Genomic DNA, 144,179 nt, shown 5'->3' on the forward strand with positions numbered 1-144,179 from the left:
AATATGTCAAAGTTTTGCAATTACCTGTGAAATTGCATTTTAAGACTATTTCATATACATAATGTCCAATTTATCTTGATGACTTGAAATAACTGTTTTATTTAGCATGAAACATTAAAATGTTTCTGAAGAAGTTGCTCATTTTGAGGGGAACACATGTTACTGTATACAATTTGTTTGTAAAATTTGTTGTTGATGAAATATGAAGGTCACTTGACAATCTTGTAAATAGTACTCTGTACTTTTTTTACTTAACAAATTTGAAGCTATTATCACAAAGTACCATTCTGATTATGACACAAAAATATGCAAGGGATTTTAAAGATCTGAAATATCAACCTGAATGAATAACTTGATATTTTGCACAAACAAAGGACTTACCAAATGATGCTCAGTCATTGACTATCAAAGATAATGCAGGGTTGTAATCACTGGATGAATGACTGCCTTGATCGTTCAGTTACTTGTGGATCCCTGGCAGCACAATCATCAATAATATATTGCCACAATTTTCCAGTTTTATTGGAACATCCTGGAACACAAAGCTCTGTAGCTTTCCCCATAAAAGAATAAAAAATATAGGATATCATTTGTGATCTTGATATCTCACTAATAAGAAATATTACAAACTGTACATGGTATAATGTATGCCCCTTCAAAGCAAATATATACTTTCCAGTGTTACAGAGCTGCACATGTTTTTAATTTTTTTCCTTTCCTTTTTTTACTCATTTACTTTCACTTTTCCAGCTGTTTTAAAGCACTGTACATTTATTTTCTCAATAGTTTGGCTTCATTGTTTCCTATTTATAATAAGATTTTTTCTTACCAGATATATTTCAAGAAGTACAATGCAAAAACAGAATCATATGAATGGAAATCAATATATATCTAAGCACACAAATTTCTGTTAAATGCTAATGTTTCCATTACTATTTTTGTGTTACGTATTTCAACATATGGGAAGTGTCTTCACGTTAGGCTGCACTCTGAATACAATTTTCTGAAAATTCCAGTTTTTGTTTAAAGTTCTGATTTAGGTAGACTTTTCAGTACAATATATATGAAAAACTAATTATTCTGTCACTGACTTCACCCTGAAAATTCAGATTGCATTATCTCCGAAACATTAGGAAACCAGCCTGTCACAATATGGTTTGAACATCCAGAATGTAGGTCCATGACTAAGGAGGTTCATACATTCTAACAATTAGCCAAGACACTACACCCTAACATTCATCTCTTTCTGGCAAGTTTTTCCATCACAACAGTTATTTAATTAGTTTATTGCTACAATTACCAGTTTCTTGTCAAGAAAAAGAAAAGTGGCATATTCACAGGCAGTTCTTGAACTTGTCATATCAGGTTTCACTTCTGGAGAAGGTTCCATTGAGTTGAAACAACATAAAGGAGGTTTCATTTTAACATAGAAACAATGCTAAAATGAAGGGTTACATTCCTGACCTAAAGAAAAATATATAACTTTTTAATAAATATGAATACAAATGAAATATTTAATAAACTCATGTGTGCACACACATACACACACACACACACAGTTTATAATAATCTTCCAGCTTTCATTTGTACTAAATATCTTCAATTAAGGAGAATTGTTGTCCAGTATTTCCAAATGTAAAGAAACTTTGTCATCTGGATAATGAAAAACTTTCTCAGATTTTGTGTCATTCCTTTAAGAAAGCTTTTTGGAGAGTTGGGGCCATATGATAGCTTTTTGAGGCATGCATCCTGGAAAGTCTGTTCAATTGCTCTCTTCTTCTCTTTGTGAACATCCTTATAGCAAGCATGGGCAACAGATCCCTTGCTCCTAATCTGTGTCATGCCTTAAGGAAATGTTTAACAACCATTAGGATTACAGTAGGAAAGACAGAAATTGGTGACTTACACAAGTTCAGATAAAAGTTGAACTTATTTCAATCACGAACTGCCTGTACATTCTTACTGAGGTTACTGCTTTAAAATCAGTAGTAGGAAATCATAGACCATTTATTTAGTGATAAGTATTATATATCATCGTTTTTCAACCAGTGGTTCACAGACTGTTGCCAGTGTGAAGTCCATAACTTTCTTGTTTTCATTAAACTATACTACACTGATAAATATTACTGTTTTAGAACCAACAATTCTTTTTCATTTATAATTTCCTTTATTCACTATATGGTTTGTGTTAAATGTTTTTCCCCCCTTTGGTGTTTAGTTTTGTGAATGGCCAAGTACTTAGGAGAGGTGGAGACATGTTACAAACTCCATATGAAAGATGAATTCCATATACCCTGGTACAGAGTTTCCAATTGTGAATGTTCAGGTTTGTGACTATGACATCTCTTCAGTTTTATATCAAAACATAAGGGGCATTTATTTTCATAATGTAAATAAACATATTTAGAAATGACAGTACTAATTATGCATGTACACTGTTATTTATACTGTACAATATGAGACAGAGAGTTAAACTCCAGTGATGTGTAATTTTTATAATGTAAATAAGCATATTTAGATTTTATAGTAATAATTAAGAATTCTGGGAAGAACTAATCACCTACTTTCCTTTGATATGATATGGCCTGCATAGAAAATGATATGTCCAACAATTCTTCTATTTTTGCATATGTATTCATTGCAGCAGTAATGTTGTTACCAAATCGTTGCCTAGCAATAATAGGGGATTATACATAGACAGACAGACACACAGACTGAGAGGAGGGATTTATAAAGTATGCTATTGAGATGGGTTCAGGTGCCATGACATACATACCAAGTATAAATAAAGATTGGTTCAGGCATTCAGAAGTTTATTGGGGGCAGGACATTCACAGACACAGACGGTACGGTGATCTCATAAGCATACTTAAATTTTTTTTTTCAAAATAAGGAAAACAGGCTAAAAATGTAAACCAGTATTTATACTGTATAATGTGAGGAAGAGAGGATACCTCACTGCTCTCCTAGATCAGTGATTGTGACACTTGCCTAGTACAAAGATCACTGCAGCAGGGTACACAAACCCTCCAAACTGCTATCTTGCTCACTTTCATCCTGAACTTAGTGTGAATAATTACTCTATGTCTGACAGGACACTAATGTATTAGTCTATGTTGCATTTAATGTGGCCTGCAATAAATGTAAAAGCCATCTCCCATGCTTTACAGAGTGCAACATAATATGGCATTTAAATAGGTTTTCGACCAGAAAAGACTTCATTTGAGGTGTGCAGCAAAGCATTAACATCTAGTTCTGTCTCATATTGAATCTCATAATTAAGAAATGAACAAGCATGGATAAAACCCAAAACTAGCAAAAATGAAAGAAGCTCTCTAAGTATGAGTATAAACAATGAAATAAAATATGAGGTTGTGAAGGCAGTGACTACCAGGAGTATTATCTTCAGGGATGTGATGCTGTATAGTCTGGTAGAAGTTACAGACATTCCTACAAAACATCTGGAAAGTTCTACCAGACTACACAGCACTGCTTATGCCAGAAGACGGTACTCTTCACTACAACAGAAGTTGGTTAAATGTAAGATAGTGGCACAAACATGTGTCCAATATGGACGATACCATAATTATTTTGATAGATTAAAAAATATTGATGCTGAATGAACAGCCATTAAGGAAACAAAAGGAGACAAAGTGAAAAAGATATAAAAGAGAATATGAAAAAAGTTAACACAGATACAAGACAAAAGCTTAATGGACAAGTAAGGAGGCTTTTATATGGGATAAACAACCTCAGCTGTATTGGGTTCTTAACTGGTTAACATATTATAATTTCTTGGCCAAACACAGATAACTAACTAATGCTTCGGTTTATTATCACAAAGTCTGCTGCTAACTGCCATTCTCTGCTATCAGTTAGCAGCACTTCCCCTCTTTACTCAATATTGCTTAGGGGATGATCACTGCATTTGTCTCTGGTTCAGTTGTTGTGTTCTCAATGCTCCCTTGGTGACAGGTGTCTAAGCTTTGAGCATTACTCAAGATAAGACTAAATCTCCAAAATAAATATTAAATAACAATAAATAACACCAAAAGAATAAAGCATAATAATTACCATAACAATAACATAATAATTTGACCATTAATCTCCAACATTTGCAAACAATAAGAATATTACAAAACTCTGTGCATATGCTAACCCATTATTGCAATCGAACAGAAACATAAATGGGGCAATGGAAGCCTAAACACATACAAACAAACCCCAGCAAAAAAGAAACCCTCATCATGTTTTCAAACTCAGATCAGTCAAAAATGTGGCATACAAACCCCAGCAAGCCTAGCTGCAATGTGTCTCGCACTCAAAGGCCAGATGAGAACAGAAACAGAATTCCACCACCTAACTTGGTAGCCTTTGGCAAATGAAAGACAAACTTTCAGCTGCACGTTCTTTGACAGAGGGCCTTTACATTGTCAACAAGTGGAGGAAAGAGAAAATCACATGACTCATGGGATTATGCAATATTAGGAAGCAATGGCATAGATACCTTGGGGGGGGGGGGATGGAGGAAAGGATACCAGACTGAACTAGCAACTCTTCGAGCCATCCAGCTCAGTAAACACATTACTGCAGCAATGAATCGATGCGCAACAATGGAGGTACTGTTGGAAATGGGGTGTTTCTGTGTGATCCATGCCAAGGAGTTATAAGGAGGCCAATTGGGACGACTAAGTCAGTTCTGTATGGGGGTCTGTGAAAAGAGGACTTGAGCAGGAGGCAGAGTAACAGCCATTGTTGGAGCTGTTACCAGGAAAAGTCTAGTAACAGAATGAGAACACTAGAGTCTGTGCTCTACTGAACAGTAATGTGTATAAATAGCAAGAGTGTTATAGTTATTTGTAGTTACGACCTGTAAGTGGTCAATAAATCTATTCACCAATCCAAATCCTATCTTTAGTCACACATACTACGTGACAATACATTTCCCATAGCTGTTACACTATTGCACCTCAATCCATACAAGAAGTTTCAGAACTTCATCACCGCAAACTCTTGCCTTGAATCCCATCTGAAATCATCTTCTCCTTCTTCAAGAATGTTTATGTTATACGCTCCTTACAAAATATCAATATGCCATGATATGTGAGGTTACCTTGTCTGTGAATATTAAGATTATGGTCTTCTGGAATGTTATTCCATGTAGTTTGATGGAAAGGTACCAGAATGTTTAGGAACATCCTGCCTTGATCTTCAATGCATGAAATGTGGCAGCAGGTACCTCCAAAATGTTGGGACCTATGTACCAAATTACATGGTGTCATATTCCAGCAGACTGTATGTTCAAATTCCTGCATGTAATTTAGTAAAGTGTATTTTATTTTCTAATTGAATATATTCATATATATATATATACATACATATAAACCTCTAAATTCAAGAAGAAGGAAATTTCATTTAACTATTATTCAGAATAAGAGATTTAAGTAATATCGGAAAACTAATGCTGATTGTTCCGTAATCTTCATGAATGTTCAGAAGACCTCTGTTGGTTGATCGCTGATATACAAGTTAGGAAACGTGTGGACAGTGTAGGAATTCTGGTTTGTTTTGAAGACTGTAAAACACATGGAAAAAATGTACTGGGCATGAAATGTGAGCCATTCTCCTCTGCAAACTTTATGTCAGAGCATATATCACTGTATTAAATAATTAACTAGTCATGCTCAAGATACAAATAGGTTTTCATGTAAAGTGTCTGTTATTTCTGTCCAATTTTAACTAAAATTGGAATGTGTCAACAATGTTAGTAAAACTTGCCCGTATCAAATTTAATTAAAATTCACTCAGTGGCTCCTCAGTTGTTTCACGCATACAGATGGGCAGACAGATGTATGAATGTTTCTGTTTTAATAGGTGTTCTGTACAGTTACGAACATATCTAAGAGAACCCCAAAAATTAGAATGAAACTTGATAACACCCTAAATCTCAATCTTTCATATTTTTTGGGAATATACAGTTGCTGGTGACCTGAACTGCCCTAGGCCTTCAAGATGTAAAAGAGATGAAAGATGGCAAACATTTACACAGTAAAGGAGCATAATGAAAATTTAGTGCGAGGTGATGTAAACATAGTTAAGGTTTTTCATTTTCAGATGCATTTCATATTCACACAGAACATACCAACAATAATAATACAGAAATAGACACCAGTGATGCTTGATAATAACTTCTTTCTAAATAAAGGAAACAGGAATAATTTTACAATACTGTAACCAGTCATCTATGACTCTTTCACTCACACTACGTTTTTCTAGATAATTTTCCATGGAAATGTGAGCTGAGGCAAGGCAAAGCCCTCATGAACTTCTTACATCCTAAGTAACTTCTCTTTGAATTTTGAAAGACCTCCTTATGCCACACAAAATGTGAACAAATCAGAAACCTGTCAAACTGCTTTTATGACATGCAAACGAATTAGAAATTCATGACATTACTTTTTTTATATTAAGGTGTAAAACGTTGGTGGGGCTCAATAGCTCAGACTATGCACTGTTGAATGCTAGGGTGATTAGTAAATAATGAATGGGAAAGGATGAGAAACAGAGCAGTCATGCTTTAATTTAAGGACTATCCTAGCATTTGTCCTGAGGGACTGAGGAAAGCCCTGAAAAACCTCAGGATAGTTGATGTCCTAGCCAGGGTTTGAAATGGGCACCTCCCAAAAATGTCAGAAGTATTACCACTTGAGCCAATTTCTTTGGTATATATTATCTGTGAAAAATTAACATGGAACATTACAGCTAATGCCCACTGTAGGCACACTCCATGGAAGCCCTGGCTTCCATGGTTAATCTGGCACTAGAAGATTCTGATTCAAGGGGGAGGGGGGAGTAAATGGGTCATTCAATTAAAATTTCTGATCTTGTATATTTTTAAATGCACTATCAATTATCCTTTAAAAGTAAATAAGTTACTTGTAACAGTAACAATATTTTATAAAAGCACTTATTCAACAGACAATTATATGATGGTTAATAAAGAATATATTATGCCATTTTCCTAGCTCTGGTGGTTCATTTGCTATCAATATGAAACTTAAATGTTTTTGCATGGTCATGTTGCTATTTTACATTCAACAAAAGAACTATGTTAACAAATGTTGCATATTTTTCCTAGATCTATTACCCTATATCATATCAAAACCCCAAAGCAAGCAGCACTAATGTTGTCCCTACCACTTACATTTGTATATCAACACTGTCATTACTATTAATTGTATGAAACTGGCAGGTAACCTCCAATAGCATAATGTCTAAACAAAGTTTCATGAAAATCAGTCAACTGGTTGTAAAGTTTAGAATGACAGACACAAACACAGCATTGTGATCCCATAAGCCTACTTATTTCCTACATAAAGGAAACTATGCTAACAATGGTACCTTGTGCAAGCATAATCTAGTGCGCTGAGCATGTGGTATTTCTGAAAAATAGTGAAGTAAATGTATTCTTTTTCAAAACATTATCACTGTCTCTTAATTGAAATTTTGAACCTGCACTTTTGAATGTATGAAGCCATATGAAAGAAGTACACCAACCTAGCTGCAGAGATTTGCAGTGTGACTGTGAGTAAGCAATGTTGTCACTGTGCTTAATTAATTAAGCATGACACCATGAGGATGTATAGGAGGGTGGAGGCATAGCTCCACCATTCTTGACCTCAGCAATAGATGAAGGTGAGTGGTCAGTTCCATGCCCTGGCCACTTAAGCTCAAGGGAAAGTTCCCCTAGAACCCACAAGATAGAAGGCCAGGTGTGCCCAGAGCTGGTCTGAATGATGCGTAGTAGAGAAAAATTTCTTGCTGCGAACCGAACCCCAGCCATCCAGTTTGCAGCCCATCACTATACTGACTGAGCTATCCCAGCTCTGAAATCTTGTTAAACACCAAAAAATGTTTTAAACAAGGTGTACAAAGGTAAAAAACTGGTGTGATAAAAATCTGCTTCTAAAACATGTTTGAGGATATTTTTGCATGTTATATTTAAGTATATCTTTTTATTCAGCACCTTCTCATATACATTTTTCTTGGACAACAACAAGGAGAAGGAATACTGTAGTCCATTTCACTATACAGTGAAATCCCCATTATGAGTTTATTGCTTTAAATCTTTTCAGAATTTAATGTTTAATTTCTGTGATGCTAGCCAAACTGTCATATTTCCTCCACTTAAGATTTCATTGAGTTTATTATTCAACAAGTACTGGATATACAAGACTGTGGTTTATTTAACATCTCCTTCAGTAGCTCAGGCTATGTAACATCAAATGGTAGGATGAATAATAAGTGAAATGGAAAGGGTGCTGAAGAAAGCAGTCATGGTCAAGTGAGACAGACCTTTAACCAAATTTCATTTAGTCTTGGTACAGAGGTGTAGTAGCATCACTGAAGACTTGCAAGTCTGTTAATGACCCTGTCAGCCATACTGCTATCAAAAGATAGATGCGAGATTGCCTACACACTCTGACTGTACTTCAATTTCAGATGTTTAATTATTGGTGGTACTTAACAGACTTTAGCAATAATGGTATACATTACAAGATGCATACAGATGAAAAAGAAGGAATTTCTTAGCATGCTTTTAATAAACACAGATTTTGATTGGGTATAGGACTGTACTGCTAAACAAAATGTTATAATGAATTTTTGGCCTTAAGCCCAATCCTGGCATTCACCTGGAGGGACTGAGGAACACCACAAAAACCTCAACCAGGATAGTCAGTGTCTAGGCCAAAATTCTAACCAGGCACCTCCAAAATAAGGTAAAGTTGTCCCTCTACTTAACTAATTAAGCACTACACCATTAAGATGTATAGGGGAGTGGATGTATAGATCCACATTTTCTTAACCTCAGCACTAGTTGGAGGTGCGTGATCAGATTCACGCCCCAGCTGCTTTACCCCGGAGAAAGATCCCAGGATACCCATTGGATAGGAGGTTGGGTGGACCGCAGAGCCAGTATGGATGACATGGAGAAGAGAAAAATTCTTGAGCACTAGGTCATCCAGCCCATAGCTAGTCACTATATGGACTACGCTATCCCAGCTTTTCCCTCCCCAATAAGAGTCACAAATGTTACTGCCTGAACCAACATTCTCTGTTCGTACAACATGAGGCTTCATAAGTCACATTCTTTACTAACAACATTCTGAATAAATTAAGACTAAGACAGTTGTGACTAGCAGCACACATTGCAAAAGTGAAAAACGCATGCAGTTATGGTTTGGAAACCTCATAGGAAGACGCCATTTAAGAGACATAGCTGTAGGCCTAGAAGGTAGGTTAACATTAACATGGCTCTCAGGGGAATGTGTGAAGTTGAAGAGTGGACTGAGCTGGATCAAGATGGGGCCAAATACTGAGATTTTGTGAATATGGTGATAAAACTGCTTCCATAAAATTATGGAACTTCTTGGCCAACTAAGACAACCACCAACATTCCAAGAAAGATTTTGTACAGGCAATTAATGTTCAAATATGTTACCCTTAGAAAAATATTAAGTGAGGATTTTACTAGAGCAAGATGCAAGTTACCCTCTAAGTATATCTAGTTTATTTCCTTTTGTTGATTACATGTTGTTAAAACACCAACATATTTCAGTCATACAACACCATCTTTAGGGGATGTACCACATTAAAGCAAAACAAAAAATTAAGGACTTAAAATATCCAAGTCATAAATTTCATATATAAAAGACCAAACCTAATATTACGTTAAAATCCATATATATATTGTAACATGCTATCTTACAGTCATCGCTGCGCAACAGCTACAATAGGGAGTTAACAGCAAACAATGAGTCTTCACGGTTACAATGAATACACTGGGAGTTCCCACAGCGACAAAAGTGATAACAGTGGGCCGTTGTCTGGGAATGCCTGGGACAACAAACATGTTTCCTAGGAGATGAAAGGAAACGAATTGTTCGAAGCACTGCATGACAACAGAAGGTTCATTGCGTAGCAACAGCCGAGGTTGACTTGAACATTTTAGGAACCCGTGTGGAGGCAGGGCCGAATACCTCCACCGTGACCCTGCGAGTCGTAGGAGGCAACGAAAAGGGAAGTCTCAAATTTGAGACAGTAAATTACGGTAGCAAGTCAGACCCAAGAAAGACTGCGCTGGCAAGGGCCAACATCATATACAAAAGACAGATCCATCCTCTTGTCAGAGAGGGCACCTCACAAAAACAAGACCATAACTGTCAAACAGTACTAAACATCAACACCAAGACTTATGGACTGACTGACCATCAGTCACAATGTGACTTGGACTTGGAAGACACCAGTCAATTGAAATGTAGTGGCCGCCAGAGTAACAGTGAAGTTTCAGCATCCAGAAGTCAGTCAATTGCAAGAAGAACTGAACACATGACTAGATGATTTTATGTGTGATAATCAGTGATAGTGGTGATAACTGAGAAGGCATTGTGTATTGGGAGTGTGTAATTCAGTGACGCTTGTATAGCTCCAGTGTTATACTGTAAATAAGAGAAGACTACTGAAGACAGAGTGAAGAGATTAGTGTGTAGGGTTTGTAAATTGTGTAAACCCACATCAGTGTTATTATTAATTGTAGCTACGACTAGTAGGTTGTTAATAAAACCAACTAGCAATCAGAAGGGCGTCCACAGTAGCCAAAACACGTGACAATACATACATATATATATAGGCCACTGTTATTGTAATTCGGTTGATTTTGGTGCATTGTGCTATGCTAAGTTACTGTCTCATACTAGCTTTTTAAGTGTCATAAGGGTGTAGCTCTGCTGTTTCAATATGGTTCTTGGTAGGTGAACCACATCAAAACAAGAGAGCTGCACCACTCTGACACCTAAAACATGAGTATAAGACAGACACAACATAGCACTAGATATACTTAGATAATAATTTGTATCTTGTTCTAATTAGGCAGTATGCCAGAAATATTAACTTCATCAATACAGGGGATTTTACTGTTGTAGGAACTGAGGGAACCTATGACTATTTCTAAAATAATAAAGCAAAATGTACATACAGGATAAATAAATTACATTACAAAGTGGTTAACATATTTAGTATTGGGAGCTGCCATTCAAGTGTGTGAACTGTCTCAGCACCAAAGACAGTTCTTAGTGTCTCAGCTAAATCACTGCAATATCATATCATTTGCCCAATAAATGTCATCCAACTTCTATGAAAACTTCACAGACCAAGTGCAGGTTCTGATGAATTAGAAAATGTTTTGCTTTTTTTAAATACAGTTGAAAAAGTATTTTGATAAAAAACACTTGTATGTTTGTTTAACAATGACTGCAATTAATCTATTCAAACCATCAAAATTCATGGTTGAGTGCTGAAACTGTCCTGTTTTGTGCTTAGGAAGTCCCAGGTTCAGTTCTTAGATTGAAGGCCACTTATCCTGAATGGTTATCTTTGTCATTTCATGCAGAACTTCCAGCCAATCCTGGAGAACTTCCCTAAGATCACACCCATTTTCATATCCGTCCCAATTCATTAAACTCCATGGCTTGTAGTCCACAAGTGAACTATACTGACCGAGCATTAGGGGTGCCTAGCCCAGTGCTAGGCAGGTGTGTCCATAACTTTTGAAACCCAATGGAAATATGTTGCTTTTAGAATCTGGGTAAATGGCGAAAAGAAGGGTTTGTGAGTAGACTCAAAACCACATTACCACATCCTAAATTGTCAAAAATCTCTGCTAGGAAATCACCACTCATCCTCAGCATGCCTGATAAACTGAAATGTTTAAATACTGGCCTTCTTCCAGGGATTTTGTTACCAACAGAAAAGTCAATAATGTCAACCTTTGGAACCTCAAAGGCAGAGCTCCTGGGCAGAGATGTTATGTACCTTTCTGAAAGGAGGCTCAGAAGGTGAGTCAGTAATGTAATATTCATGGCTTCATTATTTACATGATAATACCTCATGGGGCTGCTCCTCCTTGAACTGGTAACATACCCTTAGGATGGGAAAGTGGAGGCTGGGAAAGCACCTTGCTGGAGCAGCTACACTTTCAAAGCCTTAACAGCACTATGAGAAGGGACAGGTTGCCAGAAATGAAGAAAAGAAGGCTGTGTGTTTTCCTGAGTCAAGAGGGGGATTACTTGAGGAAATGAAAGTGGTGTAGAGAAGATGTTACTTAGTTCTTCTCCTTAAGTATTTTTAAAGTGAGTTAACTTCTGAGGAAGCTTGTTTGATTTGAAGAGGGGCTGTTGTCTGAAGATGAGTTCTGCAGTGTGAATTAGATTCTCCATGATAAATAAACAAACTCTGTTGAACTGTCCTATATGGCAGTATGCAATTTAATTAGTTGGAAATGGTGAAGTACCCTTCCCCTATAGCCTCAGTTTCACTCGCTCAATCATAAAACCTCACCCTTTTGGTGTCACTGCAGTCCTGAGCCCTCATAACTCAGCCTGACCTAGTTTCAAATCCTCACTCCTAACCCTAACTCCAATAAACCAGGGAATCGCAGGCTAATCATTGCAGCTGCTGAAAACCTACCACTGACGTAAGAACATGGCTAAGTTTGACTAGGCACAGCAGGTAATGTGTAAGTGTGGAAGCAGGTGAAATGGAGAGTTCAGAACACCTTGCCTGGTCCTCTAAGCAAGGTGTTCTGTTACAGTAATTAGAATTTGGAAGAGACTGTCAAGGGGAAGGAGATCAATATCTCAAGAGATGGTCAGCAGGAAGGGGACTCTGTGAAGGAGAGTCTAAGAAAAGTTACAATCATGATATTTTAGAAATTTAAGCAACAGTCTGTAGAATATTTTTTCATACATTACTATACAGTACTTTCAGTGTCAAAGACTATGTGGCATCAGATGGTACGACAACAATGCATGACGATAAATTGGAAAAGATTTGGAAGACCATGGGGTGGCATAAATGAAGTACTACCTTAGCATTTGCCTGGAGAGACTAAGTGAAACCATGAGAACCTCAATTAGGGTAGCCAATGTCAGATTAGAACATCCTGAATACAAGGCTAGAACATTACCACTAGACCAACTTGTTCAGAGTCTCGAGTTTTAGAGAAGTCAGTAACTGTAAAAAGTTTAATAATGAAAAGGGAAGTTTCTCACTGAAAGAATAATCAGATAAGTGCTATGTATTTGTAACCAAGTGTCTGTACTTATGTTGGTGCCCTTCAGCGGTTACATAAAAGATGAGTGAATCCTACATTTTGGAGTCTCATCAAACCATCATTTTCAAGGTGATATGGTGATCCCATATTATCCTTGGCCCTATCACAACTGGGTAGCCAAAAACACTGCTACAATATCCATCCACCATCATTTACTGATTCTCTCTGTACAATGTGGATTTCTTGCCTCAGGTATCATAACACACGGTACTTATCCCTGAGATCCATGAGAAATTCCCTCAATCCAGTCTGGAACACTGATAATTGATCCACCATCAATACACTGTCAAGACCCTCTTAACCCCTAAAAAGAAGAAGTCATCAGCCTCTAACCAGAGAGATGGATATCATTATGGCACAGAGTAGGGGACAACTGTAATAAACTAAAAGAAAAGAAGGAATTTAGACCATGAATAGTAACTTCTAACATAAATTTATCTCTGTTCAATGCACATGGCCACAAATTTCCAGTATGATACAGCGTTTAGTTATCAGTATTTCAACCTTTTCCCTCTTTATAAAAGAATAATACTTGTCACATGTTGGATGACAGCTTCTGGAGATATGAATGTTTAAAACTATTGATAAAATCAGGCAGGATGGTAGGCTGCAAGACCAGCCTGACCAATGCCCAGGTGGTATTAATGTGTTAAAACTGATATTCAAATGTCTAACTCATGCATTACTATCTCTTCTCTCCTTGCTGTTCGTGTCGTCAGTTTCTTGTATTTCTGACATGTCACCTGCTTTCAGCTGCTGCTCCCACATAGCTGCATACACATTGCCCAGTGCAATTAAATCTTCATGTCTGCAAAATAACCATAATGTTACATTTTAAAGGTCTCAAATAAGTAATTACACTAATAATATAACAAGAACTGAAAATTGTACTCCAATTTGGAGTAGCACATATTTTCTAAATACAATCTTTGCAATATTCTGTATCTCTTTAGCAAAGATATTAATTTATTGCATACCATTGGATTACATTAGTTACCAACATATTCTTTTAACAACCCAACATATTTCAACCCCTATAGGGTCATCATCAGTGGTACATCTTACTATTTCCGTAGCATAGTTATTAAAGGTTTTACATTATTATTCTTCTGGTCATTATTTTCTGATATTTAAAAATATTTAAAACTGACAAAATTATACACAGTAATATCCTTTATTTTTAGATGTCCTAGCAATCTGAGTCGAAAGGCCAAAGGCTCATTTTATTCATAGACCGGACTCCCATACTATTATACAGAGGATCGGTTACAAAATATTCACAGGACTCTCACAGGGGACTGTTAAGGTACTGGATGATCCTGAAGTTCAGCGCCAGGCAGAACCCGTGACAGATACTGTGTCTTCCAACTTGGACTCTGAGGAGGAAGGGGATGAGATACTCAGCCCCCTGCATGACCAAAGTAAAACGGATCAGGGGACCTCTTCGCCCGGAACCCAATCCAAGGGCAGGGAGGGACATAAGATTGAAATTGACCCCTCCCCAATTGAAGAAATCACGAAACAAAAACATCTTTAATACATACATACACATAATACATATAAACTCATACAACACACACACGCACAACACATACAAACAAAATGAAATTTCTTCAGATTAACCTACACCACAGCAAATTTGCCTCGGCAACTCTGTACCAGCAACTAGCTGAGGGTAAGGCAGATATAGCACTTATTCAGGAAACTTGGATATACAAGGGTCAAATAAAGGGCTTAATTAACACAGGGGGAACAGTTTACTCTGCTGTACCCAGTAATAATGCAAGATCCTGTGTTTATATCAGGAAACATGTTAATGCCTTGCCTTTGTTAGAGCTCTGTTATAGGGATACAACAGCAGTAAGAATAATATACCCGTATCAAGGAGGCAGCAAGGAGCTCATTGTTGCTTCAGTCTACCTTCCATATGACTCAGATGAACCTCCACCAACTAAGGAAATGAGGGACATCATAGACTAGTGCTTTAGCAGGAAGAAGCAACTCATCATTGGGTGTGATGCCAATGCGCACATCTTGTGGGGAGCATCGGCACTAACCCAAGGGGATGAAGCCTTACAGAATTTCTGGTGAGTTTGAACTGAATATTCTAACTCATGGTAACGAACCAACCTTTCTGGTCTGCAATAGGAAGGAGGTTATTGACTTGACACTAGGGACAGATAAAATAGAAAACCTAGTAAGCAATTGGCATGTATCTGATGAGCCGTCCCTATTGGATCACAGATATATATGCTTTAAAATAGGCAACATTACAGTAGATTAAGCTACTTATAGGAATCCTAAGAGAACCACTTGGGAGTCTTATAAACACGACCTAAAAGTAAATCTAATATAATCTAATGGGTCATAAATCCAAGAACACACAGGCTTATATTCCTAGAACTCAAGGCTCAGACCTACATTTCAATATTTTAAGCTCCAGTACATTACCACTCTGCTGTGTTTATTATAGAAGCGCTAAAAGGACATCAGAAACTATACAAAATATTAAAAATGAGCTAATATTTTACCACGGGCAGTTAAGAGTGGGACACTTTGGGACACCAAAGTATGACAACATGCCATTAGTCTAAAATTCGAGTTTTGAGTCACAAGTCTGAAAATTTGAAGCATAAAATAAATGGATTCTAGTTTAAATGTTTAAAAAAAATTAAACCAATACTATCAGGATATCATCAAATAAAGCATATTACTGCAGACACTTTGTATTAATTGTAAATATGTTTAAATCTTCTAAAATAAAGACCATAAGAGTAACAATATAAAACCTTTAAAACCGGCTGCTGCCACTGCCACCGCCATCACTTCATGGATGAGGAGAATTTTCTGTTCTGGCCTTTAGTATTGTTACATCTGCTCCCACCTTCTTCTTGGTCTTCTACTGTTTCATTTATCACATAAGACCTCTATGAGATGAGACCAGACCTTTAATAACTATACTAGAGAATTCACAACATATACCCTTGATGATGACTCTATAGGGGTTGAAACATTTTACGTTATTGAAAAATGTATTACGTTGGTAACCGTTGTAATCGGATGGTTGTATGCTCACTACTGTGGTCACTTAAAAAGTAATGCACACTTCACTTTTATTCCATAAATAATAATTTCTTTAATGAAGTAAAGTTAGTCACTCAGCATAATAACCATTCTGCCTTATGACTTGTATACCTGACAGCAGGCCCTCAGTACTGATATATCCAATAGCTTTGGTCACATCTCAGTGCTTCTGAAACATGTTCCATATAATGCTTCCTTCAAATTGGAAACAAATCAGAGTTCAGTGCACTCACGTCAGGAACGCAGGAAGGTGGAAAACCACACTTCCCATTCTTCTCACCCATACTTTCCCATAAGGCCTACAACAGTGCAGCCTTGCACCCTCATGCAAGGTGAGAATGCTGGCCACAACCATGTCAGGTTTTGTGGTGTCAATTTTCGGATGGAAACAGAAGCTACTGAAGTGTGTGTCCCATGAGCTATTTCCTCAAGTCATGCATTAACCTTCTTCAAGACACCTATTAATGATAACCGCAAACGAGTCATTACTGTTGAGTCTGCTGCTTCCTGTACTGCCTGTGGTGCATCAGCATTGTGCGCAAAAGCATGACGACTAATAGTACTTCACAGACTTATTGCAATTCAATGTGGACTTAAGATGGGATCCTGATACATAAAGTTTCAATTCTGACATGCAAGTACAGTGCATTATGCGCCATCTGATATGAGACAGTTTCATCACCCAATATGGAACACAATTACATGGCCAGCTAAAACAGAAGGGCAAACAAATACACCAGTGGCGCCACTTACATGTTCCACTCTTGCTTGATGTCAATATCAGAAAAATTTCAGAATCTTACTGCTGGCAAATGGACCTTGTGCCTTACTTTTGAAATAATCCTTGTATTATTATAAGCATGTACATATCTCCTGTTGCAAACCAACAACATTACAGATAGCACACTGTAAGGTCAGAAACCTAGATACTGCAGTGTAAAAATGTATCTTCTGTTTTGTACTCCTACAGAAAAACCATCATAAACTCATTACTGCACTGTGCATGCTACTGAATAGATATGCTATCTCTGTCTCTCCCAGTAATTACTAAAGCTGGTTATTTAACAACAGTCAGTATTGTGATTATAAAGTGTCATATGATATGATATTGAATGTGGAGCAGTTGCTGAAATGATTACTGGCAAGGGAAGCCAAAGTACTTAGAAAAATACCACCGCAATGTTACTTTGTCCACTGCAACATAATTTGGCCTGGCAACAAACCCAGGCTGCCATGATGGGAAGCCAATGACTAGTTCCCTGAGCTAAGGAACAGACATTCCCACTAATGGTGACAAATTCAAAAGAATGTATGAGTTTGGTGATAAGCATTACTTGATAACAGAAATGTTCTTTCTCTCAAGATGCACAGCTCAATTGATCACAGAACATCACCTTTCAAATGAGTGGGGAGCATTCTGATGTATTACCTTCCATAATATTATATTTCAGCATCCTGTTGCATTGAAGTATCACTCGTAGCCTTCTTCCGTCTATAATGTTTTGGTACATTGGGCCATCTTCAGGCAACACATTATTAAAGAATCCATTGCACTGTGCACTTTGTCAATAGTACTCTTAAAGCACAGTGTTGCTGTTATTATTAATTTTGGTTTTATGTGACGTTTGTTCTTCGTATCTTATTGCAGCCATTCTGTGCCCAATTGGGCCTGCCGCTCCCTTGGTCCTGTGTTTCACATGAAACACAGGACCAATGAAGCGGCATAAACATGGAGTGTATGTATATTTTAAACATTTTAATGAACATTTTAGTGAATTAAATGTCGATTAGTGTCATCCAAATCTATACTGATACTGTTACATTATAGACGGAAGAAGACGTCAAGTTAATGACCTTTCATTGAATGAATCTCAATCACTGCTATGCTGTTACACTACACAATATGATGTAGCCCAACTTCAGGTAGCTCTGTGATCCACAAAACCTGGCACATGTGGAAATTACTATTTTCCGAACTCTAACATTTACCATTCACACACTGCAAGAATCTGATACAATGTCACACACACCATAATAAAAAATGACATAACTGGGGCAGACAAAACTGCAAAAGAAGTTCATTCTGAAGCATCAGTTTAACCAACATAATCAGATGGAATAATTCAGTCAGAAAAGTGACTACCTACAGACTGGGTAAATGGGATTCAGTGCCTGGAAGGAGCAGAAATTGTTTGCCTCAAAGCGAGAACAGTCTTCTACACAATAGGTACAAACAGGCCTTTGCCCTGGAAGTCAAGTAGCTACAGTGTGAAGCTGATCATACAGTGCATCAGGTTAAGAATGAATGGAGCTTTACCTCCATTCCACTAATGTCATGGTTGTGGCACAAGACAAATTGTATCTCTTCACCTTTCATCTCAACAACAATCACAACAACAACAACAACAACAACAACAACAAAACTGTATGCTGATTCCCTACATGATTATGGAACAGATTCCTCACCTGCCTCGCTCCACAATCTCACCCTCCACAAGTACAAGTATCTCATCAGCATGGATCACAGTAGACAGTCGATGTGCAACCACAATGGTGGTCCTGTTGGTGCAAACTCTGTTCAGAGCTGCTTGAATATTCCTCTCTGTCTGTGTGTCCAACGCACTTGTAGCCTCATCCAGCAATACAATAGCAGGAGACTTTAGCAGTGTGCGAGCAATAGCCACACGCTGTTTCTCTCCCCCACTCAATTTCAATCCTCGCTCTCCCACCTATTAACAATAAGAATTCTAAGACATTAATAGCATGGTACACAATCTTTGTTGAAAAGTTGATCGTTCCTCAGCTGATACATAAATACTTTTTTTTTAGGGAACTTGAAAGTTTCTTACTGTGTTTACAAGAGCTGACATCTGGGCCCTAGCCTAAATCAGTTGAATCCAGTTCATATTCTCACATCCTACTTCTCTCAGGTTCATTCTATTATCCTCGTACATACACTTAAGTCTCCCAAGCGGTCTCTTCCCTTGGCACTTTTTGCTTAACATTTTGTATTTTATGTGTCATACCCATTTCATTCTTCTACATTGGCCATACACCGTGTGGCAGTTAAGTTCCTGAACTGACACTATTACAGTAATACTGTAATACAGTAATGGAACTAGTTCGAGTGAACGTTTATTTATATGATGTGCAAGTTTCAACTTTTTGGTTAATGTATTTTAATTTCATATTTTTACTGAAATGTTTGAAATGTTGAAAAGTGCATACAGTGAAAAATGTTTATCAAGAACAAGTGTGTTTGAATGGCACAAAAGGTTCAAAGAAGGGTGAGAGTCATTACAAGACAATTAACAGAAAGGCCAAAGTTGATTATATTTTTTTATGCTTAAGGTATCATTTATCATGAACTTGTGCTGGAAAAGTAGACTGTCAACAGTAAATTTTATAAAGAGGTGATTAAAAGACTGATCACTGAGTTCATCACATTAGGCCTGAGTTTTGGGAAAGTAGGCCCTGGTATCTTCTGCATGAAAATGCAGTGGCACATTCTTCAGGCGTTGTCTCTGAGGTTTCTGGCAAAACAAGGTCTCCCCATGTTATCCCATCCACCCTACTCCCCTGATTTAGCACTGGCTGACTTTCTATTTTATTTCCTAAATTAAAAAATGTGATCAAAGGGACAAGATTCAAGGCTGTTTCAGCAATCCAACAGACTGTGATGACAGAACTGAAGGTGATACAGGAAGAAGCATTTTCTTGGGCATTCAATTCATTGCATGAGCAATGTAAACATTGTGCAGAAGTGAGCAGGGACTATATTGAGTGACTGTGTCAATAAATATTTTTTATCTTTTTTTGTCATATTTTATGGCCAAAGTTCAGGAACTTAATTATCACTCTATGTATTAATAATATTAGGTTAATAGTGCAGATTATAAAGCTTCTCACTATGTAATTCTCTCCATTATTATACTACACCTTCTTTCTTATGTCCAAATATTCCCCAAAACACTCTTTCTCATACACCCTCAACCTCTGTCATTCTCTTGCAGGAACAGACAAAAATTTTAAGTACAATTCTCAAACTTCAGGTAATATAAATATCAGAATAATTCTAAACATTTTAAATAGGTATAATCATCTAGGGAAATTCCATGTCTTTAAATATTTGTATTTTCAAAAGGACAGAACTGCCAGGTTTGTTCAGGTTCTAACAGGACCCATTTCCTTCAAATGTTCATTACAGTTTTCTCTGTATTTCTCAATTTCATTACCTAAATGAAGAAAGTTTAATTTCAGTGGCAGTTGAACCTCTAGGGAATGAGTATACAAAAATCAATGCTTTTGGTCTTCGAAGTTAGATGGGCAATTGATGGGTTAGTAACTTATCCATGCAGAAAAAAAAATGCTTCATTCATCAGCTTCAAAGAAATATTCCAAAAAGTTCTGGGCTTGAGACCAGAAATATTTTGTGTGCATGCCTGCAAACTTGCTGCCCTACACTGTAGTCTCCAGCCTACACTACCTAGCAGATCCTCAGTCCATCCCATCATTGTCACCACGAAGCCAAGTATGCACCCCAAAAATAGATTCCTTCTTAATTGCTAATATGAAAAGAGACCATAACTGATAGGATTTTTATTTTTTCATTGGCACTACAGCCCCAGTGGGCCTAGGCCTACCTCCATGAACTTCTCCGTTCACTTCGGTTTTTCTAGATCTTACACATACGGTATGACTCCTTGGGCGGGTGATCAGCTCGTCACAAGGCCTCTACCTGTAAACGAACACAGAAAAACGCACACACACAAACTAAACATCCATGCCCTGAGTGGGATTCGAACCCATGATCCCGGTTTCCAAGCAAGCGAAGACAGTGCATGCCTTAGACTGCTCGGCTACCGTGACCAGCAATTGATAGAATTAGTAAAAATTATTTTGAAATACATGAGTAACACACAGTATGTATCTAAAAATTACGATCTTAAAATTGACATCAGCACTTCAAAATAAGGTCATTTTGTTGGATTTAGGTTTTCTCACAGTAGTGCCTATGAGCAGTATGGTCTTCTGGGTTATAAAGCCCTCTACTTCAGAGAACGCCTGGCATTTCAGATGAACACATCACCTCTATCTTCAGGAGTGAACAGTACGCCAAACATGAAACCAGAAGCAGCAGGTGGCAGCTAAGCAATCAGAAGACCATACTCTTCAAGACCATTTTGAATTTTCTGTGTTCTTTACTGCTCATCCATTCCCTCTCTTCTATTAGACCAGGTAATCAGAAGCACATATACATACTTTGGTTTCGTAAGCATCAACGAAGGTTAAAATTCTGTCATGAATGTCAGCATGTTTTGCAGCAGTTACAATGTCACCGTCAGGTGCAGAGATCCTGCCATATTGGATGTTGTACCTGAAACATAACGCTCATATTAGCCACACGTTCGAAATAAGAACAAATGATACATGAGCTGCCCAATTTATTATACCAATGAGACCAGATGATACTTAGCTGATCAAGGAATTCCCTACTGATACAAAGTTCTTCACCAGCATCACAAAAGCCTATCACAGAAACCTTATTTTAAGTCAGCTTAATCTTTATTTCTTTCCCTATTCTTCTTCTCTTTCCTTATTCTCCTCTGTCTTTCCTTCCTTTCATTTTCACTTTTTCACCAATCACTGAAATACTCTGTACATATTTTGTTGAAAATCATACTCAGTCTCTCTCATTTGTTATAAAAATGTTCCTTCTAAGATACACTGCATGAAACACAATACAGAATCAAATTAAAAAGAAGGAAATAAATATTCAGGCATGCCAAATTACATTACATGTCAGTTTCTCTGTTTCCACATTAAACAGTTTCACTCTACATTTCAGGAACCAGAGAATTCTTCCAATAAAAACATGTATCTGTTTAATCCAGGTTCTATTCTAGACAAGCTTAGTTAGTTATTTTTAGAGAGGGTGGGTTTCCCCATGCACCACGACCAGTTTGATCTATTGTGCTTCCCTCTATAATATTCTACCAGTCTCTATATCCTACCGGTACTGGTGCTTACCATCAGTCCCGCCCAGCCAGCGAGACCGGCTCTACTAGCTGAGAGGTATCTATAATGCTTCCCCCATCTACCAGAGGTATTAGAGACTGCTGTTGGGCGGGAAACGTCGGTAATTTTGGCTCAGTGACGTCCTTTGGAGATATGAGGTTCTTTTACGTGCCGTAAAGCTACGACACGGGACCCACGGCTTAAAGTCCCTCCCAGAGGACTTGTTCCCTGAATTTTTCCACCCTTAAAAATTCAACGACCTCCGCCGGGTATTTGAACCCGCGTACTACGAGTCATGAGGTGGGAACATTACCTCTAGACTACGGAGGCCGCTTTCCAGACAAGCTTTATTGTACTGCCAATTTTTTCATTCAATCTATGCATAGGTCTCATTTATGGTTTATCATCCAAAAATTTGTAAACATTTGGGTTAAAGGACAGCAGACAATTTCTTGACCAGCTGAGTAACTGTGAAAAATTTGCACTAAGAGTTAGGAAGTAACTTTACAATCTGATAAATTAAAAAAAGTCATGGTACTATAAACTCACTTGATAGAGTTATTGAAAAGTACAGTATCCTGTGGTACTACACCAATTGCTCGTCGTAATGATGCTTGTTGCACTGTCTTGATATTCTGGCCATCAATAACAATAGAGCCTGAGTCTACATCATAAAACCGAAAGAGAAGCCGAATGACTGTGCTTTTACCACTTCCTGATGGACCCACCTAAAACAGAACATAAATACTTTAATAAACATAACCTACAGCAGTGCTTATTAACTGACGTGTTCCACTGGTGGGACTTGCTGGATGGCTGGGTGGGATGTAAGTTGAAAACAAGAGTTTCCAAATATATTAAAATGTATATACTTGTGAAAAAATACTACACAGAGAACCTTTTACTATGATGGGACTAAGAATTTCTGACAAAATGACTAGTTGAATGCAAGTTGCAAAAGGCTGAGAATCACACTCTACAGGCTTTTGTTACCATATATGCAACCCCCAACATTTTTATGACAAAAATCTTTCAAGAAGCAAATTGAAAGATGATATTTGTAGTAGATCTTAGGGAAATAGGTCCTAAAGATATGAACTTGAGTACGCGGGCTCAGAAATGAGTCCAATGGCAGATTTTGGTACTGGTTGTATTGAAATTTTGGATTTTGTTACCACAGAACCAATTACTTACACTGCCTTTTACACCACTGATGTGTTGAATTGCTTCAGTTACAAGCAGTAATAAATCACTTACTAAATTTATTAAATGTAATAATAAGTATAAAATTTTCAAATTATGTCTTCTGTTGTGTGTTTTGCAACACTGATTTAATTCTGAAACTTTCAGGACATGTGATCACAGTTTCAGTTATTTCTCGCTTCTAAATCTATTTTCATGATAGAAGCGATTCCATGAGAAGTTGATTAACAACCAGCTAACTGGGAAATTATATGTTATAACAGAAACTGAAGGTTCATCGCTGTGATCATGGAAACCCACCAGTGGACCTTACTCTGAACCAGTCCAATCCAATTCACACCTTCAGCTCCTGTTTCTCTTATTCACCCAAATGGTCTCCTATATTTCAAACTAAAATGTTGTATCTATTTCTGGTTTTACAGTGCAGGATCAGGTCATGCCCATTTTATCCTTTTTCATTTAACATTATTGCCTTGAAGTGTGCAACTTCACCACATAATGTTCTCCATTCTGCCATACTTCACACCCTCAGGTTCAAATATTCTACTCAGAAACTTATTCTCAGGCTTCCTTAATGTCTAATTTTATTTTTTTCCGAAAGAAAAGAACAAAGGCCCAAACTTCACAAACATAAAAATGGAAATATCAAAGGGAGCAAATGAAATAACAGGTAAGATTACACCTTTTATACATTAATCTTCAGGTTGTATAAAAGGAGACGGGATGACAAAATATTCTGAAGCAGATTGTAGCATGTACTTGTATTTTCAAAATTCAATATGCTCTTAACTGCAGCAAAATATTGTTTTTAATTTGCATATGTGATGCCCCGTTTCCTACAGTAAACATTAATTCAAATGATGATGCAATGAATGAAGCCCATTATGGAACAGTTATATTAACTTATGCTACCCGGCATGTAATGTACGTGCTGATAAGTAAGGCAGACTCACCAGTGCCACGGTCTTGCCTGCTGGCACAGTGAAGCTGATATTCTTCAGAACAATTCTCTCTGGAATGTATCCAAAGCTGACATTATGGAACTCAACAACGCCTCGTTTCACCATCAGAGGGCCAGCTCCTGGTGCATCTATTACTTCCTGCTGTTCACGCATCAAGTCAAACATGTTTTCCATATCAACAAAATTCTTCTGGATTGCTCTGAAATTATAAATATACCAAGAGACCATAGACCAACAAGTTTTCAAGTAAATGACTGATTATTAGGTTACATAACTATGCTGTTTCAATTGCAGAAGTTATATAGCATGAAATGAGATGATCATGATGATTGGTTATGGGATCAGGATTTGTAATGAGTGAGACCACCTGAAAACTTGCCCTATGACTTTCTTCTCTTGGATTTTCTTTAACAATTTCAGGGATGGGATTATCCGATAATGATCAACAAGTTCATCTTTGTAAGATTTGAGGCTTTCACGGCGGTGACTATGAAGAAAGCNCATCTTTGTATACTTGTATACTAACTGCTTGAGAATTCCCTGAAGTTTTCTTTACCTTTTTACCTTACCTTATACTCACGATGGTTATAAACACGTAATTTTACCCTTTGCCACTGATATATAAGCACGGAACTTAGTAGATTTGTCTTGCTGCTTATTTCTTACTCAACTTTCAGTTCAACATCAATACCTCTTACCTGTAAAATGTGCCAAACCAGTTAAGTGGAACATACAACTGAATAATGTATGATGCAAAAAGGACATAGTCTCCAACTGTGAGACCCTGGTGTGTCACAACCATATGAACACATAGCAATGACCCTGTGAGAAGCCCTCCACATACTATCACATTCTGCACGGTGTTCAAAATGTTCTGTGTCACAATTGACTTCCATTCTTCTGTCTGTAACAGGGACAATATTTGACATAAACATAATGGGAGAATCTGCAATAGGACTGAGAAGTCAGCATATCACTAATGTAAAACTAACAACTGAAGGGTTTGGTGCAAAATGAATATAGCGTATGAAAAATTTCTACTTACGAGTTTTACCTAGCAACCCATAGTAGATATTTTGTTACAGAATCTATATCAATCTAGTCACATATAGCATCTGGGAATGCAATTTTGAAACAAGCACTGATAAATTATTCACTTCTTAGATTTGTTTAGAAAAACATTGGAAACCATATACTGGCTTCATCATGTCCACACATATGTCCAGCCATCTGAATGTAAGACAGCCCATGCTGACTGATTTCAATAAAACACAGCACAGCTGACCTACATTAAATTTTGTCAAGCCAATCTGATTTTGATTTAGTCTGGATAATTTTAAAGGTCTCTTTACTTAAGGACCTCAGTGAATTTTCACGTGTATCTTCCAAGCCTTTTTTTTATAACACATATGTATTAGCACATACATTTCATTCATTTTAAAAGTCATTTTACTCAAGAGCCTAACTGAATTTCTATCTATGGAGTGATTAAAAGTCCTACGGCCAGACTTTAGGCAATGACCAGGATATCATTTGAAAAGAAAATGAATACAAACAGCTGTTCAGTTCACATCATTTCAGAGTTGCAGGATTTCAAATTTATATTCTTCTTCCTTGTAACGTTCACGTGATGAGTCCTCACAATACCACAAGACAGATCTCATTCCTATTCAAAATGGTCTGAAACACAGATATTCTTTATCACCATAACTTTTCAAACTTGCTTTGGAATACGCGATCCAGAAGGACACAGGAAAGGGTGATAATGAATACAACATGCCACCTTTTGGTCTATGCTGCTGAAATTAATTTACTAGTGGAAAATCTAAATACCATAACAAAAATCACAGAAGCCCTATGAGGAGGAGTGCATACAGGGTTCTGGTAGGAAAACATGAAGGAAAGAGATCTAGACAGAGATTTGAGGGTAACATTGAAATGAATGGAAGGGGGTGAACTGGAAAAGTCTGGCTAGGAATGGACCTGCTGCAGGTTCGTGTGAACTTGATGACAAGCTTTTGATTTCCATAGAATGCTGCAGATTTCTGGATTAGCTGAGAATAACTCTGATCCACTTAGTTAATTAGTTAATTAGTTGTTTGGTTGGTTGGTTATGAGAAATCTTTTTTCCTCAAAAATGTGTTACATTTATATTGTTAACTGTTTGCCCATTGCATTTAAACTCTATGTATTGTGTTATTAAACCAGTGTTTCTGGGTATTTTATATGATGCTTCGGTACAGTCTACCATGTGAGAAGAGGCAGCGCTCTTTTTTAATTTCACTGCGTTGTGCTATAGTAGGAGGAGCAAAAGGTTAATGAACTTTGCAACAATCAACACCAAGGATGTATGCAAGTGGCCTCCATAGTCTAGGGGTAACGTTCCCACCTCATGACTCGAGGTATGCGGGTTCAAACCTGGCAGAGGTCGTGGAATTTTTAAGGGCGGAAAAATTCAGGGAACAAGTCCTCCGAGAGGGACTTTAAGCCGTGGGTCCCATGTCGTAGATTTACGGCATGTAAAAGATCCTCATGTCTCTAGGAGACCACTGAGCAAAATTAGGTAAAAAGTTTCCCACCCAAGTAGTTTCCAATGCCTCTGGTAGATGGTGGAAGTATCAGGTACCATTTGCCAGTAGAGGGGCCAAACTCGCTGGCTGAGTGGGGCTGATAGCAAGCACCAGTACCGGTAGGGTATGGCGACTGGTAGAATATCAAAGGGGGACGTACAATAGATCAACAACTGGTCGTGGTGCATGGGGAAACCCACCCCTTCCAATAATGAATGAATGAAGGATGTATGCAAAAGTATAAACATAAAATTCCAAAATTATATATACAGGCAAGACAGGTTTTCCAACATAGAAGTGATCATTGTTATGCAAAAATGTCACCTGAAAGCTAAGGATGGCTTCACGATAGCTGTCCACCTCATAGTCTTCAGCACCATAGTATTTGACAGTTTCAAAGTTAAGCAGTGAGTCTACAGAACGTGCTCTTTGGGCATTGTCTGCTAGGTTCATACGACGCTGGAACTTTGTTCGCCACTCAGTCACCAAGATTGTAGCCGCTACAACAGGAAAGTATCACTGACTTAATTTTGTCATGACATTTATAATTACATTTCACAAACAGAATCCAAACATTAAATTTATAATTAATGCACACAATCTGCATACAAAATCCCAGTGTAAAGTTTCTCTTACGCTGAGGGCCTGGTGGTCTTATTGAACTTCTGGGTTAAAGGTCTCAAGTCTAACAAAGGCCAAATCAGGTGTAGAATTTTCAGCATTCTTTCCTTCTTCTCTGACAAATGTAAAATGTTGCTGAATGTTGAATGGGAGCAATACTAGACTGCCACTGTCATCTGGAACTTACATTAAGCTGCAGGTCCCCTGTGCCAAATATTATCATCATCATCATCTTGCAGAGATCACCTCGGACACGGACTCATTCACCAGTTGGTGAGAAAGAATCCAGGAAAGTCAAAGAAACTACATATAACTACAGGGATTAAGCACACAAGGCTTTCCCAATTTTAGTGTTAAAATCAATTGCTTCCTAAAACACTTCAATGGGAATTTAATATATATACATTTAAAATATTAAGGTTAATTATAAACAGTTAATAACCATGTCCGGTGAGATTGATAAATGTTTTTCTTTCCCTCCTTTTTAATCTTTCATCCTTGACATGTTTCGGTCTGAGAGACCATCTTCAGAAGGATATATCAATACATGCGGAAACTACTATTACCATGCGTTTGGTCAATATCAATACATACATACAGTATCATCACAATGCCATGAATATGAAATGTGATCCTTTAACATCTACAGCAATGTGCATTAATACATTAAAATATTTATAACTGATTATAATTAGTTTATTTATAAGTGTGGTTTAAAAGACTTTGTTAAAATTATGAACCAATTTGGTTTGTGTCCTTTATACTGCCTCTCTTTAAAGGAAGTTGAGTGTATACCGTCTCATGGTTCTGTTGTTTGACAAATAGGACTCTTTAGTGTCATCCTGTTGTTCAGGCCATGCTGTGTTGCTATACTCGCTCATCAATCACACTGGACGGAGCTGATAACCTTTTATAATATTTCTAGTGGGACAAACCAGGATAAACCAAATCAAATATATTACATTTAAATTTAATGTCATTCGTATAGGACTTACACATGTGAAGTAACATGAAAATTCTTTTCTTACCTATATATAGACTCATAGTGACAAACACGATGAGTCCAAACCATCCATTAAATGCAGATATGAAGTACCCCACTGCTACCAAAATGTCAACTATAGTAGGTACAATGGAGAAGAGAATGTAGTTTAGAAGATTGTTAATACTGTCTGTGCCACGGTCCATCACACGTAGCACTTCTCCTGTCTTGCGGCTTAAATGCCATCGTAAACTCAATCCATGAAGGTGCTTGAATAGTTCAACCTGTGCCACCAAATATAACAATACTATCAGCAATAACAATTCAATACATGATTCTCTAAGGATATGTAATAATGGTCAATTCACTGCACCTCAATTGCATTGAAAATGTTTATTCTGTCTGTTGTATTTAATATTGTGACAGGATGTCTAGAATCCTTAAACTCTGGAGTGTCTGAACCACTGGAATATCACATAGTCATCTATTTACTAGGAAACAGAAACACAAATCCCACCACAAGGACAACAGATGAGATACTGTAGAAAACATTGTTGGACAGGCAGTCTGTTATGAGGCTATATATCGTAAATCAGCATGCAAAATAAGCCATTAGGCTGTATAAGCTGTACAACTGTATAATTACACGCAATCACATTCGTTTTTCCCACTTATTCGAGCCTGTAATTAGTTCGTACACCTGAGGATGACCTCTTGAGGTCGAAACATGTAGTGTGATAATAATAAAAACGTGTTGTGTAGTCGGTAAAATTGACTCTAATATTCCTGAGACAAGATGAGCAGGCAGGTTGTCATGTATAAATAAAGAGCACCTTTCAATGGCATCCTCAAATGTGCATTTGCCCTTTCATACTGGATGATGACACTGTATTGTGGTACCCCGGTTTTGCCGAAGTTGAGAAGACCCAGCCACCACAATACAGCATTATTACCTAACAATGGGAATATCAACAAACCACTACAACTGACAGAGCAGACGCTGCTTTTACCTCAACTTCACGAGTGGTGTACTGCTGTATTCTGATCCACAGGAAAGATCGGAGATTGTTCAGCAGGCCCATTCCTCCAGTTCCACCTCCTTGAAGGAACTTGAAGCCCACATAAATAAGAACCCAGTCCCACCGAAACCTTGGATTCTGAATTACCATGCTGTCCACTGTAAAACAAAGTTTTAATTTCATCCTGTAGTAAGTCTGTGTTGATTTCACTGCATATTCTTCCACAACTTTGAAATTTTTATGAATATTACATATTTTCTAAATGTGCTCTTCAAAATTCTGCAAACTGCGCTGTCCTGTAAATTTATTGCACAGACAAGTTTATTGCTGCAAAGCTAATCACATTAGAAATCAGTGGCAAAGCATTCACAAACTGTGTTACCCTGTTTAACATGTTATAAAATGAAATCAAAATACCGCTTTCTTGGTTCAGTAGTACTCCACATGCTGGCAGAAGAAGCAAGAAGTAGGTGATACATTGTCTGCCCCCTCCATCAACCCAATCATAGGCTTCATAGCCATTTCCTTGCTGTTTAAGTTGAACCTTTCTGGGAACAGGCTCAATTAGAAGAGGCACAACATAGAACAGCGTAGTACAAGATTGGTCACACCACATATTTTATAACTAGATGTAATTTTATAATATCAGACAAAACTGTTATATATTAACAGTGTGCATCCTGTTGTGTGTCTCAAACATATATGGTTAGGTTAGCTGTCATCACAACAAAGTGATAAACAAAGAAATAATCAATATTTTACAACTGAATATTTATTTCCTGCTACATGTTTCGGTCTCATAGGACCATCATCAGGCAGAGATATAAGAATATGTCTACGTCACTGAACTCCTAATATGGATCCATACTGGTGTAACATGTCATATTCTATGATACAGAGTTTCTGCCTAAAGTTGAGTATGAGTATGAGTATGAGTATGAGGGGTGAGCCATAAAACCCCCGCACTGCGACCTTCAATGATCTATTGTGCTTCCCCTTTGGATTAACCCTTTATTAATCCTACACTTTGAATGAAATGTAGGACCTTATTTATGGGGGCATCATAAAAGTCACTTGGTTCCATGAAGAACTGACCTAGGTGGCGATATCTTAAGTAAGCTACAGCCTCACAATCACGTAAGATGTGTGAGGCTGAAATGAGATGCCGCAAGCTGGTTCATGTGCCTCAAGTTAATATAAGTATTGTATTTAAACCATCAAGGATATATTCAAATATATACTACACAAGTACACTGACTTTGTATTATATGTATTAAAATTATTAAAAAGTATTAAAACTTGTTAAAAAATATGTATGCCAAGTTTCAAAGCTATAGTGCCTAATGTAGTGATGAGCTACATCATTATAAAGTTCATGGATCCATGTTGTTAAGTGCCCACATGTGAATGGTCGAATGGTCATAGTGCCCAAAGGTATGATGTATAAGCATATATGGAAGCTATTGTAAGGGGTTGTTATGTGTAGTCCTAATGTATACATGTTTATCAATATAAAGTTGTGTGATACTTGTTATCATTAATTATATTGTGTGCACTTCCTTGTATGGGCGTTATGCTAGGTATGTACTTCACTGTGCTTAGCTCAATAATTCAATTCAATTCAATTCAATTCTTTATTATTTATGTGCCAAGTCAACAGCCGCAAGGCCAATTACAGACTTAGCACAGTGCAGATGAAAGTAATTACATTATAGACAAACACATTATAAGTCAAAAACAAATTACAGGCAATTACTTGGGAAAACACAATAATGAAGAAAAGTAAACAAAGAAGCAAATAAATGATAATAATAACAATAATAATAATTTCATTATCATAAAACTAAGTGTTATTAAGAAGTGAAAAATGAAACATAAATATTTAATTAATTATAATGATAATAATATTTTAATTAAGTTTTAATAATTTTTAATATATAATACATCCTTTAATAATTTTAATATCTATGATACTGTCATGTGTTGGGTGTATAACATGACAAATAACTTCATGCCTTATTGGGTATAGCAAATCTTATTGCACATTCGCTCTTACAATCACACAATTCACAGATTCACAATTACTGCTATCTGCAGTATTACAATTACTACACTGCAAATGCTAGACTACAACTGAAAGGTTGACTGCCTGGCTAACTCGTAACTATATTGCAAACTCAAGAACTTGAGAACTGTAACTCGAGAACTAATGGTGAATAGTCTTCGCTGCTCCTTATTTAGCCTCGTTCCGAACAACACAGAAAACAGCCACGTAATAGGCACCACTGTTGTCTGGCGCCATATTGCTAGCAACGCTGTCGAGAGTTGTTTCCTGCTGTGTGGCAACGGCGGCATCCCGTGTTATGTCACCGCGGAGAGAGGCGGGGTGTTGACTGGCTTATTACCATAGCAACGGCAACGCTCCAAAAGTGTTACGTCACCGCTGGCGGGGTGAGGGGTTGTCCTCCATTGCGCAACACGTCACAATACGAAGTCATACTTGTATAATCTTTAATATATCCTTGATATTTCATATTGTGACTTCAATACTTATACAATGTATATTTAACAAAAAGCGAGCAAGAATAACATCTCTGCACAGTATCTATTTGCAAAAATTATTTGCATCTGCTGTAAATTAAACAGTGTAATGGGGATGAACTATTAAATTGCCTCTAAAAGCAGACTTGGGTGGAGAAACACACAGATGCTCAATGAAAGGAGAACTACTTGGGTATGATGGAGTCTTATAACTGCCATATGAGCTGCAATTTACAAATCCTTGCAGGTATACAATACTCATATGTTTCAGGGTGTTCATTGAAAAGAGTACATAGAGGTCAATTTTTGGGGTACAATTCCTCTATTTGTTTTATAGAAGAAGTTGTATATGTTTTGTAGTTTCTTCCAGTTGTACAGTTGGAGATTTATGCAGCAGTGTCACCAACTTCCTGCCCTATCAGAAGTGAAATTATTTCTGAAACTCTTGTAAAGGTTTATTTGTAAGACAGATCAAATAGTTCTCTGCAGAAAACTCTTAAGGGAGACACTCTCAGGAAAAAAAAAAGATCATGGAGTAATGAGGTCGGAATGTAACAAATGACATGAACTCACCAATAAGTTTGCTGTAGATTGGCACATACAGGTTGATTGCTCGCCCAGCTGCCAGAAGAAGGAAGCAGAACATAACTCGAAACTGTAGGAGGACATCCTTTTTTGGCCACAGGAAAGGAGCCAGAACAGACATCTTCTTCCACACATTTCGGAATGTAGATCCTTGATTTGTTACACCAGTGTCCTGTATTGACAGATGCAAAACTTATTTTTCTGCAGATCTTGGCTTTGGACACACTTTCTCAGTCCTCTGTTCATTGAACTACGTAATTCACAGAAATAATCTATCTATAACCGCAGTACTGTTTTTAGTTTGGTTTGCATCTGAGGAGTAGCAGACTCGCTCTTTTATTCCTGTCAAAGACTGAACCACTAAACTGGTCAAACTCAAATTAAGTTAGTCCTTTGTCAGCACAACATGATGCAAATGGAGGCAGTGGTTTTCAGGGTAAGTGTCAATACATTCAATTGGCAGTTATGGCTGGGTGGTATGGATCAGTCTTCCAGCTTGAAGGTTGGGTGTAAGGTTAACAATCCATCACAAAAGAGACCTGTGTTACAAATTTGATGATGCTTCAAAACTGGACAGATTCTGTGGCATAATCCTAGTGACCATTAAGGACACGAGAACTTGTAGTTGGAATGTTAGGCTCTGCAGCAATATACAATAAAGACAATACAGACTGATCAAAAAGCTGTGCATTGCAGGACTGCATATATGGACTTACATCTATCTCAATGTTGTGCTCACTGGACGAGTTGTTCAGGTTTAAATAGTCTCTGGTTGTCATAATGCCTGGGGCTCGCAGTCCAAGTACAAACAGAATAACACATGACACAAAGCGTGTCACAAACACGGCCATCTCAATCTCATCAGTCAGTCTAGCAAAACACAAACAAATGAGAAACAATTTATCAGAGAATTTTGTGATGCATTTATGTAAGACAACATATTTGCTGATTAGATAGTCCGTTTAAGAGTAACACTTACGTAGTGAGATGAAACCACCAGTCTTCTCTGTTCAAATTGATGAAAGACAAGCTCTCTGATATCAATACCAATGTCCAGAAAAATAAAAGAACCAGCCCATGACCTCGTGTTGGAACTGATGGCAGAAGGTAGTTGCGTTCCAAAACAATTATGTACGCAGAGAATGGGAACATGGCTACAGTGAGCAGGACAGACAGAATCTGTAAACAAATGCAAAAGTATCTCTCAGAGACTCACGTTCATCATAATTTATTTGAAATACACAGTGTCTTTACTACAGAGGACAGCCCTTCTCATCACTTCCATGACTTGCAAGTTAAAGAACCAGCTTACAATAAGATACAGGCAGGTTTACTGAAAGATGATTTATCTGTTTTCAAAATTCTGCCTATAAGAACACTGTGCACACTAAGGTTTTAATGCAGCAGCTGAGAGGTCTCCTCACTATTCGAACATATTTCTCAATGATGTAAGATAGGGTAGTCCAACCATAAAGCACTGAGTAGCTGCAGTGTATCTTAGTTACCCAAGGATCACATAAAAAATGTATACTTTTCCAATATACCAACATAAATATCTTTCAATCTGATGGTACTTATAAAATCTGTTGCTAAGTACTTGATTGACTGCATATGATCACAAAGTAATACTAATTCCATACATTTAAGTTATTTATTAGGTGTCGTATGGAATCAACTGAAATATTATGCACGGAATATTTAGAAAGCACTTTTCATAGTTTTTTGACAAGCAGTGATGCCTTTTTTTTAAGAGGAGGAAAATTCTTAACACATATTTTCAAAAATGCAGTTCTCACAAAAGGAACTGGTAGGCTGCATGCAGCCCACATACTGTGAGCTGGTCAAACCCTAACATAACATCTTCAGAGAAGGACAAAATTATTCTGTGATTTCCAAAACAATATCCCGGATTCTGACTGCTAAAGCCTACATAATGTTTGGTTTATGTGTTTAAACTTCTGTATAAAATTTCCAGATATACAAAAGCCACATATGTTCATATCCAGCCATGTTCCCCTATTGTTTATTTATTTATTTATCAGACACAGTCCAGGTAGCCATCACTGGATATTTTGCAGTGTGTGCTAGTGCACAGTTGTACTTGAAATACATGACTCTTTACTGAGTTAATTGTACAAGGCCAGGCACTGGAACACACACACACACACACACATATGTCCAGCAATACAACACACGCAGCCACATAAGAAAGACACATCATAAGACACAGTATATACACAATTAAAACATAAGAAGAACGACTCCCATAGCGGATAAATGGCGTTACACACGAGTTTGATATACGACATGTAAGATGATAGATCTTAACAACTTTTAATATATAAATTTTATCAATGAACAACGATGAACACACATTTTATATCATTTTATAAATGGACACTTGATGGCAGGCAGTGCAATGGTTTAACATGATTGATACACCTGAGGATGGCAGAATGATGCCGAAACATGTAGTGTGAAGTGACAAGTTAAACCGTATGCACTAAATGACAGTAAATATATACACATTATGGATATGAATCAGTGCAACAGGATGCTAAAATACAACATAACCAACATCTTAATGAGCAATTTGCAACATGTGAATCCGTTGAGGTGGCTTCATTCTGTCATATCCTACACCTCCTCATTTGATCACCCTTGACTTCTCTCTGTGGTGATATGTCAAAACGACATCATGGATCAGACCAAAGTCAATGGCCTGCCTGATCTGTGCCACAGGATCATTGATGCAGTAGTGTCTATAACTGCACAAATGTTAAGAAATGCCTGGATGGATAGAATATCGGTTTAATGTCTGCCACACTGCAAAGGAGTATATGTCAAGATCTACTGACACAATAAAAATATTTGCTGGGTTTTTACACCTTCCACCTCAAACAGCTTTCATGCACCTTCATTGGGAGTGAAGTTATTCCTTTTGATTTGGTTCATCCTGGCCCATCACACTAGCAATATTAAAAAAGGTTAACCAACAGCATCCAGTGTGACTGATAAAATGTGTGTGACTCAAACATATCAAGGATAAAAGATTAAAAAAGGAAGAAAGAGAAAAAACATTTTGAGTCACACTGGATGGAGTTGATTAACACTTTGTATTACTCCTTTTCTTTATCAGCTGTGTTCATTTTGCACCTTTTCAATGCACAGTGTGACCAGTCAGCATCCCTGTTATTAGCCCACGCTGTTTCCTGTCCCGAGGCAGTTAATCCACAGATTCTCAATGAAGAGCTTTGACTGCCTCTAATCTATTGTCACAGCCCAGTGTTTGGGATGTTTTTCACTCAGGCAGTCCTTAATCTTGAGCCTGCCAACACATGATGAGACTGAAACAGCTGATTTAGGACCATGGCATAAACCACCCTCCCTATGTAAGGCATCTGCATCCCCATTATGACCAGGGATCCAGGGATGTGTAACTTTGTTCTGGCTAGACAAGGCACACGTTGACCATTGAGATTCCTAGACCAGCTTCAACGTCACAGTCATGAAGTCTATTCACAGAGCAAGCCACACTATACACACATCTTTTCAACAAAGTCAGTACATGTACATCTGTCTCTAAATGAGGTTTCAATCATTGTTGCCACACCTACTTACCTAGCCAATCATGTCTGTGAATTTGGGTATTGCCATTACTCTAAAAAATAAATCATCCTAATGTACTTACCATTCGGCCACCATATTACAGAGTTATGCACACAATCATATCGTACAGCTATACTGTAATCATTATACACCATTTTCCATACTTACCATGTACCCATACACAATTCCTCCATTAAGAACTGTTGCCTGCAATATAAATCGCATGGCTGCTAAGACAGGCAGGAGGAATGTGAAGAAAATCTGTGCATGATACAGCTTTGAACGTGGTAATGACAACTGTGCCAACTGTGTACCATATTTTCTGTAAATCCAAAGCTGTGCTGACCCAAAGAGAAACAGTAAGCCAGCAGTAATACTGACTGTAAGTGTCTCCATGAAACACTGTGACGTCCCATGGTTAATCCATACTTCCCCAAGTGTCACGTTTGGTGGACAATACCGCATTTTGATCTGAAATACATTTAAGGGTGATATAACCTCGAAATGTTAAGAGTTAAAACACTTCATGGTTAAGTAAACACAAATACAATATGTTCACACAGAATGTTTCATATATGCAATTATTATACAATGGTATACACCGAAAGGTTAACAGGGACCACTGTAAAAAATTTTGGAGGGGGAGGACAGGATAGTTGCAGGCAGGAAGATTACAGCCTAATACTGCTCTCTGCATCATGGCAAGTGCCAATATCATTCAATTTTATGAGGTTAAACTCACCTTGAATTTTCAGTCTTCGTTTACACCTCCTAATCAAGTTCAATTACGTAATTATTGGTCACTATACTATTCACAGATCGTATATTATAACATCTCTAACACAAATACTTGCCACATCATAAACTGTGCTACGAAAATGAGAGCAACATACCCTTCACCAGTGATATTCGTTTGGATAAATCAACATAACCTTTACACCCTCATCGTTTCGCCACAGAGTGGAGTACATAAAATAAACTTGTAAAGTCATTCCTCACGCACGTGCCTTCCCCCACTATACGCATGCACAAATGTTGCATCCGCGCGCGCGCACACACACACACGCACGCACGTACACACATGTATGTAAGGTTAGGATGTGACGATCTGTGAATAGTATAGTGACCCATAATTACGTAATTGAACTTGATTAGCAGGCGTAAACGGAGACTGAAAATTCAAGGTGAGTTTAACCTCATAAAATTTAATGATATTGGCACTTGCCATGACGCAGAGAGCAGTATTAGGCTGTAATCTTCCTGCCTGCAACTATCCTAGCACTACGCCATTAAGGCGTATGGGGGATTAGGTGTATAGACCAACGTTTTCCTGACCTCGGCACTAATTTAAGGTTAGTTCAGCTTCATGCCCCGGATGCTTTTAGCTTTAGCTTTAGTACGCTAAAGTTGGTACTAACTTCGCCGACAAGCGGCGGTCGCTAGGTCGGCATAATTCGCTTGCGGACTAAAACCACGGAGTTTGTTGTTTTTGTTTTCATGGGTTATATTGAAAACATGGCTATTATCACAAATATTGTAAATACAAATCTTTCAAGATTCATTTCTTTTAGTATCACCTTACGTATAATTACCCGGGTATGGTAAAATGGGATTTGTGGTGAACAATGTGGCGCTGGGGCAGGTTTTCTCTCAGTACTTCGGTTTCCCCTGGCAATCTTCATTCCACCAGTTGCTCCACAATCACCCTCACCTATCATCTGGGGCTGGTACAATAGGCCAGAAGTGGCCGCAGTACCAGAGACTTAGTCCCATCCCACAAGCAATAAAAAAAATAGTAGTTAAAGCAGATTTAGACCTACTGTCTCAGTTATATAAGTCTAAATTTATGAAAAATAGATGTTATATACTGTATAATTATTTCCCAAATTATACTATGTTATAAAATATTATAAATTAATATACCATAGGGCCTAATGATGCGTAATCCAATGTTGTATTTGAGAAACCGGTCGTGTTAATTGAACACTTGATATAATTTATACATTTACATATGTAATACTCCCTGTAGCCGATCACGGGTGGTCGCGCTCTCTAAGGCATTAACTGTTTTCGCTCCCTAGAACGGTGGGATCGTGGGTTCGAATCCAACTCAAAGTCATGAAAGCCTGTGTGTTGGTTTATTCTGTGTCTGTGTTGTCCTGTGTGTACGTAGAGGCCTTGCGTCACGGCGATCACTCATCCAAGGATTCCTACCGACTGTGTAAAAAAGATTAGGAAACTGAAGAAGCCAGGGCCCAACAAAGGGCTGTAGAGCCGTTGGTGGTGGTGGTGGTGGTTTTGGAGACTATTCTTTAAACTGGCCAGCGGTTTTTGAATGACATTCACGTTTCAAGGCCAATCGAGTGTCAGTTGAAGATGACAAACATTCGGGGCGATCAAGCACCAACAAAACGATGGAAAATGTTGCAAAAATTCGAAAACCCATTCACGAAGACCGTCGCCGAACAATCCATGACCTCGAAGACACAGTTGGAATCAGTTATGGAGTTTACCAGGAGATCTTGACAGAAAATTTTGTGCAACCACAACTGACTCCTTCTTCACTACAAGACGCCTGCCCACACATCCCTGAAAAACACAGAGTTTGTGACTAACAACAATATGGTTATCGTTCCCCATCCTCCCTACTCGCCGTACATAGCTCCATGTGATTTCACTTTGTTTTTCTGAATAGGAAACTGAAGGAACGACGTTTTGAGCAGTGTCTCAAGCGTGTGGCGTCTCAGTGTGGCAAGCGGTACTCCACGGTGCTTCTGAAGTGTGGAAAAACGATGGGATGGCAGTATACGTTCCAAGGAGATGGCAGCCAGAATTGAGTAAGTCAAGCCACCTTTTGTTTTTTGACCTACTCCGGAAACTTCCGGTACACCTCGTAGAAGACGAAAGCGAACCCGGTGCCTGGGTCATCCTATCACTGGGAGACATAAATGCAGGGACCTGGTCCTCCAGGTTGGGGGTTGGACGCAAGGTTGAAAACCCTGATCAGCAAAAGATTTATTTTGTGAAATCAAAAGAACTGAAAACCGGATAAGTTCTGGCAGAATTTTCTATGGAAAGTTATGGCTCAAAAAGTGTTGTTTTACTGGTGATCAAAGAGTCCGATACATCTGTCACACGTCGAAAACTCGCCTATAGCCACACTATATGCGTGACTATATGAAAAATACTACAACTTTAAAGCATCAGCTCGGTGGGAAAGACTCTTTGAAGATCAAAGACCAGATCGATAGCACGGAATTGGTAAGGGGAAATCAGGACACTATTTCCCCAACGAATTACACCCCCACAGAGAACTACCGGCAGAGAGAAAGGGAGGCGTGACAGTCGCATGAGGGGTAAAGATTCATTTCAGAGAAACGTGGCACATTTGACAAAGCCAGGAATGCATTTCAAATTTCATTTCAAGAAACAGACGTCCTCAAGCATAGAGTGGCAAACGTTACAGTTCTCACACATAGACCTATCTACGAAACATAAGCAGTAATTCTCAGTGCCTACTGATTTACAGACCGAAAACAGGAGTAGAGTTTCCTAGAACCAGTAACCTATCTCACATTAGCCCTATACATAGTCTACAACAAACCTCACTGACCGCCTGCAGTTTGATATTACAGGCTTACACTTACTTAATCATGGAGCTGAGCCCTTCTTAAGGAGCAGCCAATTCTGCAGCTAGTCGAGAATTTCCCAGCATTTTATGGAACCCGAAGGTTCATTACCGTGTTCATAAGAGCCTTCTACTGGTCCCCATCCTCAGCCAGATCAATCCAAACCATACAATCCCATCCTCTCTCTCTAAGATCCATTTTAATAATCTCCACCCACTTACACATCGGTCTTCCCGGTTGTCTCTTTCCTTCTGGCTTGCCCACCAATATCCTATATGCATTCCTCGTCTCCCCCATTCGTGCTACATTCCCTGCCCACCTCATCCTCCTTGGCTTGATCATTCTAATTTTACTTGGAGAAGAGTATAAGTTATGAAGTTCCTCATTGTGAAGTTTTCTTCAATCTCCTGTCACTTCATCTCTCTTAGGTCCAACACCCTCTTCTCAAACACCCTCAGTCTATGTTCCTCCCTTAATGTCAGAGAGCAAGTTTCACACCCATACAGAACCACAGGCAAAATTATAGTTTTGTATATTCTAATTTTTATGTTTTTGGACTACAGACGAGAAAACAAAAGGTTCTGCACTGAATGGTAGCAAACATTACCCGAGTTCAATCGCCTCTTAATTTCCTCCTGAATCAGGTTTTGATTTGTTATCGTCGTTCCCAAATATCTGAATGATGCCACATTTTCAAAACATCTGTTTCCTATCTTTATGTCATTATTTTGCCCTGCGTTTTGGTGACGAGAAGGTAACATATACCTAGTTTTCTCTATGTTTACTTCTAGACCAACCTCCTTACTTGGGTCAATTAAAGTTTGTGTGTTTTCTTTATGGTATCTATATTATCACCCAGTAGATTCACATCATCGACATAGAACAACAGCTGATGTGTCCCGTTTTATTTCAGTCCCACCTGGTTTTCATGGACATTCCTAATGGCACAGTCTAAAGCAATAGTCTAAAAACTATGGCCCGCGGGCCACGTCCGGCCCGCGAAAGGATTGTGCAGAAACACGCCAATTTAACTAATTTTCCAATGAGTACTAGTAAAAGAAATACTTGTTCATAGATTTCAAATTCATTAATTAAGATTGTGTTTAAAATATATTGATATTCCATATTATGTTAATATTAATATTATTCACAACCACTTTTATCAGATACCGAGTGGCTTTGGAAATTAGCTTTTTTGCTGATCTGGTGAACCATATGAACAATTTGGATTTAAAGTTGCAGGGTGAAAATAACTTAGTCTGTGATTTATTTGCCCTTATCAAGGCATTCAGAGCAAAGTTGATACTTCTGGAAAGCCAAGCGAAAAATTGTAACTTTGTTCATATGCTACACTATGCAGAGCTGCATAAAAAGGGTGAAGCTGAATTTCCTTCCTCGTTTGCAAATTTAGTCATTTCAGATTTGAATGAACAATTTCATAAGCGATTTGCTGATTTGGATGCCAGTGCTTAGGAAATTAAATTGTTTTAAAATCCGTTTGACTGTGATGCTGCAGATGTCCCAAGTCAAATTCAAATGGAAATTATTGAACTTCAGGAAAATTATCATATTAAAGACAAATACAAGGAAGGAAATTTGACTGAATTTTATAAATTTCTGAACTCTGAGCAATTTCCAAATTTAAAGAAATTTGCTTGTAACTTTATCTCCATTTTTGGGACGACATATCTGTGTGAACAAACTTTTTCCCAGATGAACTACATCAAGTCGAAATACAGGGCAAATTTATCCGATGAACATTTAAAGTCGCTACTTGTGATTAGCATTTTAAAATTTAAACCTCAATGTAATCAGATTTTAAGAACGCAAAAAGAGTTCCATCATTCACATTAATTGTTTTATTATAGTTTGTGATGAAAATATGAGCATTTGCTGCTACTGTCTGTTGTCATTAATATACGATAATTTATCCCCACGTACTCTTTATTTAGTTTATGAAATTCTGTGATTTCAATAAAACTATACCTGGAGTTACTAATTTCTCATTTTATCCGGCCGGTTGAAAGTGCTGGATTACCTAATGTGGCCCGCGTTTCGAAAAGTTTGGAGACCCCTGGTCTAAAGCAAAGGTGAAAAGGAGTGGCGTTAAAGCATCTCCTTGTTTTAGACCATTCTGGATAGGAAAATTATCAAACAAATATTTACCTATACGGACTTTACTATACATTTCTTTTAAACAGATTTTAATCAGCTTAACTAGTTTCGTGGGTATCCCAAACTCTATGAGAATATTGTACAATACTTCACTCCTAACTGAATCATAGTCTTTCCTGAAGTCTACAAATAGCTGATGTACGGTCTCATTGTAATCCCATTTTTTCTCCAATATCTGACGAATGCAAAAGATCTGATCTGTAGTTGATCTGTTATGTCGAAACCCATACAAATAATCCACAATAATTTCATATACATAAATGGACTTAACCTTGACAGAAGAATATTGGATAAAATTTTGTATGAATCTGATAGCAGTGATATCCCCCGATAATTACTACAGTAACTTTTATCGCCCTTCTTGTGAACTGGTACAATAATAGACTCCTACTGATCAGGCAATTTTTCCTGATGCCAAAGAGATGTGATTAGCTTATGGATCTCATAACGTAATATTTCGCCTCCTGTTTGAATAAGTTCTGCCGGAATTTGATCACTACTGGGCGATTTATACCGTTTCAATTTTGCAATAGCACTTTCAGTCTCAAAAGGGCTATTATCAGCTATTAATGGCTCATCTGTATGCAGTTCTATCTGCCTAACGGCACTGACCCTATGTACATTCAGTAACTCAGAGAAGTAGTTCCTCCACCTATTCTAAACGTGGGAATCTGCAAGCAGATCACCCTTCTCATCATTCATTAAGTTACTGCTTTGGGCCGCGCCATAGCTCAAGCGGTTAGTCGCTGGCTTCCCACCGTGGCGGCCCGCGTTCGATCTCAGGTCTGGTCAAGTGGGATTTGTGGTGGACAAAATGGCGCTGGGGCAGGTTTTCTCCGAGTGCTTCGGGTTCCCCTGCCAATCTTCATTCCACCAATTGCTCCACAATCACCCTCACCTATCATCTGGGGCTGGTAAAATAGGCCAGAATTGGCCGCAGTACAAGGGACTTAGTCCCACCCCACTAGCAATAAAAAAGTTACTGTTAGGTTGGTAACCCCTCTTAAAGTCATTTATTCCTCTACACAGATCTCTAATGTTCTTGTTCTTACTGTTCATTTCAAGCTCATCAATTTTTTCTTTCAGATATTCCCTCTTTTTGTTCCTGAAATGCCTGCTGATTTCGCGTCTTATATTGTTCAGATTATCCCCATTTAACTCGCTTGGATCCTGTAACCATTACAATTTGGCTTATTTTCTTTGGTCCAGTAATTTGGAGCATCCTTCATCGAACCATGGCTTATGCTTCTTCCGTTCATAATAACCTAGACTCCCTTTGGCAGACATTTTTATATTCTCTCTAATAGTTTCCCAAGCCTTATTAGCATCCACCTCAGTGTCCAAGCTTTCCAAAGCCGCAAACCTATTTGAGATTTCAACACAAACTGCTCTTTACCCTCTACCTCATTTAATTTCTTCAGGCTGAACCTCTCCATATGAACTCTGTGTGTTGTTTGCTCACTGCCAGTCTTTCCCTAACCTTTGCCACCACCAGGTAGTGGTCAGTATCACAATCTGCTGCCCTCAATGATCGGACATCAAGTATATGTGAATGCCATCTATCTATCAAAATATGGTCGATCTGAGTGTGTATCTTCCCATCAGGAGATGTCCAAGTAAATTTATGGATGTTACGATGTGGGAACACTGTACTTTTGATAGTAAGATTTTTTCATGTGCCAAAGTTTACTACTCTAACTCCATTATCATTACTAATTTCATACAAACTCTCTTTCCCAACTGTTGGTTTGAGAATGTCTTCCCTCCCTACTTTGGCATTGAAATCTCCTAACAAAATTTTCATAAGGTACTGACGCTGATCATTCTGAGCCCTTATTTATTTGGATGATTATTGATGAACCTGAAATTTATTTCTAATTAATTCTCCGTAATTTAAATTCCAAAAGTCTTATGTTTCGGTATTACTGGAAATGTATCGTGATCTTTAATATCGTATTTCATTGTCTGGGACTTGAAATACGGTGTTTATGTTGAAATTCCTAGATTTTGGCAGAAACAAGAAATCCGGAGTTATGACATTTATGATCAGTCATAAAATTTAGCTCGGGTACAGGGAACCGGACGCGCCTAAAAGGACAGGTCAGAGCTTGTTACAATTGCCTGTGAATGAGGGCCAGTATGATTGGGTTGCCTCGTTCAAGCTTCCCACGGAAGATGGGATGAAATGTATATGTCAACACCATCTTTCGAATTCCCGGCGTGGGGTGTGCAAGCATTCCACAAAAAGAGAGACTTTCACAATATTCCGAACTGAACGGACGTGACCCTTGCACGCTCCGGGACATAGCTAGCCGATAGTGTAACGCTGTAACTTAAAGCTAAGAATACATTATTTTAACAGTGTGGTGAATTAGCAGGCGAATAAACGTCAATTGGCTCAACTCTCAGAAAAACGCTTTCTTCGGCATCGCTACCCTGAGACTCATGCAAACCGACCCAGCTAGTTTCCCGTACCTATACCGATCTTCCTTAGTTTGATCTGTGAGAACAACTTGCAGTAGCCATCATACACTGTCCTAAGGTAGAAACAGGTGTAGCAGGGATAGCACCATTCGACTGCGCCGATACAAGCAAGGCGGGTGGGAAAAGAGCGGTGTTAGTACTTGGGAATTTCTCGAATACATGTTCTAGTTCTTCATAGAATCTATCCTTTATGTCATCAATTTTATCTTCTGTTGGGGCGTGAACATTCATAACAATGATATCACACCAGCGACATTCTATCACTATCGAACTCTACCCTCTTAACTGCTGATGCAATTCTCTTATGTACGAAAAAACCTGTACCTAATTCATGATTTTCATTCCCCTTTCCATAGAAAAATGTATAGTCTCCTGCTGGTGCGATGCCACCTCCATCCCATCTGACCTCCTGTACTCCCGCTAAATCTAACTTATATTTTAAGATTTCTTCTGCCACTGCCCTGAGCGAACCTGCCCTATACAAACTTCGTACATTCCAAGTGCCAGATATCATATCCATTTTCTTTAGCGTAGTTCGTTAATCCAAGGGATCCGTCCACATCCGAGGCTTCTTGAGAACTTTCGTAACAAGGTTAATCTTCACAGTGAGGAGTTGTTAGTCCCACGCCGAACCCCAAAGTTGGAGGTCCACCCCTTGTCGGCTGTTCGCGACTGCTTAATCAATATATTCTCAGCTTCCCTCCAAACCCGAAGGGCGTCTCCTCCATCCGCAACCTGAGTACGCGCCATGCCGTGGTGACAAGGGACCCACCTAACATGAAGGCTTACACTAGGAACGCGAATTGTTTTAATTTATCTGAAATTCCACGTCATTGCCTTATTTATAAGAAAGCAGCATAGACTTCCACCGCATTGGTAGATACTACTGAAACTGCACCGCACACACTCCATCGTTCTACGGTCCTATAAGAACTCGACCTCCCTACAATTGGCCGTTAAGCCCTGTACGTACTAGGGCACATGTTGCGATATAATTTGTGTGACTTGTATCAGGGGACATGTCGCAAGAGGAGTTACTGTTGACCTGTGCTGCTGACATTGCTATGTCGAGGCACATCAAGCAACCTTTCCCCGGTGCACATTGTGCCTTAGGCCTCTATTTTCTGTCTTTTGTCTTTTGCCTCTTGCCTCCATCCCTTTAATCCTGTTCTCGTTCATTATTCCTTACCAATTCCAGCCACTTAAATCACATCAATACTAAAAGCGGTATCGTAAATGGTTGATGTACTGTGCTACAAGCCGGAAGGTTATTGGTTCGATTCCTGATGAGGTCATTGAATTTTTCGGCTAACCGAATTCTTGCAGCCACACCATAGCCCTGGGGTCGGCTCAGTGTCTAACAGATATGAGTAACAGGATTATTCCGGGGGGTAAAGTGCGGCCGGCGCCTAAGGCTGACAAACTCACCGCCATGTGGGAGCCTTTACATCTCACAGCCCTATGGGCCTCCACGGCCTGTTGCAGGGATACCTTTACCTTTTCTTGCGCTGCTTTAAAGGAAATGCACGATTATTCTGTTAACTGGGTGCATCGTTGCAAACTAAACAATAAAACGAAGGGCATTATAAAGGTAACAATCAGCAGAAAATTTCCAAATTTCATATATGCCAAACATCAAATAACCAAAGTAATTTAACGTTCATTCTAAATAAAAAAAAACATATCAGGCACCTTTTAGGAAGTCCTAAATATCACATGATTTAGACAATTTTAACGCATGGGCGCTAAGAGGACTATATACAGGTTTTGGTAGGAAAACCTGCAAGGAAGAGACAGACAACTAAGAAGACCTAGACGTAAATGGGTATACAGTATTAAAATGAATATTGTAAAAGAAAATTAAAAAGACTGCCTCCATGGTATAGTGGTCAAAGTTCCCCGCTACAAATCCAGATGTCCGGGTTCGATTCCCGGGCCTACCAGATTTTCTGACAAGTTGTGTGTCTGGAACGGGGTTCGCTCAGCCTCGTGAGGATAATTGAGGAAATATTTCAAGGAAATAGCGGCTACGGTCTAGAAAACCGTTGGCATTACCTTCGCCGAAATGCGGCGGTCGCTCGGTCGGTATAGTTCACTTGCGGACTACAGACCACGGAGTTTGTTTGCTTGTTTTGTATTGTAGGAAAATGGGGCTGTGGGCTTGATCCGCCTTGCTAAAGATAGGGACCAGTGGAGGGCTCTAGTGAACATGGAAATAAATCTTGGGGTTCCATAAAATGTTGGGAAATTGTTTTAGTGCTAGAGATTAGTGTTTCGGGACTTCGTCCATTTCTTTAGTGGCTCAGCAGAGACTTCCCGTTGAATTGTAAACATTTAATTAAAATATAATAAATGAAGCTGCAGAAGTCTTTTTCGTTTTCTCGATTACAATACATCATTGTTGGCATGAAGAGAATTGGAAACTAGTATATCCTGTGTATATCCTGCAAGGCCAGCAGCATATATAAAAGACAGACCCGTCCTCTCGTCAGATAGGGAGCTCCTCAAAAACAAGACCGTAAATGTCAAACAGTAAAAAATATCTGGTCATGAGCCCCAGATGGGCCTCGAAACCAAAACTTACTGACTGACTGACCGACCGTCAGTCACAATGTGACTGACTTGAGCAAAAATACAGTTGGAACCTAGTCGCCATACGATACAGACAGCAGACAGTTGAGATCCAGCCACGACCAAGGATAGTTCAGACGTCGCATTGAAGTATTAGGCCAGAGGTCAAGTGACACTACAAGTGATAACAATTGTATGGTGTGTAAGAGTGAATGTCCAATAAAGATTCGCTAGATCCGAGATCCACGTAAATTTATTTGTCGCGTGATATACCCCAACAAACTGATGCCGGAAGCAGCGTCATCAGTAGCGACTTGAAGCACAGAGCAAATGATGCTCGAGATGGTTCAAGTTCGTATAGCAACAGGCGTGACCAGAGTGGTTTGAACGGCTGTTGTACTGCGATGTGGAAAGCAAATGGAAAAACTACCACATTATCACTTTTCCTGGATAGTCTCTTTCCAAACACAGAGACACCATGTATGCGAACCAGAAGACGTAAGAAGATGCTGGATGACCTTGGGGACAGAAGAGGATATTCTCATTTGAAGGAGAAATCTCTAGATCGCATTAAGTGGAGAAACTGTTTTGGGAGAGACTGTGGACCTGTCGTCTGACAGATTACTGATGAATGAATGAATATCCTATGTGGTCCGGGCAAGATTAACTTACGCAAGCCTCAGAATTAGCTTCCATCAGACACGGATCCATCTGCAGCCCCGCCAGGACTACCATGTAAACAGACTGCGTGACTCACAACTTTGTCCCTTTCCATGCTGCAGGGCCAGTGCCGCTTTGCCTTCATCATGTCAGCAGTCTTCGTTGAGCTAGTAGCACGGTTTGCATTTCTCTGCAAGACTTTTCTCTTCTCCACAACGTCCAGACCGAGTCTGAGGCTCACTCAGCCTCCTATCTAATGGATACCGGGGGCTCTTTCCCCGTCGATAAAGCAGTCTGAGCGCTACTTACTCCCATCTAGTGCCGAGGTTAAGAATGGTAGAGCTATACCTCCACTCCCCATATGCCTTCATGGCATAGTGCTCAACTAATTAAATATTAATTTTACCTTTTTTTTTTTGCCTACTTCTGAGAACAACCCACGTAAGCTGAGCCTCAGTCCCTCCAGGCAACGGCCCCAGTTAGGTAACAACCACTTCTTTCCAAATTCTTTCAAGTTAATTATTTAATTATCACCCTGTCATCCGATGCGAATAATGTATTAAACAATAAATCTATTGTTATTACCATCCGACGCGGTGTCGCTAAACAACCAGCGAAAAGTGAGTACGCTTGATGTCACTAGATGGGGCGGGGCCCAAACTGAGTTCATCTCTCCCCTCACTTAAAAACTACCCGGGTTCCCGTCGGATCTGAAGCGCGCGTTGTTGGACGGAGTAGCTTGCCACTTCTTCCATGCAGCCGACAACCTACTTCACCATGGCGAACTCAGGGACCAGATGCAACCTTCAACACATCCCGATGAGGCAGCATAGCACTACCTGATCAGAATGCAGCTTTAATATACAAATTTATCACATGTTTTGCCTTTAGAATATTGAAGTGCCTCTTATAGTCGAGGAATTATTTACCAATTTGCAAAATGCCCGCGGGATAGCCTGGGAAGAATAAACACATTAGGAGTTAGTCATCAGCAGCAACATCTCCACACCTTTACTGTGAGTCAACCCAAACTTTCAGTTCAATCATTGCTTGTCATTATCATCGTTTAGTTTTCTGTCGGTTTTACGTATGCTGCCGCATCCAGAAGAGAAATTATTCTCTGCGCTGAAAAGTTAGGTAATCGTGCAGCTGGTAGAAAGTGTACAGTAAGTGAGGATTATGAACGTCAATAGAGAAATATAGAAACAAAGCTGTTTTCGTGTCTGACAAATAGAAAGTCTTCTCCTGGACCAAGGAAAGGGAGAAATTCCAACATTGATGCCTTTGCATTTCACAGATATTTACCTGTATCTAGGGAAGCCTTAATTTCGAAAACAAAAGGATGTGCTAGAAACAGTAATATACCTTCCAAGGCTAGTCGTAGGTGGTGTGAAAAGTTTATGGAAAGAGAAATCTTATCACTACGACGAAGAACAATAATTACTCAAAACTTTCCTATGAATTTGAAACTAAACTAAAGAGAGTCAGCATAACTTTCCCTGCTGATGACTGCATCCAGAGCTCCTTCGGTTTGGGTGAAGAGGAATGGCTCCATTCCTTGCTCGCTCTCGTAGTTTCCGGTTGGTGGTAGTGAATCCTGGTTTAATCTCCAATAACAATTCTCTCTAGGAAGCCATCGCCTTTTCCATCAAAGCGCCACAGAAGTTCCTGACAGGCATGAACACGTCGTTGTTTCAATTCTGGAGTCAGTTGTCATGGCACCCAATTTGCAGACGTTTTCTGGAACTGGAGCATATCATGGATGAGGTGGTGAGCTGACTCATGATTGATGTCAGGAAGTGCGGCTATATTATTCAGTGCGACGCGCCGACTTCCCATCACGATGCGTCCAACCGCTGCAGTTGACTCTGGTGTTACTACTCGGTGTGCCTGACCCGGTCGAGGATTGTCTATCACTGAGCTCACGCCGTTTCGGAACTTCCTCCACCTCTCGTATACTTGCTAGAGTTACAGACATGCATCACCATACAGAACCTTCATTGGCCGGTGAATTTCGCTAGGTTTTATTCCTTCACTGCTTAAAAAACAAATGACAGAACGCTGCTCCGCTTTATTGCATATCCCTAGAGGGGCGGCCATATTTGAACTGTTACAATGACGTTATGGGTCTCGACTGCACCGTGCTGCCACCTGCAGGATACTCTTTAAACTACTGGTAACGATACTGCAAAGAAGGCAACAGAAGAAATACATAGATTTCGGACCGCCTCTGTGGTCTAATGGTCAGAGTTCCTGGCTACAGATCCAGAGGTTCCGCGTTCGATTCCCTGCGATACCAGATTTGCTGACAAATAGTGTATCTAGAACGGGGTTCACTCAGCCTCGTGGGGATAACTGAGGAGATATTTCAAGGAAATAGTGTCTCCGGTCTAGAAAACCGAAATTAACGGCCGTGGGGATTCGTTGCGCTGACCACGCGACACCCTCTACCCGCTAAAGTTGGCACTAACTTCGCCGACAATAGGCGGTCAACTCGGTCGGTATAGTTCGCTTGTTGACTACTGGCCACGGTGATATAACCTCCTTTGGGACTGCCTTTGGCGTGGTTTCTTCACGTCATAGGGGCACAAGCCCTCTACCGTGTCCTTGTAGTAGTCGATAAGGAGGGTCTCACCCACACCCCATTTCATAGTTATTTGTCCAAGCATATGTAGTGCATGGCATTGTTTCTTTTTAGCTTCTGTCAGGCCAGGCACTTCACCAACTCGACAAAATTAAGCCCTGTGTTTCGCCTCTTCCTGTCTTGAGGATGTTTTTACATCTCACGGTGATTCTCAAATTTCTAGCCACAAATACCTGTGAATGTTTATGAAAACTGCCTAAACGCACTATTGGGAATGTCAGGCCACGTGGAGCCTGCGCACTCAGGTACGGACTGCTTGTTTCCTGACTGCTAATTGTAGAGCCTTTGCTACAAATGCTATAAAACGAGACTATTAGCCTCGACATGTACACAGTACATTTCAAAATAATGGCTTCCACGTTTTGTCGTTTAGGCATGCGTCGTCTGCTCTCATAGTTTAGATAGTGCAGGTCGATCCTCACAAAAAGTCCTTACTTTAGATTCAATATCCTTTACGCAGGTCTAAGTTAGGTCTTCTCGTAGGCCTTCCCATGTTCAGCCATCCAGATATACCTGCACTTTCCTCAAATGTCTGAGAAATATTAGCGTATTAATGAACCCATGACGGAGTTCGGAAATGTTACAATATTTATCTTCCTTCAAACCTACTCTTCTTACATTAAGACTCTTACGGACATGTCCGCTGAATTAACTTCTGAAGGAACTGGCGGATGGTCGTGAAGCTTTATATAGCCATGATGACACTTCGGTCCATCTGCGTGAGCCTTGCATTTCCTACTCACAATAATATCAACATGGCGGTTGTATGAATATATTAAGTGGGACTTTTTCCACCGATTAGACCTAATGCATTAATTCATCAATGGCTCTACAGCCCTTTGTTGGGCCTTGGTCTCTTCTTCAGTTTCGTAATCTTTTTTACACAGTCGGTAGGACTCCTTGGACGGGGGATCAGCCCGTCGCAAGGCCGCTACCTACACACAGGGCAACATAAACACACAGGCTTGAGTATGAGTATGAGGGGTGAGCCACAAAACTGGCCCTAGCACTGCGAACTTCAATGGTCTATTGTGCTTCATAACACACAGGCTTACACAGAAATCAATGTCTTTGAGTGGGGTTCGAATCTACGATCCTAGTATTCGATCGAGCGACGCCAGTTCACTCCTTAGACCGCGCGGCCACTCTGATCTGCTTAGGCCTAACACAGAACCATCAAATTTGATGTAACAGCCTACGCGAAAAATATTTAGCTCTTGTAACGTGAATTTTCTTTTATAGAATTTGAAAAAATGACATAGCGCCAACTCTATACGAGTATCTAGTGGGTTTGGTGCATTTAGCATTTAATCTCTATAGTTAATGATCAGCTGAGGCTAATAAAGTAAAATATTGCTTGAAGATAAGTCACAAGACTAACACGCCTAATCTTCCAAATCTAAGATAGGCTGCGTCTAATCTAAAGGCCTGCTGTATATTCTTAATATGTTTCTGACTGGCTCCTGCTAGGCACCTTGCTGTGGATCACAGGAGCATTTTAATAAAGCAGGAAGCATACGTTTTCCCACAGATAGCCTGCGTCCAGTTCTTTGCTTGTTACTAGGTTACGGTACAATTATACCTCCCCTCTTACATTACACTAAAGAAAGATAGCCCTTTAACAGGCCGTGGAGGCCCACAGGGTTGTGAGACGTTGAGGATCCCACATTTTCAGGAGAATCGGATAGCAGATGGCGGTGAGGTTGCAGCCTTAAGCGCCGGCCGTCCTTTACCCCCCAGGGTGATTCCTGGTATTCATTTCTGTTAGAGGCTGAGTCGACCCAAGGACAATAGTGCGGTTGGAAGGATTAGGTAAATTAAAAAATGCACCTCATCGGGATTCGATCACGCGACATTCCGGCTTGTAACATAGTGACCCCCTCCCCCGTTATCTATATACCCTTACATTAGGCCTCCTGGGTGAAGATACGGACGCCCATAACAAACTAACATTCACAGCCACAAATTTAAGAACTCTTGGCCGATTTCTAAGACATAGGCCGACTTCATCCACACGTGAGAGGTTGGTCATCCAGCTAGTTCGTATTTCAGAGTGTCGTGGCTGACAAACTGAAATATTTATTCATCTCTCCATATTTCTTGGTTTCTGTTTTATTATGAGTTAGGCGATAATTGGTATCCATCACGACCAGTTGATTGCTTCCCGCAATAAACTTTGTTCATACACAGGAATACGTTCTTTCAAGCGGTCTCACCGTTTTCTACTTGGAACAAAGTCTGCTGCTTGTAGTTATTCAATATAAAAACCTCCGTACGGCGAAGTTAGTACCAACTTTGGCGGATAGAGGGTGTCGCATGGTCTGCGCAACGGTTTCCCAAGGCCGTTAATCTCGGTTTTCTAGAACGAAGCCGCTATTTTCTTGGAATGGCTCCTCAATTATCATCACGACGTTGAGTGGACCCCGTTCCAGATCCACCACTTCTCAGAAAATATGGTAGTGCCGGGAATCGAACCCGGGACCTCTGGATCTGTAGCCACTAGACCACAGGGGCGGGCAACATACAGAGTTAAATTAGTCTCGACTTCACATTGCAAATATAACCTAACGCCTGACGTAATTGACGATTTTCTAATTGTTCTGAAATTAGATGAACCCCAAGGAAGACTTTTTCCTTGAATAGTTCTCTTTAATTTTTTCCCCCATATTTCTAATTTTAATTTCTTGTTAAGTTCCAGTATTCACAGAGTTACTGAGTTTATCGTATGTCCACTTCTTTCCGTAACGCTTTCATGAGTAGCCCACACTCAAGGAAACGCCACTCAATTAAAACTGAAAGTATGTAAAATTCACAGTTCTGAAGCTTTTGTCTTCTCTCATTTACGTCATGCAGGAAAGAATTAATCATTTATTCGAAGCTTCCCTTATTTTCTCTACAACATATGTCACTAGCGTATGAGAGGTATGCAGCACTTCTGGCAGACTTATGATAACACAGCAATTAGCAGGAATACATTGCCCAGTATGATAAGGACAATTAGAAGTATGCCTGTGTTAACCATATAATTCTTTACAGCATAAACTTGTTGCAAAGCAAGTCTAGCGTAAAAAAATGTTCGCTAATCTTCGAATGGCTCTTGTTCACACAAAGGCAGTGAAGTGTAGGCCTAACTGCACCTCCGTTTCCGTACCGCCGCGCGCCTCGCGACGGAAGCAGCTCTGCATGACCTTCCAGCTCAATCACGTAGCGTGCGGTTATCCCGCTGCGGCACCATTCCGGCTTTTAGGCCTACGCCATACTTCAGAATGGAGGGAGGGGGAACTTATCTGGTTTCTCGTTTTTATTCTAGTGACTACATAACCTGTGTTGAACATCAGGCTTCTGCCTGTTATACTTTCATTGTTCTGTAGTCTCATTAGGTAGTTTTAAGCCAGTTAGGTCTACGAATAGATATTTCAAGGAAATAGCGTCTCCGGTCTAGAAAACAAATTAACGGCGGTGAGGATTCGTTGCGCTGACTACGCGACACCCTCTATCCGCTAAAGTTGGTACTAACTTCGCCGATAAGCGGCTCGGTCGGTATAGTTCGCTTACGGACTAAAACCACGGAGTTTGTTGTGCTTGTAGGCCCTATGGCCTTCTAGGGTTTTTATTCGTACAACCTAAGGTGGAGAGTACCTTTCAAAACACCTCTTTTTCTGTTTTTTATAATGTGCTGTTAATTGCGAAGTCTTATCAAGTCCGGACTCATAGTTTTACTGTGGAGAGCAGTTTATATTTTAAGAGCTCTATATTCTGAGATACAAAGCGCGTGTAGTTCATTGAAAGTCACCCGACGTTTCAGAGAAACATGCTGCCTCCATCTGCTCGAGTAGCTACCTGATTCATGACAATTCTTTTGCTTAGTTTATTCTTCGACCCTGAAGATGGAGGCGATATTTTGTTGCGAAACGTCGGTTGACTTTTCATGGACTACACGAAGTTCTATTCCAGAACATAGAACTCTTATATAAGAAACGTAGACTGATTTTACTCTGCCGAATAGACAGAAATTATTTCATACAATGTAAGATTTGAGGTTTTCACTGCTCAGAATATGAAGAATGCCATCTTCTGTGATGTGGCGACGTGTAGATCTTGTGTGAACCGACGTTTCGGAGGAACGCATCGTTTTCTACCCTGAAGATGGAGGCGGTACGTTCCTCCGAAACGTCGGTTGACACAGGATCCCTGAAGACGGCATTCTATATTTCATACAAAATTCGAATTTCTTATTTGCGCCCTTGAAAGCGATGGGGGGGTAACAATTTGTCATCTTCATTACTGCAAGCAATTACAGATACTGCTTCAAGTTTTTTCACCTACTTGAGGTCATGAAATTATTTATTGCATTTCACTGTAAAGTTATATATTTCTTTCATCCACACTGCAGACGTCAGCTAGTGTTTCAACTGAGTCGGGTCAGAGAAAGCATAAATACTGATTACGTGTATTGAAGTTGGCCTTCTCCCGCCACCCTACCCATATTGCACACCTCCCCTCCGTCAACACCAATAAAAAAGCTATAAGGCAAAGAGAGACGAAACGACGACTCAGATACAAGTGACAACTGGTGGGAGTGGAGTCAGGCACGCAAAAGGGAGGGGCAGACGTATAGGGAGAATCTGCTTTCGTCCTTTCCCTAACCAAACTTAGGCCTAATGTTGATTTAGTTTCTGCGTTTTTGTTAATATGTCGAAATAATTATCCATCTCCTGTCAGTTCTCTGGGCTCTGTTAAGAGAATGAGAATTGCTCTCTATAAAGGATTTTAAGGCCTTCCATTCCCAGCCAGCTGACTGCTTCTCCGAATTAAATTTTGCTTTAACGCAGAAATCTGTTGTTACGTCAAATTCCATTTTGCGTGCTTAAAATGAGGCTTGCAGCTTGTATTTCTTTCAACCTGCGTCAGCAAATTAGTATAGACTTCCTATCCCAAACATTATTAAGGGAGTAGTGACATTGAAGATTTTGTTTTATAAAACTCTCCAGAAGACTGTCTCTGTGGTCTAGTGGTCAGAGTTCTTCGCTATATATCCAAAAGTTGCGGGTTCGATTCCCAGCGCTACCAGATTTTCTGAGAAGTGATAGATCTAGAACGGGATCCACTCAGCTTCGTGAGGATAATTGAGGAGCTATTTGAAGGAAATAGCGGCTCCGGTCTAGAAAACCGAAATTAATGACTGTGGTGATCCATTGCGCTGACCAAGCGATACCCTTAAAGATGGCACTAACTTCGCAGAGAAGCAGCCGTCGCTCGGTCGGTATAGTTCGCTTGCGGACTGCAGGCCACGGAGATTGTTTTGTTTGTTTGCGTGTACTCACCTCCAAAAAAATCCTTGTAATAAATTATTTTGCCATGTTCTCTGATTTTCATTCATTACTCAGTTAGGTCTACAACATTCATGGAATTGTAGATGTCTATTTATCCATGACATTCCATTACTGTTTCGTACACAGCCCTACATACGAAACATTTAATTGAAATGCAATGGAGTAGGCATACGCAGGGACTGTCACTGTTCTCCTGCGTTTTGCTAAGTCATCTGCCACTAGGACCGCCTCTATGGTCTAGTGCTCAGAGTTCCTGCCCCGGGTTCAATTCCCGACGCTACCAGATTTTCTTAGAAGCAGTGGGCTTGGAACGGGGTCCACTCAGCCTCGTGAGGATAGTTGAGGAGCTACTTGAATTGAAGAGTAGCGGCTCCGGTCTAGAAAACCGAAATTAACGGCCGTGGGGATTCGTTGCGCTGACCACGCAACACCCTCTATCAGCTAAAGTTGGCGCTAACTTCGCCGATAAGTGACTGTCACTCGGCAGGTATAGTTCGCTTGTGGACTACAGGCCACGGAGTATCTGCCGCTGGTTCACAGGAGAGAAACAGCGTTGTGATGATTCTTACAGGATTCGATGTTAACATTAATTAATGTGTCCCGAGATCACAAGCACTCTTAAACCTACATACCTAAAAGTCAAATTTTTAAATTCGTACAACTAGCAGTCAGTTCAACAACAGCACTATGGGCGAAATAAATTATGAGTAGGTTTAGCTATAGCCCTATGGGCAAGCCTAAGCCTATAGATAGACCTACTTACCGAATTGGCGGTAGTAGGCAAACTGCAAGTTGCAAGCACTTTCTTCAAATATTAGTCTAATAGCCTGCAAATTTCTTTGAAAGATGGAGAAAATGGCTGCAGGTCGACATATATTTGTAGCCCTTAGGCCCAATAAATTTAATCTATAGGCCTATACCTCTAGTCTAAAGGCCTACAGGCCTAGCTATATTTTTCTAATTCAACCTGATTATGCATAAATGCCTTAATTTGGGAAGTGAGATATTGTGAAATGATTTTGTAAATTAAATCTCAAATACACAGTTATTTTTAGTTGCCAGTCAGTGACTGAACACAGGCCCTATGGGGTAAATATAAAAGCAGGGAGGAAGTTGGCTAAGCTTTCTTTCTAGAACTTCTGGTAACCCTTAGAAACTTTTATTCTCGTTTAGGAAAAGAATGGAGGCGATATTCATAAAATCCTGTAAAAGATTAAGTCACGTGAGCCTACGGCCTAAATCTCTTTAACGTTTCTGATAGCAGGGCTAATTGATAAAGATAAACAAGCGACTGACGATCTGTGGAACAAGGGTTGGAAGAACTGTAAAACAAGAATTCTTCATCCCTCTAAACTGTACGTTACGGCCCAGACTTCTCGGTACGCCAGATTAGTAAGATGCAGCCTGTCTCACCACTGACCAACGGACCAATCTAGAATTCGAATTAACAAACAGCGCAGTCTGTTTAACGTCTACTGTTCTCGCTTGGCTGCAGCAATACTTTCAACAAGAGATACAGAAACATATTCATGATATATGCCGTTATTAACGTTAGATTTGGCCGTATAGCTATGCGCTTGAACATACTTACTGGCCTTTCAGAGCGTCTTCCAATGACAATTGAATGTAACCTTCAGTTTACAGTAAACGGGAGTTAAGAGACGTTGAATACTGAGCGGACTTTGCATTTATTGAGAGGCGGGACTGCCCTAGATCACATGACCAAAGGGAGGTACAAACTGGCTCCGCCTCCTCGATCCTCGCTCAGCGAGCGGTGAGCTGTTAATATGACGTCATGAGACTTTGCGCAATAATATGGCAGCCATACGCATGCTCTGGAAAGATGTATATTGTTGGAGTAGGTCGTATTTATATTGAAATGTAAAATGTATAAATATATTACATTATTAGATTGTGTTCTCATAAATGGGCTCTACAGGTTTACCTAAATGAAATTCTCTTATATCGGTTGTTCAGGCGTTTACCCCGAGCTTAGGAACTTCAAGACGAAAGTGAATAGGCCAAGTCGTATAAAGTGAATAAGCCATATATATATATAAGATAAACACCGTCTTAAGTGTAACAATTTTATTGTAGTTCTTTCTTCTTTCCCCTCACTCCACACTACATGTTTCGGCCCTAAATGGCCATCATCAGGTGTGTATTCTTACGTAGCTGTTACACTGCCTGTTAAAATATAAAATCACCAGTCTTTCTAATTGTATAAACTGTTTGTTAACCTATACGCGTTAATTTTGATTTCTATTTAGCACTTTTTTAAAATTTTAATTCAAGTTAAAGTATTTATAAAATTTCTGTTCTTTTCCTTTTCCAAATTTTAAAATTAAAATTTTTCTCAGGGTACATGCCTTATGTCTAAGTGCTGCAGCGGCCACTTCTTGTTTATCGTCTAACAGTTGTCACATATAATATTGAATAAGCCAAGTCGTATACAGTAAATAGGCCACGACGTATACAGTAAATAGGCCAAGTCATATAAAGTGAATAGGCCAAGTCATATAAAGTGACTAGGCCAAGTCTTATACAGTGAATTTGAACGTAGGAAGAATTAATTAAGATCAGGCTGAAGAAGGCTGCAAGAGGAAAATCTTCATAACTCGTATTTCTTACCAATTAATAGGCCTACTAGAGTGAAGAAGTCAGGGAGAATGAGAGGGGCAGTGTCTTTGGCACGCATGAGACAGAGGATTAGTGCATGTACATTTTTGGCCGAAAGACCTGAAGAAAAGAGACTACTAGGAAGACATTAAAGTAGATTGGAGGATAATATTAAAATAGATCTTAGAAGAATATGATTGGGATAGGAGCTGGATGCGTCTGTTTCAGATAGGGACCACTGGAGGGCTCTCGTAAACACCGTAATGGATCTTCCTTTTCCATAATATTCTGGGAATTGTTTGAGTAATTGGGTGACTGCTGGCTTCTCAGGAAGGACTCGGGTCGTTGCTGTCAATTATGACACAACGTTAAGGTCATTTTGTATAGTGTCCAAGTGCACAAAATGTTTACACGAAATTTGTTTACTATGTGTGAGGTATATAAAAGACCGCCTCTGGGGTCTAGTGGTCAGAGTTCCCGGCTACAGATCCAGAGGTCCCGGGTTCGATTCCCGTCTCTATCAGATTTTCTGAGAAGTAGAAGGCACAAGAGATCACTGTGGTCGCGGTGCAAGGACCAAGAAGGCCCACCCCTTATACATTAATTTCCTGAGAAGTAGTGGTTCCGGAACGGGATCCACTTCAGCCTGATGAGGATAATTGAGGAGCTACTTGAATGGAAACAGCGGTTCCGGTCTAGAAAACCAAGATTAACGGCCGTGAGGATCCGTTGCGCTGACCACGTGACAGCCTCTATCCGCAAAATTTGACACTAACTTCGCCGAAAAGCGGCGGTCGCTCGTTCGGTATATAATTCCATTGCGGACTACAGGCCACGAAGTTAAGATTTTAAGAGTGGTATTTAATATGATGCCTATGAGAGGAGTGGGAAGAGAGCAGAGGCTAAGAAATCATAAGACATGGTAAAATACGATTCAGTATCGCCGATAGTGTAATGAGATATCTTTCCTGTTTGCGTGGGGCGTCATTCTGGGTGTGCCGGGAGAGATGACCTAAAAGTTACTTTACTATTCCTTTTGTAACGTGTTCAACATACATATCTTTTCTTAATCAGCTCTACGTTTCCTACAAAGAGACATAAATTTTATTTGTACAGGTTGAGCATTAACTTTTCTACACGGGTCCAATTTTTTCTTAAATGGAACAGTTCTTTCAGAATTGGAAACTTCGAAATCACTGCACAATTCCTTGAAAGTAATTCTAGAGCTCGAAACTAAATAAGGCTGGATATTAATTAGGCCTACTCGTAGAGACAGAACATTGGTCTACCAAAGACGCAGGCTTAATGCTAGATGTAAAGGGTAAAATTTTTGCCTACTGGTAAATTCTTGATTATTTCGGACACTAATTAGTCTTGATCAGTGTTCATGGAAACAGATTAGTGCCTCACAAGGACCTACAGATAAGGTACTTACGAAAAATACTCCATGGCCTGTAGTCCACAAGGGAACTATACCTGCAGACTGACCGCCACTTGTCGGCGAAGTTAATACCCGGCGGAGGTCGTCGAATTTTTAAGGGCGGAAAAATTCAGGGAACAAGTCCTCCGGGAGGGACTTTAAGCCGTGGGTCCCGTGTCGTAGCTTTACGGCACGTAAAAGAACCTCATATCTCCAAAGGAGGTCACTGAGCCAAATTACGGACGTTTCCCGCCCAACAGCAGTCTCTAATACCTCTGGTAGATGGGGAAGGCATTATAGATACCTCTCAGCTAGTAGAGCCGGTCTCGCTGGCTGGGCGGGACTGATGGTAAGCACCAGTACCGGTAGGATATAGAGACTGGTAGAAATCATAGAGGGAAGCACAATGGACCAATACAGGTCTAAGTGCATGGGGAAACCCACCCTCTCCAATAACTAACTAACTAATTAGTGCCAACTTTAGCGGATAGAGGGTGTTGCGTGGTCAGTGCAACGAATCCTCACGGCCGTTAATTTCGGTTTTCTAGACCGGAGCCGCTACTCTTCAATTCAAGTAGCTTCTTAATTATCCTCACGAGGCTGAGGGGACCCTGTTCCAGACCCCCTACTTCTCAGAAAATCTGGTAGTGTCGGAAATCGAACCACTAGACCACAGAGGCTGTCAGTCTTATTATATTCTAAATGAAAAATTGAAGAAAATTAACCCTACAGGCCCTAGGCTAGTAGGAAAATATTTAGGCTACAGTTAGCTTTTAGAGTCATAAAATGAAGCAGGATGAGTTGGGCTGGACACACAGCACACATGGAAGAAATCATGATAAATTCGTAGGCCTAAAAATATCCATCAAGATAAGAGATTGGAACAGAACACTGACAAGATCTAGGTGTAGATGGCAAGACAAAGAATATTGAGATGAATACTAATGAAATAGTGAGAGAAGCATGGGCTGGATCTACTAGGCTCGTGGTAGGGTCTAGTGGGATAGTTTCACGAGCGCAGCAGTGAAACTTAGATTACATAAAACTATGGAAGTTTGACTAACAGACAGGTTTCCTGAATGGACCTCATATTCTGTTTGAGAGTCCAGGGTTGAGTACAGTTCGCTCATTAGAAACGTATGCCTGTTTCTCGTCTGAGACTTCGAAAGTCTGTAATTGTTTCTGTTAATTTCCTAATTCTGATTAGCTAGAAGTGTTGGCAAAATTCCATTACTTTTGTACAAGTGTTTCTGATTCGCTTATTCATTCTGAATTTTATTTTCCTATTAAATATTTTTTTTTATTGCTAGTGGGTTGGGATTAAGTCCCTTGTACTGCGGCCACTTCTGGCCTATTGTACCAGCCTCAGATGATAGGTGAGGGCGATTGCGGAGCGCGTTAGATTTAGATGCAACAAGGATAAGTTTGATGAAGCGTTCCCAACATACGAATTAAATCACAGAAACGTTCTATATGCCAACTTATTTTGTCTTATGTTGTGATTATAATTCATTAGTTTAATCTTCAATATACTTAATCTATTAAGTAATTTCGTTAACTTACCATTTAAGTTTTCTTGTAACAGTTCGGGAATCCTCGTGAATTTTCGGGAACATTTGTCGGCACCGTGTCCGTGCTGCCACGGCCGCCATTTTGAGTTCGTATAGAAAAGCTTCTGTATCTCCACTCGGAAGACTTCGGCTATTTTCGGAAACAAACTCGTTGCCTAAAAAGAGACGCGAAGTAAGATTAACCTTACGTTGATGCAACGTTGCCGTGTTTACACCAGAGGATTTTTGAACAAAAGATTTAAACTGGTAACTGTCGCAGGTAGAATATCTTACAGGGAACGGGACCATGACATTAATATTGAGATATATCTGACTGTATGAAGCGTCATACGGAATGAAGGCTCATGGTAAGTAGGAGAAGGGACGGAAAACTCCGCTGCTGGCCATATTGGTTGCTTGTGTCAGAGAAACGACCATGTCAGCGCAACGCTATTTGTGTCTCGAAGTTGTGTCGAGGTCAGCTTCAGCCGTAGCGTAAGAAACGCGCTACTGCATGGCAGGGTTTGACGTGTGCGGGCAAATTGTAAGACAAGACGAAACTACTTACAGGCCTATGTAGTTGTAGAACTTGTGTGTTGTTTCACATGGGTATGAAACTTGGTATGTCTCCGTAAGGGAAGAAAATAAATCGAGCGTGTTTGTAAAACAAAGTATTAAGTAGAGCAGACCTATAGGGGCTTTAAACAGATGATTAGCAGAAGGAGAAAATTACATCTGACATAATGAGATGTGCAACAGGCGTATAGTTTGTAGACCTAAGCCCACTTGTTATGTAACAAATTAGGCCGAAGATCACGGAGCGGAACCTTTGTTAAGGAGCCAGTTGTTCAGCTACTCAAAAAATTCCTAGCAATATTTTGAAACCAGATGGTTCATTACCGTGTTCAAAAAAGCACTCCATTTGTCCCTATCCTGAGGCAGATTAATCAGGTCCAAAGCCTCTCACCATATTTATTATAAATAAAAGGCAAAAGTAAAGTTATCCCTGTGCTTACCTAATTAAGCATCACGCCATAAAGTCGTATGAGGGAGTGGGTGTATACATTCACATTTTCTTGACCTCGGCAATAGTTTGAGGTGAGTGGTCAGCTTCACGCCTCGGCCGCTTTACCTCCAGGGAAAGAAACCCCGGTACCCATTGGATAGGAAATAGGTTAGACCCCAGAGCCGGTCTGGAAGACGTGGAGAAGTGAAAATTCTTTACCCTACAGGGACTCGAACTCCGACCCCTCAGTCGTCCAGCCTGTAGCCAGTTGCTATTCCCACTGCGCTATCACGGCTCCCATTTACACAAGATACAATTTAATATCATCCTCCTATCTACACCTAGGGCTTCCAAGTGGTGTTTTTATTTCATATTTTCCGTATGCATTTCTCATCTGTTCTATAGTCTGCGTGCTATGTGTCCCGCCCATCTCGTCCTCTTTTGATTTGATTGTCGTATAATTTTTTATGAAGAGTAGGCCCGAAAATTATGAAGCTGTTATTAGGGTACGTAATTTTCCCTTGCTTACTCAGTCACTTCGTCCCACTTAGGTCCAAATGTTCCCCTCGGCATCCATCTTTCAAACACCCGCAATCCATGTGCTGCCCTCAGTAAGACAGTTCGAAGTTCAACATAGGCATCCTAAACTGCGGGAAAAAATTTGGCCAATAATTCTGTATATTTCAATATTAAAATTTATAGATAGCAGACGAGAACACAAAATATTTTTAACTGAAGGGTAGCAACAGTAGTGAGATCCTCAATGTACTGTGTTCTTATTTCTTCAGAGCAATTTTAATTTTTACAGCCGTTTCCCAATAGGCGTATTTGAATTTCGTCATGTTTAAAATATTCTATTAGGCCTAAGCCTAACAGACTGATTAATTAGGCGATGGTCCTACATCAAGAAGGACGAAGCGCGTGGGATATTTAACAATCGTGAGATAAAGACAAATACATAGGCCTACAATATTTTATTCGAAAAAGTCAAGGAAAACGACTGCTTGTGAGATCTAAAAATAGACGCGTTTATAATATTAAAGTGGAGATTCGATAAAAGTTTTGAGGATATGACCCCAGTCAAAATGGTGTACGATATGGATATGGTTCTAGGGTCACTGTAGTTTCTCGCGTCCCCCCCCCCCNAAATAACTTTCTTCCCATCTGAGAAGGCCTAGCTATCAGCATTTCAAGAAAACTTCGCACTACTAACAAGAAACTTCCAGGACTGAGGTTGCTTACCTAAATGTGAAAATTAAGGTCTTGGCCCGTATGACAACTTTAATTTATCGAATGGAATAATTTTAAGTTTGAGTTATCTTCCTTTAAACTACAGGCCTATACTTACTTATGGAACTGAGTCCTTCTTGAGGAGCCGCCAATTCTGCAGCTACTCAAGATTTTCCCAGCATTTTATGGAACCCGAAAGTTCATTACCGTGTTCACAAGAGTCCTCCACTCGGCCCTATCCTCAGCTAGCTCAATCCAATTCATACCATCCCATCCTATCTCTCTAAGATCAATTTTGATATTGTCCACCCACCTATGCCTTATTCTTCCCAGTGGTCTTTTTCCATCTGGTTTTCCCACCAATATCCTATATGCATTCCTTTCTCCCCTATTCGTGCTACATGCCCTGGCCACATCATCCTCCTTGACTTGATTATTCTAATTATACTCCATAACAATGTTATTACTGCTCAGGTGCCACATGTTTACGTCATCAGTTTGGAATGAGTTGGGAAAATGACGAATAACGGTGATTGATAAGAACTAGGAAGGAGAGAGCCGTTGCCTGTTTCAAAATAGGGCTCTTGTCCTATAGAATTTAGGTCCAGATTCTCCGTTCGAACCTCAGCCGGGTTTTGCGTTGTTTCCCTGTTCCCTCCAGGTGAATGCCCTTAGGTTTCGGCCAATATTGTCTTCCCTGAAGGAGGCTATGTTCGCCTTCTTCAGGCCGCGCCATAGCTCAAGCGGTTAGTCGCTGACTTCCCACCGCGGCGGCCCGGGTTCGATCCCGGGTCTGGTGAAGTGGGATTTGTGGTGGACAAAGTGGCGCCGGGGCGGGTTTTCTCCGAGTACTTCGGTTTCCCCTGCCAATCTTCATTCCACTAATTGCTCCACAATCACCCTCACCCATCATCTGGGGCTGGTGTGATAGGCCAGAAGTGACCGCAGTACAAGGGACTTAGTCCCACCCCACTAGCAGTAAAAAGAAATACAATCATCTCCCCACTACATTCAATACTGTAGGTGGGCCAATAGGAATAAAAGCTCAAACTGAAACAGAGTCTCTAAATATCCAAAGAACTCTCATCCTGTGGCCGACCAAGAATTAGGGCTATCGTAAGATTGCTAGGTTTCAAATACTGATATAGGCACATTGAAGGGCGTTAATTTCGCCTCCTTTTTGTACCATTACAGTAGCTTCCTACCAGAGAAGAAATTTGCCTCTTATAGGTATTCATGACTGCATTGGAAAGGCCTTCGCTATCAGAAACATTTACAGCCAGAAAGAGTACAGGATATTGAAATGAATGCAAATTAAACGATGCTTCGAAGCAGAATGCACAAAATTAGCAGCCTGAATGAAGGTTGCTAATTTGTAATGACGGTAGAAACACCCAAGCCAGATAATTTGAGGAAACTAAACAGAAAAAAAAATGCATGGAACCATGGGAAATATCAGTCATATTCTATATCTTATCTTTTCAAAATGATGAGGGGGCTGACATGTAGCACGAATGGGGGGAAGGAGAAATGCATATAGGATATTGGTGGAAACCCGGAAGGAAGGGGACCACTGGCAAGACCAAGGCGTAGGTAGGTGGACAACATTAAAATGGATCTCGGAGAACTAGGATGGGATGGTATGGATTGGTTTGATCTGGCTCAGGATAGGAACCGCTGGAAGGCTCTTGTGAACACGACAATGAACATTCGGGTTCCATAAAATGCTGAGAAGTTCTGCACAATTGGCAGCTTCTCAAGAATACCTCATCTCCATAAGTGAGTGAGTGAGTGAGTGAGTATCTTTTCAAAATGCCTAAATAATCGTGTTTGTCATATGAACTCTGACCTCGTAGACCTATCTAGGCCAGTGAAAAACGACCTCTTTTCAATGAGGACCACTTTGTAAACGTTAAGTCATATTTTTCTACAAAATCTTATACTAAGCTTTTAAGCGGCAATTATTATTAGCATTCATTCATGAGTAATCTGGCAGACGACAGGTCCACAGTCTCTTCCAAAACAGTTCCTCCACTTAATGCGATCTTCTGTTTTTGGAAAGAGACTATCCAGGAAAAGTGATAATGTGGTAGTTTTTCCATTTGCTTTCCACATCGCAGTACAACAGCCGTTCAAACCACTCTGGTCACGCCTGTTGCTATACGAACTTGAACCATCTCGAGCATCATTTGCTCTATGCTTCAAGTCGCTGCTGATGACGCTGCTTCCGACATCAGTTTTCGGTGTCTCTCTTCGTCTGATGCCTACCCTTTGACCTGTCCAGCAAGGGAGGCCCTGCCAGTAGCTACGCTACCGCTGGTCCTTGGCATACTCAAACCCCCTCACCACGATAAGGCGGAGACACCAACGAGGGGGTATTAGTATTACTACAATAAAAATGTTAATAGGTGCCAAACTTTTGCTACAGATCCAGAGTTCCCGGGTTCGGTTCCCGGTGCTACCAGATTTTCTGAAAAGTAGTGAGTCTGGAACGGGGTCCACTCAGCCTCGTGAGGATATTTGCGGAGCTATTTCAAGGAAATAGCGGCTCAGGTCTAGAAAACCGAGATTAACGGCCGTAGGGTTCGTTACGCTGACCACGTGACACCCTATATCCGCGAAAGTTGACACTAACTTCGCCGACCAACGGCGGTTGCTCGGTCGGTGTGGTTCGCTTGCGGACTCCAGGACACGGAGTTTGTTTTAGTTTTATTTTAAAGAGTGGAATAATGCCAGTGATAAGCTTGTCTCTGTTTCTCACCAACTTCCCAGTATCTGCTACATGGATGTACGTGAGGAACAGAGACTTGGAGGCAGCTTTCCAGTCTTTAGTCTTTGAGTCGGTTTCAAAATATACTCTTGACCGCTTTCATTTCTGAAAGTTTTTGTTGACAAATATAGGCCTATGTTCCTACAACTGTAGTTCCTGTCGAACTGTATGATTAGTAAGCACAGGAAACTTAGGCCCTATTAAGAAGTAAATGGAGTGTATATGAATCAAGAACAAGCAAATGCTTACATTTCATTGCGTGTTGTAACCCATAAATTAGTCTCAGGAAGGCTTTAATTTCTGTTGGTAGAATGGAAGCAAAAATTAAGGATTCCTCTGCGCATAATCACCATGCCATGAAGGGGTTCAGAAGGTTTGGCGGCAAGCCCAAAGCCCCATTCATTCTAAATTTCTATTGTAGATAGGAATACGTGGTCAGATTCAAGCTCACTCTGTTCTACTCCTGGAACGTGGAGGAGAAAAACATCTCCCTTTTCACATTAGTCGAATATTTATCGTTCAGTCAGCAGCTAATCACTTCTAAAGTCTGAGCTCTTCCTATTCTGTCTCTTTCGTGTAAGCTTAGGTCTAACATAGATTAAAATATGCCGTCCTGTTCTGTTGTAAAAACTAAAAAGAATATGGTAGAGCTATTCTTGTAACAGGCCGTGAAAGCCCAGTGTTGTGAGATGTCGGGGCTCCCAAATTTTCTCTAGACAATCGGCTCACAGATGGAGGCAAGGTTGACAGCCTTACGCGCCAGCCGCCTTTTACCCCCAGGAAGATTCCCAATACTCATTTCGGTTAGAGGCTGAGTCGACCCCAGGACCATATTGCGGCTGAAAGGATTAGGTAAATTGAAAACAAAATCCACCTCATCTGGACTAGAACCCTTGATCTTCTGGCTTGTGGTATAGTGCCTCAACCTACTACGCTACAGCGTACAAATTTATATTGGTAGCTTCTATCTGTGAGTGTTCCCCTCGAGTAGCTTAGTCTCAGTGCTCAGGTCAGAAGTGTTCCGTGGACAGAAGGTTAATTTGCACGACAGACTAGCAGAAATCTCTAGGTAGGACGGTACGAGTATAGTCCAGAAAACAAACAGGATGGAAAAGCGTAGGTTACGGGAGAGTTGGGATAAGCTTATGGGCTATATATTTTCCAGATTTCTTCACTATATTAGAGTTTATTTTTGCAGAAAATAATCTATCTAGCCATGAAGACTACAATCACAATTTTCTGGATAAAGGATAAACTATTAACTAAATAAACGATGGAGCTCATTTGAGACTTTTTATAACCCAAAATTGTCGCAATGAACTTTCTTTTCCTTACAGACTTAGCTTCTTTTACTAAACACTCAATAGGCTCTGTCCAAAATGCTTTCAGTAATATTCGTGTTTGCCGGTCACGGTAGCCGAGCGGTCTAAGGCGTGCACTGTCTTCGCTCGCTCGGAAGCCGGGATCGTGGGTTCGAATCCCACTCAGGGCATGGATGTTTGTGTGCGTTTTTCTGTGTTTGTCTACAGGTAGAGGCCTTGCGACGAGCTGATCACTCGCCCAAGGAGTCCTACCGAATATGTAAGATCTAGTAAACCGAAGTGAAACGAAGAGTTTCATGGAGGTAGGCCTAGGCCCAAATTTGGGCTGTAGCGCCAGAGAAAAAAAAATATTCGTGTTTATGAAATCTCCAGGCCAAAATCCGTTTTTATTATGCACACCCTCCAAATACACCCCTGGGCTACTAGCTTGTTGTTGGGCGGTTTGCGTGTCTCGACCACAGGGAGTGCTGTGCTAGCGGAGGCAAAAGCTCCTAACAGGATCACCCATTTTGAAAAGGACAAAGCGTAAGGACCAGACGAACGGCAGTCTCTGTTCCTCTACGTTGAAGGTTGGACACAAGTAAATTCCCTTCGGAAAACAACAGGTTTGTAGGCCTATGCTAAGAAACCTAACGATGGATTTTGGATAAGTAAAAAGAGAACACTCTGTTGTAAATGAGGACAAGGTTCTTGGAGGATTGTAGAGTTAAAGAGTAGCCTTAAAAAAAGCTCTTACAAATTATGTAATTTATTAGAAAATCGATAGGCCTACAGATCGATATAAAGTTTTGGTCTATATAAAGTAGTGGTTAAGCATAGGCCTACTCTGACAGACTGTTCTTTTTCTGATTAATTAATTATTAACTTCTTCATTTGTCGTGGACTTGACCCCTTGTCCCAATCGATGCACGGAGAAACAGCCTACAGGAGTGCCTCTGCATACACAGGACAACAAAGAGACAATAGCGGGGACATAAACTTCAATATATATGGGAGTTGGATCAGCGTTTTATTTACCAGTCTCTAAGATTTTGAGAATTAGGATTAACATAGCACTGTAGAGCCTAGTTGTAGTTAATTGGTACACGAAACTGTCGTTGGGCGCGCTGCTGATCGCCGATCAGTATTAGGGACTGAGGAGAACCGGTTCCTAAACCCCGTTATTGCTCGCAAGAAGAGGTGTTCTTCATTCAGCGAGAAATTTGCAATGTCGTTTCGTACCAGTCATCCTTGTGCTACATAAGAGCATGTCTCTTCAGAAGCCAGCTTTTATTTAATATTTGTCTAGGCCTACACTGAAACCTATATATCTGTAGGACCAATACGTGCCTTCTCTTTGTCAGACAAATGGCCTATCTACAGTCCCAAGAACACAGAAAGGAAACACATGTAGGTAAGGGGGGGGGCGTCTAATAGCCTAATAGAAACTGCTTAATGCCGAAACTGGAAAGAATGAGGTTTCCATGGCAGCGAAGAGTTAAGTAATGGCCGCTGAGTGCAGCCCTGTAGCTTCCTGCTTGTTATTGCTTCAATAAAGTCAGCGGTAGGCCTCTAAGCCCTACTTGCATTATTGAGGTAGTGCCATCGCGTAATTACAGAAGACTATGACTAGTGTATCCAGAGAGGAGTGGTGCCACCTCCTGATCAGGCATACAGAAGTCTAGGAACCTGCATCTAGAAGGCCGAATCATGGCGGTATGACCGTAACATTTGGTATGAGAGAAATTTCATTACCTAATTGCGTAATATCGGGTTTGGCAGTGTAACGGTTGTATCTGGTGCAAGTTAAATGCCACTGCCTAATTCCAGAAGACTGGTTCATGTCAGTACAGGCTTTTGTGGCGTGGAGGAAATGTCATTACTCAATTCCAGGCCAAACCAGGGCAGTATAACCGTTAGTACACATGCAAGGGGGAGGAAGTGCCACTTTTAAATTTCAGAAGGCTGATTAAAGCGGTAGAAAAATTACTCCTTTATATGGAATTTTAATTCTTAGGTTCTTGTACTAGCCGATCACAGTGGCCGCGCAATCTGATGCACGAAAAGTTTCCGCCAGTTGAAACAGTGGGATAATAGGTTCGAATCCCACTCGAGGCATGGATGCCAGTCTGCGTTTATTCTGTGTTTGTGTTATCCTGTGTAGGTAGCGGCCTTGTGACGGGCTTGTAACCAGTCCAAGGAACCCTACCGACGCTACTGGCTGTCTATATGATTCACTGTTTTGGAATTAATTATGAATCGGAACAGGCCAGACAGCTTAATCCGTCGAAGAAGAATAAGAAGGAGGAGGAGGGTAACAAGAAGAAGAACAAGAAGAAGAGGAGGGGAGAAGAAGAACAAGAAGAAGAGGAGGAGGAGAAAAGGATGAGAAAAAGGAGAACAGGAAGAAGAAGTAGGAGGAACAGAAGAAGAAGAAGAAGAAGACGAAGGAGAAGAAGAAAGAGAGAAGGTGAAAAGACGGAGAAGGAGAAGAGGAAGGAGGAGGATGATGAGGAGATAAAGAAGAAGAAAACGAAGGATGAGGAGGAGAAGGAGAAAAGAAGAACGATGAGGAGGAGAAGACGACGACGAAGGAGTAGGAGATGACGAAGGAGGAGGAGGAAAAGACGAAAGAGGAGGAGAAGAAGAGAAAGGAGGATGAGGAGGAGAGAAGGAAAAAGAAGAAGAATCAGAGCCACACTTTCGACTCCAAGCCAATTAGCCATAGGAAATTCACAGCCCTTTGACTTGTCCTGTCGCGCACAGCTGGGGTGGAGTCAGCATGAGTCACGCGGCACGCCTGACAATGCTCCCAAGAGTCAATGGCTGCAGTAAGCTACGGTATGCCACGAATCATTTAGAATTCATAAATGATACTCTGTTCAGAAGGAAAGTCAAGGTGAATCACAGGAGCAGGCAGCAAAAGTCATTCAAATGCATGACTTTTTGCTACATATTCCAGTCACATTTCTTTGCAAGAATTCGTTAGAAAAGTATCATCATCACAGATTTAGCTCTTTAGAGCGTTAACTCCCCCAAATAAATTCTTTTCATATTTAACTATGAAAGGTATTTAAATAAAGTTGTCTTGTCTGGAACGCGTAAGGTATAGCCCTTAATTATCAAAGTGCTGAAACTTATTCGCTGTTCCTTCTATGGGCAAAGGACGTCTCTCCTTCCTGGTGTTAATGCAAGAATATTTGGGGGATAGTTCAAATTTCTATCAGTCTATATTCTTACTGACTGCTACGCTAGGGTATTCTCATATTAGCGTAGTAAAGACGGCTCTTAACAAATTCTTTCCCTCACTATCACTGTGTGCATGACGAAGATCTTGCTTTCAGAAGAACACCTCAACTGCTTCTACTCTGCACTTTTTCTGACTTTTCATATGTAAGCTAATTTTGCTAAGCCATCTGTAGCTAAAGGTGCAAATATAATTTACTTAACTGTCTCCACGGAGCTGAGTATCTTTTGAGAAGACAGAATCATTTAGCAGCTCAAGAAATTTCCAGCATTTCCTTGAACTAGAGGATCCCTATCCGGAGCCAGATGAATCCATTCCACACTTCTGTTATATTTTCGTTATCATTTATTTTAATGTTATTGACACATTTACTTCTAGGTCTTCCGTGTTGTCACTTTCTTTAACCTTGTTCTGCTAAAACCCTATGTGCACTCATTTTCTCTCCCATCTTGCTACATGACTTCATCATTCTAACAATACTACTATGGGGGCGAGGGGAACACTTATGACCAGGGTCCGGATTTTGATGACCTGGAAATATTAAAAAAAAATGACCGAAAAAATCCAGAAAAATTACCTAAAATGACCCAAAAATATAATTTGCAGGGCCCGGATTTTAATGACCTGAAAATATTCCAAAAATGACCTATAAAATGACCGAAAAAATCCAGAAAAATTATGGAATTCAACAACTGAATCTGATATCATTGTACGCCTGATGACGACCCAGTATAAGGGTCGAAACATGTAACATCAATAAAAACAAACGTTATATACAATAGTTTCTACTTTGTTTTTGAATACAGAACCTTGTTGTGTAAAAAAAAGTAAAGCTATCCCTGTAACAGACCGTGAAGGCCCATAGGGTTGTGAGACGTTGAGGGTCCCACATTATCTAGACAATCGGCTCAAAGATGGCAGCAAGGTTGTCAGCCTTACGCGCCGGCCGCGCTTTACTCCACAGGAACATTATGTAATTAATTCCTGGTACTCATTTCTGTTAAGGCGCGTCCACATTACTCGTGCTCGTGTGACTCGCTATGCTCTCGAGTAATGTGGACGATATGACAAGTCATGAGACAAGCAAATTTTAAATTTTTACTTTAAAAACTATAGCCAGTAAATTAAAATACGACTACAGCCTATACACACTACGAGTAAATATACGGTTCCTCACGCGCCGAAGCCTGGCGAGCAACTGAAGTAGTGTGGACGAAGATTTACGAGCACAAGTAAACACCAGACGAGTCTTCCGACGAGCACAAGCCTGGCGAGCACGAGCACGAGTAATGTGGACGCGTCTTTAGAGGCTGGGTTGACCCCAGGGTCATAGTGCTGCTGGAAGAATTAGGTCAATTGAAAAAATCCAACGAATTCATCGGGACTTGAACCCGCGGCCTTCCGGCTTGAAGCATAGTGCCTCAACAACTACGCTATCACTTGCCCCCGAACATTGTTGTGTAGACTGCATAATTTTGTATGCATTTATATACCCTAGAAATGTTCTGAACAGGATGGTAGCAAGCTTTCCCCAAATTAACTGTTCTTCATTTCACCATGAGAGAAATTAATGGTTTTCTGATATCTTTCCCACACATTTCAGCTTGTCCACATTTTCGAAGGATCTATTTACCATCTTTATGTCACAATGTGGCAATTCATTCTTCGTGGTATCTATGCCATCCTTCAATAAATCAAATTTATTATAAAAGATAAAACAACCCCGTCCAGTGTGACCGTTGAAGTTTTTACTACTTCAATTCTTAACACCCTCTTAAGTCACACTGGGCAGTTGTTTTATCTTTTATAATATTGTTAGTGTGACGGACCAGAATGAAACACATCAAAAACAACTTTTAGTTTAGGCCTAACGGTGACGTGTCCCACTCAATTCACACCTGCCTGGATTGCTTGGACATTTCTAATGGCGTATTCTAAAGAAAGTTGAAAATCCGTGGCAATAAAACATCTACTCGTTTCACTTTCGAGTGGGAAAGGCGTCACAAACAAACAAAAACAAAAAAGATTTGAGGCTTTCGCGGCGGTGACTATGAAGAAAGCAGTCTTCTGGGATTTGGCACCGTGTATATGTGGTGTTAACCGACGTTTCGAAGGAACGTATCGCCTCCATCTTCAGGGTAGAAGAAAAAATATAAGAAATCTGCAAGCGAAGAGACCGTGAGAACCGGTAAAAGCAGACCAGTCTGTAAAGTTGCAACCCACACTAATAACCCCTTGTGGTTTCTTCTGCATATGGACTTAACCTTGAGAGAAGGATATTGGGCAATATTATGTATGAAGGCGATAGCAATGATTTTTCTTTTTTCCTTTGGCGCTACAACCCCCAATTTACCTCCATGAAACTCTCCGTTTCACTTCGGTTTACTAGATCTCACACATTCGGTAGGACTCCTTGGGCGGGTGATCGGCTCGTCGCAGGATCTCTACATGTACACAAACACAGAAAAACGCACACACACCAAACATCCACACCCTGAGTGGGATTCGAACTCACGATCCCGGTTTCCAAGCGAGCGAAGACAGTACTTGCCTTAGACCACTCGGCTACCGTGACCGGCGATAACAATGATACGCCTAGATAATTAATCGTAATTTATTCACCCTTCTGATAAATAGATACAATAAGAGATTTCTTAGGCTGCTGAAGACAGTTCTCTCTTGTTCCTAGCAGAATTAAGGACTGAGTATAGAGACCCCAGAACTCAGTATTTCACCGCCTGCTTGAAACAGTTCTGCCGGAATTTGATCAACAGTTAGTAATTTACACCTTTCTAACTTTTCAATAGTAATTTCAACCTCGAAAAACACTACTTTCGGATACTAATGGCTCAGCTGTGTATTTATATTTTTCTAACATTACTAATCCCAATAATGTTCAATAGCTAACAGAAGTAATCCTTACAAAACAGACAAAAAACTCCGTGGCTTGTAGTCAGCAAGCGAACTATACCGACCGAGCGACCGCCACTTGTCTACGAAGTTAGTGCCAATTTTAGCGGATAGAGGGTGTCGCGTGGTCAGCGCAACGAATCCCCACGGCCGTTAATTTCGATTTTCTACACCGGAGCTGCTATTTCCTTGAAATTCCTCCTCAATTATCTCCACGAGGCTGAGCGGACCCCGTTCCAGACCCACTATACTTCTCAGAAAATCTGGTAACGTCAAGAATCGAGCCTGGATCTCTGGATCTGTAGGCAGGAACTCTGACCAATAGACCACAGAGATGGTACTTCTTACGCCTATTCAAAATGTTAAAAAATGAAAACTAGAGATGATGTTCAATATTCAACAACGGACTCAATACAGGTTAGGTGGCCTTCGGAACAATGTACAATTCCCTTTAGCTCAATGTCTTGAACAAAGAAGAGTAGGTAAAAGATAAAGCTTTCCTTGTAACAGGCCGTGTAGATCCATAGGGTTGTGAGACGTCGAGGCTCCAACATTTTCTCTAGACAATCGGCTCACAGATGGCGGTGAAGTCAGCCTTATACGCCAGTCGCCCTTTACCCCCCAGGAAGATTCCTGGTACTCATTTCTGTTAGAGGCTAAGTCGACTTCAGGGTCACAGTGCGACTGGAAGTATTAGGTAAATTGAAAAAATCCACTTCATCGGGACTCGAACCCCCGACCTTCCGGCTTGTAGCATAGTAACTCAAACAACTAAGAAATTAAAAATACACCATATGTTTGCGAATAATATAGCAAACCTATTGTCACTGTAATTAGACAAAATATATTGCGCGAATATATAGCACTCATTGGATGAATAGAAGTGCCAAAGATTTTGATTGGCTAGTGCAGCAAGAAGAGGATAGTTTACAGGACAGAACTGCAGGCTTAGATTTAGAGGTAATATTAATGTTAGACTAGATCTTCGGGAAGCAGTTTTTTAGATATTGGCTGGCTCGGGATAGATTAAATATTCGCTGCTGGTACGGAAGTTAAAATTCGAATTTTATGTCAATTCCTTTCTTGATTATTCTTACGCCCCGAAACTCCTAATTTCGGAAAAACTGTGTAATAAACATTTGTATGTAGAAAACATTTCTAGCAAGCAAAATTTATGAAGAAACCTGTTGTCATATTAACAAGACTGCGTTTATGTAAGCCCTACCAATTTTAAAACAATCGATGCGGATGGGGGTCACTTTACGAGTCTAATCAAGTGAATTTGTCAGTTCGCTGACGGCAGAATAGTGGTGTAGCTTAATCCAGACGACCGCTACTCTGCCACATGTTTCACGTGAAGTTCGACAAGATGTCTCAACATTAGGCCTATAATGTTAACGCCCATTACGCCCCACAAAAGTTGTAGCTGTGATTAACTCATTAAGCGCCTCCCCATGAAGATGAATGGGTAAGCGGATGTATAGGTCCGCATTATCTTGATCCGGGCACTAGTTGAGTGTTCAGCTTCACTCCCCTGCCGCTTTACCCCCGGTACCCATTGGAAAAGAGGCTGGGTGGCCCCAGAGCCCATCTGGATTACGCGGAGAAGTGAAAATTCTTGACCCCACCAGGACTCGAACTCCGACCCCGGCTCCTCATTGCACCCTATAGGAAGACTCACATAATGTAATTAAGTGCGGTAGACTATAACGAGTACACTGAGGCCTCTCCTTTCATAACAGCCTATCAATCTTATCTTTCTGTAACACGCGCTTTATCACAAACGAGACCTTGGAGACCGAGTGACGGTGTGGGGAGGGCGGCTGCTTATGCCATTACCAAATTCAGATCATTAAATAATGACTGTACCTAAAGGAAAAGCAACATCCAGTGACGAGGAACTGTTGCTACGTCAGTACCCAGAAGATGCTACCGTAGCCTATGGCCCGTTCTCAATTCCAGAGAACCGGGTCTGTTTGTTGTGGGAGAAGTTGCAGAACACGGAGCCACTGCAGGACTGTAGCCATTTCATCTGATAGGGACGGAATGGCCGGCCATTTCCATAAAACCGAGTCATGGCCACATATTCGCGCCTCTATTGCGTTTCTAGTACAGGAAATGCCACAGTACAGGCCTAACCATCCATATATGGCGGGCAGGAACATCAGCAGCGAAGATGACGCTAGGTTAGGGCGGCCGAACACCAACTGCCTCAAGACAAGCATCAAGACATGAGACAAAAGATGCAGACTTGCTTCATTCGTGATTCTTCAGCATGAAGCTGACGTCAGCATCATGACTCAGACCGGTGTGTGTCGGTTTTCATGATCTCACTCGTTTCAACTGTGTTCCTTTCTTTGCGTCATGTCGCAGACATCGTGTCTTGACTGTTACATGTCTTGACGCATGCCGGTATGCGGCATGCCTTAGATCTGAACTCAGTTTGTAAACTTCGAATTTCACTCGATTTGACGGGCTGAGTGTTGCATAAGTTATAGGGATATGGTCTGCAGTTTAAATGAATCGGTGGTGAATAGGTCTCTGAGCAGGTCAGGAGGTACGACTCCAGGGAGGGCGGGAGGGGGGGACCCCAGCCCCTCCCGGAAATTTATACGCTTGTCACCCAACCAATAGCTAGTCATTGTAGTCGCCGACTCAGGGCTATCTCAAATTTGAAACATAAGGGCGCATGTGAATAAATTCGTACATGATGTTTCCAAAAAGAAGGCCTGATTCAGCCTTCACTCTTAGACATTTTGTAAGCTTGTGATTTCAATAGACTTCACAGATTCTCGTCGCTATGTAATTATACTTTATATTCGGGTAGTTGGTCCAGGACCGCCTCTGTGATCTACTGGTCAGAGTTCCTGGACAGAGATCCAGAGGTCCGGGTTCGATTCCCGGCCCTACCAGATTTTTTATGAGATGTAATCGTCTGGAACGGGGTCCACTCAGCCTCGTGATGATAATTGAGGAGCTATTTAAAGGAAATAGGGGCTCCCGGCTAGAAAACCGAGATTAGCGGCCGTGGGGAGTCGTTGCGCTGACCACGTGACACCCTCTATCCGCCAAAGTTGGCACTAACTTAGCCGACATGCGGTGGTCGCTCGGTCGGTATAGTTCTCTTGCGGACTACAGGCCACGGAGTTTATTCTTCGGTCCTGCACTTTGCAATACGTTCCTTCATTCTGTCAACCCGTAATACGTTAAAATGGGTCACGACCTTCCTTGTTCCCCAATTCATTTTTCATAGCCACCCGCTTAGTCTACGAGTTATAATGCAGAGCTCTTAAGTAGGCCTAATTCAAACCGAAGAAGACGGAACGAGGAGAACTCAGTTCTCAGACTGGAAACCTTAACTTTCTGTGGCTTTCTTCAGTGGTTTCAGACTAATGATGGGCTAGTAGCACTACTCTAGAAGGGGCACATCTCTTTTAATTATCTTTTCCACTGTAGCTTTGTCATTCATAATCGCCGCCTCATTGGACTTTGTATAGGTAACTTCTACGACTGATAAATTATCTTTATATACCTAAAGCAAGGAGGATTTAGGTTCGACTCTAAACTCGGAAACCATATGTCCTAAGGGTCCACGTGGTTTTCCTCGATACATTCAAAACCTTAAAATAGACTATAGCAGCTTCTTACCACAGCGTTCCCAATTTATCATCACGTCATTTCAAGACATGGACTATAATCATTCAGTTGATAAAGCGGTGTTTATGCACCAAAGGTATCATAGAGTAAAAAGACGTATTAAGCGAAATGTTTTGAATGAGAGGTATGTTTTATTCTGAGACATTGAAAGCGAGGTGTAAGTAACTGTCTCAGCTCTCCACAGCCTTCTGTATACGTCAACACGACACGCAAATTAAAGCTGTACACACACACAAACACACACAGCATTTGTTTGCCTTGAGCCATCGCCTCGACGAATCAGGCGACTTGGCAACAGCGCTGCCTGTTCGCCGCTGTTTTCTCTTTCTACATGTTGTCACGCTATGAAGCGGGAACAGTCTATTTCAGGACGTGAGAGGGGAGTTGGGAAGCTCTGAGAAGGCCCCATTATTGAGAACGAAACGACAGCATCAAGCCGGGGGACTGAGGTACGAGTGAAAATGAAAAGAGACAGAAGCTGAGTTTCTGGTTGTAGAAGTTGTGGAAAATTCAGCCCACTTCCAACCATCCTATTGGATCCGATAGCAATAGTTAGTACTAAAACTATATTCGCCTCTGAATGCCATTTGAGATGGACACCTTGCTCACATTAACTGCCGCCCCTCCTTCACTCTCTCTCATGCTTTCTCTCTTACTCCCATCAGTCACACAGCACATTGGTATCTGCAACTGCCGCGCGCCCCAAGTGACACTCAATCCCCTATCCATGACATATGCACGCATTCCCGCTGCAATTCCACGGGCTTTCCATCGCTTTCTCCACAAGTCAATGGGCGAACACCTACGAGCATCACCTATCAATTCATGGTCTATTATATTAATCCATAGACCAATGTAAATCAACAGTGAGTTCAATATTCAAACGAGATGAATTGACAGGAGGTTGATAATGAGGAGCTTCATAACGTGTACTCGTGCCCAAATATAATTAGAATGATCAAGTCAAGGAGGATGAGGTGGGCAGAATATGTAGCACGAATGGGGAGAGGAGAAATGCATATAGGATATTGGTGAGAAAGTCAGAAGGAAAGAGACCACTGAGAGACCAAGGCATAGGCGGGTGGACAATATTAAAATGGATCTTAGAGATATAGGATTGGATGGTATGAACTGGATTAATCTGGCTCAGGATAAGGACCAGTGGAGGGCTCTTGTGAACACGGTAATGAATCTTCGGGTTCTATAAAATGCTGGGAAATTCTTGAGTAGCTGCAGAATTCGCGGCTCATCTAAAAGGGCTCAGCTCCATCAGTAAGTTAAGTATGGCTTACATATGCCAGTACAACGCCAAGGAACAAACCAGTCAGATTATCAGTGTGTGTGGCAAGCTTTCCTCTGTCTCTCTAAGTGTGGATCTATCCATTCAGGCCTACCTATTCACCCATCCATTGACCCTTCTATAACTCTTTCTTTATATCACTGCATTGGCCAACATAATCAATTTAGATTGAGGTTAGGTTTGACCCGACAAAGTAGGTGTCTCCCAAATTTTGACATGAGGACGGAAACAAATCCAGAATACGAAACTTTGTGTTGTGTGGAATACCGGAAGATGGACAATGTCCCAAAACACAGAAATCCCTGTAAATAGGCTTATCCATTAATCTGTTCTTCAGCCTATCAATAAGCAACATGGCGCCACAGGCTTAAGTCAGTTCGTCAGTCATTTGGCAGTCTGCCCATCGATCTATTAATAAAAAAAACTCTGTGGCCTGTAGTCCGCAAGCGAACTATACTGACCGAGCGAAAACCGCTTGTCGGCGAACTTAGTGCAAAATTTAGCGGAAAGAGGGTGTCGCGTGGTCAGCGCAACGAATCCCCACGGCCGTTAATTTCGGTTTTCTAGACGGGAAATAGCTCCTCAATTATCCTCACAAGGCTGAGTGGACCCCGTTCCAGACCCACTACTTCTCAGAAAATCTGATAGCGCCGAGAATAGAACCCGGACCTCTGGATCTGTAAGTAGAAACTCTGACCACTAGACCACAGAGGCGGTCTATCGATCTATTAATACATCCATAAATATATCTATGGCCTATATCTGTTCATGTATGTACCTACCCATCTACTTATTCGCTTTTATGCCTTTTGTCTATTTCTCTATGTCTCCAAGCGACACTAATTAGCCCAAATGACTGACTAGGTAATTAAGCAAACTAATTCTCTAACCAAAGATTCATATTGACTAGCACAGAACCTCGGCACTGAGCCCATTAATTTCGTTTCATTTTGGCATAATTCCCATTTCGATCTGGCAGGTGACAGCTTCCATCAGATGATGCTACATGTCTAGCTCACCATAAGTATGCTAACGATGTATCGGGAGAACAGGAGTTTTACGGTTCTTCAGAGTAACAAGAGAGGGAACTGTTTCATAAACATGAATGTGCATTGTTCTGGAGAGCAGACAAAAGAGCTTTTGTAGTGACGTTTCCTGCATTAAACTTCGTCAACTACCTCCCTAAGGAAGAAATCTTCTGTGAAACTAAGAGTCCCTAAGTTATTCATAAAATTATTTGTTCTTTATGGAAACCGACGGTTCACTGCCATGTTTAAAAGAGCTCGCCATTAGACCTTAACCCCAGAATAATTAATCAGTCTACATTCTCACACCATAGACCTATTTCTTTTGGATTTATGTCAATAGGCCTCTATGTCTAAGCCCAATCCATTATTATTCTCCTATCTACGCAAGGGTTTCCCAAGTAATTTTTTTTTTGGGGTGGTTGTATGCAAAATTGTGCACGCATTTCACATCTCTTCAAGTAGGCTCATGCCACACATACCCGCCCATTTCATCCTTCTAATTTGATCTTCATAATAAAACAGACCTGACTGGTAACGAGTGTACAATTTATGAACGCGCCTTATTAAAAGAAGCCTAAGCTAGATTTCTAATCATGTTGATCTATTAATATCGTTATTGTCATTTTACTTAATTTCATTTTTGCGAAATACCTCTTTATTATTAAAGTACATTATGTGCGCTTGCGTTAAATTTGGTACATGTAATTATCAGGATTCGCGCTGTCACCATGCAGCGCTGGCGTCGCTGTCGCCTGACACGCGCATGCGTCCACCAGTTGCAGGAAATCAGAAAGTGAGCGGATGGAGCTGGAGTTCTGTACGTAACCATACCAGCTCCGTAAAGTTTCCTGTAAATACGTGGACTGGTTCTGCAGTCTATGGAAGCATACCTAGACTCACGCTGGCTTCTTGCTCGCCATATTTTTCAAGATTGAGGTGACATGTTCCTCCCATACGTCAGCTAGCTTTCTGTGGACTATGCGGCGGTATATCCCAAAAGATAGTACTCTTGCTACTTCCTTTACTTGAGAAATGAGGATGTGTTCAAAATGAAATTTCCTAAGAAACTGAGGTAAGATACGAAAATGCAATGACAGGGTCTACCTGATAACACTGTTTTTCATAGACCCTACTGGTTGTTACGCCTGGCTGTCGCTCTATGCATATAGATTGTGCGTACTCATAACATAATGCTGAAAAGAATATGTTTATTATTATTATTATTATTATTATTATTATTATTATTACTGGGTCTGGAATGGGGTCCACTCAGCCTCGCGAGGATAATTAGGAGCTATTTCAAGCAAATAACGACCCTGGTCTAGAAACCGAGATTAACGGCAGTGGGGATCCGTTGCGCTGACCACGTGACAACTTCTATCCGCTGAAGTTGGCACTAACTTCGCCGACAAACGGCGTTCGCTCGGTCGGTATAGTTCGCTTGCAGACTAAAGGCACGGAATTAGTTCTTTTTTATAGAAATGGATGAAAAGTGGCGTAGGAAAAAGTTAATGAAATTCGAAGTACCTGGTGAAAATGAACGGTGTTTTAAGGGCCGAAGCACTGAGGTAGGAATTGGCAGGAGTAAGGGAAAAGAACGCCCTCATTAGGGTCCTAATGAGAAGAGCTGATAGGTCTGCCGTTGTCCACTCAGTGTGCCTTCTCTCGTAGCTTCAGTGAATATCTGGAGGGCGGCTTCTATGATCCGCTGTTTCTTTTTTTATTTTGCCAATTTTGCCAATTTACAATCTACTTAACCCTAAAGGCAGTAACAAGTAAATGTGATACATCTTGTGTCTTGAAGGCGGTAACTGCCCAGCGGCAGTTCTCATCCATTCAATTTCTTAAGTCTTCTGGACACTTCTTCAGTCTTCTTGCATTAGCGTGTGGGTTCGATAGTTCATCGATTAGCTGGTTCTCGTGGCCTCTAATCCGGTTTTGGTGTTTGTTAGCTTGTTTTTTGATCTCATCCGTTATGAAGGGTATGCTGAGGTCTTCGTGGATGGTTTTATTTGATACGTACCGTGCTGCTCCTGTTATACCTCGTAAGGTTTTCGATTGAAACGTTTGCAGAATTTTGGTATTGGATGGTTTAGCGCACCCCCACAGCTCAATGCCGTAGGTCCAGATGGGTTTAATAATTGCTTTATATAATAGGACTTTATTTTCTACAGATAGCTGTGAATGCTTTCCAATAAGCCAGTTCATCTGTCTCGCTTTTAGCATTAATTGTTGTAGTTTCATTTTTATGTGTTTTACATGCTAGTTTGTGATATAGGCGAAGTTCTAGGTATTTTACTTCGGATTTGGTTGGTATAATAGAATTGTTGATTGTTATTTGCGGCAGCCAATTCGTCGAGTGTTGAAAGTAATTTGTGCTGATATCCGTTAAGTGAGAAGAATTCTTCTGTGTTTTCTGTGGTCGCGATGAGTCGATTCTCTTATGAAAAGGACCATATAACAGAAAGAGACTTACTCTGTCTTCCGTCATCTAGGGCAAGTCCCATTTTCTTCAAAATTTCATAAAAACTGACCTACATTTATCGAAAAATCCAATTTCGCGAGCTTCTGATTTCGAAACGGTAGATGCTGGAGGAAATTTTAGAAGGCCTGGTCAATATAATGGCCACACTGAACGTTCTTCAGGCACTATATATCCAGACTCAATTCCGTGGTAAAAATTCAGGCGACTAGAAAGGATCGAAGAGAGAGGAGAAGGCGGACGAAAGGAAGAAACACATCGCGAAAGGCAGGCACAAATATTAATGAGGAATGAAAACAGGAGCGACTGTGATGTAATCAAACATACTTCCCTGACACTGCACTGAGAGTGCGGTAAACCAGAATCTCCTCCAGGGTAGCCGGTATTTAGGCCCAGAACCGAAAACTGTGTCTCTACAAGACGAGTATGCGGGATGCATTGCCGCAGCTGCGGATGCTTTGGTGTTCGTGACTGAAATCTACCCAAGGCATGTTTAGCAAGGAGGTGTTCTTCTTCCATAGGCCTCTGTTTCTGCCTTGCCCCTCCTATGCTCCAAGTTGCTTCATATGTGCGTCTGGAAACTGAACACTTAACACATATCGAATGTCGCTGTGATACGCTTAGCGGGCCTGACGCCAGAATTAGTGCAGTCCCAGAACATCTGATTTTCCGTCGCCACTCCATCCAATTAAAAACAAAAACTTTCTCACATCTTCGTCAAAGATGGTGACATGACATTTTCACACACACACACACAAAAAAAAAACTCCGTGAACTGTAGTCTGTAAGCTAACTATACCGACCGAGCGACGCCGCTTGTAGGCTAAGTTCGTGCCAATTTTAGCGGATAGAGGGTGTCTCGTGGTCAGCGCAATGAATCCCACGGCCGTTAATCGAGGTTTTCTAGACCGTATCATACATTAATCAACCATGTTTTATTGCGTTATCGGTAAGTAGATCTACCGCACTGTTGCCGTTAGTCGATGTGTCTCACATTCGTTTCAGCCTGTTGTTTGTTCTGTCCTCTTGTGCAGTCTCCTCATGTTTCGTTTTCATAAATTATTTTTCAGATACATTCATAATGTTACTTGCTCCTAAAATTATTCGGATACCGTATAAGCCAGAATATAAGTTGACACATATTTTTCCAAAGAGAAAAACAGTTTCCTTTTACGACATCGAATGTAGCAATTAGTCCTCAGGGTTACTCCTCATAATTATTTGTAAGGAGACTTAATTTCTGCGAAGCAGTATTTGAAAAAGGACCTCGCCTTATAAACGATCTATTAAAAAAATCAGTGGTTTCAGTCCGCAAGCGAACTATACCGACCGAGCGACCACTGTTTGTCGGCGAAGTTAGTGCCAACTTTAGCGGATAGAGGGTGTCATGTGGTCAGCACAACGGTTTTCTAGACCTGAACCGCTACTTCCTTGAAATGGCTCCTCAATTATCCTCACGAGGCTGACTGGACCCCATTCCAGATCTACTACTTCTTAGAAAATCTGGTAGCGCCGGCACTCAAACCCTTGAACTCTAGATCTGTAGCCAGGAACTCTGACCACTAGACCACAGAAGAGGTACCATAAATCTAATACGGTATGATAAAATTCTCTACGAGATATAATGCCTAGCATAAAGTATTGTATAAACGGAAAGCATAATGAAACATAAAAAATAGCATGAATGAGGCTGACAAACAATTTTAGAATGACACGATTTGGCATGTGGTCAGGTAAGAGCTCCAAATGGAGATCAGTTTCTCTGCGATGTGACGACCTGCAGTTTAGCAGTTCATTACCGGGGATTCCACGGAACGTGCTGCCTTCATGTCATCGCCACCAAAACCAGACTACACGGTGTTGCTTTGACAGTTACCGCCATCTCGTGTTAGACCCCAGTATTTATCCGGCCTGAATCACGGGTCCTTTAAATCGCGCGGCTACCGCAACTGGCCTCGAGGAATATTCAGCCAGTGTTCTCATATACCCAGAAAGATCGGTGACGTCACTTTGTTACCTGGCGAGCATGAAGCACGAGGACCCCGGAGGGTGGTCTGTGGGGTGAGGAACTGATTATACGAAAGGCCTGAGGAGTGTGACAGGGGCAATGAAGTGGGACTAGCAACAAAACGGGAGGGAAGAGCAGCAAACGAGTTACCAACCTGACAAAGAAATTTCTCGCCGTTTATTAATGGAAACAAAATTGTACGTTTAAGTAGTTATACTATAGGATTCTGATGATGGTGTATAACACAGAGATATTGGGTTTTCGGACTTTATCCATCATCCTGGGTTTTAAGATAACTAAGAAAAACACGACGTTTCGGAAACTGGATCTGTTTCCGTCCTCAGGTGAGGGAAAACACCTATACTGTTGGGTCCCTTAGAAACAGCTAGCCTCAATCACTGGACCTGAGAACGGAAATAGATCCAGTTTCCGAAACGTCGTGTTTTTCTTACTTGTCTTAAAACCCAAGACGATGGATAAAGTCCGAAAACCCAATATCTCTGTGAAAATTGTACGTTGTTTTACTGCGATAATTTATAAACCTGACTTCAATTTTTACACCGACCTCAAGAGAACTAGCATCAATGCGTTGAAGAAAGCAGTCTTCTGAGATTTGGCACCGTGCATATGTGGTGTTAACCGACGTTTCGGAGGAACGTATCGCCTCCATCTTCAGGGTAGAAGGAAAAATATAGGAAATCCGCAAGCGAGGAGACCGTGAGAACCGGTAAAAGCATCAATACCTTGTTTAGATCATGCAAATTAATATTAATATTGCCGGAAGATAGAGCACTGCCTTTTTTTGGAAGCAATATAACTTGATAGCACCGTTAAGCACACGTGTCCTTTGTGGTGGATATTCAGTTTATGATTAAACATAAGACAATAATAGATCTACAGGATATTAAAAAACTAAGAGAACATGGCAATATTTACAAATATTCTTAGGAATTTACCAACTATTCCTAACACTAACTGCAGTGGTCCAAAAAAATTGGTGGTTATGCAGAATTAATAACAGAAAAAGTAGAAGGGACTTAAAGAGACTTACTACATGGATCGGTGTGTAGGTCTGTAGTTTCTTCTGCAGTTGACATTAGGATATCAAATATGAAAATATATGTATATAATTTGAAGCCTGCAGGCCTGCGTTGGAAATTAAAATTGCATCATGGCGCCATGTTGTGCTGGAGTGTTATTGAATACCAGACATCTGGAAAATACAAATATTAAAGCATTAAAATCATAGAGGGTTTCAAAATGCAAAAAAAAAATAAGGTAAAGTTGTCCCTGTACTTAATTATTGTCACAATTTTAGTGACTCTCAACGGGTTTTGAATTGATGACTTAATTTATTGCATATTATGATACAGCGTGTCACTATACTTTACAGATCACACACACACACACACTATTACCCAAAGTCACTTCTTCACTGCCGTTGCTTGCTAGCGGCTTCCAACGGCAGATATTCACATTCCTCTAGGTTCACGAACTGTCCCCGGTCTCAGTTACCAGCTTCTAGCAGCAACAGCCCACAACGACTGAACTCCAGCAGTTCTAAAACTAACTGCTAACTGGTCCTGTTTATAACACTTCGGCACGGATTGCGTAGAAAACACTTTTGTTGCAGTGGAATTGTTCCTTAGCTATGGCATGACGTATTTCATTGTTGAGTGCGCAGCCATTGGCACAGACTGCACAGAAGAAATTATTCCTCTGTTTTTGTTTACGGGTCACTGCCTAGAAACGGCCGGCTGTTGTGACACCATAATTCTTATTTTGAGCAAATATGCCACATTATTCATTTAAGTTCTGTGCCATGCAGGCATATGGGGAGTGGAGATGTGGCTCAACGATTATTAGCGTCCGCACTAGATGGGTGTTCAATTTCCCTGCTCTCTGTCTTTACCCCAAAGAAAAGAGGCCATGGTACCCTTTGGAGGGGAGGGTGGGTCCAAGAGTGGGTCAGGACGTTGTATAGAATAGACAAATCTCTTGCCCCTGCCGGGAATTGAACCCCAGTCGGCCAGGTGGATACTTAAAAAGCGGGGTATTTTCGATTTCCGAAAGGAATTGTACAACTAGCAAGACCTAAATGTGTTTATAACCCGACACTAAAATGTAGCAAATCACTATACAACCATTCCTTAGCTATAGTCGGAAGAAAATATGTCGCGTGCCTACGGCATGTTTCATATTTTCAGTATAATTGATTTGATTAAAAGCAACATCTGGAGGTGAAGCAGTGAAACCTCCATTTAAATGTGAACATGGAAGTTTAATGGATTAGGTAGCACGACTGCAGAAATGAGAATTGTATTCAAAATTTAAGCGAGAAACTTCGAAGTATGTGACCTTTGACTGAATACGGACAAAATAGGCCTTGGAAAAATAGCATGTGAAAATGTGGGCTAAATTAAACGGACTCAAAACAGGGTCCAATATCAAACCTCTACTGCATACGTTGACACGCAGGTGCCATAACGCATGATAACTATAAACTTGCCCGAGAGAAGTCTGCAGAATGCATCAACATGACTGACAGTTCAGTAATTGTGAATTAATACCAAATAATTAGATACATATGGTCCAACAGATATGAGAACATTTGCAGAAATGGGAACGCCGTCTGATTATGCATACCGCTGTCCATCCAGTGAAGCCCAGCTATTCAGTGACATGCCGGGCTATTTTTGGCTGCAAGAGGAATCTCTGTAGTAGGAGGGAGGTATGCGGGGTTGCAGGGAACCGTAATAACATCTCCTGTCTATCAACAAGGCCACAATGAGGTGCATTATCCTACTTGAGAAGGGCCGCGCCATAGCGCAAGCCGTTAGTCGCTGGCTTCCCACCGCGGCGGCCCGGGTTCGATCCCAGGTCTGGTCAAGCGGGATTTGTGGTGGACAAAGTGGCGCTGAGGCAGGTTTTCTCTGAGTACTTCGGTTTCCCCTACCAATCTTCATTCCACCAATTGCTCCACAATCACTCTCACCTATCATCTGGGGCTGGTACAATAGGCCATAAGTTACCGCGGTGCAAGGGACTTAGTCCCACCCCACTAGCAATAAAAAAAAAAGCAATCCTACTTGAGATGCGAAATCGTAAGAGTCGAGCTGGTTTGAATTTTCTAACGCAAGAGTGGAACCGCATTCCAGCGATAGATAGATAAATAGATAGATACATAGACGGGCTAGATTAGATGGATTTATAGACCAGATTGGATTAGATAGATAAGATAGATTTATATACTAGATTATATTAGATTGATAGATTAGATAGGCAGAAGAGGTAGATAGATAGATTTAAAGACTAGGGAGTTACGGTCTATATAGATTAATAAATTGGATACATAGAAATAATAAATGGATTAGATAGATTCATAGACTACGTTATATAGATTGATGGACAGAAAGAACAGGTCGATTAGGTAGATTTATAGACTATATTAGATAGATTTATAAGTTAGAGAGCTTAGATAATTTGTAGATAGATATATAGGTTATAAAGGGCGTACATAAAAATATGTTACAACGCTCTGTGGTAGATAGATGGGTTCAATCTGATTTTGTCAACACATCGACGTCGGGAAACGCATTGTTTACGAGCTAGGGCCTCTGAAATATGAAGGAGGACGCCCTTACCTCCTAACTCTGCGGCTTACTGCCGACATTTACCTAACATTTCTCCAAGAGACCTTAGCGGAGCTGCTGGAAATGTTGCCTTTGGAAGTCCGTCGTAAAATGTGGTTCCAGTAGATGTCGCCCCGGCGCACTGCACAAATGTTGTCCGTGAGTATTTGGATGAAACTTTGGCAACAGAGAAATTGGACGTGGAGGCCCAATAACGTGGCCCCCTCGCTCCCCTGACTTGACTCCACTGGATTTCTTTCTCTGGGGTACATGCAAAGCCTGGTGTATGAGACTCCAGTGGAGACATAACATGATCTTGTGGTAAGAATTGCAGTAGCAGCTGGAACCATCCGGGAAATGACGGGAATCTTTCAAAGAGTTCAGCATAACATGACCCAGGGGGTGCAGAATATACAACGAAGTCGGCGGCCGCCATTTTGAGCAACTCTTAATGTGCAAAACAACGATGATATCCTCTAAAACTTATGCACCCTCTCTGAAATTTTGTGGCCCTTAGTGCCGAAAGGAAGTGTTTCCGGACAGGGGTGTATTAACAAAATATGATCAGACTTAACCCATCTCTTTACCACAGAGAGTTGTAACATATACGTGCATTTTAGTCTGTATATACAAGCACACAGTGGATAGATTAGATATATTGATAGATTGGTTAAGAAACTAGAGGTTGACAGATTCATTTATGGACGGATAGATAATAGATAAATAAATAAATAAATAAATAGACCGATAGATTTGCATAGGCAAACATATACATACACTTGTAGGTATATAACTGATATCGATAGATAGATAGATAGATAGATAGATAGATATACAGCAAAATAAATAGGCTTAGATGAAGAATTGAGGCACGCGGTAGCGTAGTTGGTTGGGTCAATATGCTACAAGCCGGAAGGTTGTTGGATCGAATCCCGATGAGGTGGATTTTTTCAATTTACCTAACACTTCCAGCCGCAATATGGCCCTGGGGTCGACTCAGCCCCTAACAGAAATGAGTACCAGGAATATTCTCGAGGGTAAAGGGCGGCCGGCGCGTAAGGCTGACAGCCTTACCGCCATCTATGATCCAATTGTCTAGAAAATGTGTGAACCTCAACATCTCACAACCCTTTGGGCCTCCACGGCCTGTTACAGGGATAGCTTTACTTTTACTTACAAAGAGACCAAGAGAAGAAAGAAGGAAAAGAGGAAAGAAAGGAAGTAAGGAAAAAACTATTCATAGTGTGACATGTCTAACCGTTGCTGGGAGGCCTATTTAACACCAGCGGATCCATTCAGCTTACGTGGAAGCTTTGAGCTAAGTATGCAACTAATGCCGGTCCCAGTAGCCGAGCGGTCTAAGGCATGCACTGTCTTCGCTCTCTCGGAAGCCGAGATCGTGGGTTCGAATCCCACTCAGGGCATGGATGTTTAGTTTGTGTGTGTACGTTTTTCTGTGTTTGTGTACAGGTAGAGGCCTTGCGACGAGCTGATCACCCGCCCAAGGAGTCCTACCTAATGTGTAAGATCTAGAAAAACCGAAGTGAACGGAGAAGTTCATGGAGGTAGGCTTAGGCTCACTGGGGCTGTAGTGCCAAGGAAAAAAAATGTGATGGAAGAATTGTAACTAAAACCAGACGTGAAGATGGCACACATATGCCGAAACACGTTGTGCTTTACAGAAAAGTTTACCTGCTGGAGAGAGTGCTGTTTTAACAGAAATGTATTGCACGTTGTCTACATTGATTTACATAACAGGATGCAACTTAATGATAACTTGATGCAGTAGAGCAGCTTAAAAGCCGAACATTGTACGCCTGATGATGGCCCAATATAAGGGTCGAAACATGTCTCGTCCATAAAAGCTTTAATAAAACAAATGTTGATACATCGGTGTCTTCTTTGGTGTAAAATACAGTGTTGTTGTGTAGACGGTATATCCTTATATGTTTTATATCTTATTTGAGACACGCAACAGGATGCAAGCTAATAAGAAAACAATAGATAAGTTGTAGACCGCCGTGTAGACCTTGTGTGGTTGCAGCCACTTGCTCACGCTCGTTCCTCGCTCGCGGATTTTTCTACCCTGAAGATGGAGGTGATACGTTCCTGCGAAACGTCATTTCACACAAGAACTACACGGCGCCACATCACAAAGACGGCAATCTTCAAAGTCACCGCCGTGAAAACCTCAAATCTTACAATACATAAGTTATTTCAAAGTATATGCTGATACTAGCTTAAGGAAGCCTACGTGAGGGGTTTTGAATACCAGTTTCCTGTGTCTGCCTCCAAAAGTGTTCTCTCGTAGCTAAACGGAATGTCCTGTACTTACTCACGAAGTTGAGCCCTTTTAGAAGAGCCGCCTATTTTGCAGCTACTCAAGAATTTCCCAACATTATAAAACCCGAAGGTTCATTACCGTGTTCACAAGAGTCCTCCACTGGTCCCTATCCTGAGCCAGATTAATCCATTTCACACCATCCAATCCTATATCTCTAAGATCCATTTTAATATTGTCCACCCACCAATGCCTTGGTCTCCCAGTGGTCTCTTTCCTTCTGACTTTCCCACCAATATCCTATATGCATTTCTCCTCTCCAAATTCCTGCTAGATGCCCTGCCCACCTCATCCTCCTTGACTTGATCATTCTAATTATACTTGGAGAAGGGTACAAGTTATGAAGCTCCTCATTATGCAGTGGAATATCCTACACAGAAAATTAATTTCAGTTTCATAGAACTGAATTTTTAATTCCTTTGTAATAATTAGAAATCACGAGGTTCATCATGGGCAGACTATGATATGAGTGCAATTGGTGTGCGTGACATTGTATCTCTGTACGTAACAAGCTGAATTACGTTAATTCAGCCTATAGCCTAAAACGTAACCACTTTGTGGGCTGTTTCTTGAATTGCCGAGTCCGTACGTGCTTGACATGACTTCCACTTGTCATACGCACACAGCCGCAGGCTTCACGAGACGGGCTGAACCGGTTGGTGTGTGTGTGTGTGTGACAGAGAGAGAGCGAGAGGGGGGCCCTTCGCAGATGGCGAAGACAAGATATAGGACTAAAACTGATCGAAGAGGGGAAAGAAATGTGGAGTGCTGTTGCAGTGTTCAGCTACTGTTCCGTCATTGGGCTGTGCAGATGAGGGAAACCACAAAACTCCATGACTGGGCAGGTCTGCTGGCTCACAAATTGCAGGCCGATACATAACCACTGATATGTACAGATTCAGGGTGTATATATTTACATGCTAGGAACCGGGTTAGCTCAGTAGATATAGGATAGGCTACGGACTGGATCGCTGAAAGTCTGATTTCGATTCCCGGCACGGGGCAAAAAATTCTTGTCTTTTCCGCAGTGTCCAGACCAACTCTAGGACCATCTGGCCTCCTATCCAATGAGTCCTGGCGCTAAAATAATCAGCGCTTGAAGCTGACCACTCATCTCCATCCAGTGACGAGGTTAAGAATACATGGAGCTATACCCCCACTTCCCCTTACGTTTTCATGGCGTGGTGGTTATTTAGCTAAGCACAAGGACAACATTATTTGCACCTTACCTGTATGCCTATTTTAAAATGGATTGTTTAACCAGAGACCTGGTGCAAATTGCATGGGTAGATATTTTCAAGCAAATTACAACGACAGGAGTATTAGTGGCGTTAGGAAGGCAACTATCTCTAAAAAAAAAATTCACTGTCTGTATCAAAACATGATTTGTAAATGCGATTCCCTCTCAAGCGAATTCTATGAATAGATGGGTAAAAAAATACTTAGACAAAGCCTCGCTTCTCCAGTAAGTCGACTGCTCATCAAAATGAAATAAAAGGTCTTAAGGTAAATAACACATACTGTAGGTTCCTTATGTTATCTATGAGTGTGTGCCTCTAATATTAATCCAACTTCAATTCCTTTTTAATATTATAATTCTGGAATCGCTGGATTTAAAAATATGACACATAGTCACCATGCCAGGATGTGTTTATTAAAACCAGCTAGTATCAATTTACAAAGCTGTTTCTTTGTATATCTAATCTATCTATCTATCTATCTATCTATCTGTCTGTCTGTCTGTCTGTCTATCTATGCGTCCATCCATCCATTCATCCGTTTGTATCTCTTCATATTTTACAGAGTAGATAATGAAAAGTTCAGTCCAGTGTGACATACGAGTTTACAACACTTCAGTCCTCTTTCATCTTACATGTTTCGATTCAAAAGAATCATCTTCAGAGGCGCACCACTACGATAAGGAAATACTGTCACATAAGAAATTTTAACAATATGCACTTTAGATATGACTAATCCTCTCTATATAAATTTTGTTATCACGGTTGGTTTTGATGTTTGTAGCTTCATGTTTTGTCTATTTCCCTCTCTGTCTATTTCTGTCTATCTATATTTCCATCTACCTTCCAGATTACATTCTATCCATCTATCTATTGAACCATCAATCTATTAGGCCTGCAATCGAGACAAGTGAGTGTAGTGTGAGCGCTGCCTAGTGGCCGTTAGCTGACTTGGAGGGAATAGATATGGCGCAATGAATACCCGTCTCTGGTAGCAGGAACGAAGAAAAAGAAAAGTTATCTGAAGTAGGGATGTGAAACAGGTTTGTCGAAGTAATACCAATCAATATATGTCAAATCTGAGGTTCCATTTTTGTAACTTAGCACATGTTATGAGTAGAAATGTTTAAGTTACTTCTCTCTAACTGAATCGCGTAAACATTGGAGATGATGTAGTGTGTTATGAAGCCCCACGTTCTTCTGTCCTCGTGGATCATAAGGAATTTATATTCCCGTAATTGTTTTCAGCAAAGAATGGGATGAGAATAAATTTACTTTATACAGGTTTATATAAGATTTAGGTTTTTACGGCGCTGTTTTGTCAACATTCTCGTCTTCCGGGCTGTGACACCGTGTAGTTCTGTGGGCGATTAACGAATTTTTCGGAAAAGCGTGCTGCCTACTACAGAATTTGGTTTTATTCTCTGACTCATTCCGAAAGTTTTAGGTCTGCTTTTATATTTGGTATTGAACGAAATGCAACATGACGAAATCTAACCTCTCGCGGAGAAACTTTTCTTTCTCTATTATCCGATTCGGTTTATTAGCCATATTTGCATTGGGATAAATTGTTTAGTGCCCTAGAAGAGATTTCTCTTGGTTTGTCAATATCAGTACAAATGAATATAAATTAAATAAAATTTAGAGGTTTTATATTACACACGTTATATTTTCGTTATATTACTAAAGGAAAGAAAATTCGCAGAGTGATGTTTTGCAATTAAAGAAGATTTAATTAAATACTGGGTATATACCCGTATTAACGTTGCTCTGCTGTGCCTGTACACTGTGTGTGTCACAGCCGCTACAAATTTACAGAATTGACGTAGTATTTTATTCAGGCTTATTAAAAATATATTTTCGTAATATGCCGTGGAGGCCCATAGGAGTATGAGACGTCGAGGTTCCCACATTTTGTAGACAATCGGCTTATACGCGGCGGTGAGTTTGTTCAGGCCTATTTAAGAACCAAAATAAAATTTATGGTAATTTTCGACTGATAGTTTTTACTGATCAAGAGGAAATAATTTGGGCGCCGTATCCATAATAACACAAAATGTAAAGCTATCCTTGTAACAGGCCGTAGGGGCCCATAGGGTTGTGACAGTTTGGGGCTCCCACGTTTTCTACACAATCCGCTCACAGATGGTGGTGAGGATATCAGCCTTGCGCGTCGGCCGCCCTTTACTCCCCCCCCCCCNAAGATTTCAGTTACTCATTTCTGTCAGAGGCTGAGTCGACCCCAGGGCCATAGTGCGGCCGGAAGGATGATGTCAATTGCAAAATCCAATGACCTCATCAGGAACCGAACCTTCGGTTTTGTAGCATATGCCTCAACCAACTGGTCTACCATGCGGCCCCGCCATATTCATAACAGTCAGACACATTTCTTGTTCCAAGGAGAGTAATCTCAAGAACACAAACTGTTAAGAAATCAGAATGAAAACCGGTTCACCTGTACTAACTGCCCTTAACTCAAGCCTCAACACTATTTTAGGTAAAGTAAACATATGCGTGGCGGTCACGGTAGCCGAGCGGTCTAAGGGATGCACTGTCTTCTCTCGCTCGGAAGCCGGGATCGTGGGTTCGAATCCCACTCAGGGCATGGATGTTTAGTTTGTGTGTGTGCGTTTTTCTGTGTTTGTGTACAGGTAGAGGCCTTGCGACGAGCTGATCACCCGCCCAAGGAGTCCTACTGAATGTGTAAGATAGAGAAAAACCGAAGTGAACGGAGAAGTTCATGGAGGTAGGCCTAGGCTCACTGGGGCTGTAGTGCCAAGGAAAAAAAACATATGCGTGAACAAGCGAGGAATTGGGTTATTCAGTCTGCAATCGAGCCCATGAAGGGACAATGACGTCAATATGAAACTAAATGAGTTTCAACAGTTCTGTAAAGCTAGATATAAACACACCTTTTTGGAACATGTCAAAATCAAAACTTACAACAAATTTTTATGTTGCAATGTGTACCGTTGTAATGCACAGCGTTCTTTTTTATCACAGTACAGTGAATTTCAACACCCATGACTATTACACAACACAAGTCCTTGAAATAAATTTAAGTCAATTATTGTCCAGACATGTTTCATCATTTACATTGGCATCATTTCTTTTCCCCCATGGCACTACAGCCCCAGTGGGCCTAGGCCTACCTCCATGAACTTCTCCGTTCACTTCGGTTTTTCTAGATCTTACGCATTCGGTAGGACTCCTTGGGCGGGTGATCAGCTCGTCGCAAAGCCTCTACCTGTACACAAACACAGAAAAACACACACACAAACTAAACAGTCATGCCCTGAGTTGGATTCGAACCCACGATCCCGGTTTCCAAGCAAGCGAAGCCAGTACATGCCTTAGACCGCTCGGCTACAGTGACCGGCACATTGGCGTCATTAGGAGTATATAATTAGTAATACAAAATCAAATAGCTCAAATTTATTTTCAATAATTGTGCATAATTATATAAAATGCATATAAAAGAATTTAAAATTTTTCAGAAGACAGTCTCACATATAATATAATGCGTTACACACAATGTATATTAAGATTTCTGCGTGCTAGTTAGCCGTTCGTGTTTCATGATTATTTAAAGAACTATAGGCCCTATGGTTATGTGGAACACAAGGATGCTCATCAAGAGAATCCACTTAATTTTAAGCTAAAAAAAGCAAGACAATTTTTATAACAATTAAATCGTATTGTATAGTGAATTTGTCATGAATGTATTACTCTATCACTAATTAATTAAGGGTGTATCTAATAGAAGTTAAATAGGGTAGACCTTACCTCATAAGCGTGAGGTTGTACATGCTCGGAACTCTACGTTCTGTGTTCATGATGTTGTCCCTAGCGTGGCTGCTGCTAGACTGTCCGACAGTGTATCCTGCCTGAGGCCTACCGTTCATATCGTTAGCCCTTTCTGTACATGTTTCATAAAAGTTCGGATAGGCATTTCTATCTATGGCTCTACAGCCCTTGAGGACCTTGGCCGCTTATTCAGTTTATTAATCTATACACAGTCGATAGTACTCCTGGGACAGGGGATCAACAAATTTGATGGCCGCTACGTACAGAGGGAACAACACAAGCACAGAATAAAAACGAACAGACATCCATAACTTGAGGGGGATTCGACCCCACGATCCCAGTGTTTGAGGGGGCGAAGATGGTTGGCCACTCTGATTGACGAGGCGGTCATAGGATCGTAAACATATTGAAGATGTCCGAGAGACAAACTGATACTGACAGCAATAAAAGTAAACAAATAATAAGTAAAGGTATCCCTTTAACAGGCAGTGGAGGCCCATAGGGTTGTGAGATGTTGAGGCTCCCACATTTTCTAGAAAATCTGTTCGCAGATGGCGATGAGGTTGTCAGCCTTACGGGCCGGCCGCCCTTTACCCCCAGGAATATTCCTGGTACTCATTTCTGTTGGCGGCTGAGTCGACCCTAGGGCCATAGTGCGGCTAGAAGGATTAGGTCAATTGAAAAAATCCACCTCATCGGGATTCGATTCCGCGACCTTCCGTCTAATAACATAGTACCTCAACCAACTACGCGACCGCGTGCCACCTGGTAGCAATAGAACAGTAAAATAATCATCAATCAAAGTTATTAGGAAGTTTGGCAAAAATGTCTGAAGAAGAACCCGAAGTTTCTGCGTACACAGTTGAGATGCCAAGGGCACCCAAAAAATGATGAACTGTTTTAGTGCCTGTAACTGACTGTAACTACTTCGTGGCATAGTTAGTTGAGGCACTGTGCTACAAGCCGGAAGTTGGCGTGTTCGATTCCCGATGTCATTGGATTTTTCAATTGCCCTAATTTTTCCAGCCGCACTATGACTCTGGGTTCGACTCAACTTCTAACAGAAATGAGTACCAGGAATCTTTCTGGGGCTAAGGGGCCGCCGGCAACCTCACCGCCATCTATGAGCCGATTGTCTAGGAACTGTGGGAGCCTCGACATCTCACATCTATATGGGCCTCCACGGCCTGTTACAGAGCTAGCATTATCTTTAAGAACAGGAGTAGCGCAGTGGATAGAGCGACTGGCTACGAGCTGGACGACAAAGGAGTCGGAGTTCGAGTCCCCATGGGGTCAAGAATTTTCACTTCTCAATGTAGTCCACACCGCCTCTGGGGCCCACCCAGCCTCCTATCCAGTGGGTACAGGAGGGTCTTTCCCCGATCTTAAAGTGTCCAGGGCGTGAAGCTGACCACTCACCTCCAACTAGTGCCAAGGCCAGAGGGACAACTTTACCTTTCAAATAGAGCAGACTCTTAGACATTGCTGTCTCATTGCTGAGGTGCGGAAAGTAACCCATGGTTACCTATTTCACCTTCTCAATCATCGTATCACCAATATCGAAATTGCATCATTTTCCTTCACTGCTGTCTTCATAGGTTTGACAAGTTGCCACTTTGAGACAGACTTGTCCAGTAGTGAACTACGGTGCTACTGGGGTTCAGCACTGGGCTCTGTTACCAGAGAAGTGGGGCCCTTTTCATTTGTTTGTTACTATTTTCAGAAAGGAAAGTAATGGAAGTCAAGGTCGAGTGCTTTTTAGTCTGGAGGTCGTGATTTATAGTTTCGACACGGAGACAAGCTCTTCTTGCAGAAGGTTTCTGTGGTTTTCCTGAATTCCTCCAGGCAAATGCCNCATAGTTGGCACTAACTTCATCGGCAAGCGGCGGCGGCTCGGTCGGTATAATTCTCTTGCAGACTGAAACTGATTTTCTAGAAAATGTGGGATTCTCGACCTCTCACAACCCCACGGGCCTCCACGGCCTGTTACAGGGTTAGATTTACCTTTATAATGCAAGGGCTTAAATACACGGCTATTAAGGAATAAGAGAAGTAGTGGACACATCACTAGAATGGAAAAATTGAAATAGAGGCTACTGATAAATTACAACTCAATTTCTTCACAATACTTCTGCATGAAAATGAAACTTATGTTAAGGAGAAGAAATTGTTTGTAGACTTAAAATTCAAACAGCGGCAAAAACAAAGTAAAGTTGTACCTTTGCTTAATTAATTATGCACTACTTCATAAAGATGTATGGAGGTTCTTTACCTTAGGACCAGATAGATATGAGTGGTTACCTTCACGCCCTGGCCGCTTTAACCCAAGGAAAATGCCCCTTGTACCCAATGTATAGGAGGCTCGGTGAGTCCTGGATTCCATATGGTCTTTGTGGAGAAGAGAAAAATCTGTTGGCGGTACCGGGAATTGAAGTCCGGCCGTCGCTATACCGACTGAGTTACCAGCATTTTGCAATTTAAGCAGCGGATTTTGAAATTATTCTGAGTGTCATATTTACCAGATAATGCTAAATATAATATGAGACATACGAAGAAAGTAAACTATGTATTCGACATATGGAAAAATAGACGAATGCAGAGAAACATGGTCAAGCCACCTAAGCAGACTGTGCAACATGAGGCTTCCAGTACAAACCAAAATCGCATAGGCAAGGTAAAGTTGTTCCTGTACTTAACTAGTTAAGCACTGCGCCATGAAGACGTATGGTGGAGCTGATATATAGACCCACGTATTATTGGCCTCGGCAGTAGTTGGAGGTGAGCGGTCAGCTTCACGCTCCTGCCGCTTTACCCCCCGGGGAAAGATATCCCGGTTCCCTTTGGATAGGAGGCTGGGTGGGTCCCAAAACCAATCCGGATGACGTGGAAAGGAGAAAAATTTTATCTCTACCGGCACTCGAACTCCTGCCCCTAGGACCTCCAACCTCTNGGACGAATGCAAAGAAACATGTTCAAGCCACCTAAGCAGACCGTGCAACATGAGCCTTCCAGTACAAACCAAAATTGCAAGGCAAGGTAAAGTTGTCCCTGTACTTAACGAGTTAAGCACTGCGCCATGAAGACGTATGGTGGAGCTGATATATAGACCCACGTATTATTGGCCTCGGCAGTAGTTGGAGGTGAGCGGTCAGCTTCACGCTCCTGCCGCTTTACCCCCCGGGGAAAGATATCCCGGTTCCCTTTGGATAGGAGGCTGGGTGGGTCCCAAAACCAATCCGGATGACGTGGAAAGGAGAAAAATTTTATCTCTACCGGCACTCGAACTCCTGCCCCTAGGACCTCCAACCTCTAACCAGTCGCTATACAGACTGCGCTATCCCGGATCAAAAGATTATATAAAAGAGACACAGGAAAATATAAAAATGATGATTGCGCAGTCCGAAAAGGTTCCACCCTAATTCATGAAGGGCATAAAACGGAACATTTACTTACTCATGGAGCTGAGCCCTTCTTGAGGAGCCGCCAATTCTGCAGCTACTTAAGAATTTCCCAGCATTTTATGGAACCCGAAGGTTCATTACCGTGTTCACAAGAGCCTTCCACTGCTTCCTATCCTGAGCCAGAAAATTCCAATCCATACCATCCCATCTTATCTCTCTAAGATTCATTTTAATATTGTCCACCCATCTACGCCTTGGTCTTCCCAGTGGTCTCTTTCCTTCTGGCTTTCCCACTAATATCCTATATGTATTCCCCTTCTCCCCCATCGGTTCTACATGCCCTGTGCACCTCATCCTCCTTAACTTGATCATTCTAATTATACTTGGAGAAGGGTGCAATTTATGCATCTCCTCATTATGCAGTTTTCTCCAACCTCCTGTCACTTCATCTCTCTTCGGTCCAAATATTTAAAACGAAACACACCGATTAAAAAAACAAGTCCAGTGCAATGGGGAATCGGTTCCCTTGATTATGAGACAAACCTTGAGCAGTTGCTGGTTGTGCCACTGTTACGCTCACTGGAACATTGATGTTGGTAGCACTGTCTGCAACTGGGTTCCGCATCGTATCTAGGCGCTGAGGGCAGAGCGGGACCTAACGCTGCCACTCGCAATCAGTCAAGATGACGTTGCAAACCCAAACAAATATCGCAGTGCGCCCGGAAGCTAACGCTTGTATTCTGTTCATCATGAGATCAGATTTGTTATATTGGTATTTCTATCACACGCCTACATGGGGCCCTGTCCATATTGGCTCTGTCTGCTGTTTTGAAAGACAAGAATTAAGATTAATTTAGCAACTTCTCTCCTGTTTAAATGCCAACCTCATTAACGTATCACAAATTTACGTCTGAAAACCGAATCCTGAAGACGTACCTGTTACACCTGTTATAAAGGAAACGTCACTAACTAAATCATGAATACACTTATGACCTCGTAACATCACTAATTCCAGAGCACCGGTTCATAACGGACTAACCACTACATCGCATGAAGCGTCCTCAGGTTGCGGGTGGAGGAGACGGCCTGTAGATGTGGAGGGTAGCTGCGAATATACTGAATAATTAGGCACGGACAGCCGACAAGGAGTGATCCTCCAACTAGGTGGTTCGGTTTGGGTCTAGCAATTCCTCACATTAAGTGAATTCTTTCGAACGACCGAAACAACGGAATTTGAACATGAGATTTGGCGCATGGAATATGAGAGGTCTGTATATGGCAAGTTCACGGATAACCGTTGCAAGAGAATCAGCAAATAACGCTTTAGATTTAGCTGGAGTAACGGCTGTCAGAACCAACGTCGGTAGCACCGAACAAACAGATAATTTTCCGTGGAAAGGGGAATGAGAATTATGAATTAGGATTTTTCGCATACGAGATAATCATATCAGCAATTAGGAGAGTCGAGTTTGCTAGTGATAGCATGTCGCTTATATCACCAAGAGTTCGGTGATATGTTATTATAGTTCTGAATATGCACCCCCGCTAGAGGACGAAACTGATGACACGGGGTGAAACTTCATGAGGAACTACAGCACACATTTGATGAATTTCGTAAATACTACATTAAATGTTGAAGACAGTTCATTGCCAAAGTAGACAAAGAAGATATTTTCGAAAAGGGCATGCGGGAACGAGAATTTATATAAAATCAGTTGTAATAATGGAATTAGGCCGCGCCATAACTCAAGCGGTTAGTCGCTGGCTTCCCACCGCGGCGGTCCGGGTTCGATCTCGGTTCTGATCAAGTGGGATTTGTGGTGGACAAAGTGGAGCTGGGGCAGGTTTTCTCTGAGTACTTCGGTTTCCTCTGCCAATCTTCATTCCACCAATTGCTCCACAATCACCCTCACCTATCATCTGGGGCTGGTACAATAGGCCAGAAGTGGCCGCAGTACAAGGGACTTAGTCCCAACCCACTAGCAATAAAAAAGTAAAAATATATAATGGAATTGAGAGCTATGAATTTGCCACGTCTACAAATTTAATTGTCATGAGTACAATATTCCCAGTTGCAAGATCCGTACATTCGCTTGGACCCATCAACTGGACAAACAATCAGATTAATAAGATTCTGACAAAAAGGAGCGGCATATACTTCAGAGAAGCTGACTGTGACAGCGATGGTTACAGAAGTTAGGGAGAGACTGTCAGTAAGTAAACGCGTAATACTAAAGCTTGATATGGAGAGATTCAATCTCAGGAAATTAGAAGAGGTAACAGGAAAAACATCACAGATCCAGGTTGAATTACGTGTATTAAACAGTTTCGCAGCTTTGAAAAACTTAGATGTTGATATGAATGTTAATAGAGCTTGTTAAGCTACCAGAGAGAATACCTATAAAGTTTTCAGTAGAAGACTCTATGGGCTTTTACGAAGTGAAGCAGAGTAAGTCATGTAGATTCTAAAGGCTTCTGACGATGGTGTATAATACTCAGAATTACCGGGTTTTTGGACTTTTACATCTTTCGGTATTCTAGAAACTAGAAAACACGATGCTTAGAAAACTGGTTGTGTTTCCGTCCTCAGGTGAGGGGGAAGGCACCTATTCATTTAGGTCCCTTAGAGATAACCTTAATCACTGGAACCAGTGATTTTCTCCTACTGCCTACTTGAATCACGGAATTACGCCTTAGGGCGCTGATGTTTGTCCTGTGATGGCAGGGTTCCTGCAGGCAGTTGCAGGATCCTTGTCTGAACATCGGATTAGAAAACCCCGATAAGTGCCCTGCAAGTTTCACTGTTCAGTTACTTGCGGAAGAGTTCGCTGAAATTAAATAAAATACGGGGAGAATCATTTCCTTGTCTTTAGTATCTTCATCCTTCGCCCTCTTTTCCTTTCCTTTATTCCCGTCATTTTTTATTTCTTCCCATAATTTCTCCATTACAACAGCGAATTAAATTACATCCTTGTCGTTCAGATGGCAGAGTTTCGAACGTAGCAGCTGCCATCTTTGTAAGCTAAAGCCTCCGCACTGTGAAAGCGACATAACAAACATACACAAAGGATCAGTTTTAAACAGAGTCCTTTTGTGTCTAGGTCTATATACACAGTATCCGAAGGTTTGTAACTAATTATACAAAGGATGCCCTGCCACAGCTCAGGCGGTTAGTCGCCGGCTTCCCACTGCGGCAGCCCGGGTTCGAGTACATCTCAGGTCATGTGGGATTTGTGATGATACAGTGGCACTAGGGCAGGTTTTCTCCGAGTACTTCGGTTCACCCTGCCAATTCTCTTTCCACCGACTGCTCCACAATCATCATCCATCATTTGGGACAGGTACGACAGGGAAATTTGTGGCCGAAGGTCCTAGTGGACTCAGTCTCACCCCACCCCAAGAAACTACAAAGGAAATATAAGACAAAATTATATAGTATTCCTTCTATATCAAAGAAAATGTGTATAATTATATATGCACGTTTCATGTCGTGGTACTCTCGCGTAGGCTTACCTATTCATTCATTCAATCATTCAGTCATCAATGGCTCTACAGCCCTTTGTTGGGTCCTGGCCTCTTCTTCAGTTTCGTAGTCTTTTTTACGCAGACGGTAGGACTCCCTGGACGGGTGATCAGCCTGTCGCACGGCCGCTACCTATACACAGGACAACACAGACACAAAATAAAGGAACACACAAAAACATCCATGCCTTGAGTGAGATTCGAACCCACGATCTCAGCGTTCGAGCGAGCACCTTAAACCGTGCGGCTGTGACCGGCTGAGCTTACCTGTATATATGACAATTATACGTACAAGGTTACATATGTACTGAAACTTAATTCGCTGCTTTAACATAGAAAGGAGGGAAATACGAGCAGATAAAGGCATGAAGAATAAAGGAAAGGAAGAAAGCGGTAAAGGACGAACATAAAAAACTTTTCCCTGCTTAATTCATTTTCTACAAGTATAAATAATTAATGCAAGAAAACTAAACTTAATGAACTAACACATGTTACTTTTATTTTTCATATCCCAAAGTCCAAATAGTTTCGTATACAGAATATATAATTAGACAATTCAATTGTAAAGAAAATATATTAGGATATATTTACAACTTGGAAATAATTATATACATACAATTACAATTGAAAGTTTGTAAAGTATTTTGCATTCAAGATGTTCTTATCTGTGCAGAATGACAGACAGACAGAGAAAGAGACATATTATTATATTATTGTCCTGAAATCTACGTATCTCATTCATGTACCTCATTTTTCATATGAAACAATCACATCTACTTACATCGAACAGACATCTAAGTTATATTTTTCAGCAGGAATATGAACCCTACTAAAATATTTCTACACAAATGTCTTTGCATTCATAATGATACATACAACATTGAAATATGAATGATTATTTTACACTGCAGTAAGAACCATATGCATTCATTAAACGGGATATATCTGGGTCAGTGTAAGCTACAGACTGGAAGTCCATTGTTCGAATCCCAATTAGAACTTCGGTATATTCTCTTTATTACCCTACCGAGACCGATCCTGAAAACCAACCAACCTCCTGCCCACTTGGTAAGTGGCTTTTATACCTGAGGGTAAGAAAGCTTGAATTTGAATCTAACCAATCCCTACCATTTCCGAAATTAAGAATGGAGCTTTATTTTCTAGCCCCTGTAAGCTTTCACGGCGTAGTGAAGAGGTTAACTTTACCTTTCCGAGTAACATGCAACAGTTAACCGCGCCATAGCTCAAGCGGTTAGTCGCTGGCTTCCCACCGCGGCGGCCCGGGTTCGAGCCGAGGTCTGGTCAAGTAGGATTTGTGGTGGACAAAGTGGCGCTAGGGCAGGTTTTCTCCGTGTACTTCAGTTTCCCCTGCCAAAGATCCACTCCACCAAATTCCCCATCATCATAATCACCCGGGGCAGGTACAATAGGCCAATCAGTGGCCGACGTGCCGAGTGGACCAAGCTGGACTCCACCCCCCACTCCCCACCCCACTATGCGAATTAAAAAAAAAAAACAACAACAGTTTCACTATTCTAGCATTTAGATAAATCAGTCACATGATGAAAAAAAAAGTTTATCACGAACAACAGACGGAAGTAATGAAATGAAGAAAAACAGTTAATTACGAAAATATCAAACGCGACAGTGAAATTGATAACTAAATTTATATTTGAATCCACTGCCGGCTTCGGGGTTTTAAATTTCATATTCGTAAATATGGATTTACATGCACTTCCATAAAGGCTCCAACTACGACCTTTCTGAACTCTAACAATCTTGAAAATGGCGGAGTCCATTTAAAACAAAAATGCGGCGTAATACTTAAATCTGATGGCAGAATTGAGATGCGGAAGATGGCCGTAGAGGTCACTAGTGGCATAATGTGTCCCCGACAACCACGAGCCCCTACAGACCTCACAAACACCGAGTGTTATTACGCACAAGGAAATGGGAAGGCACGTAGAAAAATCAACGCTGGATTCAGCAGACAAAAAAAAAAGAACACCTAGGCTTTAGTCCGCAAGCGAACTATGCCGACCGAGCTACCGCCGCTTGTCGGTGAAGTTAGTGCCAACTTTAGCGGATAGAGGCTGTCGCGTGGTCAGCGCAACGAGTCCCCACGGCCGTTAATTTCGGGTTTCTAGACCGAAGGATTCAGCCGATATGTACGTAAGCTAATATTACTGGTAAAGATGACCCCTGACGGACTTTACACGAAGTGCATTAACTGATCATATTATGCGGAAGACGTCTTTATCCGACTGTCGATACACGGCTACCTTGCCTCCGAAACTACAGAACAGATTTCAGTTAAGAAGAAAGCAGTTTTCTGGGTTTAGGCGCCGTGTATTCTTCGTTTTGGCCGATGTTCCTCCGAAACGTCGGCCAAAACGAAGAATACACGGCGCCTAAACCCAGAAGACGACTTTCTTCATAGTCATCGCCGTGAAAACCTCAAAACTTACATAGATTTCAGTTAAATTTGCAGAGATAGCTGAAGGGACGATATAATTTTGTAAGATTTCAGGTTTTCATGGCGGTGAATAACAGATGTCGCGCCGTGTACATATTGTGTTAACCGACGTTTCGGAGGAACGCATCACCTCCATCTTCAGGGCATAAGAAAACCACGAGCGAGGAACCAGCGTGGGTAGGTGGTTGCAGCGATATGTTCCGAAACGTCGGTTAACACAGTATCTACACGGCGCCAAATCCCAGACGACGGCATTCTTCGATATAATTTTGGCTAGTATATAACCAGTATAACGCACATTTTACGTGAAAATGGAATCGAGCTTGCCACACACTTTCATCGTACCAAGTCAAAATCTCAGATCTCATTAAGATCTACAGCTTCTATTTGAAGAATGCGGTCAATATTTGACGAAATATAGGCAGAATATTCTCCTGCTCCTTGCAATGTGATTGCACAATACATATTTATCCGCAATACACGAGTAAAGTAAAAAGTAAAGCTATCCCTGTACCAGGCCGTGAAGGCCCATAGGGTTGTGAGACGTTGAGAGTCCCACATTATCTAGACAATCGGCTCAAAGATGGCGGTAAGGTTGTCAGCCTTACGCGCCGGCCGCGCTTTACTCCCCAGGAAAATTATTTAATTAATTCCTGGTACTCATTTCTGTTAGAGGCTGAGTAAATCCCAGGGCCATAGTGCGGCCGGAAGGTTTAGGTCAACTGAAAAATTTTCAATGGCCTCATCGGGACTTGAATCCACATGAGGGAAACCAGAAATATACGGTAACTAGCAAAGGATGTGGTTGAGAATTACCGTGTACTTTACTATAAAATAACTTTCACCGTTCTTTTGACCTCTTAATTTTTCTTAATGAAAGTTATTAATTATTTTGCGTCAAACCCGAATAAATTTCATCTGGAGGATAAAATTAGACGAACCCTGAATGCTTAGAAACAAGGTCAATTTCAAAATAATTCAGTTTTGATAAAACATTGAATTAAATTGTTCTATGCTTGAAAATTATAAAATATATTTACAAATCTGCAGTCAATCAAAATATTTTTATTTGAATTTTTATATTCTTCCGTAACATGTTAAAACTTCAAGTGTTCCTCGCTAAGACTTCTTTAACACAGACTTTAGAAGTTATAACGTTAGGCGACCAACCAGATATGTTACATATATTACACATAAAAACAATCAGGAACTATTTTTGTGAGTTTTGTTAAATATACAACAAAGGCTCATTTCCAAAGGGAAATTAGAAATTGGAGAATTCCAGGCATCACCCTCGCCCACTACAGGATGAACTTGGTGGCGGGGTTCGATTCTCAATACCATACCCAGCCGGCCCTAGTTTCTGGGGGTATTTCCTCGGAGTTACTGCTGCAGGACTGTGCAGTTGGTCACTCACCCCCACCTACCGACCGCTCCAGTGAATGCGCGGGACTTCAACGCTTGTGTGGGGTGACAGTGACAACTTAACATTACTCACTGTTGACCACCCTCCACCCCCAACTTTGGGGCAATTCCAACGTCTCTTTTCTTCGTTTCTGACAAATGTTCAACTTCTTGTCACTTCCGGTGGCTGTTGGGTGCTGCAGTCGTGTTGTTATTATATGGATAAAATGAAGAGCTCCGGTTGCCCTGCTGTTGCTGCTGTAGAGTTTTCATGAAGTTGTCAAATGATTTCATTGATTTGGCATCATTAAACCATTCCATGCGTGGATTTGGACTGTGCTTGCCTGAATTCCAAAGTCGCTGCATCTCAAGCTGCTGCCGAAACATGACGGCGGAAGAAGGGAGTAGGTGGGGCGGGTACATGTCCAGTGGCTGCTGTTGCTGAAGTCCACTTCTGGAACAACCAGGCAGTATATCAGCAGGCGGAGAAGGCGAGGACGAAGATAACGATGAAGGACGCTGTTGTTGCGAGTGGCCTGAACGGTGATGCTGTGGTACAGGAATGCGGAGCTGCGGAGGTGGAGAACGGACCGGTAGAGACATCACCGGAAAAGGGGAAAGAGATGACAAGGGAGACAGAGGGGGCGGTGCAGGGGAAGGACAATGCTGTTGATGACGACGAGCCAGTGTTTGGGCAATGGATAAGATATTGCCTTGCTGCTGGCGACGTGGAGATGCAGAGAGGTCCAGAGCACCACCGTTGCTGCGTTCCCCATCTGGGAGGGCTGGTGGCTGTAATCTGGAACTTGCATTGCAGTGCGCTGCAGCGGGAACAGATACTGGAGTACTTTGCACATTTCGCACGCAAGCAGAAGATCCAGGTACTTGGGATAATATGACGTCAGATTTTGGAGATGTGGTCTCAAACTTGGAGGTTGGATCTCGACATTGGATGTCGTACTGTTTTGAGAAGACATTGGTTTGATTGTTATGAGCGGGTCGCTGCAGTGTAACAGAAGACCGCACGTTATCAGCAAGGCTGTTCTTGTGTAGGCTGTGATTCTTTTGAAGTTCTGTCTTTTCGATATGCGCGGGTAACTGGAAATGGGCGTTACTGCCCTTAGAGACAATCGGAGAGACCTCTGAAGCATCGGACTTTTGTGTGACCTTTTTAGGAGCCTGGCATTCACCGGAACTGGGAATATTTTTTACTTTCAACTCATTTGACTTTTGGGCGACGTGAATTGCATTATGGTTATTTTCAACACCGAGGCGCCACTTCTTGGCAACGGGTTCCATATCCTTCTGTTCTGTTGCATCAGCTGGATTACCCAAAGGTCGCTTCACTGGATTTGCAGCAAGTACACATCGTTTTTTCGAAATCGACTTATCTTCTTGGGCTCGAGCTGGAACACCGCATGCCTTCAGCATGTCCTGTGGTTTCCTCGGCAAGATATGTGTCGTCCGCTTAAAATTGTTAGAACAACGCATTATTTCATCATTCTTCTTCAAGATCTGCTGGTTATTCTTTATGACTTGTATACTTTGTTGGGGCACTTTAATGTTATTATTGTTAGTGTTACTATTGTTAGAGGCCAAAGGAGTGCTCTTCGTGCTCTGCTTTTCTTGCCTCTTCTCTGGTGCTGATATGTTATTAGTCGACTCTTTTCTAAAATCCTTTTTGTTACTATCTTCAACTTTGTCCTTTCGCAAGGTTAAACAGTTACTAGCATGTTTGTCCGTTACCTTCTGACTTATGCAAGGTAATCTAGTAGCTTCTTTATTTGCCGGAAATTTGGCTGTGCTAAGATGTATTTTGTTATTGGTAGCGTCGGGCGTTACCTTAATAAAGGGGGAAGACTTCGTAGCAAACATCTGAGTACGTTGCTGAGCATGCTTTGAAGAAGGAGGTTTGACTTTACTCACTGTATCCGGAGGTGCGTATGTGGCAATGCCTGACTCAGTCGCAGTTTTGTTGTTGACTTCAGTGAGCAATCTGTCCATGAAGCTGACCCCTGCAGTTTCTTCACACTTAACTGTAAAATTCCCGGCGGGCTGCATATGTGCAGGCAAAATTTTGCCATCAGCATTACCGGGACGAACAGGAGGAGGAGGAGGAGGAGGAGGTGAAGAAGGTTTTGGTTTATTGTTACCAGGAACTGTATCACTTAAAACGTGGCCATTATTTGCAAAGTTGCTGTCGTTAGACGATTTATTTGAGGGTGGTGCTCCATTTGTGGAAGGTGACTGTGCAGCTGTTTTTGCGACATGAATGCCACTGAGTTCCTTCAGAGCAGTGTCTGTGCTTGCCTGTGGTGTGGTGAGTCCAGTGTCTGCTACAACGGGCGGTTGCTTTGTAAGCACTGTCGGGGCAGGTTGTTGACGAACTGTGGTAAGTGTTACAGAAGGCGTCTCTTGCTGCACAGAGCTTTTGCTAACGGATGTCGAAGGTGACAATTCAGTTTTGCCAATTATTGTCGTAGGAGCCGGTACTGGTGTTTTCGCATCTGGTGACGTCACTGGATTCATGGGATTTGAGGTTGAAGTTGTTTTGGTAATGGATATCAAAGGCGGACTGGTTACAAATCTCGTATGACCCTGTGTGCCAATTTCTGGGAGAGTTGATTGAGGTAACTGTGAAGAGGTTATATTAAGGGGTGTTGTGGTAGGCACTGCATATTTTATTTGTACAGGAGTTGGTAGTTCTTCGATATTTTCTTTTAAAACAGTTGAGGACGGTTGTGAGATCGACTTAGTAACAGTTGTGACTATTTCGGGCTGCGCACAAACTGTTGTCGCTTTGCCAGATAGTGTATGTGTGGACACTGTTGTGGTCACTATTTGTGTTGACTTTCCAGAGGTTCGAACGGCTGCTGTTTTGGGCAACCGTTCAGAATCATGTTCACCGTCTGATGAATTTGTTTCTGGTAACCGAGAAACAGTTGAAGGTAGCTGAGAAGTGGGCGGTGTCGGAGAGGATTGTTCAGCAGACGCTGAGTTGATAACAGCAGGAAGCTGTTTCTCGACCAGAGACGAAGCGAGGTCTTTCTGGGTTTGGCTGATTCGATAGAAGAATTTCATTGGGCCGTTCTGCAAACAAACAAAACAATTCACATTCACTGTCTACATACCGGGTGTCTGGATGAAAGGCATCCAAAATAAAAAATGTATATCTCAGAAACAGTCATACACGTATCCGCTTTATGTCATCGGAAAGAAAAAATTCTGAAAGTTTTACGCGCAAGCTCCGCTACATTTTTGCCACCATGTTAGGAATCACCTAGAGAGATAGATGGCTAGGAGATGGATCGGCAGAGATGAACCAATTGCTTGGCCTCTTAAGTCGCCTGATTTAACCCCAGTGGATTTTTTCTTATGGGGTTATGTGAAGAACATTGATTACCAGGACCTTCAACACGTGAAAGCCCTCATAAGGGACGCTGTGGCTACGGTAACACCAAACATGCATCAAGCGTGGATATTTGTTGTGCCACCAAAGGAGGCCACTTTTAAATTTATTGAGAAAGTTATATACCCAGAAAAAACTTTGATAGTTTCCCTTTGTAATGGTGTAACCCATAAATGTGTATAATAAATTATTTCTGAGATATAATTACTTTATTTTGGATACCTTTCATCCGGACATCCTTTATGTGTCCACGGACAGCAGTTTATAGTTCCGCCATATCACATATCCCTGCTACCACGAGAAAATGTGAAAGACAATAAGATGACATGTGGCTAGTACCTGTACTTACTTACAGGCGTAAGTAGCCGATCAGCGAATTGTCCAACTAATTATTAAGCTACATACTCTCTTGCAGGTATACAGGTGTCAGTATGCAGGATCACCCACTCCTTTGCTTTATGAGCATTAGGAAGTTGTACGCCTTCTCTCAGTTTACCTACACACTGATATCTCTAGTCTGGGAAACAGTAATTAGTCTTCATAACCAATAAAGAAATTATCTATTTAGCTCAATAAGAAACAAGCCAAGAAATTACTGACTTATTAACAAACAAATGAATGTCCCAATTATTTCATTATTTAAAATCCATTTGTACAAACATGATACACTAACTAAATAACGAAACATTTAATTCGCTGACAAGATAATTAACTAACTACTCGCAAGGAAAGAAACAATACAAATAAAAAAAAATCGTGCCCAACAAGCAATCTAAGTCATTAAATAAACTGCATAAATAAACAACAAAAACCTGCCTGTTCGCCTTAAAAACAGACAAGCGAAGTAGCTAATTAACTCACAATACATACAAGTCACATAATTATCTATTTACCTAACGAAATAATCAACCGCAAGAATATGTATCCCACTAATGAGCTACATAAGCAACTAAATGACCTGTAACAAACAAACCAAGAAGCAAGCAACAAACAAATTTCATACCCAACCAATACACTACATGGCTGGTTAAGAAAATGATGTATAACTGCCTTCTTATTTCTTAAACTAACCAACCAACCTGTATCACTAAAACAACTGCCCAGCTGCTTACCTGCTCACCTGACTGTGAACACTAGCACTTAAATCCTTAAAAAATTAACAGAATATTAATCTCATTAAAAAAAAACAAAGAAATCTACTGCCTACTTAAACAGTTAACTACATCGATTCGTAACAAACAACCACCCTGCATATCTATGTAAACAAATACCTGGTTAATTACATTGAAAACTGGGGGAAAACCCGTTACTATCAGAAATTTAACAAAATGGCCATGATGTTTGGTTATAAAATATAAATTTTCTTTAGACCCACAACTTTTATTCTACAGTTATCAATGTGGTGGACATAGAGGGCTCTGCGAAGTGCAAGCTTTCATATCTCTGTCGAAGACATGACCACAGCAACAGCCAAGTCTGAACTAATTCAAATGAAAACTTAAGTTCAAAAATTTATGCAAAATAACAAAGAAAACGTTGTCAAGTTCCTAGTATTTCTGCTTCTAATCCAAGATTCCTCCGGGTTTCGATCCTCTGCACCGAAGCCAGTCATCTAGACTAGGATTCCTCGTGGATTTTCGATTTTTTCTTGTACAGAACTTCAAAATACGCACTATCACTACAGATATGACTTTCGCAGTTCATTATTCGGAATCGTCTTCCCCTGTAACGGGGCATAACGCAAGCAGCTCGCGCTACACAAGGCACACACAAATTGGAAGCAATGGTTTTTGTATTCTAGGTTTATTTGATGTCTCCGCCATCTGTCAAAACAAGCCTTTCGAATATGCTGCCATGGAAACACAGAAAGTTTCTGTAAATATGAATACGTATTTAACTAATAATAGCTCCATAACAAACCTAGCGATTGAGTCTTTTGTCGACGCGTGTTGTTATGCATGCCATTTGAGCAATTTGTTTCTGTGACAATGGCCTTGAAATTCCGACTTCACGCAGGAAGACTGGGGAAGAGGAAGACGCCTACGCAGAACACATTTCTATTTTGAGCAATCTTGAAATGTAAGCCAGGAATTTTGCCCCAGAAATTGAGGAAATATTATGCTACAATTCTTTACCTAAATACGTTTTTCCATTCTTGCAATGGTATTGATAATTTGTTTGCCGCTCATGAAAAGTATAGCATTCCCATGCCTAAACATTTCGCTTCATAACATGATTCAGGCAATTTAGCGCCGTATTCCCCCCCCCAAAGAACATTCCGAGAATATTCCTGGTACTCATTCCTGTTAGAGGCTGAGTCAACCCGAGGGCCATAGTGCAGCTGGAAGGATTAGGTAAACTGAAAAAATCCAATGACCTCCTCNTAAGCAACTGTCCGATTCGCAGTCGTTTCGGAGTCTCAAATTTCAGCCTTGACATTTTTGTATTTCGTGCGGAGGTGGTGCTTTCAAGAAGTCCAGAAGTAGCTCACAATTAACTGCACAAAACTGCAGAGGAACCTGAACCCGACTTCCTCCGCCGCGTATTGTGGACTGACGAGGCAATATTCGCACGGGCTAGAGGAAACATTCTCCACAACCTACAGGAATGGGGAATGGAGAAATCGCAAAATATTCAAATCAATCAACTGCAACGGAGATTAGCGTCAACATTTCAGCCATAACCGCAAACGATTACGTAACTGGGCCATACCAAATCTCGGGAGAATCCTGCATGTTGATTTCCTTGTAGGCAGAAAATAAGATTAATTTTATTGGAGGATTTACCCCTTAATGTTCGCGAGTGTATGTCGTGGTGGCGTGACGGCGCCCCTCCCCACTTTCCAAGCCAAGCGAACAACCGTTTTCCTGTTACATGAATCGGCCATTGGGACCGATCATCTGGCCTCCGCGTTCTCCTGACCTGAACATGACAGAATTCTTCTTACGGGTACGCATGCTATGAAGTGGCTCCAACTTAGTCTATTGCTTCGTATCGGGGACTCCACATGTAGTCACTGTGAAGCCTGCGGACGAGCGGGAAGGGGCAAATTTGGGCAGTCTTTGTGTGTGCGAGTCTCCACTTCACGACCATATATTTCTTTTAGACGTGAAATAAACTCGAACTGAAAGGACGTAATTATGGTAATTTATGGCAATTAAAAGTAATAAACTACATGTTAAATGTGAATAACCCAATGTATACATGAATGGACAATTATTTCAGGATCTCGAAAAGTGTCAAAACGTCATAACTCTACAAGAATAATAAATCGATTTTTTTTTTACGATTCCATTCTAAATTATCTCCCCAGAAACTTCGTAAAGACTGGCAGTAGCAGTTTGTATCGCCCTCTGTACGTGTGTATATACTGACTGAAGCATCTGTGATACTGTTCATTCTGAAAAAAGGAAACTTTACTGATTTTCAGTTCTCAAAGGGAGTGTGCTAGTTTCAAGATACAGCATTATAGTTTGCAGGACCCATTTTTTTTATTGCTCGTGGGGTGGGACTAAGTCCCTTATACTGCGGCCACTTCTGGCCTATTGTACCAGCCCCAGATGATAGGTGAGGGTGATTGTGGAGCAATATGTGGAATGAAGATTGGCAAGGGAAACCGAAGTACTAGGAGAAAACCTGCCCCATCGCCACTTTGTCCACCACAAATCCCACTTGACCAGACCCGGGATCGAACCCGGGCCGCCGCGATGGGAAGCCAGCGACTAACCGCTTGAGCTATGGCGCGGCCTCTTGCAGAACCTGAGTTTAAATATTTTCTCCCTTACACAGCTTGCAGTGCCGTATAGAGGATAATTGGGCAGCATATGATAGACTCCTTGCCTTTAGGAATGTATTTCTCAATAAGAAAATGGATTTTCACGATGCATTGCCAACAACAAACACAAAATAATACAGGAATAAAAGCAAGAGGATGTAATATAGAAGAGTTGTTGAGAAAATAAAAACAAACAGAGGCACTTTCTTCTCACAGCGTCGGTTTTTTCTGCACTTCCCTTAATGTCAAGATATTTGTGAACATTGTTGTACAAAATGATTATTCTCATGATCATGACGTTGATTTTACAGTAGAGTTAGAATTGTTTTAATATATCGTAAAAACTTACCCTCTTCCATGTGTAGATATAGGCTACGTCCATTAGCGTATATTCATCTGGTAGAGATTCCCACATATGGATCACTTCCACCTGAAAATAATACACTTTCATTCATATATGAACAATTGTATCATACACAAGGAAATCTTTATTAAAATTCTCTTCCTTAGTACTTACTGTGCTTCATAACTTGTATCCTTCTCCAAGTATAATTAGAATGATCAGGGCAAGGAGGATGAAGTGGGCAGTGCATGTAGCACGGATGGGGAGAAAAGAAATGCATGTAGGATATTGGTGGGAAATCCAGAAGGAAAAAGACCACTGGGAAGACCAAGGCGTAGGTAGGTGGACAATATTAAAATGGATCTTAGAGAGATATGATGGCATGGTGTGGATTGGATTGATCTGGTTGAGGATAGGGACCAGTGAAGGGCTCTTGTGAACACGGTAAAGAATCTTCGGGTTCCATAAAATGCTGGGAAATTCTTGATTTGGCGGCTCCTAAAGAAGGGCTCATTTCCATGAGTAAGTAAGTAAGTAAGTCTTCATGTAGAAGAAAGTGGAATATGAACACAAATAATCTCTATGTTAAAGCGCTCTCGCTCAAAGCTCTTCAGATGAAGATAGAGCAGAACTGATAGAGAGATCCACCTCCTTGTTGACACGTTTGACCTCCGAATTTGATGAAACAATTTTGACGAGATCTTGTAGGCCTATTTCGATCACATGTGGCCTACATTATAATTTAATGACAAAATTTAATTCTATTTAATAATGCACAACTTAAAATTCCTCTCTTAAACCAAACTCGAATTCAAATATATAATTTTCCACAGGAAACTGAGCATCACGTAAAAAAAAAAAGTAAAGGTATCTCTGCACCAGGCCATGAAGGCCCACAGGGTTGTGAGACGCTGAGGCTCCCACATTATCTAGACAATAGCAAATTATAACATAAACTGTAGGCCGATATCACATAAAGAGAGATAATTAACCTTTCAGGTAGGCCTAATGTAAGGAAATACAAGGACAAGCATTTTATCTGTGATAGCCTCTGTGGTCTAGTGGTCAGAGTTCCTGGCTATAAATCCAGAGGTGCGGGTTCTATTCCCGGCGCCACCAGATTTTCTGAGAAGTAGTGGGTCTGGAACGGGGTCCGCTCGGCCTCGTGAGGATAATTGAGGAGCCATTCCAAGAAGATAGCGGCTCCGGTCTAGTAAACCGACATTAACGGCCTTGGGGATTCATTGGGCTGACCACGCGACACCCTCTATCCGCTAAATAGATGATTATATGAGGAATCCAAAGGACGCGTTTGGACAAGGAGCTCATGTGTAGGCTACTAGGAACTGGATAGGCATTTCTATTTCAGTTATACCAACAAACCGTTCACAGCAATTTAAACAAATTTATCACTAACAAAAACAATGCAAGCCTAATATATTATCCAACTTACTTACTTACTTACTTACTTACTCATGGAGCTGAGCCCTTCTTGAGGAGCTACCAAATATGTAGCTACTCAAGATTTTCCCAGCATTTTATGGAACCCAAAGATTCATTACCGTTTTCACAAGAGCCCTCCACTAGTCCCTATCCTGAACCAGATCAATCCAATCCAACCCATCCTATATCGCTAACATCCATTTTTATATTATCCACCCACCTACGCCTTGGTCTTCCAGTGTCTATTTCCATCTGGCTTTCCCACCAATATCTTATATGCATTCCGTTTCTCCCTCATTCTTGCTACATGCCATACCCACATCATCCTCCTTGACTTGATCATTCTAATTACACAAGAGTACAAGCTATGAACTTCTAACGTTCCAATTACCGAATTTCACGTCCATATTCCTTAACCTAGGGCGTCTATCCAGAGGATCCGTCTCGGTCCAAGATTTTTTGAACATTTTTATAACAAGCTCATATTTTTCGGTGAGGAATTATTAGCCCCAAGCCCAACCCTCGAGCTGGAGGACCACCCCTTGTCGGTTGTCCGCCACTGCTTATTCAGTATATTCGCAGTTACCCTCCATATCTGGAGAGCGTCTCCTCCACCCGCAACCTGAGGACGCGCCATGCCGTGGTGACAAGGGACCCACGTAGCTGCAAAAACTGAGATCCAGCTAGACTCTAGATTCTTTTAGGAGACACTACAGAGCAGTTGTGTCACTCTTAACTACTTAGTCTGTGAAACTCCTTTATATATGAAGCCGATGTCAATATTATAGGTAAAAAGGTAAAGCTATCCCTGTAACGAGCCGTGAAGGCCCATAGTGTTGTGAGACATCGAGTTCCCAAGATTTTGTAGATAATCGGCTTATAGGTGGCGGTGAGGTTTTAGCCTTACGCTTCCGCCACCCTTTAAACCTCAGGTAGATTCCTGGTACTCATTTCTATTAGGGGCTGAGTCGATCCCAATATCATAGTGCGGCTGGAAGGATTAGGTAAATTGAAAAATGTAGCGACCTCATCGGGAATCGAACCCGCGACCTTCTAACTTGTAGGGCAGTGCCTCAACCAACTACGCTACAGCATGCCCCAAATAATGTAGGTCCTACTTCTAAAATATAAACTACGCTATATGTAGAACTGCTCAATAAGCAACAAACTAAAATAACCCTCGGGAAATGACCGATCGTGGTCTTTTCTCACTTCTTGTCGCCTTCGCATTCGTCAAGACTTGGTTACATTCACAGAATTTCGCGATATTCCTCAGTCCCTCCAGATATATGCTGGAGTAGGGCCTATTGTAAAACGTACTACAAAACTTTCAATTCCACATTCGTACAGAATCATTCACATTCATTGTGTCATTCGGCGAGTGCTCACGACAGAGTCCCCGTATGCATTGGTCAGGAGACTGAAGGGGTCACAGAGCTGGGAAAGATGAAATTCGTATCTCTGCTGGAAAGTCAAAGTCCGAGCGTCCAACATGTAGCCGGCCACTTTACTGACTGGTCTATTAAGAGAGACTGAACATCCGGCCGGCACTTCTGCCCCTTCTTCGGAGCACGCGCTTGCGCCTTGCCCCTTCTTTTTCCTCTCCTCTTGCTCGCTCAACAGGACTACAGAGATCTTGGGTCACCTTCTGGCGGTTTGGGACTACCTGGGGTTCAACACGTATTGCTCCTCCTGTCCCAGGTAAATCTCATTGTGTCTTGAAGATTGAGACGCGCTCCCGATCTGTAACTCATTCACAGCTCTGCCTCGCTTGTATGTGTTGTACTGCATCACCAACTTCCAGTTGTAAGCAATAGCTATTCAGTATTGTTACACTGCAACATCCTGTTGCACTGCATAGATCTGATTCTCCGTTTTGCTTTTATGCCGTCTATGTGCAACGTCGGTTAATATTCTCTCGTCCTGTTTTATTGTCACTACATGTTTCGGCCTTCCCGGCCATCTTCAGGTGTACACGTTATTGTGGTTAAGGAATCTGCTACTTACTGTAATACTGTTTTGTTTTAGGCCGAAACCTCTTGTGTCACGAGTCGGGATAACGTAGTCGGTATAGCAACTAGTAGGGGCTGGAAGACCGATGGGCGGGAGTTCGATTCCCGGTAGGGACAAAAATTTTCTCTTCTCCACGTTGTCCAGACCGGCTCTGGAGTCCACCCAACCTCCTATCCAGTGGGTACTAGGGCTTTATCTCCGGGGGAAAGCGGCCAGGGCGTGAAGCTGACCATTCATCTCCAGCTAGTGCTGAGGTCAAGAAAATGTGGATCTATATATCCACTCCACCATACGCCTTCATGGCGTAGTGCACAGGAAAAAATTACCGTTACCTGTAGTGTCTATACAGAGAACACGAATGAATAGTGACTGACGTTGCACATAGTCGTCATAAAAACAAAACACAGTCAGATTTGTTTAGTGTATACTCCTAATTTCTTTTGTTATAATTAATTTTGCCGGTCACGGTAGCCGAGCGGTCTAAGGCATGCACTGTCTTCGCTCGCTCGGAAGCCGAGATCGTGAGTTCGAATCCCACTCAGGGCATGGATGTTTGTGTGCGTTTTTCTGTGTTTGTGTACCGGTAGAGGCCTTGCGACGAGCTAATCACTCGCCCAAGGGTCCTACCGTATGTGTAAGATCGAGAAAAACCGAAGTGGAACGGAGAGTTTCATGGAGGTAGGCCTAGGCCCACTGGGGCTGTAGCGCCAATGGGGAAAAAAATTAATTTTAGCCTAAGCCTCATGTTTCTTTGTTTTACTTCATTTGCTGTCTTCGGTGTGAGCGACACTACTGTCATGTAATGCAGTGTCCCAAAGTTTGGTATGTTATTGAATCTTCGAAAATGAATTCATTCAGACTTCATGTAGGTCCTAAGAACAGCTACGGGACATTAAAAGTAAGATATCTCACTGCAATATAAGGCACAATGTATAGGCAATTCTTATTCGTTTCGGACACTTTTTCGCTTAACTCAGGTGTTTGTTAGGCCTCCTACACAAGCAACATTAAGGGAGGAACATAGACGGAGGGTGTTTGAGAACAGGGTGTTGAGAATATTTCGACTGAAGAGAGATGAAGTGGCAGGAGGTTGGAGGCTTGTACTTGTACTTTTCTCCAAGTATAATTAGAATGATGAAGTCAAGGAGGATGAGGTGGGCCAGGCATGTAGCGCGAATGGGGGAGAGGAGAAACGCATATAGGATATTGGTGGGAAAGCCAGAAGGAAAGAGACCACTGGGAAACCAATGCGTAGGTGGGTGGGAAATATTAAAATGGATCTTAGAGAGATAGAATGGGATTGTATGGATTGGATTGATCTGGCTGAGGATAGGGACCAGTGGAGGGCTCTTCTGAACACGGTAATGAACCTTCGGGTTCCATAAAATGCTGGGAAATTCTTGAGTAGCTGCAGAATTGGCGGCTCCTCCAGAAGGGCTCAGCTCCATAAGTATGTAGGTAAGAGTAAATACACAAGAAATATATATTATATATATACACACACATATATCTTTACACTCAACTTTTATCGAGCAGTACACACATTCAGTTTTATTTCCTTCTGACTTGCTTCCTTGCTCCCCCATTTGTCATTATTTTCCTGGTTGTCCATTGAAGCACTGTCCACACTTGTGCAGTGCAGGGCTAAGTCTTCGCCCTCTGCAATAATTCCATGAGCCATACTAAGAAATAAAGCTATCCCTGTAACCGGCCGTGAAGGTCCTTAGGTTTGTGAGACGTCGAGGCTCCCACAACTTCTAAGACAGTCGTCTTACAGATGGTGGTAACGTTGTCAGCCTTACGCGCCCGTCGCCTTTTACCCTCCAGGAAGATTCCTGGTACCCTTTTCTGTTACAGGCTGAGTGGACCCCAGGGACACAGTGCGACTGGAAGGGTTAGTAATTGAAAAAAAATTAATGACCTCATCGGGAATCGAACCCGCAACCTTACGCCTTGTAGCATAACGCCTCAACCAACTACATTACCGCGTGCACCCCATGATGCATGCTACCGAAGAAATAAGAATCACGTACAGGACGTACTCAAGCAGTGTAGGTTCTGTTTTTTCCCTTTCCGTTTTGAGACATGACATGCGCGGGACCGGAGCATTTGAGTCTATTTTCGTTTCAGACTGTTTCTCTAGTAAGAACATGTGACGAAACCACGTGGTATTCGATCGGCAGTGTCAGCCTGAGTGGCCGTCGTGACGGGGGTTATGAATTATGTGCGGAAGCTCACTTGAGCCGCTGCTGAGCGCAACGCAGTTGTACAGGTTGAGTTGCAACCGTACAGCATCGATCTCTCCGACTCCCCCCCCCCAAAAAAAACTCTCCTCTATCTCTTTCGCTCTGCCCCTGCCTGCTTATGTTGTATTCTCAAGTCGGTGAGAATGAAAGTTTGATGCAAATGAGGCCACGTAACCTCACCACATATTAAAAAGTAGCCGGGATTTGTACCGGAGGCTTAGCGAGCGCTCCAGTTTCCGGCACACGCAGCTCACAGTTCCCTAGTGCGCTCTCTCTCACTTCTCTCTTCACGTTCGTTTGTGACAAACAGGCCCACGACTCTACCCTACAGACATTAGTTTACATTATGTTTTCTTAATTGTAAAAAGTATAACTATCCCTGTATCAGGCCGTGAAGGCCCATAGGGTTGTGAGACGTTGAGGGTCCCACATTATCTAGACAATCGGCTCAAAGATGGCGGTAAGGTTGTCAGCCTTACGCGTCGGCCGCGTTTTACTCCCCAGGAAAATTATTTAATTAATTCCTGGTACTCATTTCTGTTAGAGGCTGAATGAACCCCAGGGCCACAGTGCGACTGGAAGGATTAGGTCAATTGAAAAAATCCAATAACCTCATCGGGACTTGAACCCGCGAAATTCCGGCTTGTAGCATGGTTACAAGTAACATGTTGGTTGATTTAGACATTTTACACATCCATTCAGGCCTGTTACAAGGATAACCACAGCAATAGGTAGGGTCAAGCATAAACCCAGCCTCATCCCACAAGCTCACCATTCCTACACCTTGAAATGCCTGGACTGAAAGTTGCATTAACTTCTGCTGTGGAAATTCTAGCCAATGTTATCCAAAGACACACACTATTAGTACAGAAAGTGAACATCAGAACACAAAATACCTCCATACACGAAAAACCTGGAGCAGGAAACGACTATTATTTTCTTAATTGTAGGCGTTGTAAAGAAGAAAGAGTCATAGATTGATAGATAGATATATAAATAGATAGACAGACAGATAGATAGCCAGGCAGACATATAGATAGGTAGACAGATCGATAGATAGACAAAGAGGTGGACAGACAGGCAGATAGCCATAGTTAGATAGACAGATAGATGGATGGACAGGCAGGCGCATAAATACATAGATCAAAGGATGTACAGATAAATGGTCGGACAGATAGACGGACTCATAGATAGATTGATAGACAGAGACAGGGAGACCCAGACACACAGACAGAAAGACCAAGTATAGCCAAAGCAGAGAAATGTTAACGACTTCCACATCAGTCTAATTATTAGGCTACTTTTAGTCTGCTTTTCTTATTTTGAAAAAGAAAACAAAAGAAGGCTTATGGGATCATTTTGCTGTGTGCATGTCTGTGTATGCCGTTTATAATTGTTAGGCAACGGCTAGGTAAACATTTCCCCGCGGAAACGAACACATTGCAGAACTGTTGGACGCGATGTTTTCTATGCGATTCGTGTCATAGCAAATACTCAATACTGTCACGTGTATTAGTGACTTTAGACGGGGTTTGGATTGAATAGATTTATTGACCGCTTGCAGATCGCAAATACATAGAACTACAACACTATTGTTGATTTCCATACTACAAACCACTCCACGCTGAGACTTCACAGTCTACTTGCGCTTGTCCTGGTTTTGTAACAGCTCCCAATGATGGCTATTTCTCTGTAGTGCCTTCACGAGACGTTTCCTGGTAATGAATCTTAACAATGACGATTCTCCAGCTTCTGTGTTCACGTCGTTACCGTCCGGGAAATATCACGCAACTTCAACTGCAGAGTCAGAGTTATTTTACAACTGGCGGTTTACCGCCAATCAGTTCGTCTTGGCGACAAGCCACTTGAGAGTCACGACCAATAATTTTTTTTCAACTGAATACTTGCGGTCATAGTCCTTATGTAACATCCTCTCTAACGAGAGGATGGGTCTGTCGTTTACAATTGCTGCTGGCTTTCGCCACCGCAATCATTCTCGGGTTCGATTCCCGTGGGACTCATGACCACATTTTACTGTATCAGATTCTAGATCCTCCCAACCTGTAGGGCTAGGTCTACGTATTTATATCTCCCAGGAACAGAGTGGCCCAGTTACAACCCCAGGCATTGGGTTCCCTTTTCGTCTCCTCCTACGACTGGCAGGACTATGTTGGAGGTATTCTAACCTCACTAATTGTCTTCACAGACCACGCAGAAAATACAGCCCCTCTATTGTTGTAGGAGTGTCCTTACACCGCAGTTGTATAGCAAAGGTCGCTGCGCGAACCGCATATAAAATGCCGTTTTTCTGTTGTTGCTTGCGTGTATGTTGCGGACGTTACCTAGCAACAGCCGCTCTTTACCGAGTCACTGCTTAGCAACGGGTCTATACGCCACAATTTTTAGTTAAAGGAAAGTAGGTGATTAGTTCTTCCCAGAACTTCTTGTATTTGAGTTTGTATTGGCACATTCTAATGGTTACTCCATGTGATGTTATACAAAACTTACGAAAGCGACTCGATAAGGCCCCCAAGTTTTGTTACGGCCTGTCTGCCTCGGGCATGTCGATTTCATTCGATACAAAAAACTGAAAATAGACCTCGCAGTAACGAATTCTATTATGCTGGCTTGTACCATTTTTAGCATCCTTTCCTTCTTTTTAAATAAAATATTGGTATGCTAATGATATCACCAGTGTCCATGAATGCTTGAAACAGTCTTTACGAAGCTTGGTAAGTATATCATGACACCTGAGCCCATCTGATCGACGTACTTCATAAATCCCTTTCATTAGTCCGTGTGACTGTATGTGTATCTCCTATCGTTGCTAGGCAACGGTAACGTTACTTTGGTAACGAAAACATATGCAGCAATAGAGGAATTGTTGGACGCGTCGTTTTGTATGCGGTACATGTATCAAAGGAAACTGGGTTATCAGTTCTTCCCAAGAAATCTGTGTTGAGATGTTTCCTATTTACAACACCTTTTATAATTACACCATCGTCACTGTAATGCAGAACTCCATGAAGAAAGAATGGGGTAATTTAACGTGTTTCACAGGTTGTAGTTCACAGGTCATTGCAAGATTCGTAAGTTTATGAATAACAGGGTTACGTATTGCACTGAGGAGGAAGTACAATATAGCAAGAAGAGGTCAAGATGCTATCGTAATATTTACATGGAGGAACTGAGGAAACCCAAGTGAAACAGTCAGGATAACTGGTGTCTGAAGCGACAAAAAACTCGACGTTTCATGCAAGTTTTTAAAATAGAGCAGCCACCTTTTTTGAAAAAGGCAAATTTGTTCCTGTGCTTAATGAATGCCATGAAGGCGTGTGAGGGTGTGGAGGTATAGTTCCATTGGAAACTCAGTGATTATCACAGGAAAGACATAGTTCCTTCTTATAATTAAGTCTGGCATCAGATTGTCTTAATGACACGAATAGTAGAAATAAGGTGATACAAAGATGAGCAATTACATTACTATCGTCTTCGTTCACACAAAAACAAACTCCGTGGCCTGTAGTCTGCAAATGAACTATACCGACCTAGCGACCTCTTCTTGTCGGAGAAGTTAGTGCCAACTTTGGCGGATAGAGGGTGTCGCGTGGTCAGCGCAACGAATCCCCACGGCCATTAATCTCAGTTTTCTAGGCCGGAGCCTCTATTTCCTTGAAATAGCTCCTCAATTATCCTCACAAGGCTGAATGGACCACGTTCCAGACCCACTACTTCTCATAAAATCTGGTAGGGCCGGGAATCGAACCCGGACATCTGGATCTGTAGCCATGAACTCTGACTACTAGACCACAGAGGCGGTCCTTCGTTCACACAATAGATGTAAACACGAACAAAACAAAAATATAGACTAGAAACTAACAACAATAACAATAAATTATTTCAGAAATTATGAACGGCATTTGTCAGTATACGTGAAAAACTTACTTTTCAGTGACCCGAAAGTTTAACAAAAAAAACTGGGAGATCTACGAAGACCACCTATCGAACCTTGCAATTTTAAAAATAATTTACGAAAAGTCGACTGTAGTAACAAAGGATTGCGAAATTCTGAACACCATTTATCCCAGGAATCAGACATGGACACCCAGTTCGCAATGAACTGACAGCTGTACGTGCAACTTTTTATCACTAAAAATAAAAATTTATTTATAGTGAGCAGTTGTAAAAAAGAGGATGCGAAATTCTGAATGGTACTTATCGCTACCAAGAACCGGTAACTAATATTACAACCTGATTCACGATGACCTGACAACTGCAACAAGGAATTTGAAATTGTGACAGCAACTTACACACTAGAAAGCTCTAAACACGTGAACAATTACTTCACAATGAACCCATAGCTGTAACGCGAGATTTGAGAATCTTAATGACATTTATCTTAACTCTCTCTCTCTCTATGGCTCTATAGTCCTTTGGATCTTGGATGCAATGCACTTATTGCGCTTGGGACCGAATTTCTTTTTTCCAGCGTCGTAGGAATCTCCCTCCTGCTCTCTTAGCCATGGAGAACAGTTCTTGACACTTCTGGACGTGATAAAGTTCATCGATGGTTAATCCTCTGTCAACGCGAATGTTTTCATCAATTGTTGTATGATTTCATCAGTGACAATGGATCGCCTTCCTCTCTTTTTTCATCGTGAACATCACTTCTTCTTCAAATTCACGACACCATTTTGCCACGTTTTGCCTGTTCATAACATCTTCGCTGCAAAACAGAAACAAGTTCGAGATGAATTTCAGCAGCAGTTTCTCCTTTCTCGTGAAGAAATCGAATTACTGTACGAACCTCACATTTGGTGGGATTTTGAATCGACACGGGCATTTTAAAATATACTGCGAACACAACTTTGCCGTGACTGCGACAGATGAACTCAGCCCTGTCATTTCTGAAAAAAGAAAAGAAGAAATCCCGTCCATTTTCACTGGACTTGTATCTTTACTTTCCGGATATCTCTCGTATCATAACTAACAATCTGAAAATCTAGTTCAAAATGAGCGTAAAGGGATTTGTGAAATTTGGAACGTCAGAGTTACTAATATCCCATAATCCTGCTTCATAATGAAACAACAGTTATTTGCGATATTCTGAAATCCACTAATAGGATATCTAATTGGCAATTAACCGACTGTCGCAGCAAGAGTTCCGAATTTCTGAACTCCACTTACCATAACTAACGGGCAGTCTCTGCACTAATGAAGCGGGCGCATTCAGTGTCTGTTAGTGCACCCGTGGTCTTCATCTGCCTGATGCACCATGTGAAGAAACAAGTGACATCGTGTGAAGCGCGCTTATCGAAACTCCGTTAAATCATTTTTGAACTGAAACGTCTTCGAGCGTCAAGAAAACCATAAACGGTAAACAAGTAAGGACTTGGATATGGGTAGTCATGGTACTGTCTGGTATTTGCTTGGAAAGACTATGGAAGGCCACGGAATATCAGTTAAGATAACATATATCTTAGGCGAGTTTCGAGCGGCAACCATACAGCCGGGTTTGCTGGAAGTGCACCCTTCTCTCACTCCTGTCAAAATAAACCCGGCCATTAATCTGTAGGCTTTGTCTTTAGTACCACGTTAGACTGGCACAGAATGCAACCTGTAGGGACTCCCACCTGCTCAATATGATGATAACTGTGATAATGTTACTCTCGCCACCAGTGGAAGTCACGATCGCCACCGTGCATACCACCGCTCTGCCCATGTGGCACCTTTGTTAACAATACTTCCACTGCTGAGGGTAGGCGCAGTACACCATTAGGACATACTGACTCATGGAGCTGAGCCCTTCTGGAGGAACCGCCAATTCTGCAGCTACTCAAGAATTTCCCAGCATTTTATGAACCCGAAAGTCCATTAGGACATAGACTGCATAAAAAGATGGAAATACATGTTTATGCAGTCTTAACCTCAACAGCGGCTTGAGAAACAGGCCAGCCTCACGCTTCGGCCGTTTTTCCACTGATAAAATTGCTCCCTGCACCAACTGAAAATGAGACTTGACGGACGCCAAAATTGGTCTGGATGTGATGATTGACTGAAGAAAAAACCACTCACCCAACCAACCACTGTCATGAAGGAGAGTCTCTGAGAAGCTGATAGTCTCTCATCTATGGAACCTGAAGGACCACTGCCGCATCCATAAGGGCCCACCTCTGATCCCCTGTCCACAAATTCCGCCCTGTTTACCCTGATTCAGTCAGTAACTGGACATGGTTTAACTGTACCATCTTAACCACAATGATGATGATGGTAACTATAGAGCCCATAAAGCGTCTGAATGACAGTGGTTACGCGGTCTAAAGCGAGAGGAGTTCCCATTTTTCTGAGTTGGATTCTCTATGTTAAAAATTCTGTGAAATGGGCCGATCCCCCATCCTAGGAGTCCTACCAAATATACGTATATTCATTCTTTCTCAAGTACTTTTGAATGAACTAACTCCACGGAGCAGAAACCTTCTTCAGAAGCGAACAGTTGCTCACCTAGTCAAGATATCCCCGGGCCTTTTATGGAAAATGAACATTATTGTTTTCATAAGAGCCCGCCCCTGGACTCTATTCTGAACAGGTTGAATTCAGTACAATTTCTCGTACAGTATTTATAATAATAATAAAAACAATAAAGGTAAAGTTCCCGTGATTTATTTAATCATTATTCCATGAAGACGTATGGAGGAGTGAAGGCCAACCTTCACCTTGGAACTGGATGCGGATAAATGGTCAGCTTCACGCCACGGCCGCTTTACTCCCGGGGAAAGAGGCCACGGTAACCATCGGATAGGAGGCTGGGTAGGCCCCAGAGCCTTTCTGGACATCATGGAGAAGAGAAGAAAAAATCTTATTCCTGCCGGGAATCGAACCCCGGCCGTCCAGCCCGTAAGCCGATCGCTGTACCAACTGAGCTATCCCGTCTCATAATAATAATATCAACAACAACGAATCAAATGTGGCAATTAGGCCTAGATATAACCCCTAGAGACTTCAAGAACGAACTACAGAATTTAAAACTGCAACACCTGTCACCATCAATACTGAAATCTGAGGTTTCGAATCCAGGCAGCAGGATTATGGCAAGGAGTCTTGTGCAGTAGCAGAGTTGCAGATGAGAGCTGGCTCACATAACTGTGATGACGTCAGTCCACTGCGCGGCAGTGATGATGATGATGATAGCTACAATATAGGTACTATCACGAGTGGTTGAGCTAACGTCGCCGCTGTTGCCGGCAACATCCGTCCCCTCCACAACCCCCCATTCTCTGTAGCAGCTGTCCCCATCCTCACAATTCTGCTACTTATTAACTCAAGAAGTAGGGGCTTTTTTAACTCTCGTACCTACTGAACAGGCTAAATAATTCGCTCCTGTAACAGAATCCCACTAGACCCTACCACGACTGACTGAATGCAATCTCTGATGCTCTGTTTCTCTATGGCTCATTATAATATCATGTCGCACCTGCAAACAGGTCTCCAAAACAGCCTACTGCACAGAAATTTACAGTAAAATTCGTTTTTATTTCTCATTTGCCAAAATGTCTGTTGATTTGATTTCTGTTAACAATCCTGTAATGAAAAGAACGGGCTTAAATACAAAACTGTCATGCTCATAAAGACGGTCATGATACTCACCGAGTGACTGGGATTCAGTTCATACTTGAGTCTAAGGAACTTCTTGAGGTGTGCAATTGTGACCAGGGCAGGACACTGCAGATACCTCTTGCTGACCGCTACCTGCTGACAAACAGAAATATTTCTTAATATTTGAACAACGATTTTCTTAAAGTAATGTCATTATTTGCATCAAAACAATGATGGTGGTCATACGGGTTAATGCATAAAGCGATAGCTCTCCAGAATGTGAGGCACGTCATACAGTCGTGAGAACGTCAAGGCCTATTGCCTACTGCCTATCGAGAAGAATCACAGACCTATCCGGATAACCCACGATGCCAGCACCACAGAGAAGTGTTCAAGCCTTACGTTGGAAGGAAAATCAAATAATTCCGTAAAAAACAAGGAAACCGTTGAATATGTAACATTAGCCAGCGAATGAAAAGCGAATAGGGCCCACCTGACACTGTAGGCTGCGTGACACACTTCTGACTAGGCTAAATTCCCTTTTTCCTTCCATAACTGATATGCAGTTTGTTGAATTTGATTTGGTTCTTCTTGGTCCGTCACACTACCAATTTTATAAAAGGTTATGAACTGCGTCCAGTGTGACTGATTTTTTTTTTCTTTTTAATCAACTTCGTTTAAAGAGAATCAATGTAAAGGACACGAACCAAATTGGTTCTAAATTTTAACAAAGTTTTTTAAACCACACTTGTAAGTAAACTGATTATAACTGTATTCATGCACATCGCTGTAGCTGTTAAAGGATCAGAGTTTATATTCATGGCATTGTGATTATACTGTCTGTATGTATTGATATTGACCAATCATATTGTAATAGTAGTTTCCGCATGTATTGATACAACGCATGTCCTTCTGAAGGTGGCCTCTAAGATTGAAATATGTGAAGGATGAGAGATTAAAAAGGAGAAAAAAAACAGTTATCAATCACACTGGACGGCGTTAAAAACCTTTTATAACGCATGTTGTTAGTAAATCGAACACACACATATGTAAATACATATATATACATCAGTTTTCGCATTGAAGGAGGATTTATGGATCCAAAAGCGCAGTGTCAATACAACTTAGACGAGGTGTCTTAACGAAATTCGGTGATAAAACTACTGACATATGGCAGAGGTGTCGTGAAGCTTTGTCACGTGGCCCCGTTACATACTAAAGATATTTTTTCTCGTACTGATAAAGGTAAAAGATAAATCTTCCCATGTAAGAGGCCGTGGAGACCCATAGGATTGTGAGTCGTCGAGGCTTCCACATTTTCTAGACAATTGGGTCACAGATGGTGATAAGGTTTTTAGCCTTATGCTCCGGCCGTCCTTTAGTCCCCAGGAAGATTCCTAGTACTCATTTCTGTTAAAGGCTGAGCGGATCGTAACTTTTTACAGACATGTAGTAAATTATAGGTCAATATTTAGTCTAATTTTCAGGAATATATTTTCATTATGCAACAAAAAGAGCTCGTTTAACGTTGCAACGAGAAGTAAAGAAACGTAGACTGCCAGGACAGTTAAAATTAATGCCATAGTTGATAGCACACCATCAGACTTCTTATATTCCTCTAACAAACTGTGTTATTTAATGAACTGTATCAACTGAGAAAATTCTAACTGATATCATGATCAAAATGGCAACAGCGGACTACATGAGCGTGCTTATTTATACAGAGGTGCACATGGCCAGTTTCGAGATGGTATTCTGCCATTAATTTAGAGATACTGAAGAAAATTAAGTAAAATTACAGTCGGTACAGTTGATAATCCGGCAGAGATTAGACAAGTTTAGACAATTAACTCCTGACCCACAAAGTAAAATTATAATTTTCTTTTTTGCGAAACCTATTCATGTGGGTTTCGCAGACCTCAATGGAGTCAAGACGGACCGGTAATAAAAGGAAAACAACCGTGTAGGATTTGAGGTTCTCACACCGGTGGTTATGAAGAGGTTGAGGTTATGAAGAATTCTATCTTCTAGGATGTAAAGCCGCGTAGTCCGTTGAGAGTCAAGCGAAATTTCGGAGGGACATATTGCCTTCATCTTCAGAGTCGGAGAATAAGCCTAGCTTTGTCACCTTCTTTCAAGGCGGTTTCTTGCTATACTTAGTCTTCGATCCCGTAGATGGTGGAGATATGTTTCTCCGAAACGTCGGTTGACTTTCAACGGACTACACGGCGTGACATCCCAGAAGAGAGAACTATTCAAAGAAAATAATCACACTGTTTTGTGTCGACTTTTTCCGGGCAACTCTCCCTACAAAATTAGGGGGTGAGGGTGGAGTGTAAGAGAAAAAGTTTACCTACCTCAGACGTACTGGAGTCGCTAACAGAACTTCGGCTGGACATGCATCCCAAGTCCTCATGTTCCCTGAAACAACAGAAAATTTTAGAAACTATTTCTACGCAGAAACTAAAGGTAAAATTTTGCAATTTGGTTTAGGGACAGATCCGATCAATTAGGATCGTTCTATGGCCAGATTATCTTAAATCTCTAAATGCAAAGCCTTGAAAGAAAAGTTCTCTAGTTAAAAAAGAAAAAGATTGAATTATATACAAATTATTCGAGCAGACCGAATATGTATTACAGATGCAAGAGATACAAACATAACTTTATAAGTATTTAAAATTAATAGGATATATTGAAGTTAATCTATTTAATTGTAAGGTAAAGCTATCCCTGTAAGAGGCCATGAAGGCCCATAGGGTTGTGAGACGTCGAGGCTCCCACATTTCCTCCAGACAATCGACTTACATATGGTCGTGAGTTTGTCAGCCTTACGCGCCGGCCGCCGTTTACCCCACAGGAAGATTCCTGGCACCCATTTGTGTTAGAGGCTGAGTCGACCCCCTGGGCCATAGTGCAGCTGGTAAGGATTAGGTCAATTAAAGAAATTCAACTTATCGGTAATCGAACCCGCGACTTTCCGGCATGTAGCATAGTGCCTCAATCAACTAAGCTACCGCATAACCCCAATCTGTTTAAATGACAAAATTTAATTAGTAATGCATTGAAATATTCTCCAGCGAAAAGTGCGTTTCCAACATAAGTTATAAAATAGTGTCAGTCCTAATAAAATTAGTTAAGAAATGGAAAACAGCCTGCTCATGTTTCCATTGGAAATATCAACAACTTACTTAAACATCTGCAAGTACAGTAAATGCAAATAGACAGTGTCCTGGAAAAGTTGGGATCCCGAAGCTTGCGTCTTCTTCAAATTATTATTTTATTATTATTATTATTATTATTATTATGTAATACTGTTCAGCTGCTAATATTGTTTGTAGGGGCATTGATGTATCTGGAACAAAAACTGTCTCTTAAACATATCTTATAACTTATACTCTTAATTACTGACTGATAAAATATTCCTTTTCCGGTCACGGTAGCCGAGCGGTCTAAGGCATGTACTGTCTTCGCTTGCTTGGAAACCGGGATCGTGGGTTTGAATCCCACTNTACAAGTTACACACATATAATTTTACCTCTTCTTAGCGCTTCAAGGCTGTGAAGTGGCACCAAAGTCGTCACGGCCTAAATGCACATGTTGCCTAGATTTTGTCTTTGCTTGTTTTTACATGTTTATTCTCTTTGTCTTTTTGCTTGTGATACAATTAACTTTGGCCTCTGGGCTGCTGAACAGTTCAAATTGAATTATTATTATTATTATTATTATTATTATTATTATTATTATTACATCAGTAACCTGTAAGTAGTTAAATAATATTATAATTAGACTTTGTGAGCCATTCTACAGCTCAAGCGGTTAGGCACTAGCTGCTCACTGTGGGTCCCGGGTTCAGTCGTTTGTGACTTCATGTGAGATCCGTGGTGGATGAAATGGCACGGGAGCAGGGTGCTCGCCGAGCTTCTTATGTTTCCCCGCTAATCACCAGCCCTACACTCTTCGAGCGATAGACATTATACCTAATCCTACTTATCGTGTCACAAGCACTTCGCTCTTCGTTCATACAAATGCTCCTTTCAGACACAGGCCTGCCATATTAAAATTAATGAAGAATGCCATGTTGCATGGTCATAAATTCTGTTGTTGACAAAGGCAATAAACAGTAGAGACATTAGTTGGTAGGAATGTGTAACAGGTCTCTCTCTGGAGGAAGAATATAAATTACTAGATGTAAGATTTGAGGTCTTTACGGCGGTGACTATGAAGAATGTCTAGTGGTCAGAATTCCTGCCTACAGATCCAGAGATCCAGGTTTCGATTTCCGGGGCTACCAGTTTTCTAAGAAATACTGGGTCTGGAACGTGGCCCACTCAGCCTCGTGTGGATAACTGAGGAGCTATTTCAAGGAAATAGCAGCTGCGGTCTAGAAAAACGAGATTAACGGCCATGGGGACCCGTTGCGCTGACCATGTGACACCTTCTATCTTCTAAAGTTGGCACTAACTTCGCCGAAAAGCGGCGGTCACTCGGTCGGTATAGTTCGCTTGCGGACGACAGGCCACGGAGTTTGTTTTTTGACAATGAATAATGCCGTCTTCTTGGATTTGGCGCATTGTAGATCGTGTGTGAACCGACGCTTCGGAGGAACGTATCGCTTCCATCTTCAGGGTAGGAAAATCCGCGAGCGAATAACAGAGTAATACAGGAACCGTTCGAGATAGTGACCTCTCTTCCGTGCGCACCGAGTTCATGAGTCGTCATTCGTAGGAGTAGTGAGTGTCCAGCTGTGGAGTGTTAACCAGCGGAAAACGGAAGATGAAGACGTGAACGAGTGGTAAATCAGAACCAAGTCAGCCACGGCAGGAGGAGAAGACACTCGTAGTCCAGTAAGGAATGGAGCGAGTCTTAGGCAGCCATTGATTGTGAGCTGTTATAATTGGTTGTAATTGTAAAGAAGTGCCAGTAAATCCAATCATCCAGTGCAGAACCCGTTGTTATTAGTCAAGCAAACCCCTTATACGTGACAATATCGATATATGAAGAGCCTGTTTCCCTTCATCAGAGGTCACAGAGGTATTACAGAGGTCACATAGCGTCAGTACGACTGAAGTGAGAGGAAATGACGTATTGACACAACAGAGAGCACATCCGAGGCTACTCGGTGTCCGAGACTAGTTTCAAACGAATGACTTCCAGAAAGGGAATGTCCGTTCTCAAGGACCAGGAGAATGTAGCTCACATCTTGAGTACTACGCAACATGAATGCTAATCACTAACTTCAATCAGGATACCCAATCTCCGGGCCCAGATTTCATACCGACAGCGACCCCTAACTCATGGAGCTGAGCCCTTCTTGAGGAGCCGCCAGCTGTGCAGCTACTCAGGAGCTTCCAAGCATTTTATAGAACCCTAAGGTTTATTGTCGTGTTAACAAGAGCCCTCCATTGGTCCCTATCCTGAGCCAATCCATACCATCCCATCCTGTCTCTCTAATATTGTCCACCACCTACGCTTTGGTCTTCCCAGTGGTCTCCTTCCTTATGGCTTTCCCATCAATACCCTATATGCATTCCTCTCCTCCTCCATTCTTGCTACATACCCTGTCCACTTCGTCCTCCTTGACTTGTTCATTCTAATTATATTTGTAGAAGAGTACAAGTTATGAAGCTCCTCATTTTGCAGTTTGTATGCTAATAACCAGTTAAAAATAGCCATTTAAGGGCTTAAATTCGAAAAGGAGATCTCTCAGATACGAAGCATAAGTAGGTAAAACGGTATAGCTGGTCTGCGGGACCAAGGATCTAATCCTGGAGCTCCTGAGTAGGAAATTAGAACGCTGACCATTGTTCGGACTCACCTTCTAGATCCAATTTAGCTACAGTTCGAAGCAGCAGTATATATCAGACTGATAAGGAAATATCTTACTTACTTACTTACTTATGGAGCTGAGCCCTTCTTGAGGAGCCGCCAATTCTGCAGCTACTCAAGAATTTCCCAGCATTTTATGGAACCCGAAGGTTCATCACCATGTTCACAAGAGCCCTCCACTGGTCCCTATCCTGAGCCAGATCTATCCTCTCCATACCAACCAATCCTATCTCTCTAAGATCCATTCTAATATTGTCCACCACCTACGCCTTGGTCTTCCCTGTGGTCTCAGAGAAATTCGGACACGATAAAAACAAGGCAAGCAAACTTTGTGCTGAGTTTCGCCACACGACAAATTACAATCAATGTGACAGATGAAACGCAGAAAGCGTCAATCAATATAGTACATCTCATATTTCGCTGGGAAGTATTGACGAGAGAATAATGCAGCTAAAGTTCACTGCACTGGTGTCTTACATAAGGCAGCGATGTATTAAGCCCATTTCTCTACTTCAGACTGACCGAAATTTGAAACATAAAGAGTCAATGGTAAGAACACAAACAGATTTCCATGTACTTAGCCTATTCCCCTCCTACGAAGGAGCGACACGCTTATGGTTACTCACTAATCATTTTCAGACCTCTAGGCAGTAAACAAGTAAGAGAGAGAGAGTCAGTAAATAGGCCACAAATGGAAGTAAAACAGCTGTAATGGACGTCATAGGTTTTCTACTTGCATCACTAGGTAGCAGCACAATTCAGCTTCATGACAGTCTAAGTTCAGAGACTGGTTTTAGTAGTCAAAATGGCTCAGTACCTCAGTAAAAAAATTTACTGCAGGATGCACATCCTTCGAATTTACTTTCAATAAGACTAGCGCGCCAAGGACCGGGATAGCGAAGCCGGTAGTCCCGGGTGGGGCAAAACTTTCTCCTCTCCACGTCGTCCAGACTAGTTCCAGGGCCCACCTAACCTCCTACCCCATGGATGTCAGGAAATCTTTCACCGGCGGTAAAACGGCCGGGAACTGAAGCTGACCACTCACCTCCGAACAGTACCGACGCCAAGAATACGTGGATCTATACATCCACTCCCATATACATATTCGTGGCGTATTGCTTAATTAGCTAGGCACAGAGACAACTTCACCTTTCACTTTTAATACTTGTAAGGTAATGTATTTAATGTAGGAACCCATATTTTTTTTCGGGGGGGGGGGTAACAGATCTTTTAAAAATAGGCGTATGCTTCTATATATAACGCAGTTTATCTTAGAGACAACATGGCGACCACACGAAACGTATGTATAACTTTCCGTATGTTAGTGACAAATTAATCGTTGCAGTCTGATGTGTAGAGAGATCACTCCTACATATGATGTATGTAAAAACTGCAGAATTGGTGTCCGTGCCAAATTTTGAGGTTAAGTCTGGCAGCTCCTAAGTAATGAGACCCTACATAGCGGAAATTTCGAATAAACATGTAACTACAACTCCATACAGGTTACGTATGCAGAGTGTACATTTAAAAATCAAAAGGAAAGTAGCTGTTCTGAGTAGAATAGCTTCATAATACGAGGAAGCATCAGAAAGTATGTCACAGTTGGATAAAAACGCAAAACATGTGATATTCGAAACTGAAAAAAAAAATATTTCTCAACATACCCTCCACCAACGTTGTTGCACTTGTCCAATCGCTTTACCAGCGTGTCAAACCACGCAGCAGTCACTTCCGCAACTGGTCGAGCATCATCTGCGACTTTCGAAATGTCCTTGAGAGAATTTCTCGAGCAATTTATGAACAGCTTTAGCGACAAATATTTACCACTGTAAACAGGAAATATTTCTTTATGAATATTCTATGCATCGAGTACTTTGCACCCCTCCCAAAGCAGAATATGACGCTGCTCTTCGATAGTACACGCTTCAACCACGGTCGCCATTTTGACTACTGAAACCAGTCTCTGAACTTAGGCTGTCATTAAGCTGAATTGTGCTGCTGCCTAGTGATACAAATAAAAAACCTATTTCGTCCATTACAGCTGTTTTACTTCAATTTGTGACCTATTTACTGACTCTCTCTCTCGTACCTGTTTATTTTAAGCAGTTCATAGAGTTACAATACGCGTTTTACATTGGAGTGAACACCATAGAAAAGAATTACTTCTAGGAAGACGATATTTTCTCAGCTTGTCAAGAAATTCTCTACCATTAATGCAAACCGAAACTTCATTACCATGTTTATAAACTTTTGGGTGCTACGTGCCCCATTCCTCCTCTTTCTCCTTAATCTGACCATATAATCGTAACCGGTACAGTAATCATAACTTCTCATTAAGCAATTCTTTGCAATCCCCGATTACACTTCCTTTAAAACTATAAATATTTTCTTCAACTCTAAAAGTTCTTCCTGAACGCAGTTCTGAGTCGAAACAAGCCCACTATCGGGTCATTCTCTCGCCGCCTCTACGAGCACGGGGCAGGAGGGGAGTTGCGTTAAGTTTCTGGGAACAGCGATGCGGAAGTACTGGTAGACTAACTATACTGTTCACAGCAAAAACATTTGCCGCATGTCGCACTGGGAAATGACTGAAGTAGTGTAACTATATAATTCTGACTAATTTATTTTCTATAATGCAATTATACTCGTATAACGCTGCAGTATAATCATAACTGACACAGCCACTTAAACAACAGAACTGCAGTGGGGAACGTACTTACTTACTTCACTCATTGGCCGCGCCATAGCTCAAGCGGTTAGTCGCTGGCTTCCCACCGCGGCGGCCCGGGTTCGATCCCGGGTCTGGTCAAGTGCGATTTGTGATGCACAAAGTGGCGCTGGGGCAGGTTTTCTCCGAGTACTTCGGTTTCCCCTACCAATCTTCATTCCACCAATTGCTCCACAATCACCCTCACCTATCATCTGGGGCTGGTACAATAGGCCAGTAGTGGTCGCAGTACAAGGGACTTAGTCCCACCCCACTAGCAGTAAAAGAAAAATACTTAACTCATGGAGCTGAGCCCTTCTTGAGGGCATTCTGCAGTTACTCAAGAATTTCCCAACATTTTATGGAACCCGAAGGTCCATTACCGTGTTCACAAGAGCCCTCCATCTGTCCCTATCCTGAGCCAGATCAATCTAATACAGACCATCTCATCCTATCTCTCTAAGATCCATTTTAATATTGTCCACCTACCTATACCTTGGTATTCTCAGCGGTCTCTTTCCTTCTGGCTTTCCCACCACTATCCTATTTGCATTCTCCTTTTCCCCCATTCGTGCTACAAGCCCTGCCCATCTCATCCTCCTTATCTTGGTTTAGAATAATTATGCAATGAGGAACGTATTTTTTAAATTAACAGTATCATAGTTTATATATAATCACGTATCTCTCTGCCGCCTCTGTGTGAGGTCACCGCACAATTAGCATACGTCAGCGAACAGGAAGTACGAAAACTGGACATGCCTAGGTTCAAAATATATTTGAACTTTGTCACACTAGGAAGGATTTACTACTCACAGTCATTTTTACACGATGATTTTTGTCATTCTGGCGAAGAGAGATGAACACACTCACTTTCCTCTGTATTTGTGTCCGAAAGCATGCCTATTACTGCCTTTAAAGGTGTGTTTTTCTGCATGGTAGTCACGTTTTCGTTCAATAAATCAACATCAACGCATACCAGAAGCTGATGTATTCCATTCAACTCAACTTTCTCTTGATTGTCTTAGACCTTCCTAATGGCATGTTAAAAACAGCAGAAGTTTGAAAGCAACGGTGTGTAGGCTTCTATGCGAGAATATGCTACGTATCTCGGAAGCGAATTTTTCAGTTATTGGATGATTAAAACCTTCGTTTTCTTGTTCCAGAAGACGGGCCTTTACTAACAAATTTACCTCAACTAAATCTGTGGCCTGTAGTCCGCAAGCGAACTATACCGACCGACCGAACGCAGCTTGTCAGCGAAGTTGGTGCCAAATTTTGCGGATAGTGTGTCACGTGGTCAGCGCAACGGATCCCCACGGCCCTTAATCTCCGTTTTCTAGACCGTAGCCGCTATTTTCTTAAAATAGCTCCTAAATAATCCTCACGAGGCTGAGTGAACCACGTTCCAGGGCCACTACTTCTCAGAAAATCTGGTAGCACCGTGAATCGATCCCGGGACCTCTGGATCTATAGGCAGGAACTCTGACCACTAGACCATAGAGGCGGTCAATTTACCTCAACTAACGTTTTATAAAGTTTTGAATATAAAAGATACATACAGCAGAGAGTGGACAACTGTTCAGATAACAAAATAATACAAAAACTATAGGAAGAAGTTGGAAAGGCCTATGCTCATATAGGCCTAGTTTGTCAGACCGCCAGAGAACATAAATCTGACGTTCTTACGGCGGTGAACGTGAAGAATACTGGCCTTTTGGGATGCGACGCCATGTAATCCGGTAGGAAGGAGTTTACAAAAAGTGAGGAGGAACTCACAGCTTTTGCTTGCTGCTTGTTTTGCTTTACTATTCGATCCTGAAGATGAGCAATACGTTCCTTCAAAACGTGAGTAAATTTCTTCCAAATTATACTGCGTCACATATCAGAGCGCATCATTCTTTAATAACAGGATATTACTTTGAGCAAAGGAGCAAGTGAGTAAATATTAAGAGTTTATAAACGTTCCTATGTAAAGTACACGAGATGATATTTGAAGTAACATACGCCTACAGGAAACATGACGCACAAAAAACGACATTCTGAACAAGGGACTATTGTTTCACAACATTACAGCCGAAAAAATAAGACTACGATCTTCTTTGCTAGACCCTAATATTTTTTTGTGATCCAACTTAACCAAATTTCTGAAGACCATTTTAATATAATGCCCATAAAATATATTTTCCACACAAACGGAAAAACAGTCAGACTCCTTGAAGAATAACATTGCTGCTTGCTACTCGTCACGTTTTACTTTCAAATATAAAAACGATTCCTAGGCAACTTGATCAAGATGATCGATTATCGATTAGGAGCTCTACACCAATTTCACGACCACCACTGCCTCCGAGCTTCCCTTGGGGTCACGTCGAGACCTGCGTGTACAGGATACTACCGCCCACCCAGCATACTGTAACGACGCTCTCCCTGAACACGTCGGAACACAGAGGGCCAGAAACTGAATCCTTTGAGCGCTGTGTGTTATCCAAGACGTGCGTACTTATTGTAGTACAGTGATGTGTAATTCGTAAATAAAGTTGAATGTCGCGATCGCATTTGTGCTCTGTTCGTATTCGCGATGCCCCAGTTTCGAATCTGTAGCCGTATATCGGCTACCCTGACGGGGCAGTTTAATGTTTATCCTGATAATCCGCAGTTTAGTGCCTATAGTCCGTGTAACTACATTAACTTAGCAAGGGGCTACGCTCAGATCCGCTCTAAAACACACAACTTGGATATCCAAGAGAAATGCAAGAAATAAGCAGCAGACCGCATCCCACAAAACTGTACTTATAAACTACACGACAAGATGGAGGGACATAATGCAACAACCCCCTTCAGCATGCCAACACATGTCTGCTGAAGTTTGCACGCGACCTAACACCACTTCTAGCTCGAATTTTAAATATCAAATTTTACGGTTATGTTTTTATGCCATTTATATTATATATAATTTAACTTTGTATTCAATTTTTATCATTTTTTACCTTTCTAAATATTGTGAATATATTCCCAAGGTACATTTGCTACAGCACAGCAATCTGCTAACATATACTGATCCGTATTGTAGCCAATGCGTTTAATTGCTTGAGATATGTTCATTTAAGGCCTGATGATGACCAAATTGTTGCCGAAACATGTACTTACTTACTTACTTACTTACTTACTAATGGAGCTGAGTCCATCCTGACGAGCCGCCAATTCTACAGTTACTCAAGAGTTTCCCAGAATTTTATGGAACCCGAAGTTTCATTACCGTGTTCACAAGAGTCCTCCAGCGGTCCCTATTCTGAGCCAGATAAATCAAGTCCATACCATCCCATTCTATCTCTCTAAGATCCATTCTAATATTGTCCATTCACCTATGCCTTGGTCTTCCCAGTGGTCTCTTTCCTTTTGGCATTCCCACCAATATCCTACATGCATTTTTCCTCGCCCCCATTCGTGCTACATGCCTTGTCCACCTCATCCTCCTTGACTTGATCATTCTAATTATACTTGGAGACGAGTACAAGTTATGGAGCTCCTCATTATGCAGTTTTCTTCAACCTCCTGTCACTTCATCTCTGTTCAGTCCAAGTATTCTCCTCAACACCCTCAGTCTATGTTCCTCCCTTAATGTCAGAGACAAAGTTTCACACCCATATAGAACCACAGGTAAAATTATATTTTTGTATATTCTAATTTTTATGTTTTTGAACAGCAGGCGAGAAGACAGAAGGTTCTGGACTGAATGGTAGCATGATTCGAAACATGTAGCATAGCTATATTTGTAATAAATAAATAAATAAATAAATAAATAACATGTACATTAACATTTACTATCTCCAATGAAGATATTTTCATACCACTCGTTGTGTTGTGTTGACGGTTATAATACAAATAAAAATTAAATATCTAGACGTAGGCCATGAGCGCTTCCTTCCGTATCTCCTGATATTCATCACTCACTAATCTCCTTTCTTTCGGCGCTCTGCCGTCTCAGCTACTGAAAGAGTCGTTATATAGGTCGAGAATAAAATATTCGTAAATAAAGAGAGAATATGTTAAGAATAAAATTTTCTTNTTATATTTTTGTATATTCTAATTTTTATGTTTTTGAACAGCAGGCGAGAAGACAGAAGGTTCTGGACTGAATGGTAGCATGATTCGAAACATGTAGCATAGCTATATTTGTAATAAATAAATAAATAAATAAATAAATAAATAACATGTACATTAACATTTACTATCTCCAATGAAGATATTTTCATACCACTCGTTGTGTTGTGTTGACGGTTATAATACAAATAAAAATTAAATATCTAGACGTAGGCCATGAGCGCTTCCTTCCGTATCTCCTGATATTCATCACTCACTAATCTCCTTTCTTTCGGCGCTCTGCCGTCTCAGCTACTGAAAGAGTCGTTATATAGGTCGAGAATAAAATATTCGTAAATAAAGAGAGAATATGTTAAGAATAAGATTCTCTTATTACCAGCGGTTTGCCTCTAAGTGCGTTCTGCAACGCGAAACACCGTGTAAGCCTATGTTTACACTTCGCTAGCCTTAGACCTAAACTCCGTTTTATAAGAAAGAGTTGTCATTATACGACAGTTATTTAAAGGCCACACCCTCTATTCTTAAACCCCGAAACTGGAGGCAGCATATTTCTCCGAAACGCCCGTTTCTCTCTACAGGGCTATACGGTGTCAGAACCCAGAAGGTCATAATTTGAAGTAATTTAAATTTTCAAATTTATACTTACGTCCCACAACGAAACAGAAGACAGCTCTTCAAGTATTAATCAAAACAGCCTTCATTTACATTACGAAATAATCAAATTCCAACATTTCAAACATCGTTCCAAAGCCTACTTTTGTGTAAAATTAATTTAAGTTAAATGGATTCTTTGTGACTTCAAAAGGCTTATTTAAATTTTGACAGCTAGTTATATTATTGTTTTGAGACGGTCAGGTCATCAGCACAATTGTAAAATCTGAACCGGTCATTGTCAGACCTGTATAAAGATCTCAATAGAATTTGAGGGGAGGGGGTTCCATTTAATTCCGTTTACATACTGAGTTCGCAAAGGCAAGCTCTTTATCTCGTATAAATCACTGCATATAATAAGTCTCGAAAACTGTTTGAAGCATTGTTCAAGTACCATGAGTCGCTCTTGCCTTCGGATATAAAGTATCGACCCAATCCTGAGAGGGGTTCGAGTAGCCATGGCAACGTTGTCGATCTGTTCTTGGAGTACAGCACTCTGCAACAAAATTTCAAATAGCCTGCACCTGTTGAACTATTAAGTCCAACTTCTAATTACTGAAACTGATGTCTATTACAAATATAGGCCTAAATAAACCAGAATTAAATTTTTATGCTCAATTTTAAATTTTACTTCCAAGAGAATAAATTATTACGTTATTCTATATACGTAAGAAATTCTTAAATTTATAACTTTAGCCACGGGGTTCTTAAAATATCCATACTGCAGTAAAACTTGTCTTGCTTCATGTTGTCTAAAACAGTTTTGACTAATGTATTTGTATGAAGTACGTGATAATAATTCTTTACCCCATTAGACCAATTTTTTTATTAGCATCGAACCAATTCTAGGAGAGGTGCATAGATATATAGTAAAATATTAGAACTGAGGCTTTTGCTATGTACAGGTACAGACATCACAACTCAATGTGCGGATGAAATGGAAAGGTATTCAACTTTCGCTCGTAAATGTTACAGCGAGACCTAGGCGTGGACAGGAGACTATAATCGTACGAGAATAATTGGCGAGGATGTGAGCTAGTTTGGCTATGGTCATGACAGGATGGAATGATTTTCTGATCATGCAGATAACATTTCACGTTTTCTAATAACAGCGAACTTCCTGATCAGCTGAATAATTATCAGACTTCACAAGACGATGCTGTGCCATGCAATTAATATTGTCGCGTGTTTCCTAGGTAACGCGACAAGAAACGACAGGTCTTCCTATTAGGCAAATATTCATTGTACAATTATTTGTTTACACTCACGAATATAATCACTCTCAGTAACGACTTTCACACTCTCTCTTCAATGACTATACTCATGTACTGCTATTCTCGGCTGAACCTTCGTTTTCATTCATCCCTTATCACTCGTTGGATCTTAACTATTCTCGGTTCTTTGAACTGTTCTCGGTTCTTCCCTTACCGCTCGTTGAATCTTCTCGAACAGTGTTCACTGCTCCTTATACAGGCTCGGCACGGACCGTCCGCAGAAAACACATTGCCGCTCGGCAACGGATATCATGTATTGTTGTCAGGCATGTCTACCCATATATTGTCTAGCAATGAACGCCCTATTGTTGCACATTCGTTGCTGTGGGAACTAAACAATTCCGTCTCTGTTGCTTAAGCACTTCCCTAGGCAACGGTCTGTTTATGTTTAGGAATTACTAGCCGTTGATCAGCAATGGACATTCTACAGTCCGGCCTTCCTGGCGGCACGCCACAATTTCTATTATGGCAAGATATTGCAGTATTAAATACTGGTTGTCTAATTAATAAACCAGAGTTCATGCCTCTATAAACATAAAGAGATAAAAGTGAGGCATTAAGCGTAGGCAACGTAGAGATAAGCGAACCATGAAGTACGTCGAGTAACATGAAATGCGTATGAAATTTTGGCAAGGAATCTTGGAACACTTGGAAGCAGATGAGAGAGCATATAGAGTGGCCCAAGTCAGTTAAAGTAAAACATTATCTTGTATTAACCGGTATGATCAGAAGTAAAACCTGCCACTCAGTTTGTAGAACGGTATCACAGGGCTGTGTATTGTGCATCTCATTCATAACAATTTTCGAAAATTCAGTTAAGCAATAAAAACCTTCTAACGTGTTTTATGTACAATTTGGTAACCGGTTAACTGAATTATGGGCAATCTCTGTTAAGGCAAAAAATAACACATGGCTTGTGATTATGTCTCTGAATTCATCAGGACCACGCTAGAGCCCAGAAAATTACTTTTGTGAAAACGGCGATGAAACTGCTGCTTTCGTAACCATATGGATATTTGTTTCAACATTGAAGGAAGACGTTACGCCATGTTGCTTTTTGAACATTAATGCAAAAATTACTCTAACTGAAGGTTCAAAGTTAACGCGTTAATGTATCTATCTATCTGCAGGCAGTGCCATAGCTCAAGCGGTTAGTCGCTCGCTTCCCACCACTGTGGCCCGGGTTCGATCCCGGGTCTGGTCAAGTGGGATTTGTGGTGGACAAAGTGGCGCTGGGGAATGTTTTTCTCCGAGTACTTCGGTTTCCCCTGCCAATCTTCTTTCCACCAAATTCTCCAACATCATAATCACCCGGAGCAGGCTACAATAGGCCAATCAGTGGCCGGAGTGCCGAGGGGACCCAATTATGACTCCCCCCACTAAGCGACTCTATCTGTCTGTTTGTCTATCTATCTATCTGTCTATTGTTCCCACTTGGAGCACAGGGCATCCGTGAAACGCTTCATTTCATTTCAGTTTCTTAACAGTCGGTAGAACTCCTTGGACGGTGGATCAGCCCGTCGCAAGGCCCTTACCTACAAGGGAAAAACAAACAGAAAAAACGCAGACAAACATCCATGCCTTGAGTGGGATTTGAACCCACGATCCCAGCGTCCGAGAGAGCGACGGCATTTCATGCCTTAGACGACGCTACCGCTGTGATGGGCTAGTGCAAGTGTAGCACCTATAAATTCACTACTTACATTTGCAAGTACCCATAATGGGTAGTCTGCAGGTACTGGGAAGAGAGCAGGTCTGCGTTAGGGAACGTAAAATTCAGTTCCACAGATATTAACAGTCTGTAGCTGCAACTGGATTGGCCGTTCATTCCCTGTGATTGTGGGTATAAGTTCCCCTCGGGATGGGTGTTCTTCTGAGGTTCGATGTACCGCCATGTACAGAGTGAATCCTGCTGCTTGTCTGCAGGGGAGGAGCTCGAAGAGGACGGTGTGTAACACAAGCACCAACAGTTCGTAACTCAGTGCTTTATTTTGTATCCAAGTTGTTTTCTTCCGGGTTATTTATTTAACGACATCCACTCGGGTAGACATGTTAGAAATAAATCAATCGTGAAGGTATCTCAAAATAAACGGCACAGGTTCGATCCTCTCATTGAGCCGGGTTAGCTTAGTCAGAAGGGTGACTGGTTAAGACTTAGCTGACTAGTCTTCGATTCCCAGCAGGGGCAGAAATTATCCTCTTCGCTATCACTGACTCCGCCCGATTCCATACCCACCAGCCCCCTAGTTACTGGGTACCGTAGGTGAAGCTATCCCTGTAACAAGCCGTGAAGACCCATAGGGTTGTGAGACGTCGAGGCTCCTACATCTTCTAGACAATCGGCTCACAGGTGGAGGTGAGGGTGTCAGCCTTACACACCAGCCGCCCTTTACCCCCAGAAAGATTCCTGGTGCTCATTTCTGTTAGAGGCTGAGTCGACCCTGGGGCCATAGTGCGGCTGGAAGGATTAAATTGAAAGAAATCCAATGACATCATTGGGACTCGAATCCGTGACCTTCCGGCTTGTAGCATAATGCCTCAACCAATTCTACCGCCTGCCCCTCTTAGTCAATGGGTACCAAAGATAA

At 41.2% G+C, this 144,179-nt stretch overlaps 2 protein-coding genes across 8 annotated transcripts in view; both read right to left on the reverse strand.

Annotated features, from left to right (window-relative positions):
• Positions 1 to 13,583: 13,583 nt before the first annotated feature.
• Positions 13,584 to 95,479, reverse strand: LOC111861460 (ATP-binding cassette sub-family B member 6, mitochondrial). 3 transcript variants are annotated; one of them, XM_023846072.2, is made up of 16 exons: positions 95,387 to 95,479; positions 85,441 to 85,602; positions 61,464 to 61,626; positions 36,534 to 36,836; positions 33,736 to 33,935; positions 33,473 to 33,626; positions 32,745 to 32,928; positions 29,622 to 29,788; positions 28,658 to 28,895; positions 27,333 to 27,508; positions 25,137 to 25,342; positions 24,430 to 24,637; positions 22,823 to 23,001; positions 21,518 to 21,632; positions 18,722 to 18,984; positions 13,584 to 13,979 (listed from the first exon to the last, which is right to left on the reverse strand). In XM_023846072.2, the coding sequence occupies exons 3-16, from the start codon at positions 61,464 to 61,466 to the stop codon at positions 13,847 to 13,849; spliced, it is 2,529 nt and encodes an 842-aa protein (XP_023701840.1). In that variant the 5' UTR covers positions 61,467 to 61,626; positions 85,441 to 85,602; positions 95,387 to 95,479; the 3' UTR covers positions 13,584 to 13,846. The 3 variants fall into 3 exon arrangements, with proteins under 3 accessions (XP_023701840.1, XP_023701855.1, XP_023701848.1); XM_023846087.2 differs by lacking the exon at positions 61,464 to 61,626; XM_023846080.2 differs by lacking the exons at positions 61,464 to 61,626; positions 85,441 to 85,602; positions 95,387 to 95,479 and adding an exon at positions 37,108 to 37,351.
• A 10,376-nt stretch (positions 95,480 to 105,855) lies between these two features.
• LOC111861443 overlaps positions 105,856 to 144,179 on the reverse strand; it is a 358,446-nt gene continuing 320,122 nt past the window's right edge. For 4 of the 5 annotated variants that reach the window (XM_023846061.2, XM_023846021.2, XM_023846040.2 and 1 more), the window contains 4 exons: positions 129,390 to 129,453; positions 127,084 to 127,188; positions 113,744 to 113,824; positions 105,856 to 109,300 (listed from right to left, as the gene is read on the reverse strand). In XM_023846061.2, coding sequence (XP_023701829.1) covers positions 106,385 to 109,300; positions 113,744 to 113,824; positions 127,084 to 127,188; positions 129,390 to 129,453 — 3,166 coding nt within the window. In that variant the 3' untranslated portion in view covers positions 105,856 to 106,384. The remainder of the gene's footprint in view (positions 109,301 to 113,743; positions 113,825 to 127,083; positions 127,189 to 129,389; positions 129,454 to 144,179) is intronic. The other variant, XM_023846030.2, reaches the window with a different exon arrangement.

The sequence above is a fragment of the Cryptotermes secundus genome, unplaced genomic scaffold, assembly GCF_002891405.2.
Source record: "Cryptotermes secundus unplaced genomic scaffold, Csec_1.0 scaffold126, whole genome shotgun sequence".
Classification (NCBI taxonomy): domain Eukaryota; kingdom Metazoa; phylum Arthropoda; class Insecta; order Blattodea; family Kalotermitidae; genus Cryptotermes; species Cryptotermes secundus.

Bases quoted from the DNA above. Each gene is read 5' to 3' on its own strand.
- LOC111861460 (XM_023846072.2), bottom strand. The intron at 33,627-33,735 runs GTAAGTGTTACT...GTGTTTTGCTAG, and splicing joins TGGTGGTTTCATCTCACTAC to ACTGACTGATGAGATTGAGA. The intron at 25,343-27,332 runs GTGACATTTTTG...TCCCTGTTACAG, and splicing joins AAGCCATCCTTAGCTTTCAG to ACAGAAGAATGGAAGTCAAT.